The 125856-nt window shown below is 33.4% G+C and overlaps 5 protein-coding genes, 2 long non-coding RNA genes and 1 other non-coding gene across 11 annotated transcripts; 3 read left to right on the top strand and 5 right to left on the bottom strand.

The window, feature by feature from the left end:
- The first annotated feature begins 43336 nt into the window (after positions 1-43336).
- LOC130995315 (uncharacterized) lies at positions 43337-44581 on the top strand. Its single transcript, XR_009092121.1, has 3 exons — positions 43337-43377; positions 43447-43504; positions 44200-44581. It is a non-coding gene; the product is annotated as an uncharacterized LOC130995315 (long non-coding RNA).
- An 8512-nt stretch (positions 44582-53093) lies between these two features.
- LOC130995314 (uncharacterized) lies at positions 53094-55573 on the bottom strand. Of its 2 annotated transcripts, none has more exons than XM_057920552.1 (4): positions 55156-55573; positions 54130-54301; positions 53687-53816; positions 53094-53596 (listed from the first exon to the last, which is right to left on the bottom strand). In XM_057920552.1, the coding sequence occupies exons 2-4, from the start codon at positions 54297-54299 to the stop codon at positions 53201-53203; spliced, it is 696 nt and encodes a 231-aa protein (XP_057776535.1). In that variant the 5' UTR covers positions 54300-54301; positions 55156-55573; the 3' UTR covers positions 53094-53200. The 2 variants fall into 2 exon arrangements, with proteins under 2 accessions (XP_057776535.1, XP_057776537.1); XM_057920554.1 differs by lacking the exon at positions 55156-55573 and adding an exon at positions 54513-55122.
- A 251-nt stretch (positions 55574-55824) lies between these two features.
- Positions 55825-72737, bottom strand: LOC130995313 (pre-mRNA-processing protein 40A). Of its 2 annotated transcripts, none has more exons than XM_057920550.1 (29): positions 72565-72737; positions 72206-72263; positions 71663-71731; positions 71284-71565; positions 71008-71202; positions 67739-67812; positions 67405-67474; positions 65280-65332; positions 65098-65155; positions 64677-65026; positions 64530-64602; positions 64047-64145; positions 63907-63975; positions 63753-63830; positions 63547-63633; positions 63221-63255; positions 63037-63142; positions 61365-61445; positions 61188-61280; positions 60984-61037; positions 60788-60904; positions 60539-60637; positions 58252-58299; positions 58068-58160; positions 57504-57611; positions 57325-57389; positions 57119-57218; positions 56320-56664; positions 55825-56229 (listed from the first exon to the last, which is right to left on the bottom strand). In XM_057920550.1, exons 2-29 carry the CDS (start codon positions 72236-72238, stop codon positions 56095-56097), a joined length of 3069 nt encoding a protein of 1022 aa, XP_057776533.1. In that variant the 5' UTR covers positions 72239-72263; positions 72565-72737; the 3' UTR covers positions 55825-56094. The 2 variants fall into 2 exon arrangements, with proteins under 2 accessions (XP_057776533.1, XP_057776534.1); XM_057920551.1 differs by having other exon boundaries at positions 64689-65026.
- Positions 72738-75558: 2821 nt separating this feature from the next.
- Positions 75559-77505, bottom strand: LOC130995312 (uncharacterized). The gene is made up of 5 exons (XR_009092120.1): positions 77369-77505; positions 77068-77233; positions 76752-76882; positions 76561-76624; positions 75559-76288 (listed from the first exon to the last, which is right to left on the bottom strand). It is a non-coding gene; the product is annotated as an uncharacterized LOC130995312 (long non-coding RNA).
- Positions 77506-86835: 9330 nt separating this feature from the next.
- LOC130996449 (small nucleolar RNA snoR8a) lies at positions 86836-86925 on the top strand. Its single transcript, XR_009092622.1, has one exon. It is a non-coding gene; the product is annotated as a small nucleolar RNA snoR8a (small nucleolar RNA).
- Positions 86926-89987: 3062 nt separating this feature from the next.
- LOC130995310 (uncharacterized) lies at positions 89988-99204 on the top strand. Of its 2 annotated transcripts, XM_057920548.1 has the most exons (5): positions 89988-90784; positions 92669-92733; positions 94385-96397; positions 98282-98346; positions 98980-99204. In XM_057920548.1, exon 3 carries the CDS (start codon positions 94386-94388, stop codon positions 95436-95438), a length of 1053 nt encoding a protein of 350 aa, XP_057776531.1. In that variant the 5' UTR covers positions 89988-90784; positions 92669-92733; position 94385; the 3' UTR covers positions 95439-96397; positions 98282-98346; positions 98980-99204. The 2 variants fall into 2 exon arrangements, with proteins under 2 accessions (XP_057776531.1, XP_057776532.1); XM_057920549.1 differs by lacking the exon at positions 98282-98346.
- A 2966-nt stretch (positions 99205-102170) lies between these two features.
- Positions 102171-104303, bottom strand: LOC130995309 (growth-regulating factor 2-like). The gene is made up of 4 exons (XM_057920547.1): positions 103723-104303; positions 103200-103388; positions 102926-103124; positions 102171-102846 (listed from the first exon to the last, which is right to left on the bottom strand). Exons 1-4 carry the CDS (start codon positions 104030-104032, stop codon positions 102426-102428), a joined length of 1119 nt encoding a protein of 372 aa, XP_057776530.1. The 5' UTR covers positions 104033-104303; the 3' UTR covers positions 102171-102425.
- A 5021-nt stretch (positions 104304-109324) lies between these two features.
- On the bottom strand, positions 109325-110380 carry LOC130993836 (uncharacterized). The gene has a single exon (XM_057918873.1). The coding sequence runs from the start codon at positions 110378-110380 to the stop codon at positions 109325-109327; it is 1056 nt and encodes a 351-aa protein (XP_057774856.1).
- Positions 110381-125856: the final 15476 nt, after the last annotated feature.

Genomic DNA, 125856 nt, shown 5'->3' with positions numbered 1-125856 from the left:
AAAATCATTAGCTCTTGTTGATTTTGTGCGAAATGAGTTAAGTGGGCATCCATGAGCATTTTCTTATAAAACAATTAACCATATATTAGTTTTAAAAAAAAAACTTGAACGTTGAAATTTGAATTTGAATTTGTTCGAATCAATATTTACAAACTCACTATGTTATTAAAAATACTTTATTTATAAAATTATTCTTTGATTTTTTTTAGAAAAAAACACATGGATGACATTTGGATGTCATAGGGACTTATTTCACTAAGCTAGTAAGAATTAATAATTTGGTCATTCAATACTTAACGAATATTATGATACATAATTGAACGTTCGGATATTGTTCAAATATTATTAAAAATATAAAATATTTTAATTAAAATACACACGAATAATTTGGAATATATTTAACATAAAAGATACAATCAAGTACACACATAATAGCATCTGTTGAACTGCATTTATTTATTTATTCATTTGTTTGCCTTTATTTTGTAGATAGTGCGTGTTTTTTCTGTTTCACATATTAAGAAAATAAAAAAAGAGAGGAAAAATTCATAGGGCGCCGACTAATTAAGAATTAGGGGGGTCAGAGCAGCCCAAGGTGTGGATTAAAATAGGTGTGCGTGTGCCAAAATTGAATGATAAAAGAATAATATTAACAGGAATTGAATTCCTTGATTAATATTGTCAATGGTTTGACTTGGTGCGTGGCTTTCATGATGCCTAACATTCGTCACCACATGGAACTTGGAAAAAAGATTATATTTGTCATATGCAAATTGCTAATATCTTATTATAATTTCATGTAATTCTCTTTATTTCTTTAAGTATTTCATCTAATATTTTAAGATCAGAAGTTGATGGGCGAAATGGAAGTATTATTAGTACGAATTTAAGACAGATGGAAATTCTAACTGATTGAGGAGGTTGGTAATTGCATTTAAGTGGAATTAGGCAAGTTTGAAAATTAAGGTGAGTTGATGTGATGTTGCGTGTTATCATTAATTATATCATTAATACTTGATAAGTTCATATTATTGCGCCACACGAACAGATTATTAAGCTTTACGTACGTGTGACTTTGTCTGCTTTCCTAATCGCTAGAAGTTATTTAATTTAATATTTGAGAAAATTAGGTGCAAGAGTGTTGGAAGTTTGAAGAGTATTGTGTGAAACACACGTTAATTAATATGTACATTTTTAATTAATGAGACGAAATTTTAGTTAGTCAAGTATGATAACAAATAGTACTAAGTAATTTTAAATTTTTAATCGTGGACTCGCATACGGATTTTCTTTTTAACTTCTATATACGAGTGAAAAATGAATCAATTGAGAATAATTAATCAAATGTAGTGAAAAATGAAAATGAATTTGAATATCAGATATTTAAATCTCATAGTTGAGATTAATTTATTCAAATTTATCATATAAAATGAAAATAATGAATAAATCAATATAAATATATAAATAATTCAATATAAATGTACAAATAAGTCGTTGGTCATATATGAATAGGTCAAATCTGGGCTCGAATCTTAATAGGGGCAAAAATTTCACCATATTAACTGAAGTGAATACATTATCCATGCATTGCAATCAGCTTATTCGGTCATGGCTTGCACGCTAGAGGGAGTTTGGTGCGGTGCGTACGTGGACACATAACGTGGCAGAGAGCGGACACGCAATGCAAAGGTGGCAGCGGTTGCACCACGTGGCACATAGGTGGCGACAGTTGACGTACAAGTGGCACACGTTTGACCGAGAGTCAGAGGACGCACTTGATTGGTCCATACCGCATGCACATGTTCGGTGCCTAAACCACCCTGCACCTCTTCTTCACCAACAGACACCTTCTGACTAAAAATTTAGGTCCTCTTTGACCATTTCGTTCAGCATATTATTTCGAATGTATTCAAATTATCTATCATATTTTGCATATAGTTCGAGTCATAGAGCATTACTCAGTTCTGAATTTTGAGTATTTTGTTGAAACTTTGAGCCTGTGGTGTGCAACAAATCGAGTTCACCATGAGTTGTTGTATCATAGAGGCATTTGCTGTCGAACCGCATGCATCCCACATTCTATAATTTTTTTTATGATTTTATAATTTATTAAAATTCAAAAAAATAGTTTTCTTTATATTTTTATGTCTCGATATTATGTGTAGGGGAATTCAGGAGTCCTTACACATAGATTAGATTTTAATAATTAATTGAGTTGATGACAAATATTTATTTATTTATTTTATATTTAATTGGGTCTTCGGATGAGTTTAACTTACAATATATATATATATATATAGGGTGCGGTTATAGTGAGAACCACACTTATCGTGAGAACATAAGAACCATTAAAATCAATGCATCTACTATATAAATTAATGCATTCGCTATTAAATTTAATGCATCCGAAAGTAATAAAAATTTTGCTTCCTTCAGGATTCGAACCCAGAATCTGCATTCATCCACCAAGATGATGCATCCACCGTAGATCTTGATGATCGAATGGCTTAAAATGGTTCTCTGTTCTAATTTTATTTAGTGGTTCTCTCCCTATATATATATATATATATATATATATATATATATATATATATATTTGAGCCTTGATTTGTGTTAACGAGCTAGGCTTATTTAACCTTATCTGATTAAATATATGATAAATAGTTATAGTAATAGCGGGTTCACAGAAACAATTTAGATAATTTTTATAAAAATAAGCGGTTCCTACCGATGAGAACGTGTGAAAAATCGTTCCATTATTTCTCTTCTTTTCTAAAGATTTGCATAGACGGTTTCACCAATAAATCGTCTAAAATTTCTCATTCTCCAACTTTTATTCTCTACTATTTTCTTCTTCTTTTAACATCGTTCAGAAACTCTCAAAATCTTATCTACTTAAGTTCTTCAAGAATTCAAGATTCAAAGGTTCATCTAGTTATGAAGATTATTAAGATTATTGTCAGGAATCAAGAATTCTTGTAAGGTTTCAAGTTTTGTTTATAAATTTAAACTCTTTTTTTTCCCCATTCCGTAGAGATGTCAAACCAAAATTTAAATACAAGACCAAATCAGATTAATTTGTCTTGCTATCACCCTTATGATTTATCTTTTATTTTAATTTTAACTTTATCCATTTATGAATTATTTAATTTTAATTTCCTCTTTTGGTTTTTTCTTTTTCAAAAATTCAATCCGTCTTGGTCAAGACGGTTAATCTCCTTTTCTATTTTCTTTTTTGGTTTAATTAGCCGTTTGAGTAAATGGAATTATTATGTTTGTTAAAAAAATTCAACTTCGGACAAAAAGGGAGAGATTCTAAGCTTTTGTTTATTTCCTACAGCATATATATATATATATATATATATATATATATATATATATAGGGAGTGGTTCAATTGAGAAGCTCAAATGTGTTGAGAAGTTGAGAAGCAATGTAATAGATGAACATGTTAGTACATTTTGATGAACATGATAATTAGACCCTATATCAATAAATTATTTGAACATACCAAATATAACTGACGAACATACGAATCTATTTAATTTGTTAAAAAATACGTCACCGCCAATGATCGAACCCCAGATCAAACTCGTGTTCATAAAAACTAATTGGCATGTTCATCTATTAAATTGCTTCTCAACTTCTCAACACATTTGAGCTTCTCAATATAACCTAACCCTATATATATATATGAATGGGATCATATAGATCTCAATGCTTATAATAGATCCATAGATCCAAATCTTGACCACACATTTATGACATGTGGCGCATCAAGATGGTGACACGTGGCAAGGAGCTTCCAAGCATTCCAAGGCAAAATCTGGAGGGGTAAAATTGGAATGTAATTTTCGGATTTAATAATTAAAAAAATATATATTCTTTTAGATTTTCTCAAAATAAATATATTTTAAATGCATATAGTTTCACACAAAGATGCATAAAGTTTTAACATGAAATGCATAACTTTGAACAGAAAAATGCATTTAATTTTTCCAATTTTGGTATTTTCACCACCCCACCCCATACCACCCCCCCAATCCAGCCCACACCACCCCCCAACCCTCCCCATCCATTACCACCCCCCAAAAATAGGCATGTTTCACATGCATATAAAATCAAACAATAATGCATAAAGTTTTCACATAAAAATGCATTAAATTATACAAAAAATGCATTTCATTTTAATAAATCTGGTAGTTTCGCCACCCACCCCTGCCCCACCCCCACCCCACCCACCCCCCCCACCCCCACCCCCCAATTTTTTTTTCAAAAACTGATTTTCTGATTGCTGGCCCACCCCCCCCACCCCCCCAATGGTCAGAAAATCAGTTTTTGAGAAAATAATAAAAAAAAATTGTGGGGGGTGGGTGGGTGGGGGGGTGGGGGTAGGGGTGGGTCAGTGGTCAGAAAATCAGTTTTTAAAAAAAGAAAAAAAAAAATTGTGGGGGGTGGGGGGGTGGGTGGGGGTGGGGTTCTGGGGTGGGGTGGGGTGGGGTTCAGGGGTGTGGGGGGTGGGGTGAAATCTTATGCATTTTTATATGAAACTTTATGCATTTTTATATGAAAGTTCATGCATTCTCGTATGAAACTTTATGCATCTAAAGTATACCTATTTTGAGAAAATCTAATTTTTTTTTCTTTTTTTTTATTTCGAAAATTACATTCCAATTTTACCCCTCTCCAGATTTTGCCTTGAAATGCCTTGTCACGTGTCACCATCTTGATGCGCCACATGTCATAAATGTGTGGTCTAGATTTGGATCTACGGATCTATTATAAGCATAGGGATCCACCGGAACCCAACCCTATATATATATATATATATATATATATAGGGGAAGGCTAAAATAAGAACGTTTCTTAAAATATAAATTAGGAACCATTTTCAGCCCTTAGATCATCAAGATCTACGGTTGATTCATCACCTTGTTGGATAAATTCATGATCCTGAGTTCGAATCCCAAAGGTAGCAAAAAATTATTTTTCGCAATTCATGCCTTTATTCAGTTTATTCATGCGTGTTATACATAAAATTCATGCATTTTTGCTGGTTCGTAATTCTTAAAATAAGGGTGGTTTATTGAATAACCGCCCCCTATATATATATATATATATATATATATATAGGTGGGCTACCGTGAGAACACATGTTAAAATAAAAAATAAGAGCAATTTTCAATGTATGAATTCTATGTTGAACACGTATGAATTCGGTGTATAAAAGTATGAATTGTTAAAAATAAATTTTTGCTACCTTTGGGATTCGAACTCAGAATCATAAATACATCCAACATGGTTACGAATCAATAGATCTTAATGATCTAAGGGCTGAAAATGATTCTTATTTTATATCTTAAAAAGTGTACTTATTTTAGCCCTCCCTATATATATATATATAAATATATATATATATAAACGTAATATTAAAAAAATTAAAAAGTGAATATTATTGTTAAAAAAGTTTCTGAAAAATTAATACTATCGTTAAAAAAAAAATAATACTCCATCTGTTCTACTTCAAGTGTCTTGTTTTCCTTTTTGGGTCGTCCCACTTCAAATGTCTTATTTCCCTTTATGAAAAATATTATTCTAAAAAAGTAAAAATTATTGGGGTCACATTAATTTTTTTAACTCTACACCACACCATTTAATAATCTAATTAATATTTTTCTAAATAACTGTGTCAAGAAGAAACAAAACGTTTGAAGTGGGACGTAGGGAGTATTAACTATGAATTAATGATCGATTGTAAAAGAATAAATAATAATATTAATATTAAGTATTACGCACCAGTTCTTGGGACGAATGATACGAAAGAACCCCATTTGTACCAATCGATTCAAGTGTTGCATGTTTTCTCTTGAGACGAATGATACGAAAGAACTCTTTCATACCAATCATTCCAAAATCTGTGGCGCGGCATTCACGAAAGTTGTTAGCCGCCATGCTTTGTGCCCTCGCATAGAAGAAAAAATAAAAAATAAAAAATAAAAACAAAAAAAATCTCTCCTAAAACTTCAGTTCGAATACGATCTTTTTGTCTTAGAAGGAAATTTTCTCTTGGCCACGTGAATCCCCTAAATCGGAGTTATGTACCAAAAATTATGGTAGTTCTATGAAAACTGCCAAAAATTATGGAGGTGACAATGCGGTGGTGACGACAAACAACGAAGTTTATTGGATTCTAGCGAAGCAAACGATGATTTTTGCCGGGTTAGATGGAAGCATTGGTTGTCGGTGGCGGTGAATCGAAGAAAAGGATGGCTTGACGCAGGTGATGGCGGCGACATCACCGTATTTTTAAAGGACGACTACAACGTTCGGTGAAAAGAAAGAGATGACTGAGAGAGATGTGGAAGCAAAAAGAGAAGAATGATAAATGAGTTTTAAAATATAGATTTAAATTTAAAATGGGCTCAAGGGCATTCTCGTTTGAAAATCCAAAAAAATGATAAATTTAGCTAAATAAGTATTAGTGAACCACTATTGATTTCACTATTTTTAATTACTATCTTAAAAATGATCTCATTTCAAAATGATAGCGTCTCGTTTCAAAATGTTTTAATAGATAAAAATATTCACTTTCATTATATTTCTACAAAAATTACTCATTTTTTAAAAAATTAAGTATTCTATGGTCAAATTAAAATGATTAACTTACCTTAATCTCTTAAACATAAAAATACTCAGTTTTGAGAGACAATCTCTTACATTTAATTTCCTTTTATATATTTTGTACTACTATATCTAGATGAAGTTGATTTTTCGTAATCAATTCAAGCATTGGCTAAATTTAGCCGGGGAAAAGTTTAGGCAGATAAAGCCAAATTGGTGGCTGCTGCAGCTACCATATATAGTGATAGTCTTGTGAGTTACAAAACAAGTGGCAAATGGGCCCTATATTGAGAGGACAATTTTCTTGACTGAATTCTCTTTAATTTGTTTGTTTGTTTTTTTACTTTCTCTCGTTTTTTTTTTTTTTTTTTTTTTTTTTTTTTTTTTTTTTTTATCAATTTCTCGACTGAGTTCTCTTTTTTTTTTTCCTGTCTTGAAACAGCTCGTTTCTTCCACATTTGTTCTCGTGTCTTGTCTTCTAAAACTTTCTTGATTGTATGAATTATGCTTACTTTAGTTTTGCATCATAGAATACATATCAAATTTTATACAAATTCACGTGAAATATAATGTTCATTTACTGTACATCTATCTATTATTTTGTACAATCAAATGTATGCATAAAATAAGATTTAATGTCACACTATAATCCAAAATTTTGCCAAATTCACTTTCTCTCATATTCACATTGATATGTACTTCTTTAACTAATAAGTATACGTTTGTGAGTATAAAAACATCAATTCAAAGGTGAAAACATTCAAACATTATATATTATGGAATAAAAAAGAAAAATCTACAGCTAAATCACCAGCGGCTAATGACGTTGGCTAACGGTTTTTCGACGGCTAATCATGTATTTAGCTGTAGATTTTTTTTATTCCACAATATATAATGTTTGAATTTTTTTTCACATTTATATTGATGTTTTAATATTCAGAGACGTATCCTTGTTCTATAAAAATTCGACACCTACAATATATAAGGTATTTAAATTTATTTCAGAAATTAATTAATGAAATCAAAAGGTTAATTAAATCGCAACACCACAAAATGCTGACAAAAATGATCACATAAATCATGCGAAAATAGTTCTTAAGAAAAATCGTCTCAAAAGAATTCTTTTATAAACAGAATCTTTCCAACAAATACGGAGTATTTTGAATCGTTGATGGTTAACGACCTCACGGTATGTAGCACTATTTTGAACCCTTGATTTTATTTACATATATAACGATTATGATAAAAAGAAAAATAATAATACTACTCTCTCCGTTCACAAAAATAGTCGAATTTTAATAAAGAGTCCCACTATAAAATTACTCTATTCGTCCCATTACAAATATCACACTTTTCATAATGCGATGTCCTATTATAAATGTCTCATTATTTTTTGCCTACATGCTTTATACTTAATATTTAAATAATTTTTATCGATCCACTTTATCTACTAATTACACATTTTTAAATCTGCGTGCCCAAAAGTAATTGGACATTTGTAATGAGACAAGGGGAGTAGTGATTATAATGATAATTAATTATATTGTGAGTGGAGAATATGATCCATTATATGATAGATAGTTTTTAGAAATGGAAAGAGACTAATTTTTATAGATATCTCAAAATGACAAAAAAAACTGTTTTAATTAGTAACTGATTTTTTTTTACCTTAAAATAAAAATAAAAATTTTTACTGTTTTAAAACATCATTGTCAGAGTACATAAATATTCTCAATATGTAATTATAAGAACCAAGAAGCACTTTCTTAAGAATAAAGAAGTATGATGATTTGCGTGTGTGTTGGTCTAACGGTAGGAGGTTAATGTCCAAGATATGAGGTTTCCTGGGTTCCATTCTTCCATCGCGCGGTCTTTAAATTTCTTTATTTACTTATGTAATTTATTTATAAAAAAAAATCTTATGTAATTTATAAAAAAAAAGAAGAAGAAGTATAATTAATGATTTGCACCTAATTCTTTCTTTCATCTAAGGAATTGTGAGATTCTAATTAAATATTTATTATGAAATTACACTTTTTCTTGTAATTTTTTTGATTTTTCTATATGATAATTGGTATAATATTATTTTATATAAAAACTAAACCTAAAACCCCACGTGCATAGCAAGGACTAGTTTTGAGAAAAGTACTATAAGATGGATTTTGTAAGAATTCGACACGTAATATTAGAGGTCACAACAATTAAACATGAGAAAAAAAAATCAACTTCCTAAAATGTTATATTTTGGATAAATTTTTTTTTTGCATTTAGGCTTATAAAATAATAAGTTGTTTTATACAATTCTTACCCAATTTTCTATGCAATTGGAAATCTAAATTGGCCCCTTATAGTTATGAAGAGTATATAAGTGAATTAAAATGATTCAAAGAACCATGAAACATAATACAATGCATGCATCACTATAATCATACGATTTAATGATTGAAATAGTCAAAGAAAATGACAAGAAACGGTATGAATTAGAGTCAATTCACACATTAAACATGAGAAACCAAACCAATCGTATCTGGGATTTTATTAATTTAATCGAAGGGAGACAACATTTTACATAAATTGCCCTAAGTTTTAGGGCAAAATTGTGGTTAGTTGGGTGGTGGGTGGTGGGTGCTGTGTGTAGATGTAATCAATATGGGCAGCCAAAGTCCTCTTCATCAAACACTCTTCCTTTCCCACTCCTTCACACCTTACTTCTTCAATCCCCAAATTCTCAACTTCTCCATCCTATTAAAACACACACAATATACTGCATTAATTAATAATACACTAATTTGAAAACATATTGCCAAATTGGGATGAAAAATATTCGAGCAGGTTCAAAAATAAAATAAAATTTGATCGGACAACAGTAGCAATCGATATTAATTCTAACCATATTATGTGTCATATTGATCTTTACAAAATTCTTTATAGAACAAATGTACTAATTTTCAATAATTCGTTTATCATATGTTCTAATTTAGTTCAATTTAACGATCAATGCTATACCCAACACGGCTCGAAAGTTGTGCATTTTCCCCTACTAATTATTGTGTTGTGCTAGTAATAGTTTTCATTAATAATTTAGCCATTCAATTTCTATAGAAGATTAATTTGTACAAGAACCAACACCTCAAGAGCTTACATTTAAAATATGAAATATTTTAAGGTCCTTTTATAAGATGTAATAAAATCTAAAACTCACCTTTGCTGTTGTCTTAGCAAAAGATGGATGAGGGCGGGAGGCATACGTCAATGAAAATATGAGAGTAAAAATCACAAACAAGTTGATGAATTTGTACTCCATTTATTTGTTTTTGGTAATATATGAAAAGCGATGAATAAACCAAATTTCAAAGGCTTAATTTATAGGGAGGAAACAAGGTTGAAATAGCTGACAGCTTGTATTGGTTAAACTTCAATGGTAGGATTCGCATGATAAATATCATAAATGCAAACTCAAATCAACATATATGGAATTATATCACATCAATGTTGCACCAACATAATACCTTTATGGATAAATCTATTCATCCCCTCAAAAAACAAAGAGGATACATTTATTCATACAATCTGCGTTCAAACATAATACTAGGATATTTTAGTAAAGAAACAATGGTGTCAAATGACCACATTGAACATGCAAACACAATATTTAACCACTAATTGAAAAAACACAAATTATGGCCATTAATTAGGCAATATGCCTAATATACCCCTAATTGGGCGGACTGGGTAGGATCAGGAGCGCGGGTCGGGTTAGGCACTTATGGCACTATTAGTGCCATAAGTGCCAACGAAATTTTTTTTACTCCCCCTGCCATGTCTACCCCCCAGACCCCCGACCCCACCCACCCCCAAGCCAAAAGGAACTTTTTAAACACTTCCCCTAGGGTTTAGATATTCCATTTAGGGTTTAAATATTCCATTTAGGGTTTAGATGATGTTGTTGTTTCTATATTTGTTCTGCATGTTTGGCACTTATGGCACTAATAGTGCCATAAGTGCTAAAAAGACCATTTTACTTTATTTTATTTTGGATTTTCGTTGGCACTTATGGCACTATTAGTGCCATAAAATAAAATAATAAAAGTAAAATTTGATTTATTTTTATCTAGGGGGAGTAATTTTTTTTTTTTTTTGTTTTTGGCTTGGGGGTGGGTAGGGTCGGGGGTCTGGGGGGTAGACAAGGCAGGGGGAGTAAAAAAAAATTTCGTTGGCACTTATGGCACTAATAGTGCCATAAGTGCCTAACCCGACCCGCGTGCCTGATCCTACCCGGCACGCGACCTGTGCTCCTGACCCTACCCAGTCCGCCCAATTAAGGGCAAAAACGTCCCAAAGCTATAAAAATGGCCAAAATTTATGTTTTTTCAATGAGTGGCCATAATTTGTGTTTTATGATTCATTTTGGCTATTCCAAAATTTTACTCTTTTAGTAAATTATCATTAATCGAAATATATTTTGACATTTATAGCCTTGACCGAATTTTATGGAAAGAAATTTAAATATCAAATTTAAAAATAAATCTATTTCCTTAATAGTTATAGAGTATTTCCTTGTATAGATTAAATTAATTATACTATTTTGACTAATTAATTACTCCCTATCTAATATGCATTGATTTATTTTTGGATATATTGACTTGGTTTATTTAAATAGTGAAATACTCCTATATTGTGTCCAAAACAACAACAACAACAACAACAATAAAAAATAAATAAAAATAATAATAATAATAATAATAATAATAATAATAATAATAATAATAATAATCATAATAATCATAATCATAATAATCATAATAATCATCATAATAATAATAATAATAATAATAATAATAATAATAATAATAATAATAATAATAATAATAATTGTCCATGGCACATTTAATTTTCAAGGATTTAGGATAAGGGTGTTCAATGTGGCATGACATCCAATTCTATTATTATATATACCCATATTATTAGGTATGGTCGTTCATTATACAATTTTTTTTTTTTCTGAGAACCTCAATTAATTTGTTTTTTGTCATAACACAATTCAGGTAAATTAAATAGAGAAGTACAAAATTTGAAATATATAAAGTTTTTTTTTCTATTTATTATTGAACTAGCATTTGTACCCCGCGCAATGCACGAGAAACTTTTTTATATTTATATAAAATTGATACCAACTCAATTATCATATTTGTAAATATAATAAAAAATTAATTTTAATTAAATATATTTTAGCTGGATATTGAAAAAATAAATAAAAGTTCACAATAATGAAAATTGATATTATGAAAATGTAAAAAGATAAGTTTAAAAAAAATAAAAATGAAAATAAAAATTAAAAAATAGAATTATTCAAAAAGAGATGAGAGAGGAGAGATTTTTTTAAATTTTAATCTTTAAATAAATATAACTTTTACATTTTAAATCAAATATTTACATAAAATATATCAAATTAAAGCTCTCCTCGTAATATTTAATTTGATATGCATATTAAATATTTTATAATCGGTCGAATTTCATATTTTTAGAAGAAAAAAAATAAAACAAAAAAGAAAAAGGAAATAACTACAAAGCGCCACTTAATTTTGAAATTGATTTCCAATTGAAAGTTACATTTTTAATATATTATTATAGGGGTCTGTTTGATATGGGTTTATAGGTAGGATAAATTAAATTAATACAGATTAGTGTGATGTTTGATATCATGTGCAGTTAATATGGTCAACTCCTACTTAATTCTACTTCTCCATGCTATTTTGTGGGATTAACCCATACTAATAATCCGCCCACCCCCCCTCGGATAAATTTAATACTGAGAAGTTGGATAAAAATTCTGCTACCCTTCCTCACGCATATCGATGCAAATGCCCAAGTAATGGTGGACACACATGATATTTTTAAAATTATGTGAGGATAGTTTTGGTATTAGATAATATAATCCAACATAATCCTATTGATATCAAACATAATATAGGATTAAGTAGGCATGATATCAAACACCCATGAAATAATATAAATCCACACTAATCCACACTAATTTCTCAAGATAATTTTAATCCTAATCAATCCTAAACTGCAAATCAAACGGCCCCTAGATGTAACAAGTAGGAAAGATAAGAATGAGTTAGGCTAATATTTGATAGGTCTTTGGATCAATTCCTTTTAGAAGCAACGCTTTTTTTCCCCCACAAAATCTCTTGTACACTCGGGTTGACCCGTACCTAAATCATGGCCCGCATGCTAATCCAAACCCACATCTTGATCCAAAAAATCGTATAAATAACACTATTCAGTTATACAAATGACACTGTTTATAATTGACACTATTCAATTATATAAATGACACTGTAACATTTTAAAATGTTATAGTGTCATTTTCAATCTTATAGTGTCATTTACAATCTTATAGTGTTAATTACATGAATGAAGTGTCATTTATATTTATGAATAGTGTCAATTATATACAGTGTCACTTACAATGTTATAGTGTCATATTTTATACGCAGTGTCATTTGTATAACATAATAGTGTCAATTACAGGCAATGTCATTTGTATAACCAAATAGTGTCATTTACACGATTTGAATCAAGATGCGGGGTTTGGATCAGAATGTGAGTCAGGATCTGGGTAAGGGTCAACCCGGGTGTACCCAAAACCACCTCTTTTTTTCATACCTTTTCATTTCTATTTTCTTCTTTTGTATTTTTAATTAAATATTCTTCTAATAGCTTTTTTATTTTATTTTTCATTTTTATTTTATATATCCAATGTGCGATACTTTTCTTAATTAGTTATATATCTTTTCATATTCAAATTTAGATGTTGAAAAATTTAATTTTCATTAATATGTTGTTATTCTACTACACTATAGTTTTATGTAATAATTAAATAAGACGATACTCTTCATATTATTAGTATGGTCGTAAATGAGTACCTAAAGCTTGAAGATCGAGTCAATATAAAACGAATCAATATTAAGATTTTATTTGTATTTAAGTACTCTAACACAAATAACACTCTATACGCACCTTTAGGCATTTAGTGAAACAATAATGTTCGTAAACTAATAGTATTTTTTTTCTATTTTCTTATTTTGTATCTTCAATTTAATTTAATAAATATTCTTGTAATGTTTTTCATTTATAGTTATTTTTTTTATTTTTTTTTCGTATGTACGTATGATCGATGTATGATTCTTATATAAATACGAACGTAATTATATATAAAAAAATATTAAAATATAAAACATAAACATTGTACTCCATCCGTTCCAACTTTTAGTATCTATATTTTCATTTTAGTACGTCCCACATTTTAGTATCAATTTCTATTTATAGTAAAAGTAGGTGGAATCCTTACTTTACGTTAATCACTGTAACACTGATATAAAGGTGTGAGTCTTATTCACTCACAACACACTCAATCACTTTATTAAAACTCATGTCATTTTCAAATGGATATTAAAAGTAAGGACGAAGAGAGTTAATACGTAATAAAGAATTAAGAATATGATAATTTGTATACTCCCTCCGTCCCTTAAATAAGTTCATCTTTTTCCATTTTTGGGTGTCCCCCAAATAAGTTCCTCTTTCTTTCTTTCTATTTTTGGACAACTACCCAACCACTAATAATACTTTATTTATTCTTACTTTTCACTTTTACACCACTCCCAATACTAATTATAACACTTTTTCACCTTTTCACCACTCCCAATACTAATTATAATATATTTTTCTCCACTATCAATACACTTTACTATTTTCCTTAAAACTCGTGCATCCCCAAAGAGGAACTTATTTTGGGGACGGAGGGAGTATAAAACAATTAATTAATTATAATATAAAATTTTCATAACACAATTAAAGTAAATTAAATAGTGAAGTATTATTAATTTGACATGTATAAAATTGGTTTGTCTGTTTGTTTATTTTATTTAATTATTTATTATTTATTATTGAATGTAACAAGAAGATTGGATGGCAAATAGTTAGACTAATACTTGATGGGTCTTAAGATCAATTCCTTTTAGAAGCAATATTTTTTTTTCGTATTTTTTATTTCTATTTTCTTGGTTTGCATCTTTAAACTATTGATTTTTTTTTACTAAAACATAATAACATTAAATTTGCTCCAAAAATTGTTGTACACTAACTGAAGGTAAAAAAATTCAAAAATAACGATTCAAATAAAGAAAAATTGAAACTTGGTAATATGCATCGGTACGCCCATTTAATTTGTAAATGGAATTGGAATTCAAAAGGTAAGAAACAAGGAAATTCTAATCAATGTGCGTTCCATTTCATTTTTTCAATGGAATTGAAATCCAAAAAATAAGGAAATAATTATAAACAAAAAAATTATTTTATTTTGCAAGTAGAATTGGAATCGAGTAATTTATTTTTCAATATTTTAGCATATATAATCACTTCTAAAGATTAAATATTTTCCATATAACAATACGTGATAATAAACAAATATTTTCATTTTTTATTAAACAAATATACAATGGATAATTATTATTACATATTTTCATTTTTGGTTATTAACAAATATTTTTATTTATTATCAACAAATATTTACATCCTTTATTAAAGAAACTTAAATATTCATCATTTTCATTTTTATTGAAAAATATACTATGGATCAATATTAACAAATATATTTTCTATAAATATTTGGAATATAAAAATACATACATGCATAATTAAAAAGAATAAAAATGGCCAATGGATTGCCGAATTTGATAATACTTGTTGCCTAATGAATTGATACGTATTAGTGTGGCAACTGGCAACAAATCCACATGTTTAGAAGACAACATCAAATCTAATACAGTACATTATAGTTGGCGGCAGAGATAACTTAGGATTAGGCTAATGCTAAATTTTCTTATTTAAAATATAATAATATTATGTTTATACATAATATGTATGAATACATTGAATAGAACTTGCCCACCTTTAATTATTTGAAATTTCCTCTATTTGGTAACGGTATGACATTGATTGTTAAAGATAACTCCAATATCAACATCGATTTGTCTAAATTTACTCCTATGATGATTTGATTTTTTAAACAGGAGAATACACTTAACCCTCTCATAAAGGAGATGGATCATTTATCTACTTTTTTTTTTTTTTTTTTTTTTTAAGAAAATTTATATGAAAGAGCAAACTTCGGTACCAGAAGTACCATGTTCAATTACAGCAACCATTTATCTACTATTATCATAATTACAAAATTTGGATAATTCGGATGACACAGTGATGCATACATTAATTCCACTTAGAGGTATTTAATTGAAGGAAATAACTTTGATAGATTATAATATATAATAAAGCAAAGGGGTTATTGCCCTAAAATACATCAAGTTTGTCAATTTTTTGGTTTATATCATCACCTTTTTTTTTTGGCCAAAAAATACATAAATTTATACTTTATTTGTAATTATCTCATCATTTATAATTTCACCCAAATTAAATCTGAGGTGGCAGTCAAATTGCCAACGTGGCAAAATTGCCAAATCACACGTACACCCCTACCCCTACCCCTCCCCCTCCCCCTCTCCCTCTCTCTCTCTCAAACACACACAAACACACGCACACTTCCCCCCCACCCCCCAAGACGGTCCCCCTCCCCCATCCCGCCGCTACCACTTCTCCAGCCCGGTGGAGCCTCCCCCTTCCCCAACCCTGTCGCCACCACTTCTCCAACCCGACGGAGCCTCCCCCTTCCCCCAACCCCACGCCCGGCGGAGCCTTCCCCTTCCTCCAACCCCCCACCCCCTTCTCCCTGCATGCCGGAGTTTAACAGAGGAGAGGAGGCGTGTCGTCAGTAGCCTTGTTGTCGCCGTATGACTTTAGAAAGAGGGCGGACGTGTTGAATAGAATGAAATACAGCCCACGAAAAACACTAAATGGGCTTAGAACTTGGCCCATGCTTAATCTTTTTGTGCCCTTGACTTGGTCTATGATTGGGGAAAAACTAATAAGACGTTTTTTGGGGAAGTGGGTGGAGGTTGAGTTCTTATTTAACGATCTTCTCATCTCCAAACAAGGGAGGGCAGCGACTCCATTCCAGTAGAGTGAACTGTTGCTATTTCTCTTCTCCACACAAGCCACGAATTTCCTTTACTTTTCACAACTCATATACACCTTCTTTCTCTTCTTGAATAATAAAGCGTCTCCAATCCGTCTTCTGTGAGTGCACACAATTTACGGATCGCTGTGTTAACCTTGGGAAGCAATCGGCAACAAGACTTGACACCGGAGGGTCTGCCGAGATAGCTTTTAAGGCAGCGGTGCGCCGCGACACAGTTTTGGTTCTTGTTTCTCTTCTTCTACTCTGTTTAGCAGGTTCAGGAATTTCGTCGAACACGTAGGGTGCGCTCCTGCAGATTCAGCCTGCTTTTCATCTCTTGTAAAGGAGTTGGCGTGAGTTTGCTCCAACAATTTAAAAGCTATCCTAATGGCCCTATCAAACCGTGCTTTGCCCGATTTGTCGAAATTGGAACCTCTGAATGGATCAAACTACAAGAGATGGTCTCAGAAATTGTTAATCTTCTTTGAGCAACTCGAAGTCGATTACGTATTGCTCGAGGCAGCCCCTGCCGCTCCTCCACCCGTCACCATGATCGTCGTCGCTGCCACCGGTACAGACGCTGCCCTGCCTTCTCCACCCGATGACAACGGTCGGGCCAAATACGAGAAGGACAACAAAACTATTCGTGGTCACATTCTAAACCACATGATGAATAGCCTCTTCGATCTTTTCGTCAATCGTCGTTCGGTAAAGGAAATTTGGGAGGCTCTGGAAAAGAAATATGGTGGTGACGACGTTGGATTAAAGAAGTACTTTGTCAGAAAATGGCTAGAGTTTCAAATGGTGGACAACAAACCCATCATGGAGCAGCTGCACGAATACGAGAACCTGACCGCAGCTGTGCTCAACGAAGGAATGAAGATGTGTGAAATCTTCCAGGCTAATGTGCTCATCGAGAAGTTCCCTCCATCCTGGTCTGAATATCGGAACATGTTGAAACACAAGAAGAGGGACCTGTCTCTTGAAGAGCTCATCAACCACATGCGGACTGAATAGGCTAATCGCCTCAAAGATAAGCCATCGAACTTTGTTAATTTTTCGAAGGCTAATCTTGTTGAATCTGATGGTGCTGCAGGAACAGGAAAATCACAAGCTTTTAAGAAGACAAAGCACGATGGAAAGAAGCCAACATTCAAAACAGACAAGAAAATCACAAAGACGAAGGTGACGTGCTACTCCTGTGGAGCCCCTGGTCACAAGTCCTATCAATGTCCTCAAAGAAACCAACAGGGTCCCCAACAACAACCTTTCCGACCTGCAAATCAGGCGAACTTGGCTGAAACCGATACTGATGACATCATTACAGCTGTGGTGGATGCTAATATGGCCGAGAACAAGAAGGATTGGGTGTTGGACACTGGAGCATCAAGACACTTTTGTAGCAACATGAGCCTTTTCCATGAGTTTGAGGATGCAGCAGAGGGAGAATGTGTCTACATGGGGAACTCCAGCATTGCTGGCGTGCTCGGTAAAGGAAAAGTTTTGCTTAAACTCACGTCTGGAAAAATTTTGAGTCTTTCTAATGTGATGTATGCGCCGAGCATGCGTAGGAACTTAGTCTCTGGTGCTCAGCTGAGCAAAGCTGGTCTAAAAATTGTTGTTGAGTCTGATAAAGTCGTGCTGAGTAAAAGTGGGAACTTTGTGGGAAAGGGATATCTTTGTGATGGTCTGTTTGTTCCGAATGTTGATTCTGAAATCGTGAAAGAGAATGCTTCTTCTTCAGCTTACTTGATTGAGCCGTTAGATGTTTGGCATGCAAGGCTTGGACATGTTAATTATGCTTCTATTAAGAAACTTCGGAATATGGCTTTAATTCCTGCTTCAAACCAAAAAGATGTTAAATGTGAAATATGTGTTGAAGCAAAATTTGCTAAAAAATCGTTTAAATCTGTGGAACATAGATCATCTGAACTTCTTGATTTGATTCACACAGACTTAGCTAAATTTAGAAGCACAATTAGTAAAGGATGAAAGATGTACTATATTTCATTTGTGGATGACTTTTCTCGTTACACTCGTTTGTACCTCTTAAGAACCAAAGATGAAGCTACCGATGCGTTTCTTAAGTTTAAGGCAGAAGTAGAGAATCAATTGAACAAGAAGATTAAGAGGTTAAGATCAGACAGAGGAGGTGAATATAGTACTCTTTTCTTGAAAAAATTATGTGAACAACATGGGATTATACATGAATTTACTGCTCCTTATTCTCCTGAACAAAATGACATTGCTGAAAGAAAAAATATAACTCTCAAGAATATGATTAATGCTATGTTGCTTAGTTCTGGTTTGCCTAACAACATGTGGGGGGAAGCTGCTTTATCTGCGTGTTATATTCTTAATCGTGTGCCTCACAAGAAACTTGAAAAAAACCCTTATGAAATGTGGAAAGGCTTTAAGCCTAACTTGAAATATTTAAAAGTGTGGGGGTGCCTTACTAAAGTGAGATTAAATGATCCAAAGCAAGTGAATGTAGGATCAAAGACCTTTGATTGTGTGTTCATTGGTTATGCTCATAATTCTGTTGCATATAGATTTATGTCTTTAAGTGATCATTCTATCTATGAATCTCGTGATGCTGAGTTCTTTGAGCATATATTTCCTATAAAGACTAACACTACTGTTGAGAATGTTTCTAGTACTTCACAGGAAAATCAAGCTGAGACTTCTCATCGTTCAGCCCAAGAAACTGAGAAAACGTCGGAACCAAGAAGAAGTAAGAGGAGACGAACAGAGACATCGTTTGGTAACGATTTCATTACTTCATTTGTTGCTGAATATTCTGAGAAAATTGATGAATCTGCTGTGTATGCCTTTTTGCTTGAGGAGGATTCTCTTACTTATCAAGCTGCCATGACTAGTATAGATGCTCCTCTTTGGAAATAAGCTGTACAAAGTGAACTTGATTCCATTAATGATAATCATACTTGGGAACTTGTTGATGTGCCTGCTAGTTGCAAACCTATTAGAACTAAATGGATTTTTAGGAAGAAACTAAAGCCCGATGGTACAGTTGATAAGTATAAGGCAAGATTAGTTGTGGTTGGATATTCTCAGAAAAGGATGTTGACTTCTTTGACACTTACTCTCCTGTTGCTCGAATCTCTACTATCAGATCACTAGTTGCTTTAGCTGCTATGCATAACTTGATAGTGCATCAAATGGATGTGAAACAGCCTTTTTAAATGGTGATTTGAATGAAGAAATTTATATTGAACAACCTGAGGGTTGTGTCATACCTGGGAAAGAACACAAAGTATGCAAACTGAAAAAATTATTGTATGGTCTTAAACAAGCCCCTATTCAGTGGTATGAAAAGTTTCATAATACTATACTTTCTAACGGTTTTTCTGTCAATTGCTCTGAATCATGCTTATATTCTAAAACCCGTGGATCAGATTGCGTGTTAATATGCTTATATGTGGATGACATGTTAATATTTGGTACGTGTCTGGACATTGTGTTGGAGACAAAAACTTATTTATCTTCTGTCTTTGATATGAAAGATATGGGTGAAGATGATGTTATCCTCGGGATAAAATTGATTAAATCTGAGCATGGTTATGCATTGAATCAGTCTCATTATGTGGAACAAGTCCTCAAACGTTTTGATTGCAATGATTTAGTTCCTGTGAAAACTCCTTATGATTCTAGTTTACAATTGAAAAAGAATCTTGGTGAATTTGTTTCTCAAGAACGTTATGCTAGAATTTTAAGAAGTGTGATGTACTTGATGAATTGCACTAGGCCTGATATTGCATATGCTGTGAGCCGTTTGAGTTGATATACACATAATCCCAGTAATGATCATTGGTTTGCACTTTATCGATTGTTGAGATATCTTAAGGGAACTGCTGACTACTGTTTACATTACTCTAAATTTCCTAATGTGTTAGAAGGCTATTGTGATGCAAACTGGGTATCAGATAATGATGAGGTAAGCTCCACGAGTGGATATGTATTCACTCTTGGAGGTGGTGCAATTTCTTGGAAATCTGGAAAACAAACTTGTATTGCAGGTTCTACGATGGAATCTGAATTCATAGCATTGGAGCTAGCGAGTCATGAGGCGAAATGGTTGCGAGAACTGTTGGCAGATGTGCCGTTGGGTAAGAGGTCTCAGGCACCTATTTCTCTTCATTGTGACTCACAAGCTGCTATCTCTATTGCTAAAAACAGTGTCTACAATGGAAAGATGATACACATTCGGCTGCGACATGCAGTGGTGAGAGAAATGCTTGGTGATGGAGTCATTTCTTTAGACTTTGTAAGGTCTGAGAAAAACTTGGCTGACCCGTTCACTAAAGCACTCATCAAGAGGCAAGTGCAAGAGCTATCAGCCGGAATCGGGATGAAGTCATTAAATGGAGGAAGCTAACCTGATGGATACCTAAAGGTCAAACAAAACCATGTGAGCTTATTTCATTTATATGACTTTTTATGTAATAAACTATGTTGTTCTACTGCGGAGAACATTGGCCATAGATGAATCATCACCTGTTGAAGGTATTTCCACTGCGGTGGATTTTTGATTGTACTATGATTCTGAGGTTGAGCATTTGGCTCTTAATGATTCTTGCAGTTGTGTTTTGTGAAACACTTCTGATATATTATATGCGTATAATATATTCAGTGCTGTGGCGATTGCACTTTCATAGAATCACCTAAGTGTATGTGAAGAGGTGACTCTCTTCCATGGAATTATTTCCTAGAGCATATACGAGATCCAATGTGTTGTTATAGCCAAATTTGTTTTATCGCGGAGATGTAACCTTTAAGGAATGATGTGTGTTGTGGGGGGCAACATGTGTTTTTTATAAAGTTCAAGTAGAAATACACCTTATGAGATTCACATGTTTTCCTACTACACTAATACAAATTCTAATCGCAAGATTGTTTGTATTTATGCATCAATGTTCCTCTAGTTTCATCCTTTTTATGTTGTATTCCATTTGTGGGGGATTGTTGAATAGAATGAAACACAGCCCACGAAAAACACTAAATGGGCTTAAAACTTGGCCCATGCTTAATCTTTTTGTGCCCTTGACTTGGTCTATGATTGGGGAAAAACAGATCAGACATTTTTTGGGGAAGTGGGTGGAGGTTGAGTTCTTATTTAACGATCTTCTCATCTCCAAACAAGGGAGGGCAGCGACTCCATTCTAGTAGAGTGAACTGCTGCTATTTCTCTTCTCCACACAAGCCACGAATTTCCTTTACTTTTCACAACCCATATACACCTTCTTTCTCTTCTTGAATAATAAAGCGTCTCCACTCCGTCTTCTGTGAGTGCACACAATTGACGGATCGCTGTGTTAACCTTGGAAAGCAATCGGCAACAAGACTTGACACCGAAGGGTCTGTCGAGATAGCTTTTAAGGCAGCGGTGCGCCGCGACACAGTTTCGATTCTTGTTTCTCTTCTTCTACTCTGTTTTGCAGGTTCAGGAATTTCGTCGAACACGTGGGGTGCGCTCCTGCAGATTCAGCCTGCTTTTCATCTCTTGTAAATGAGTTGACGTGAGTTTGCTCCAACAGGATGGAGGTGGCGTCGTGTATGGCGAAGTTTTCACTGGAAATTTTGGAGAAAGTGGTGGCTGAATTTAGGGATCTAGGGTTTGGGAGCCTAGGGCTCGGCGGCGGCGGCTCTGCTGTCGTTCTGACCGAAGTAGAGGAGAGACGAGCGAGGGAGAGGGAGATGTGCAGCGGCGGTCGTCGCTTCGCCGGCGGCTGCTGCTTTGGTTGTGTATGTGTGTGCAGAGGAGAGAGAGAGAGAAAGAGACAAGGGGGTTAAGGGATGAGAGGGCGGTAGCGGCGGCGGCGACGGTGATAACGCTGCCGTCGCCGGAGAAGGAAGAAGGGGGAGGGGGTTGTGCGCGTGTATGTGTGCAGTGGGTGTGTGCGTGGGTTTGTGTGTGTATGTGCGTGGGTTTGTGTGTGTATGTGATAGAGAGAGAGAGACAAGGGGTTAAGGGCGGCGGTGGCGGCGGCGGCGATGACGCTGCCGTCGCCGGAGAAGGAAGAAGGGGGTGGGGTTGTGCGTGTGTGTGTGTGCAGTGGGTGTGTGCGTGGGTTTATGTGTGTGTCTGATAGAGAGAGAGAGAGAGAGAGAGAGAGAGAGAGAGAGAGAGAGAGAGAGAGAGGGTTAAGGGCGGCGATGACGCTGCCATCGCCGGAGAAGGAAGAAGGGGGTGGGGTTGTGCGTGTGTGTGTGTATAGTGGGTGTGTGCGTGGGTTTGTGTGTGTGTCTCTATAAGAGAGAGAGAGAGAGAGAGAGAGAGAGAGAAGTGTGTTTATGTGTGATTTGGCAATTCCGGCAGCTAAGTTGGCAATTCCGGCTGTCACGTTGGCAGCCACCTCAGATTAATTTGGATGAAATTATAAATGGTGGGATAATTACAAACAAAGTATAACTTTATGTATTTTCTGACAAAAAAAAAGGTGATGATATAAATCAGAAAATTGACAAACTTGATGTATTTTATGACAATAATCCCTAAAGCAAATATCTTATTTACTTAGACGTTGATTATTAATTTTGTTTGATTTTTGTCCTATTGAAAAGGTGAGATTGCAGAAATTAAACTATTAAAGATAAAATTACTCATACAAAATAAACGTTATTTAAATGATTGGAACCTCCGATCAATTCTTGTAATTACCGGATTTGATCAATTTTGATTGGTTTCACGGCAAACATGATGGTAGTCTTAGGTAGTAAATGCATTTGACATGTATGGTTCATATCTCATATCTGATTCTGATGAGCCCAACCACTCAATTTCAGGCTTTTCTCGATTTGGACGAATTCGAATTGAGTTGAATTTTTTCGCCCCTCGGGCCTAAACGTTCTACAAAAATTATTTAACATATATGAATTTAATTTCTTGATAACCATAATCTTGCAACTAAAAATAGGTCAAGATACTTGAACCTCGCATTAGATATAAAAAGGAGTGTAATTTCAAAATCACATCACATAATAATTACTAAATAATTTCGTGAAAACTAAGGATTGAACACACATTTAACCTAAGGGTGCCTCTTTTTTTTGTTATAAATTTATCATAAAAAAATGAGGATTAAAAAAAATCTCCCTTTAAATACCTCATTTCTTTACCCCATTTTATATAAAAGAGAATTTCACAATTTTCCATTCATACTTTTCATTCCAAAGAATGAGAACGGGTAGAATTCTCTTTTATACTATAAAATGAGGGAAAAGAAATAAGAGATTTAAAGGTAAAATTATTTTTCATGATAAATTTACAACCAAGGAGAACACACACTAAACGCTTATCTTTATTTGATTTTTGTCAGAAAGTATTTCATTAAGCGTTTCCCGTCCATTAGTACCTTTCCAAATCTCAACTTATGATGCTCAAATATTATGTGAAAATGAGGGTGTTTGTAGTTTAGAAGAATGGTTTTAGGAAGTCTATTTTAAGGTCTTAAGATTTGTTGTTTTGCACAAAAATAAATTGTTTTGATTTTGGATCAAATTATAAGATGAGCATAGACTTGTTAATATTTTCTTATAGTTTTGGGTTTGATGGTTTTGGGTTCAAGAGTGGGCTAAGAGGTCCTGTTAATGAGAAGCCCAAGCTTTTATTTTGTATTTTCTGCACAAGTACAGTAAAATTGGATAAGAATTAGGGCTCTACTAGAATTGTAACTAAATAACTGTTTATAATGATAACTGCCGCACTTTTCAGAACACAGTTTTCATACTCGAAAGCTTTCTACCTAGACCGTTTGATTCACATAAGTTGCTAGTTTCAATGTCGTTTTATTGGTAAGTTCATTAATTATTTTGTAATTTTCTGGATTAGTTGGATTATTATATACTACTATTGTGAAGTTTATTGGCAAGTCTGCACAAAACAAATAAGAATTTCCAAGCATATTTAAATTTGTATAACTCGTGATTTTCTGCTCTGTGATCAACAAATTATGTCTGGAAAATAGAGAGAGATTGAGGAATTTTCTTCATTAGACAGATAGAGAGAGAGAGTTGTCCAGGCTTTAAGATTTTGGGCTTAGAATTATGTAATTCAGTTTGGGTTTGATATATAGTTTTTTCAGAAATGGGCTTAGAATGAATAAATATGTTTCAATCAATAAATATCTTTTTAGGTGTGTTATTTTTGGTGAAAATTGGTGGAAAACTAATATTTATCCCTTTTTCTACTCTTTTTAATAATAAAAAAATCGAGTAGAATGAAAAATTTCCAAGAAAAAAGGCAGTCTAATTTCTCTCAAATTCATGATTATATATGAATTTGTTTGTGGAAATTAAAAATGTTTTCTTTTGAATTGTACTCCCTCCGTCCGCCAAGATTATGTCACTTTCATGTACAATTTGTACATGAAAGTGACATAATCTTGGCGGACGGAGGGAGTACTACTTATAAACAAAATAAGTAAATAATTGCGTTTTATGAAAAACACAAACTAACCAATTTAAATAGTAAGTACTAGTACAGTCATTTAATAATTTATCCACAGGAAGAGAACAAACAAGTATATGGAATAAACGTGGCATATGTGAGATAAACTTTTTTTTTTCTAGCAAAGAGAATATGAGATAAAAAGAGTAAAAATTATTAAAATGTGACAAAATTTTCTTACATTTTCTTATCCTTTTTTTTAGGTGCGTTTACTTTAATGAAAAAAGAGAGAAAAAAATATATTTTCATTCATTTTTCTTTATTTTCACATATTTATTATGATGAAAAATTATCGCCAGGCATGGTGGAATATTTTCTCGGGTATCCACTTTTCACTCATTTTTTTCCAATGTTGGATAATATTAACCTAAGGTACGGGTGTGAAATTTTTTTTCCAACATTTTCTCATCTTTTTATTTCTAATAAATATATGATCTCATTTTTTTTTATCCATCTTTTTCCAAGGAAAATTTTATAATCAAAATAAACGCACCTTTACGTGATAAATTTACAACTAGAGCTGCGTGTACTTTGATGGATAAATTTATCCATGAAAAACGAAGGATAATAAAAATTTATGCCTTGAAATGTCTTATTTCTTTTCCAACATTTGACACACAAAAGAGATGTTCACCATTTTTCCTTCCTTATTTTCACTTCAAGGATGGATAATATTATTCATCCTTAAAGTGAAAATAAGGAAGGAAAACTTGTAAACGTCTCTTTTGTGTCAAATGTTGAAAAAGAAAGAAGATATTTTAAGGCATAAATTTTTGTTATTTATCTTTTTCTATGGATAAATTTATCTATCAAAGTAAACGCAGCCTAAACAGAAAACATGCACTTTTAGGCCTAAGGAGCGGACACAGTAGAACACAGTATGAGAGGGGGGAGGGCTTAAGCGTTTACCAATTTTTTTTATCAAAATTGCTGATGAAGAAAACTGGTTGCCGAAAGATGGATTCGAGAGAGAAAGTACACTACAAAAAAACGCAATGCCGTCGGTAATAAGACACGGCCGCCGGTGATAAAGGCTACCGGCGGCGTTACCGGCGGCAACTCGCCGTCGCTAACCGGCTCGTCGGTAACGCCATTACCGACGGCGATCGACCGCCGCCGGCATTTCCGCCGTTAAATACCGCCGTTGAACGGCGGAGAGTTGCCGGAAAATTACCGACGGCAAATGCCGTCGGTAATTAGCGGCGGCGAGATCACCGTCGGTAATTTCCACCGGACGGTGGTGGCGCACACGCCGGACTTGTTCAAGGTATTACCGAGGGCAAAATGCCGTCGGTAATTACCGACGGCATTTGCCCTCGGTAATATTTTTTAATTTATTTTTTTTATTTTATTTTATTTATTTATTTATTTTATTGTATATCCACAATTTATTTCGGTATTTATACAGTATTGCATAATTTAGACGAACTTCCCAGTCGGTCACCCATCTTAGTTGTGCTCTAAGTCAAGCACGCTTAACCTTGAAGTTTTTTCGAATGGTCACCAGTACAGAACACTCGTATTATTGATATATATAGTATCTATTAATTCATTTAAAGTCTACTTCAATATACAATATCATATATATTCATAACCTTAGAATATGTCGAGATGATATACAAAAAATATTGTTAATTACGGATTGGGCTCGTTTCCGTTCTTATTTTTATGTCGGAAAAATATTTATTAATTAATTTATTATTAATTTTCGATTTTTTTTTTTTTTTTATCAATCTAGTTTATACACCATTCATAACCTTAGTGTTGATTGATGAGTGAATCACTAATCAAATTAACATTATTAAGTTATAATTATAAGTTTCTCACTAACAATTTTGAATGCTTAGCAATAATATTAGAGTAGTGATGATTGATGAGTGAATCACTAATCAAATTAACATTCTTAAGTTATAATTATAAGATTCTTACTAAGAATCTTGAATTCTTAAGTAATATCTTACATTAGTGATGAGTGATGTGTGAATCACTAATCAAATTAACATTATTAAGTTATAATTATAAGTTTCTTACTAATAATCTTGAATGCTTAGTAATAATATTAGATTAGTGATGATTGATGAGTGAATCACTAATCAAGTGAATCACTAATCAAATTAACATTCTTAAATTATAATTATAAGTTTCTTACTAAGAATCTTGAATTCTTAGTAATAATCTTGGATTAGTGATGATTGATGAGTGAATCACTAATCAAATTAACATTCTTAAGTTATAATTATAAGATTCTTACTAAGAATCTTGAATTCTTAGTAATAATCTTGGATTAGTGATGATTGATGAGTGAATCACTAATCAAATTAACATTCTTAAGTTATAATTATAAGTTTCTTACTAAGAATCTTGAATTCTTAGTAATAATCTTGGATTAGTGATGATTGATGAGTGAATCACTAATCAAATTAACATTCTTAAGTTATAATTATAAGATTCTTACTAAGAATCTTGAATTCTTAGTAATAATCTTGGATTAGTGATGATTGATGAGTGAATCACTAATCAAATTAACATTCTTAAGTTATAATTATAAGATTCTTACTAAGAATCTTGAATTCTTAGTAATAATCTTGGATTAGTGATGATTGATGAGTGAATCACTAATCAAATTAACATTTTTAAGTTATAATTATAAGATTCTTACTAAGAATCTTGAATTCTTAGTAATAATCTTGGATTAGTAATGATTGATGAGTGAATCACTAATCAAATTAACATTCTTAAGTTATAATTATAAGATTCTTACTAAGAATCTTGAATTCTTAGTAATAATCTTGGATTCGTGATGATTGATGAGTGAATCACTAATCAAATTAACATTCTTAAGTTATAATTATAAGATTCTTACTAAGAATCTTGAATTCTTAGTAATAATCTTGGATTCGTGATGATTGATGAGTGAATCACTAATCAAATTAACATTCTTAAGTTATAATTATAAGATTCTTACTAAGAATCTTGAATTCTTAGTAATAATCTTGGATTAGTGATGATTGATGAGTGAATCACTAATCAAATTAACATTCTTAAATTATAATTATAAGATTCTTACTAAGAATCTTGAATTCTTAGTAATAATCTTGGATTAGTGATGATTGACGAGTGAATCACTAATCAAATTAACATTCTTAAGTTATAATTATAAGATTATTACTAAGAATCTTGAATTCTTAGTAATAATCTTGGATTAGTGATGATTGATGAGTGAATCACTAATCAAATTAACATTCTTAAGTTATAATTGTAAGATTCTTACTAAGAATCTTGAATTCTTAGTAATAATCTTGTATTAGTGATGATTGATGAGTGAATCACTAATCAAATTAACATTCTTAAGTTATAATTATAAGATTCTTATTCTTACTAAGAATCTTGAATTCTTAGTAATAATCTTAGATTAGTAATAATCAATGTTTAAATTTTCACTTGTATTTCAATATATATTTGATTTTAATGTTTTTGTATTTTTATCTTTGATCAATTTATTAGATGATAAATAAAAAAAAAATGAAAAAAAATAAAAAAATTAAAAAAAATTAAAAAAAATAAAATTAATTACCGACGGCAAATGCCGTCGGTAATTAGCGGCGGAAAAATGCCGTCGGTAATTTTGGCCGGACGGCGGTGGTGCTATCGCCGGATGTCACCGGCGGTGGTGATTAGCGGCGGCCGGTTGCCGCCGGTAAATACCGACGGCAATTGCCGTCGGTAATAAATAATATATATTTATATTAATATATATTTAAATTAGCGACGGCGTAACCGCCGCTAATTAGCGGCGGCCCGTTTGCCGTCGGTAATGCGCCGGTAATAGTCAAAAGGCGAGTCGCCTTTTTTGCCGCCGCCGTGCCGTCGGTAATTTTCGTCGCTATTTACGCGTTTTTTTGTAGTGGTAGAAACGAACAACAATAAATATATTTTTTCATTATATCAGATATTTATGTATTTTATTCTATTGTTGTTATGAATTTGTGTATGGTATATATATTTGAATGTAAGACAATAGAAAAATAACAGAGACTCTATCAATATTTTTTTCAGGTTCGCCCCTGCCCCTACCTTAGGTTCATAAAGAGAAGTAAAAGAGGAAACATAGCTTTTAACTTGTGCAAAATGGTTTCATTTTATTATGTTTTAGGATAGTGTGTGGAATTTGAAGTATCGTAATAAAATTAAATTTAATCTTTTGGTAAATTATAGGATCAACCTTAAAGTATTGTAATGAATATTGTGATGATCGATAGTATTTTGTCAGAACTTGTGGGTAAATATTTAAAATAGATGTTGTCTATGAGTTGAAACAATTGTGATAGGTAACAACTAACCACTGTGAGCCCATTTGCCAAAATCACATGATCACATGTTTTACGACAATAATATATAGAATTAATTTGGACTACGGCAACAGTTAAAATCGTTGCTTATGACTATGAGCGAACTTGTCACAGGGAATATTTCCATTCTTAAATCACAACAATATATTTTTCAACATTTTGATATTTTATATTATGATTATTAATTAGTATTATTTCGAGGAAATGCATTTTGTATTATTAAATTAGATATATATCTTGGTAATTTGCTACCTCATCCACAAAACTCAATGAATATGTCAACTGCACTATTTCCAAAACAACAATTGTAAATATTCCATTGATATTGTTTTAAGATTATATGGAGTTATTACTTTATGAAGTAGCTAGGATAATAATATAGTACGTTAATTATGTGCTGCCACTCATGCAAACGCTGCATTAAAAATGACATGATCCAATTAATGAAAGCAAAGTGAAAAAGAAAGACCCTGAATTCACAAAGTTCAAAACGACAGTAATTTGAGCTATTAAACTTTAGGCTACCACATGAACCCTACCTTTGTCCCTACAAATTAACCAAATACACAGAATATTAATGCTATTTAAATAATTAAAGTCCTTACGCTAGCTACTTTTAATTTACGATTAGGTCACCAACTTTAGGTTTGGTCATGAATTATCCTATCACGTATTATACTAATTTACGATTAGGTCATGACAAGATCGTGAATTAATGATGATAAAATAAGTATATATAATTCATGATCAAGCACAATCACTTAAACAAAAGCTAGGTTGTGAATTTGCAATAAGAGTAAAATAGTAACAATGTTTTTTTATTAGTAATTATATTTCATCTTTACTATCTTAAAGTGCATGGCTAATTTATTATATTAGTTCAATCATGATGTATTTTAAATATTATCTCTATTATTATACCTATATTTTTGGAATTCTCTCTTTCGTCCAATTCATGCGGCATAACTTTTTGATAATAAAAAAATTACTACCATTTATAGACTATGCGAAAAGGTGGAGTGCATGTTACTCTCCACTGTGTCTTAATTCACACACATATAGCATAAACCAACAGAAACCAACTGCCGATCTAATTGTAATAATTAAGTAGGAAAGGTGATGAGGAATATGGTCGTTGAGCATTTTACATGTCTGGCGCAAAAGATATGCACTTTAACATTTAATTAAGGCTGAAACAACAAGAACTAGGCTAATGCGTCCAAAACCATAGATTTTTGCCCATTTCAGACTTCACATATATGTGCATCAACCCTAATTACATTTAACATGAAAATAAATCGGAAAAAACACTTCAACCTCTAGATTAATTTTCTTTGTTTGAGAAAGTAGGATATATCATTGTAATAGTGTACTAGCTAAAAATGATTTTATTAGGAGGTTTTTGGAATAAAATGAAATATTGTCTGCAATAGATGTCTCTTTTAATTAAATGGTAGGAGTAAAAGTCTCCACATTAATGCAATCCCAATGTCAGCTAATTCGTTTATTTACGCGTTTTCTTTTTGTTGTGATTGAATATATATTAAACGAGTGAATAAGAAAAATGAATTAAATAAGTAAGTGAGTTTACACTTTACAGTTTGCTACTTATAACTTTATTTCGAAAGTAATGCGTCGTCTGTCTTGTTCTTGTTTCTTATACACAAATGCATGCACAAATATATGATAAATATATTTTTTTAGAATAAATATAAGATAAATAATTTTTTTACAATAAATTAATATTGCTTTAAATTCTAAACTAGTTTCGTACTCCAATTATATCTTGAATTATCAAGAATTAATGTTTATTTAAATCATTATTATCAATTTTGTCCCATATCCGTTGTATATTTATATATATTTTTTAAACTTACATGCATGACACAAAATGTAAGTTTTTTGCGCCTTACTAATTTATTGGATTTAAAGAAAATTACTGAAAATAGTTCTTTCCTCCCAATTAATTTAAAATATCCGAAATAGGGTATAGTTTGAATTTTTTATTATTTTTAGATAAATTGAACAATTTTATATGAAAATGTGTCCTATCTAGTCATCTCCAATCTTAACGAACGGTTATGAGGTGATTGCGTTTAATCTTTTATAACATTGTGATGCAAATTAAACGGTGTTATGATTAATTAATATTTTTATTTATTTACAGCTTCAATTACAAAAACTCTTTTAAATTTATAAAACTACCATTAGTAGGATCCACCTGATGATCAAAAATCTGGATTGGCCATTAATTTGAATTTTCCATCAAAGAAATGGATTCGACTATTCTCAAAAGTGGAATCATCTTACCAAATTTTAAAAGTATAATGTGAAAAATGGCAGAAGATGGCAAAACAGGTCAAAATCTAGCCCCAACTGTATGCCATAAGATTACTCTGACATGCAATTAATCTAGCTAATTTTCGGCGAGGAAAAATCAAAGTAATTAGAAAATGTGTGCAACACATGTTAATGATGTAACACTATATTGAAAATAAATTAAAGCATGGTGTATATATGTAAATCTCAGATGTATTTGAGGGTTTACTTTAAACATAATAAGTTTGGCCGGTGATTTTATAAATATAAGTATCATTTATATATAATTTGTTGCAATTAATTACAACTTTAACTTAATTTGTAGTTAAAACATTGACAAATTCTTAATACAATGGATTGGATGAGATCGATTTAATTACAAGCTTCTTAAAATAATTTATAAGTTGTTTAAAAATTTGTATTTTTTTAGGAAATTTTTAATAAAATAAGTTAAATAATTAAATTCCCAAATAAATAAGTTATTCAAATCTATTTCACTTTTTCATAATATTGTTTTCTTGTGATGTGGATGGACACACCGGATCATCATACATATAGTTTTGAATCTTGATCGATGATAAGTCATAAAAAAGTGGAATTAAAGCTAGTTTGCTATCACAATTTAAAAGATATTGTTATTAAAACCCCAAACAATATCCGTGATCTATAATACTATCGATTAGTGAATTGTAGTAATACCGACATGTTTTTTTAATATTATGTTAAGGTAATACCGACATATATGATTAATAAGTCAAATCTGCTAGTAAATAGTACATAATTTAATTAGGTCGGGAATATTGGTCATCAAATTTTACGCCCGTTAATTATATATTCATCTAGTGTTCCTAATGATCTTTGTTTTATTTTTGAGGAAACATAATGATCTTTGTTGTTATGTCTTGAATCTCCCGCTTCACACTTCGCAAACGATATGCAGTTTTGGACTTTAGGCTCAATTTGAGTGTTTTATCCCAATGCTATATATACTTGAGATCTGTAATTTGTAACCCTAGCCGCATAATAAAATCTGTTCTCCTCTATATAGGTCTTCTTTACGTTTCTGTTTTATTGTGCTTTTTATTAATCATATTCCTTCACAACAATCTATTCATAACTTAGCTTTAATTATGCTCCTTGAATCTACTGCCATGGTCTTGCTATTTCGTATTAAATTAAGAGTGAATTCTATGATATCTAAGGTTTTAGATTCGAGTCCTCTATGACGCGACCTTTAAATTTTTTTATTTAATACTCCCTTCGTCCATGAAAGAATTTTCTAGGAGGGAGTGGCACGGGTTTTAAGAAAAAATATTGTTGAGTGTATTGAGAATGGATAAAAGGTAGTTGAGTGTATTGGGAGTGGTGAAAATGTGTTATAATTAATATTGGGAGTTGTGAAAAGTGAAAAGTAAAAGGATTATAAGTGGTGGGGTATAGTCCAAAAATAGGTAGGAAGTTCTTTTGTGAACGCTCCAAAAAAGAAAGATAGGAAGTTCTTTCGTGGACGGATGAAGTAATTTATAAAAAAAAAAAAAGAGAATTCTGAATACACTAATTTTCATTTATTTTGTAATTATAACATAACTTTTGAAATGTGCAGTATTAATGCCTCTTTCAATTGATTGTTAAATTAATTATATCCCCAACCATCAAAGAAAAATTGACATATCGATTAAGTTTAATACTGATTGAATCAAATATTCTGGCGACGCCGATATAGATGAAGCACGACACGTCGATTTTTTCAATGGCAGAAAAATATAAGGATGTTTAAATTTGCACGCAACAAACTGAAATGTGGTAACATTATTATGATATTTCAAAAAATAGAACCGGTAACAGTAACAATATTGTAAGTAATTACCTCTTCAAAAAAAAAAAAAAAAAAACAATGTAAGTAATGAGTAAGAGGTCTTCAATTTCTGGGGATCTATACATACTACACTAATACTGATAATATATATGTTGGGAAAAGCTCTAATTTACACGTGAAACTAAATACATCGATACTTTAACTTTTGTTTTATTGCCTTTGTCGTTCTTAGATCGATATTTTACTTTACTATTCTATTTATAATTTATGTATAGTGGCTCGTCACTTATTTATGTGATAATAATTAAAACATCTTAATTTTTGTCATTTATCCGAAAGTAATTAATTAGTGATTACAAACGATATAGCGCTCTGCCACCAGATGGGATCGTCTGTCCCAGAATATTGTGTGTACCACGTGTACCACTTTTCATTTTTCTGTTTTATAAATTATTTTTTATAAAAATAAAAATTATTATTATATTATAAACTCTAATTAGTATTTATCAATGAAAAGTTAACATTTAAAAAATTATATACCCTAACTTTGAATTAATGAACCCAAATAATCTATTATTAATTCAAATAAATATAAAAAAAATAATTATAAACCCTAAATGGATGAGTGAACCCTTGTTAATTATCTTTATATTATACAAAAGCATAATAAATTAAAATTGAATAAAAAATAATTCAAAAATATAAAGAAATGAAGAGTGGTACACGTGGTACACATTATATTTTGGGACAGAGGATCTCATTTGCTCTGCCAGCAGGGGCGGATCCCACATGGGATCCTTTGTCCCACAATTTAGTGTGTACCACTCTTAATTTATTATAATTTTTAATTATATTTTCTTTAATTTTAATTTATTATACTTTAATATATAGTGAGAAGATAATTAACAAGGGTTCACTCATCCAATTAGAGTTTATAATTATTTTTTTATATTTATTTGAATTAATAATTGATTATTTGGGTTAATTAATTAAAAGTTAGGGTATATAATTTTTTTAAATTTCAATTTTTAGTTATAAATATTAATTAGAGTTCATAATATATTACTAATATTTTTTATTTTTACAACAAATAATTATAAAATAGTTAAATTAAGAGTGATACACACTAAATTGTGGGATAGAGGATCTCATCTGGGCGGATCCAGGGGGTAGGTGGAGCTCCCAAATTTTGAGTTTTTTTTTTAAATATATATATATATATATATATATATATTCCTAATTATAAAAGAGTCTTGTTTTACAAAAATTAATTTGCTTGTTATATTCCCTCTTATAGATTTAATTTAAGGTTAATTGTGTTATTTAGAATTATATAATTTACGAAATTATTATTATTATTATTATTATTATTATTATTATTATTATTATTATTATTATTATTATTATTGTGCTTGTCTTTTAATTAATAAAAAATCCTAAAATGTACGGAATGCTCCAAAAAAAATTTGTAATGTATTTGGTGGGGCACGGAATCACCAACACCTAAACTAGAAACTAGAAAGCAATAAACGGCACACGGATTTACGTGGTTCGGCCATCAAAGACCTACATCCACGGGAGGTTCTTCGTTGGTTTTCATTATAGCTCAAGAAAGTTTACATTTTACAAGTGTGTTGCTCGAATGAGTTGATCCTCCAGTTTTCCAATAGATGTGCTATTTATAGTTTATGAGCAAACCCTAATTCTAAAAGCCCACTCATCTAGTCAATTGGGCCCAAAAGGTCTTATTCCCGAAGTTGAACTATCATACGTAGCTGCGCGGGAAGGCATCCTGGCTGCGTGGCTGCGCAGGCAAGCTTCTTGGCTGCACGGGAAGGTTTCTTGGCTGCGTGACTGCGCGGGCAAGCTTCTTGGCTGCGCAGGAAGGCACCTTGGCTGCGTGGCTGCGCGGGCAAGCTTCTTGGCTGCGCAGGAGGGCACCTTGGCTGCGTGGGATAGTTCCTTGGCCGCGCGGCTGCACGGGAAAGCTACTTGGCTGCGCGGGAAGGTTTCTTTGTGCAATCATTCTTCACTCCATCTACTTAGGTGGATTGCTTACTCTTTTATCTAAGATATTCGATCGTACCTGTGCTGTTAGTTTCTGTAATAATAATAACAATAATCATAACAAGGTAAAATAGGCTTGGATTACTAAGCACAGCGCTGATGAGTATTCCAGTCCTCATCAGTATTGTAACTAGTTTCTAATGTATTGAAATTATAGATGAAAATATTATTCTTTATTATTACTATTATGCTTGTCTTTTAATATAAAAAAACCCTAAAATTAATGTACGGAAATGCTCCCAAAAAAAATTGTGATGTATTGAAATTAGTTTGTAATGTATTGAAATTATATAACCCATGAAAATGTTGTTCGTTATTATTATTACTATTATTACTATTATTATTATTATGCTTGTCTTTTAATAAAAAAATGTCTAAAATGTACGGAATGCCACCAAAAAAATTTGTAATATATTGAAATTATACAATCTATGAAAATGTTGTTCTTTATTATTACTCTTATGCTTGTATTTTGATTACAAAAAAAATGTCTAAATGTACGGAATGCCTAAAAAAATGGGAGCGCTCGTAAAAGTTTAGCCCCCCCGAACAAAATTCCTAACTCTACCACTGTCTGGTAGGACACCGAAGACACCACCTTAAATATAAATGGAGAAATTCCATTTTTAAACATTACAATTATGATGTTATCATTACTAACTTTTATTGATTCACCCCTCCCATATTTATGTTTAGCGACGGATTTTCAATATTTTGTGTTTCATATTGAACATATCATCGATGAATCTTGTACTAATGAATTTATCGACGAAAATATGAATCTGCTGACAAAAACTCCCTACGGACTATACTCAATAGACCCATCCACCGGTTGACAGTGTTATGAAACTAGGACCTAAACTTTTTTTACATTTATATGTTTTAATAATTAGTACATATATAAATAACATAATTTTACAAAATATATGAAACAATCACTAACACATAATATACTAACAACTTCGGATCTTGGGTCAATATAAGAACCATCACCATTCTGGTGGAAAATTGAATAAGCTTCGAATAAGCATTTTTTTTGACAGGTTGACTTCCTTGCTTTTGCTTTGTATTGAAAATATTTTGAAATAAGCGAAGTACGTATATAAAGTTAAGATAATATGATGTTGAGTTACTTACCAACTCATCAGCGTACTGAAAAAAAAAAAAAAAATGGAGCCTTCTTTGTGCTTCTTGACTTATCCCGTCCTGTGATCTGCAGGCTCAAACATTTTACACTTATTTCCTTGATCTGATTTATGTACCACTTCATCAGACTCCCAATAAGCAACTCGGTCATGCCACTCATCCCATGTGAAATGCTTCTAATAACAAAAAATTAAAGTTAGCAACAACAAACAAGCGCAATTTAAATTAACAAATATAAATGAAATACAAATTTAGCCTTGAATTTGTTAAATTAATATTATTTTTTCATCGCATTCAACGTTAATTTCCAATTGAAGCCCCTTGAATTTTTCACCTTCTTGAAAATATGGGTGCATACTTTGAGAACCAAATCATATAAGTAGATTACACTGCCATTGACATAAATATAGTTAGTTTTAAAAAATAACAATCAAGAAATTAAGAGTATATATATCAAACTATACAAAGTGACACATGAGGTGCAATCATCAATGTAGTCCGACACAGATACCCCGTTTGATCCTTATAAGAAGGCTGAAGTGAGATCGATGCTCGCCCTCTACTATCACCATGTTTGTCAACATGGAGATCTTCCTCAGTTAAAAAAAACAATCAATTCAATAAAGAAAAATTAACTTATAATTTTTGTTACGTGACTAATTTCTTCCCTTTCAAATATATTTTTCATATCTTAATTAATTAGTATAGAAACATAATAATCTGTAACATTATTATATTTGCACAATAGTTGCAATAAACTCGATCATCAACTACTAAATAGGAGTATTTTTTTTATTTATTTGGTATCCCGGAAATTCGCATGCAGCTCGTGTAAAATAGTTTGCAAATTTGGAGAAAATGGGTAACGTGTGATTTTTGGTGGTCTTAATTATGATATAAAATAAAGTTGAATATAAATCCTTAAAAGTTGGAGATTTGTAATTAATTTTGGGTAAGAAAAAGAAAAGCAATGACAATAGTAGTATTCCACATGGCTGCGTTTAGAAAAAAAAAAAAAAACAAGACAGTCGTAGGCCACATGACTACTGGGGGTTTGCACAATTTGTTAATCTGATTTGTCAAATGAATCTTAGTGATTAAGCTAATTCTCATAAAACACACAGCCCCCACCTGAATAAAGCCGACTCTGACCCTCCAACCCCCACCAATACAAATACAACAATACACACATGCATCATGTCCTATATATATATATACATACACACATAGTTTTTACTAGTGTCGGCACTCTAAATACTTCTATATACTTATAGCTAGCAACACGATTTTTATTCATATATTATTTTTAATTTACAATATAATTTTTAAATCTTGATCAAATATATAAAAAAATCTTAGTTCATAACATTAGTCTATTTCTTGTGAAATTAAAGCTAATGTAGCTGTTGAAAGAGTATGTACTAATCGTACGCGTAAAAAAGTAAAAAAGTTATAAAAGTCACAATGACATAGCTTAAGTCGATAATTAGCTAATTATTTCCTGTGTAATTCTTTGATAATCAGATCAATTTAATTAAGTTCATTAATTTTTGGTCGATATTTGTCCCACGTAAACTGTAAAGATTAGAGTTTTTGTGCTTAAGTAAAGATGGTACTAATATAGGCAAACCCTAAATTATACCGTTAAAGCTTCTAAAATTAAAGGTTATTTCTATTATTTAATTGCAGGCAACTCTCACTAGGAGTATTAGTACTCGGTCGACTTGATCGCACACGCTTGTTGAAGAAGTCTTTAATTTGTGTGAACATTAGTAGCGCAGTAAATTTTTTTCACTTGATAGACATATGAATAAACAGTATATACTGGTGAAATAAGATGTTTATAAATGCATGGACATAGCATGTGTAATTTAGTTAATTGGTTAAAATTTCTGCCTCCTCTAAGATTCGAATCCAGATTTAAATGATTAATTATTCTTACATTACCAGCAGCTTATTCCACTATATATTCTAGCTTATTCATATCAATTCATATTCTCACAATATATGATCATAGGTTCCAGTGAAACCCACATATTTTCGTGAGAATTGAGAATAATTAACAAATGAGCCAGTATACAGTGCTGGTCAATAAATTCCTTGTAATGCATGCTAACCGCAATTTAATTATATATATATATATATATATATATATATATATATATATATATATATATATAAGGGCTACCGTGAGAGCACCTTTTAAAATAAGAAATAAAAACTAGGAAAAATGTATGAATTTTATGTAGAACACGTATGAATTCGCTGTATAAAGGTATGAATTGCAAAAAAAAAATTGTTACTTTTAGGATTCGGCCTTAGGACCATAAAATCATCCAACAGTATGATGAATCAACCGTAGATCTTGATGATCTAAAGGCTGTAATTGATTCTTATTATATATATATATATATATATATATATATATATATATATATATATATATATTTCATTACATTGGTATTCGTGGTGTAATGTAAAAACCCTAGCTAGCTCTATGTGTATATGTGACAAATTATATATGTACACGCAGCAAAACAAACCAGCTTGTATATAATAGAAAATATATACCGTCGTTTTTTGTGAGCAATATTTTATTAGTGTTTCAACTTACATCAACTTCACACTTCCACATTTCATTGTATTATTCCTTCAACGATGTAATCCAACTTTGATGCTCTTGGGGGGACATCATGGATTCTTATATTCATACGGAGGATGATGCTCTTGAATTTTGATTGTCATGGGATTCCTGCTATGGAGATCCTGCACATTTCTTGACTCTTTTTTCCTCTCACGGTGTTTTTCCCTATGGGTCCTCGCCGTTATGGTTTCGTAGCCCGTTAGTTTGCGTCTGTTGTGCCTTCAACGGGTTTTCTTTGTTACTTTCGTTTTTCTTTTTCTCAATAAAATTTCAATTCAGCAGTAATCCAACTTTTACCTCTACGTAGTCACCTTATAACTAAAAGGGCGTCAATATCTTGGTTGTTTTTCCTAACCCCTTTTCATAAAGATTTAAACTTTAATTATTCTCCTTTTTCAATTGTGAAAATAATCTACTTTTTGAAAGTTCAAAATTTAGTAGGCCCAATTGTCACCCTCCATCCCCCCATAAATACCCCTCCCCTACTCCTCACTTCTTCCCTTTTCCCCTTCTTTCCTCACTCCGGTTCTCTAAAAAAAGCCATATGCAAAAACCATGATGGCTGTCCAAAACCCGGTCCATTACCAACTCCCGGTTCTTGAAGAAACCATCTCTCCTTCTGAAATCGACGAACTCTTATCCCTACTCGAGTGCAAACCAACAAACCATTCAACATCCAGCTCGGAGACGAACCGGTCGGTTTACTCCACCGAGGAGCGCAGGCGCAGGCGGATGATCTCAAATCGGGAATCGGCCCGGCGGTCTCGCTGGCGAAAGAAGAAGCACCAAGAGGACCTCACAAGTGAAGCGAACCGGCTTAAACTCGAGAACCGGGAAATCGAAAACTGCCTCTCGACGCTCACCCACCAATGCCACTTGGTCCAACGAGACTCGAACCGGCTATTATCAGAATCGATTTATCTTCAGCACAGACTCGCCGGTTTAAACGAAATCTTAGCGGCAACCATGCCGCTTCAATAATCACCATCATGATTAACGTTAAACAACAACAAATTACGGCTCAAACTAATCCTTAAACAGCCCGGCTTTTCCCCCTTTTTTTTTTCTTTGATAAAATCATCTCTTACTCATGCATGCATTATATGTGGTTTCGAGTATTTTAATTAACCACCTTTTGCTGCGTCATCTTGTAAAAATTGAGGCTCGTTTTTCATTAGGATTACTGGAGTTTTTTTTTTTTTTTTTTTTTTTTTTTCCATTTCCTCGTAGGGTTCTAATAGTTAGGCAGTTAAATGATTAGTTTGAGGCCAGGATGTGAGATTCTCGACCACATGGAATGGCTCTCTCTCTCTCTCTACAATATGATTTGCTTTGCTTTTAATGTGTAACTTGAACGTAATTACAGTATTGTATATATATAATCGTAAGTTGTGTCAGTATTGAGTCGTCCCATTCGAAACTAAATTTCATTAGATGGTAGAATCATATGGAGACATTTTTAGGAATATCCAACTAACTTATAAAACATACATATGAAATAAAATAGTTTATTAATTCAGCATGAAATATATAAGCAGACTATTCGATTCAAGGAACTTAAAATTAAATTAATATAGTGAGATTTATGGTGCATTTACAATTTTACATAGTTCTGAAACATCACACATACACGCTCCATGGGAATCTATATATACTGTTTTGGAGCTTATATGTGATTAAAATTTCAAATAATGTTATATTCGCCCAACATAACAGGAAATCTCCTCTGCGCATGTCCTACCGCATCCGTAAACAATGATTAAAGATAATCAATCTTGATTAATTATTAATTAATTGTGTATGTTAAGGACTCGTCAAAATCATAATTAGAATTTATTAATAACTAATTAATTAATTTAATTTCAATAAAAATAAGTTAACTAATTATTCTCTTCGTCCCAATTCAAAATATGTCACATTTCTTATTTGAATGCCTCATTTTAATAGGCTACTTCCTAAAATAAAAGGTTTATATATAACAAATAATCTCACACAACTCATAATTTACACCATATATATGTGATTATGGTCCACACATAATTATTTCTCTTCTCATTTAAAAAAGAATATTTTTATGCTTCTGACATATATTCTCAAAATATTACTTTAAGTTTCCTATTTTATAATAAATTATTCATTTTCTAACATCGTGTTCAAACCTTTATGACCTATTAAAATTAAACAGAGAAAATAATTAAAATAAAAAAATTTAAAAGAAAAGGTTGGCCTCTCTCTTGACTATTTTTTTTTTTTTTTTTTTTTGAGAACCACTCTTGACTAATTGATTAGTGAAGTGCGTGCAAATGAATTCACAACAAAACTTCCTAAAAAAAAAAAAAAAAATTCACTTCAAAACTACTTTGTATAAGTATAACAACTTGAGAGTTAGTTGCAAGTGGCTTTACTCAACTGTGTGCAATGCATGAGTCCCGTAAGCATATTTAGCATCGGCCACATACAAGTTAGAATTATGATATAGTAGTATATTTTAATATTTTGTCTTCATATAAAAATTATAACATGACGACTGTCAATGTACGATCGTATATTGATAGTCATGTTAATTTTTATTAAATGATATCTCAAGCATACTCGATTGACATATTAACACCTATAAGGCAGTGATTGGTATCCCAAATAATGTAGTATAATTATATAATATTGTTATGAGGTGAGATTTTGTATTTATGAAAGATCGAGCCATTTTAGATATTTTAAAATTCAGGTCATTTTTACAGATCTTCATAATTCAAATTATTTTTTGTATTTTTTTTAAGTTCAGACCATTTTTACAAATTTTCAAAATTCAAATTATTTTTGTATTTTTTTTAAAATTCGTGTTAATTTTACAAATGACTTTAAAGTTTGGCTATTTTTAGAAATGACTTCACAGTTCATGTCATTTTTTGTATTTTTTAAAGTTCATATCATTTTTACAAATGACTTTAAAGTTCAGGCCATTTTTACAAATGATTACAAAGTTCATGCAATTTTTCTGTATTTTTAAAGTTCGGGTCATTTTTTCAAATGAATTCAAAGTTCAAGCTATTTTTTTGTATTTTTTAAAGTTCGGGTTATATTTACAAATTATATAATATTGCATCAGCCCTCGTATTATGAGGTGAGATTACTAACTTTTTTTTCTTTCTATTTTTCTTTTTATTAAGTTACTTATTTAAATTTATATATCAAAATTATAATTTGCTAATTTAATCTACAAAAGTATCTTTTCTACCAAATAAGAATATTAATTGTCTCAGGATTATATGATCATACTCCATGCCTGCACGAAAAATAGATTAGGTTCAATTCACTTAAAATGATAGTATATGTGTGTGCGTAAACTTTTGAGAAGTACCATTCAAAATAACGGACTTCAGCGAAATTTGTGTGTGTGTGTGTTTTATCATTTTGATTTCTATTTTTCTCACTACAAAAAAGCGCCGATTTACCGGCAAGATTTATCGGCGGCAGCTCCGCCACCGGTGATTACCGGCGGCTTTCCGACGGTGGAGCTGCCGACCCGTAGTTTTTGAATATATGGCGTTAATACCGACGGAAAAATCGCCGCCGGTACAAATATCGGCGCCGGTAAATGTCAATAATTTTTTTTTTTTAATATATCAATAGCGGTGGCAATTTACTGCCGGTGATTAACGGCGGCAAGATTACCGCCGGTAATTGGAGATGGGGGTCGGCCATTAGCGGCGGGAATGTGCCGCCGCTAATTTTAAGCCCAAATTCGGGCTTCCAGCCCTAACTGGAACCAGAACAGATCAGCCCCCCCCCCCCAGCCTCCCTGTTGTCGCTGCCGCCCGCTCCCTGCCGCTAGCTGCTCGCCGTCGCCGGTCGCCGCCGTCGCCTCCGTCAAGGTAAGCCCCTCATTTCCTTCTCTCTCTCTCTCTCTCACCCTTTCTTCATCTTTCTCCTCCTAATTTCAGGCCAATCCTGCCGCCTCACCGCTCCTGCCACCGCACGGTTCCGCTGTCGACTCCCATGGTACACTCTCGTTTTTAATAGACTTTTATTTATTTGTTTATTTATTTATTATTTATTTGTTTGATTAAAATTAACTTAACTCTAATTAATTTATAGAATGTTTAAAGTATGATTAATTGAAATTAATTTGTTAGTTAGATTAATTTTAAATTGATTTAACTATAATTACTTTATATGATGTTTAAAGTATGATTAATTGAAATTAATTTGTTAATTAGATTAATTTTAAATTGATTTACTATTATTTTGTTATATGAAGTATGCTAATATAAATTGATTTACTGTTTCGGATGAAATGATATGTTAATTAGATTAATTTTAAATTGATTTATTGTTTCGGATGAAATTTGTTAATTAGATTAATTTTAAATTGATTTACTGTTTCGGATGAAATGATATGTTATTATATATTGTGGGATAGATTTAATCAATTTCTTAAGGATCTTCTCCCAACAAATGATTGTGTTTGATTTTATTACCTTATTTTTTTATTGTTTTATATGTTATTTTATTATTGTTTCGACATTGGGGGGCCGGGTAGACCTAGTATAGGTTTAGTAAATTAGGACCACTATGGTCACTATAGTTGCTGGTAGAGTCGAGCACTTGGTAGTTAGGATAGTGCGGTTATGCTGTCGAAATTTTCTTAGATTCAAGTAATTTATTGTATTTGATTTATTTTTATTTTCAATTAGAATTTGCAAGAATGAGTGATAATAGATCGTGGATGTACGCGAGATACAATGATCGTGCTGCATTTGAAACGGGACTTGAGAGTTTCCTCGAGTTTGCGATAAATCAAACAGCGTATACAGATGGAATTGGTAACATTAGGTGCCCGTGTAGGAAGTGTAAGAATAAAGTCTTTGCATCTGTACCTACAGTCAGAGAACATGTTACTAGGCGTGGATTTGTCCACAATTACACGAACTGGTGTTATCAAGGGGAAGCACCAGTGTATATGCCAGCAGAACATACTATAATGGATGAGGATGATGGGTCATACAGTAATTACCAAAGGATGGTGCATGATCATGCTGGACCTAGTAATTATCAAGATCCTCCAAATCTTGATGAGCCGCCTAATCCTGACGCTCAACAAATTTATGACATGTTGAACGCAGCCGATAATCCTCTATACCCTTCCTGTGACACTTACTCACAGTTATCCTGGATGACACAGATGATGAGCATAAAGGTTGAAAATCATATGTGGGTCTAGAAGGCCCAAAGGCAAATCAGTGGCGCAGATTAGGGCCGATTGTGCTAGGCGCGACGGGAGGATCCTCTTTCAGAGGAATACTGATGGGTAAGTATTTTTATTTAAATCATTATTTGTCTATATCAAATAATTCTTTAAATTATTTTGATATACTGGTACAATAAGTTGATCGAGCCCCCGGGGATCTCCACCAATTGCACGAACTCGTTTAAGAGGATTTCGAACCCAGGCGGGTACACGTGGAAGTTAACTCCGCCAACGGTGCAGGAGTTGTATTTTGAGGAATTCAAGGTAAATGAATTTCTACTATATATAAATTTATCATTATATATTGTTAAAATGTTATATTAATTTAACCAATATATTCAACAGAAAGAGTTTGCTTGGAACCCTGATGATGAGGCTGATGTGAAAAAATGTGGTTAGACAAGGCCCGCAAAAGGTACAGTGACAACATGAGCGAGTATAAGAGACAGCTCAAGGAGAAGACCGAGGCAGGGAAGATGATGGAGACACCGCTGGGCATGTCCGACACCTTTTGGACAGGACTCAAGGCATACTGGGATCAAGATGAGGTTAAGGCCGTTTCTAGGCGCGCACGTGAGAACTGATACTCTGAGCCCGATGGAGTTGGTACAGGGATCAGTCGGCACGTTGGAGGGTCTCAGTCGAATCGTATTCTGCAGCAGAGTCTGGTTAGTAATTATCGATTAAGTATTTATCTAATAAATATAAATATTAATATATATATATATATATATATATATAATATTAAGTAATAAATACTTAATATTATACATATATATTTATAATAAATATATATATATATATGAATATATATTAAGTATTTATCTAATAAATATAATCGCCGCCCGAGAAAATATACCGGCGGTAGAGCCGCCGCCAATCTCTGGCGGCTGAGCTTCGCCGCCGGCAATCACATCTCCGACGAGATTATTACCGGCGGCAGAGGGCCGCCGGTAATGGAATCGCCGGCGGCCGCTCCTTTTTTACCGGCGGTAATCGCCGCCGGTAATTCCTTATTTTTTTGTAGTGTCTTTTCGTTTTTCTTTTGCATAACTTTCTTATTTTAGACCAAAATCATACCTGCGTGCATGTCCAGAATGAATAGACGAGGTATTTCATGTAGTTGTCTGTATGATACGGACCATTTATATATTTTAATAAGATATTTGTAAGTGTCTTATTAAATACTCCAATGTATGTAACTTTTTTATCAATGAAATTTATAAAGATAATGAAACTATATTTAAGTTATTGACTTCTTAATTGAACAATATAATTAATACTCTCTTCGTCCAAAAAAAAATTCCTAGAAGAGGACGAAACGAGTTTTAATAAAAATAGTTATTGTGTTGTAAGTGGATAAATGGTCTCACTTAAAAGCAAATTAATAATGATAATTAATTATATCATGAATGGAGAAATGAACCTACTATTTTTGGATAAAAATGAATTATTTATTGTGAAGGAAGGAAATATACTTTTTGAGTGTGTTCATAATGTTCTGGACTTTACGTGTACAGTACTAATTTAATTTGTATGTGTCACTAGAAATTCCTCTATTGCAATAGTTGTGTTGAAGTTTCAAAGCAATAACTAACTAGATACACTTTTTGAAAGAAAAAAAGAAGAAGATGTTTTTGACAAATTGAAATGTGAAAACTGAAAAGCATATGAAATATTTTGAATCAATTCCAATAACAAAATGGAAGCACGTTCATGAACAATATATGTAAACATGATTTTAGGTCTATAAATTATCTAAATTAATTATATATATAAAAAATGGGACACGTTTATAGAAATAAGAGATTTCGAAGAAAATAAAATTTTTCCCTCAAAAAAAAAAAGAAAATAAAATTTCACTCGGTCGCTGCTCGACTCCAATACAATTGCTTTTTATTTTTTTCATCTAAAAATTTTTGTCTAAAAAATCACAACTTTTAGGCTACTTTGCAATTACAATATAATTTCATAATTATTTCAATTACAATTTACAACACTATGCTCAACAATTTTGTAATTACAACGTGCTCAATTTTCTTTTCCTGCTGGTAAAATTGAAGATTGTATATTGGTGTTCAACTAGAATTGAATATATATATATATATATATATATATATATATATATATATATGTGTGTGTGTGTGTGTGTGTGTGTGTGTGTGTATGGATGAAATTCTCGACGTTGTCAAGTTTGAAAACAATTGCTTCATGGAACCCTAATAGACAACTCAACCAAAGCTCGCTATAATTTATTTGAGTGTACAACTCAAATAGGGGCGGCTCTAGGAATATTTATCGTTAAGGGGGCTGAACTTGTTAAGTATGAAGATTGAAAGTATTTGTATGGGGGTTCGGGGCTCTAAGCCAAAAAAATTTGGGCAGCCCATATAGTTTGTTTTCGTGTTTTTTTTTTTTTTTGGATCAAGATTGTTTTCGTGTTTAATTAAGTAGAATTTTAATAGGTTTAGAACTAGACTTCAGTCACTTACTATAATAAATAACTATTCTCATTTTATTTATTCATGTATATTGAAAGCACATAAAATGCTATATCTATGCTTTTTTGAAAAACTTGTTTCATTTTTTACAAAAATAAACTAAATTTCATTATTAATTAATAGTTCATAATTTTACTTTAGAATTGATTCAAATTCGGCATTAATGAAAATTGACTAAAAATGAAAACAAATAAAAATAACATGATTTAACAAATTAATATATACAACAAACTACCATAAAATGTTAAGCAATTAATTTGAATGCTATTATCCTTTTTTTTGAAAAACAATTGAACATTTTCCATTTGGAAAAGATAGAAAGAGAGGCATCGATCGATCTCTCGAGATAGAGGTTAGAGATGCATTTACACCGTTACATCATACTTATCTTTATTAATATCTATCAACTCATGTAAGTTCATTAATTTGAATTATTCTTAAAAGCAAATACTTTGACACGTCGTTAATAAAAATGAAGTATTCCACCAAAACCAAAAAAAAAGTCTGAAAAATGCCCAAAACTTTAGTGGGGGGATTGATCTCTACCTTTTTCACGAAACTATTATGCATTTGTCACTTCAAAGACTAGTAAAACTTCAACTTCTCAAGATTCTACACAAATCTTACAGCACGAATAAAAATCAACACAGTGCCTGAAAATTTATCCACATCTCTTTATCAGCTTTTCTTGAGAATCACTTCCACAAACTATGTGATTGTGAATCTTGAATCGAGCGCACTGCATCAAATTCAAAATGATAAGGAAAAGTAAAGGAATTGAAGATAAGTTCTTGAGAATAAAAAATAAAAAAATATTCTTACGTGTTAATACAAGTAATCTAATTTTGTATTGTGTGCGCGCGAGGAACATTCTAACCAATATGACAAAATGCATGTGAGTGAATGTCGCAGAATCTAGTGTTGGAAAATTGTGACACTATTGTATAGTGACAAATTTCTTTGTTCATGATGCATATATGCACATTCAAAATTGAGGCCCAACGGTGAACCCCATTTATTTATAATTAATATTAATTTAATTTTTCTAAATGATCAGTGGATTTTATACTATGTTTTTAATTAATTTTATATATTTTGTAATTTTATATGGTTGATTTGTGTCCAAATTATCCCGAGAAAATTATATTACTTGGCATTTATTGTTGTTTAATGTCATGCTCATTATGTCCACAAAAAATAGTCCTACAAGAGGACAACACGAATTTTAATGAAAATGATTTAGTTTATTGTGAGGGGAGAAAGGATACAACTTAAAAGGTAGTATTAATAATGATAATTAATTGTATTGTGAATGGCGAATATGATCCACCATTTAATAGTAGATAGTTTTCAAAAATAGGAAATGACTAACTATTGTGGACATTCCAAAATGACAAAAATTGACTATCTTTTGTGGACGCGCGGAGGGAGTAGTTATTATTCGTGTATGAGATTTTTTTATATACTAAGTGAGTTTTTTCATATGGGTTAATGGTAGCTTTTAGTTTATCCACTCTCAAAGATAAAAAAATAATAAATACCCACTATAAATAAATTAATACTATAAAAACTATCAATTTTAAATTTAAAATGACAAATTAAGTTGTCTTTACTTAAATTGCGAACTTTGCTCACATATGCTCGACCACTGCGAGTCGAATATGTCGAGCATTACTGCATTTGTAGTAAATAAATTAATATTCGACCTCTGTGAGTTAAGTATTAGTGATAAATGTATCAATTAATGCCCGATATACTTGACCACTAAGGATGCGTTCTCTTTGTTTGTAAATTTATTATGAGAAAATGAGGGATAAACAAAATTTCACCCTTTAAATTCTTTTTTTCTTTTTCCTCATTTCCTACAAAATACAATTTGACCCTTCCTTTTCACTCAAAGGAGAGATAATTTTGGGAGGGTATTATTATCCCTGCTTTGTAAATTATCCCTCCTTTGTAGTGAAAAAGAAGGGTCAAATTGTATTTTGTAGGAAATGAGGGAAAAGAAAAAAAGAATTTAAAGGGTGAAATTTTGTTTATCCCTCATTTTCTCCTGATAAATTTACAACCAAAGAGAACGCACTATAAGAGTTGAATAATCGAGCATTAGTGATCGAGTATTCTTTTAAAATGCACTAATACTCTATATATTCGACCATTGCGAGTCGAACATTCGAACACCAATACAAAATACACTAATATTTAGTATAAGGATAAAAAAAATCCTAAATAAATATAATTTATATACTTTATAAAATATGAATATTTTTTAGATTTTGTCTTTTAAAATGGATAGATACCATTTTCACCATGAAACCTTCTTAGCAATTTGAGAAACTTGAATATATATTTTTTAATTATTATTATTAATTCCTTCCGCAAATCAACTAATTAATTGTTCCACCAACTTTTCCATTAAATAAATTTTTTAGGCTTAGAGATCATAATTGCAGCAAAACTTTCATCCAAGTAACTGGGGTCAAAAGAATGTTATTGGATAAGAAATTCATATTCATGCATGCATGTATTTTTCTAGGATATCCAATTTGCTTTATTCAAAGATTTAAAGTTTGTATTATCATTTCAAAATCAACTTTTACACTTTTTTAATATGTAGAGATTGTTGAATGGGATGAATTTTTAAATAGGATTACAAGCAAAAAAAAGATTTTGGCATCACTGGAATAGATATGCAGTCCCCATCAAATCACTGAAAATTTAAAGTTGTGACCAAACATAAAACTAAAGAAATAAAAGATGCAGCAAGGACAAATGGTTGGTAAACTTCATCTTTTAAAAAGCAACTTTTTTCCGATTGTAAATACGCGTGTTTATAATTAATTACTTATTTTGAGGCCTTTTTTAGAAAAAAAAGATTTTGAGAGCTTGTATTAGTTAAAGAAAAACTATGCATTTTGGGATTTATAACTGTGTTGAATAGTCTTCAATATTTATTCATCTTTACTGACAATTTTACATGAACTTAGATAATTGGTGAGTTGGCAGTTGGCACTTTACTAAAATGGATAACATGAAATGGAGACAGTTTTTACTTTTTACGGGTTGATAGTTAACCTCCCACACAAGAAGGATCAATTTGGGACTTTAATTTATAAATCATAATCTTTTTGGTAATTTAAATAGTAGAGTATATCTTAAATGAGAAAATACCTAAAAATGACACCGTTTTTTTAACTCTTTTTCAATAATTTCACGTCTTTTAATATTTATCAAAACACAGTATTTTAACATTTATTTTAAATAATTTACAAAGCCTATTTTCAGCATTGAAATATCTATGTAGCTAGTTATATGCCCGACCACATCCTCATAAAAAATGATGTGATCATTCATCATGAGGATGTGGCAAGCTGTCAAACTTTGCGGGCCGGGCTGGCCTGGCCCAACCCAGCGGGCCTACGCAATTTTTTGGGCCGGGTCAGGTCGGCCCAAAATTTCAGCGGGCCTTGAACATTGAAGCCCAGTCCGATCCTATACGGGCCGCCGGGCGGGTCGGGCCAAAACGGGCCAAAATTTGATAAGTTAATATATATATATATATATATATATATATATATATTCATATTTAGTTCCAAAAATTAATAAATTAAATCAAATTTAAAGAAAAAAATTGAAGACAAATTCGATAAAACAAAAAGGGCCATAAACAATCTACATCTAAATTACGTAATTGACTAAAATTAAATATAAACAAATATGACTAAAACTAAATGTAAACAATATGAATACAAGTAAAAAACAAAAACTAATTGCAAAAACAACAAAAACTGAAAACGATTTATTCACAAATTAATTAATACAGTAATCAAATCAACTGGAATCAAATAACAACCACAAAAAATAAATAAATCTTTCAAGTAAAAAATAATTTAATATTGATTGTTGATTGCTAATTTAAATTCTAAGTTAGACTTCGACTCATCATTGTCATTAATTGAAGAAATGGACTTAGATTGGGTTGGGTCCATTGGAATTTGGGAGGAGATATAAATTTTTGAAATTTTCACCTTCTATATTGAAGGGCCGATTTAGGCCCGAAAGCCCGGCGGGCTTTTTGGCCTGCGGGCCGGGTGACCCGGCGGGCCGCATGGGCCGGGCCAGGGAGGCCCAAGTTTTTTTGGGCCTTGAAAATCCTAGCCCAGCCCGGCCAAAACTACAGGCGGGCCGGACGGGCCCATCGGGCCGAGCCATTTTCGGCCCATTTTGACAACCCTAGGCAAGAGTAGATGTTCAATTTCATGTCATTCCCATGTAAATATCTCGGTGCGTGAAAATTGTCCTCGTGATATTATTGAAAAAATGTTGATTCCTTGTGTAATAGTAATATGACAAGATTAGTTGAACTATTATTGAAAAAATGTTGATTCCTTGTGTACTAGTTTGATAAAAATAAATAAAAAAATAGAAAAGCATGACATTATCATAAAAAAATTGGATCATTTTTTGTTAATTTTTTCTATTGTAAACTATATATCACTCTTTTCTTTCTTTCTTTCTTTCTTTTGCTATGAATTATCAATTCCCAAATTATAGAAATCTATTATCCGACATATTTTTGGGTATTGGAAAGAGTTGTTGCAAATTTTACATGTCCCTTGCATTAAAGAAAAGGCAGTATGTTGCTATATGAAGTGATGACGTTTCTTCAACAAGGAAATTAAGGAGAGCAGCAGCAACAACTGTTTGTCCGATTTCAATTGCAATTGAGATTGTGGGTTGGCTCTCGTCCACTCAACTCATGTGATTAACGTATTAATTGGTCAAAGTCGATAGTTTTAAGTAACTTTAGGAGAAAAAGTGATAATTAATTTGGGGTATTTTATTTCAGTATTTAACATTTCATTTTTTCTTTCTATACATTGAGAAAAAAATAAGGTATGTCACTTGTCAAGTGTTTTGGTTGAACTAAGCAAGCCTCGTACAATGAGATCTAACAAGATAACATCTCCATATTTCTTTTTTCGGTTCGATCTTCCATGAAATACATCCTCATTTCATATTTCAATTTTTAATAAGTATTATCCCACACAACTTATTAATTATACTTTTTAATATCATTCCTTACTTATCAATATGTCATGGAAAGACTCAACACTCAATCAAATTAATTAATTTAAAACTACGACAAAAATGAGACTTTTATTACACCTACACAACTTACTTAATTATAATCCTCAATATTACCACTTATTTACTAATATTGTCATTATTGGACTCACCATACAATCAAATTAATCAATTTAAAACTATCATAAAAGAGGGATTTTTATTCCACTCACAACATATTCAACTAATTTATAAAAGCTCGTGTCATTTTCAAATAGGTATGCATTATCCAAATTATGTAATTTAGTACCAAAAAAAAAAATAATAAACTATAAAACTGGTGTCGTAATATAACTACGACACCACAATAAAGAAACCCGTAACAAAAAATAGGGTTCTACCAGTGCAATTTTTAAAAAAAAAGAAATCAGGTATATTAACGAAATCAATTTTGAGCAAAAACCAATTTTTTTTTGTCATTTGTATTAGATTTTTTTGTTGTAGTGTTAGTCTACGAACACCACAAAAAAAATTTTTTTTATCGACGTAAATTAACATCAATAATTAATATTTGTCCTCTGTATAATGTATTACCGAGAGATTATCTAAAGATTTTCGCTCAATAATCCATGGTCCCTTTTATAATAAAATTGAGGATTGTTTTCCTCGATAATTGCTGTTTTTTCATGATTTTCTCTTTATATTTTTTACATACCTAGTTACAACAACCTATGTATCAATAAATTCAACAACAATTACATTTGTTCATAAATTAAACATAATTTAAAATTCATTCAATATTGTTCAATATCCAACAATGCGTCCATATTTAAATATCATAATAATGTATCAAAAGTTACTAAATAAAATATATCAAGGCTAAAGGTTGTCGCCTGGAAAGTCGGGCCCTCCTGAGCCGCTGCTCCTCGACTGTTGAGACCTTATGAATTGTTGTACTAGCTCTTGCATTACCCGAAGTGACTCCTCCATTCGAAGTCTATGCTCGCGCCCCTCCTGAAGTGATTGGAGTCTATGCTCTCGTATCTCCTGAAGCTGCTGATGAATCTCTTCAAACCGAGTATCAATATTTTGTGAATGTAGATGAGACATCTTCCATTGATCATCACAAATGTACCCCAGCTTCCTCTTCCCCTCACCATTGGGTTTCCTACATACCTTGACATCGTATAGAAAGTCAGGGAACATGATACTCGCCCTTTTTTCCCAAAGGTGGCGCACCTCATCCTCCCAGCTCTCATCCCATGAGTACCTTTTCTGATAGAACATACATTTGTCAATTGGAACAATTATGCAAACAGAGTAAATGTGATATCGACTAGTGAATAAATGCAAAAAAGCACTAACTCGAAACTCCTCAAAATACTGATTCTTGACATCCTCTGGAGTAGCCTTCCAATTAATACCTGTCGGGTTTGGAATCCTCGTGAAAGTTTTGGTGATCACACTCGAAAAGTCCTTGTGAAGTGCTAACTCCCTATTAAATAGGGTCACAAACAAAACAACAAATTATTTTCAATTCCATACTCCCTCCGTCCCAGCTTTTAGCATCCAGTTGATAGTGGCACGAGTTTTAACAAAGTGGTTGAATGTATTTTGAGTGGAATAAAGGTCTCACCTTTTATGTGAGTGTTAAAATAATTAAAGTGGAGTAAGGGTCTCGCCTATTTTTACTAAAAATAGAAATGGATATCAAAATGTGGGACGACCAAAAAAAGAAAATTGGATATCAAAAGGTGGGACAGAGGGAGTATATATTAACATCGAAAAAATTATAAATAGTGACAAACCCTCCGGGCATCCTCAAAAGTGGTATCCTCTTGTCATTGCTTGAAAGTATCTCAGATGATGTTGGCTCTAACTCTACATCTGAAGAGGATGCTGGTAATGTCGATGATGCGCAAGATGATGCTGCGCTGCTAGAACCTCCACGACGGTCACGACCAACTCCAGTACTCATATCTGTTCATGAATTATCATATACAAATTATAAGGTAATATTCGAAAAAGAAGAGAAACAACAATTATTCAATTTATGATATAAGTACATGTATAAATAGAGCTGTCACTATTCATTGTCGTCATAATCATCATCATTAATTTCAATGTTTTCCTCTTAAGACTACATCTTCATCGGTTTCCTCTACAATCTCATCAATATCTATCATCCCACCTTATGGATGAACTAGTGTGGTGTCCCAATTGGTGCTTCACTAACCATCATGATCATAACCATTTCTTCCTCTTCAAAAGGTGGATCCTGTAGATATTTGATATGGAACTTCTACACTAAACTTGCTTTGACTTTACACACTTCCCACCTACTTGTCTTGTCTTTCTTTAGCCTAGGATACAAACCTGAATGGCTTGGTTTGCTAAGACAAAGGGTTCAAACTTCTTATACTTAAGCTTGTGGTTGCATTAGAGGTCAGTGTTGGGGTTGCTTGCATGTCATACAAAGTGGACAATACTAAAGAACGTATGGTATGGATAAGAATGAAATAGGCAATAGTATTTAAAAAGCAAGATAAGAGAATATCCTGTAGGAAAAGAGATGAAAGTTTGGGAGGGGATATTGATATAATCTTTGCAATACACACAGGCGTACACAAAACACACAGACACACACGTATATAGACTAATCAACATTTTCATCATCAACAAGGAAAAAGTTTCAGTTCCATGTACAACAGATCTTGCCCTTCAACCAGATTGCAACGTCAACAATTGAATAGAAAATATGGAGCCTCGAGATTTAAGTTCTACTTATCTTTCTATTATTCATCAGTTGAGCAATAAAAATATTTATAACATACTGCGGGGTAGCAAGGTGATCCTCTCAGCAGGAACGCGAGGCAGCTGCCGGTGGAGGGAAGCAGCGGAGTATCGATGGGCGGCGAAATCGACAGGAGGGAGCTAGGGTTTATATTTTTGGAAGGGAGAAATGTGGGGATGAAATCAATTATAAGTGAAACATATCGAGTGATTACCGAGTGCAAAATCACTCGGTAATTGCAAAAGAATTACCGCTAGTTTCTTTTTGTTAACGATTAAAAAATTAAAATAAAAGATATTTACTTTGAAGCGGTATTAGTAGAAAGGGCCATATTCCTCAACAATTACAATATTTAAGGGCTTGATTGTATCTAAAACTACTTTAGGCGAAGCATTGACGGTGTATTTACCAAATAATGAAATATAGAAAGAGATACGGAGAAGTAATGAAATTTGATAAAATAAACTTCAGCTTGGATCCACGGCATATTTCCACTTTCATAACTTTGAACAACTATTGACATCAATATCGATATAAGAAAAAATCATATACAAAATATATCTATATTCCTTTAAATGGTGTATCATCAATGACAGGCATCAAATATACACAACGTATATAAATATCAGCTTCATTTGGAAGGCGGAGATGATAGTGCTGCATCCTTCTGAGACCCTAAAACCAGCTCAACAATTTAAGAAAGTAGAAATACACCAAAGGGGAATGCATTTTCATCTCAAATTTTTATTTCATGGTCTAACAAAAGTAAATTAATAGACAAAAACTAATAACTACCCCCAAGGCAGCTACACATCCTGAAGCAAAAGAAAATTGGAAACATGGATCTTCAGGTATGGGGTAGCAATTTAGAAACAAACGTTGTCATCTAGCAAAACAGTTAGTGGTGGTGTTCTAAATACCGTAATTTTAGTGATGGGGCGATGACTACTAGCCAGGTGAACAAAATGATCACATGTGACTATTGGATCTCCCCATCCTCACCAAGTTCGCCATCTTCCAGCTCCTCATGACCACTCCGTTTAGATCCATCACGGTGATCTTTTCTGTGTCTTTTATGCCTGCTTTCGCTATCTGATTCGGGTGAATATGCATGCTGAAGGACAGATACAATAACAAGTATATCAGATTATTGCACTAGAAAGCCATCCATATATATACAATTCGTCAAGGTTGATTGGTTTACCTTTCTTGACTTTTTACGGTCACTGCCATGCCTGCGTGACTTCTTTGTCTCCTCTTTCTCATCTTTATCGGAACTCACATCATCAGTTGTGCTCTGGTGCCGCTTCCGATGTTTCTTCTCTTTGTCCTTCTCCCGCTTTTTGTCATCTTTGTATCCATGAGTTTCCATGGAATCCACATTTTCAGTCTCTTCATCCTTTCTTGAAATATCTTTTCCCTTCTCCTTTTCTCTTTCACGATCCCTATCTTTATCTTTCTCTTTATCCTTCTCTTTGTCCCTCTCTTTCTCCTTTCTTTCTTTATCTTTTCTCTTCTCTTTCTCCTCTCGCTCTTTCTCCTTTTTCGTCTGCAAAGAAGCACACATAAGAACCAGTTATTGGAAATCCATAAAAATGGTCGATTATATAATTAAAAATCCCAGACGCAAGACTATGAATCATCAGACTATATTCTAGTTAGATTGCCCTGAGAACAATACTTAATATCGAATCTCAGACTATCAACTAGGTAAAGTAAATCCGCTGACTTGAAATGCTTCGGTCCACAAGGCATCTTTCATGCCATTTATAAGTTTGTAATAATCTATCCCACCATTGATGTGGAAGGGGCTCTACAAATTAGACAGAAATCCAGATCAATTTAAGTTCAAGTTGGAACGAAATTTTAAAATTGCAAGATAACAGGTTAACTGAAACACATTTAAACAAACCAGGGATGTGCTATTATGAGAATACTTTGAGCAAGATCAGCTCAACTTTGCACATAGTATTGGGACATTGTTGTATCCAGATTTTTGTTACCTTTTCTTCCTCTCGTTTGCGCTCCTTTTCCTTCACTTTCTCTTGCAAACGAGATATAAATTCATCAAACACTTCTCTGCAGAGGTCTTCTCCCATGGACCTAGAGAACACATAACAAAACCAGATAGAGGAAAAGAATTAGTATGCACATTTATAATTCCTCAAAACAGATGTAGGCATTTCCTAACCAATTGAGAGAAGTTTACCTGTACTCTGAGCTTTCCTCAATAAGTGGTTTGCATTCCTCCCACGAAGAAAGCACATTTAATTCCTGAGATAAAGTAAATAAAATGACAGATTAAGCTAATTTTACAAAAACATACTGGGACAAGAGTAGATCGAACAAAATATAGTATCCTTCCACCCTCAAGCACACCTCACATACCTTAATGGTGCTCAATTTTTCAGTGAAATCTTTGGCTAGACGTTTACGCTTTTTAACCTCTTTCTCTTCTTTCTCTTTAGCACGATCAATAAGATCTTCGAATACTAGCTGCAATCTCACATAGACGCATTTAGAACTCAAAGGAAATGCAAAATTGACAGCCTAGCTTTTAATGTCTGAGGGAATTCAAAACTTGGCACATGGAGAATATGAGCAAATCTAAACATGAACAAAAAACTAAAATTCTTGAGAAGAATAAGATTTTGACTGTAAAGAATCCCCAATTTAAAATTTTCCGATCTCCAATATCATGAGTAGAATAACAAACCTAGAAGACTGGTAGAGAGACAGACAGGCAGCACACTCACACACAAACACAGAATGGAGGTATTAACTAATATACTGGTAGTGGCCATTGTGGCTAATTCAATTAGAATATGGGTGTTCAAGAATCCAGATCTCACATTCTATAGCAAAAACAATTAGACAGCCAAATTTATCTATTGGTGGCAGAAAATGATTGTGAAATCTTTGTTAGGAAAAATGAGTAGGGACAATTGATACCTGCAAATTTATGTCAGATATGGAGGACAAAACAGTGTTATCTCCAAAAGAGGACTTAAAGTCTTCAAATGTCCACGTTGAAGCAACTGTTATCTAACAACAAGAAAATAAGCAATATATTAAGGTTCAAACTATGAACACAACAATAGACTGCAGGGAAGTAATGGAAGTCCAAAAATTCTACCTTTTCCTGCTTCAAAACATCCTTTACTTGGGCTTTGTCTTCATCGTACTGCACACAAATAAAGGCAGCAGCAGCACAGATGGTTGTTAGCCCGTTATAGGAAGGGTCGCCAATAGGAAGAGAAAGAAGTAAATATGAAGTGTTTACTCAAGCACTATATGCTGATTCACATATGTAAATACGTAATAGCGGATAACGGCTGTCTAACTGAAAAATATATGTTTATACTTCATAATTAGATTTTTTCATTTCATATCACCAAATTTTAGAAACACACAAATATATATAGGGAGAGGATCAAATGAGGCCAGGTATTTATCGAATGAAATAAGAATCATTTTCAGCCCTTAGGTCGTAAAGATCTATGATGGATTCATGACTTTGCTGAATGAATATATGGTTAGGGTACGAATCCCGTAGGTGGCAAAAATTCCATTTTTTTTAATTCATAATTTTTCACAGCGAATTCATAATGTTGCATAACAAATTCATAGTGAACTCATTTTATATGATAACTCTGGTTTGTGTAATCACCACTCCCTATATATAACATAAACACACATAATATCTTTCGTGAGAAATGAGAATACATGAACAAACACCAAAAATCCATGAACCCGAGATGAACAAATCAATGTAACACATGAACAACTACATTCAACTAATGTGGTAGTTCATGTGTTATATTGATTTGCTCATCTCGGAGTCATAAATTTTAGATGTTTGTTCATTTATAATTCTCACTATGACTTATCCCTATATGTATATATATATATATATGAAAAGAGAGCATTATTTTAATACTCCCTCCGTCCACGAAATGAGTATCCATTTGTGGATGGCACGGGTTTTAAGAAATGTATGGAGTGTAATGTGAATAGTTTAAGGGTCCCACTTTTTGAGTGCAGTAATTAAAGAGATGTGTGTGGTACGCTTGCCAAAAAGAGAAATGAGTACTCGTTTCGTGGACGGACGAAAAAAGAAATATGGGTACTCATTTCGTGGACGGAGGGAGTATATGAAAAGAATAATTTTCTGCATAAAAAAGCATAATAGAAAGCAGTATTTTTTGTGTGAAAAGAACAAAACATAGAGAATGCATTATTTGTGCGCAAAAAACCAAAATCATAGAGAGTTTTATTTTGTGAACAAAAATAAGCATAATCCCATTTAAAAAACAATATTGACCATCCATCGCTCAAGATCTATGAACTAGATTGGTTTCTAGTTAACAGAATAAAGACAATTTTTATTTGATCCTTCCCCTATATATATGTATATATCAAGACAAAAAAGCAGAATGGTATTCAGTGGTACAATTTGCAAGAATTAAGAATCTCATAATAGCCTAGTGACAACCTTCAAGAATTTTCAAATGACAATTCAAGTACGGGCAGAATTCTAGTGAAGTTACATGTTTCCATAGAAGAAATGCATACAATTACTATTGTCGGATAAATATGGTAATTACACCAAATAGATTTCTAATAAGAAAACTTAATACATAACACCAGACTCCAAGGGTAGTCAATTACTATGGTTACGTTTTGACTACATTACGAAATATTCTTGGATAGTCTCAAGGAATTCTACAAACTATATTTCCTCAGTCACTCAAAAAATGAGAATTACTCCAATAAATGCATTGTAACAACATGATGACTAAACTATTGCTTAAACATTTCAATTTAGAGTAACATCTGGTTCAATAGTGAGAATTACTCCAATCGCATTGTAACGACATGATGACTAAACTATTGCTTAAACATCTCAATTTAGAGTAAAATCTGGTTCAATAGTCATCACAATTGCAATACGGCGATAACTTTGAAATTGGTGAAAATGTGCACTGGCTTTGGAAACATAATCATAAGAAACCACAAAAAGGATAAAAAAATCTCATTGTGCCATTACTTAAGTGGAACGAAAGATGTCTTCCAATTAATCTGACTAAAAGAATGAAATGTTTAGCTAGGAAAATTCAAATTGCATTAAAGAAACCTGGCACTTGTACTGTGATATAATAGAAACTAAATATAAGAATAATAACAAGTGATGTAGATTACAGATGAGATATTAGCACATAAGTCATGCAACATTAAGAAAATCACAATCATGGGATCCAGAAAACAGTTCAACAAACATGAGGAAGAAGAAATAGAAATTCCTTCCAAATACATTGTTCAGACCTCTAGGTCCAAAAGGTCATTCAATTAACCACAACTATTTTTGTTTAAAAAACATTAACCACAAATTGTTGTAGCCTCATGAGAGTAGGTATAAGTACCTTTTTCTCCAATTCTTCTGTTAGATCCTCAAACAAATCTTTGGGGGTGGAACCAGTAGTGTTTGATGCAACTGCCTCATAAGCTTCAGAATCCTTGACCTGTATCGGTAATGGGTAGCATAAACATAAAAACGCAAGAATACAAACATATAGTAAATAAACATAATCCAAAATGGGAACAAAATAATAATCGTTTCTCGAAGAAGAGATGATAATATGTTCGATTAGGAATACAGCCAATAATTGTACTTTTTGACAATAATCCCGCCAGGAAGTTTTTGCAGTAATAGTGCCAGCAGCAATATGCTCTTCCATCATCTTACGAAATGCATCACGGTTTTTACGCTCCGCTCGTCTTAATTGTTCCTTGATATGCAAAAATGAATCAGAATCAAAGCCAACATGTACAGAAAAGACTGAGAGAGAAGCAGATCCCTAGAAATACCTTTTGTCTCTTTTTCTGCTCTTCCTCCTCCTTCTCCAAATCACGAATATAATCCTGCAGCAGCAACATGCATTAACTGGGACGTGCATACACAGTAATTATTGATATGGTTTTAGGTGCAAATGCAGGACGCATTAGAATAATTAATTACTTCATCCAAAGGAAGAAAGTGTCGAGCCTTAGCTATCATCAATGATAATTCACCTGAAAAATGTCGAGCCGGTCTATTTTATCTAGGCGTGTACACCGTTCATCATCTTCCAGAAGATCTTGAACCTTCCGCCACTGGCTATCCACCTGACACAAAAAATTAATTACTCGAAGATATTAGAATGGAAGAGGGATGAAAAGGTGAAAAGTTCAAGAAAGAAGCAAAGATACCTTTATGTAATCACATGATTCCAGAAATTGCCTAAATTCCAGCCTGTTCCGACGAATCTCGTCCTGAGCCTTTGCCTTCTCCTGAATACACAGACGCACGAAAATACAGAACTCAGGCTCAAGGCCATTGTAGACCAAATCTGTCATTACAGCTCATGTAACATGTGACTACAAATGGACTAAAACCACATACAACTCAGACGTACAGCTTGCCTTTTATAAATTGATGCCTAAATATTAAAAAAATAGGCAGCATGCAAATTCTGGGTTTTGCACAACTCAACTCATGCAAGCTATATCAAACATTTTATTAACATTACATTCTCTAAGTGTATTGTCCATTCTAAAGATCTAATCTCAAATATAAAGCTCACAGAAAACCTGCAATTGAAAGACATGATTCATTCGCAGAGAACAAGAGCTCTCTCTCAACCACTGAAGGACTTCATAAATCACAGGGTAATTGGTGTATAAATACATGAACTTTACTCATTTTTTGGTTTTTAACATGAACTTTAAATCCTAGTTATAAATACATGAACTTTACTCATTAACATGAACTTTAAAACATAGTTATAAATACATGAACTTTAAACTTATTCAATTTTAACTCATTTTTCATTTTTTTTCCAAATTGAAGTTGACTTAGAGTGCCTGAATCTTGGACAATTTCTTGCTATAAAAATTAACACCGCTCAATTTTGCCCGTTTTTTATATTCTGAATTTTCTAGATTTGGCTTTCTGAATGGTGAAATTGACTTTCTGAAATCCTCAAACGTTAAAGATGAAATTCGCCTTTTGAATTTGTGAAATTTGTAGACAAATTTTTATCATTCACTTTAATATTTTAGTTTTGGGTTAATTTCTTCTAACCAAAAAAGTCGTCGTATCTCAACGACGAATTATCCACGTCAAGATTCAGGCATTCCAAATCAGCTTTAATTTGAGAAAAATGAAAAATGAGTCAAAAATTGAATAAGTTTAAAGTTCATGTTAAATACCAAAAATGAGTAAAGTTCATGTATATTTATAACTAGGATTTAAAGTTCATGTTTAATACCAAAAAGTGAGTAAAGTTCATGTATTTATATACCAATTACCCTAAATCACATAAAGGTCAAGAACATGATTTAGCCAGATAACCATACATATCCAGGTTACTGTATCAGATAGTTGCCTATAAAAAATTCAAATATTATACCTAATATGCTACTTGTAGGAACTCATGGGCTCTAATATCAACCATCCAGCAATAGAATTACATTGGTGACTCAGTGTCTTCACTGATGTATTCTAAAATATTGCTTCAATAATTTGAAGACAAAATAAGATCCAAGCTTCTAGAAGATGTCTCATCACTCAAAGGACAATACTCCCTCCCCATCCCTTAAAAATTTGCATTGTTTTTGTCGGCACGGGTTTTAATAAATGTTAGGTGAGTGTGTTATGAGTGGAGAAAGGGCCCCACTTTTGTTGTAGTGTTATGATTGTGGGAATAAAAAAAATAAGGGCTTCGTGGTGGTCCATGTGTGGTAAAACTGTGAATAAGTTGAGAAAAGTTTCGTGGAGGGCTAGTGTCCAAAGTGGAAAATGCACACTTTTGTGGAACGTACCAAAATGGCAAAAAGTGCACATTTTTAAGGGACGGAAGGAGTACTATCTATTGCGTACCTTTTTCTGAAGGTCCACCAAATAGTTCCTAAAGAGATCCTCTCGATCCACTTCTAGGTCAACAGCCTTGAACCGTTTATCATCTTCAAACATTGTCACTGCTTTGCTGGTGGTTGTATAAGAAGTTAGACCAAAAAATTCTTGAATAAATTTGAGCAAGAAAAAAATAGAAGTGTGAACAAACCTCCATCGTGTAGATGATGTGAGTTCTTCGGATTCCTAAGGAAAATCAAAAACATTAAATAAGTTTTTTATAATAAATATTGCAAACCTAAAACAGCATTCTACATCAAGGTATCATCACAAGCTGACAGCACCAAAAAATCGTAGAGAAACACGTTGTCTGTGAGTGAGGCACATAGAATGGTACAAACCAATGCAAGAACCAAGTGTTATATTATGAAGATGAGAAATAAATTGTTTCAAGCTGACATGTGTAAGCATATCAATACAAATATAGTGATAGATCACACCCTAATGGATAAATATTGGACATATCTTAATCCTTACTTCCAACATCTTCATAAACTCCTCCTTTGCTTTTCTTTGCCTGAGACGTCTCTCCTCCGCCTCTATCTTTTTCCGTTGCATTAAGTACTAAAAAAAATGCAAGAACAAATATTACCGATATAAACACTTCACACAAATAAATTATATCTACAATATGTCGGAACTCATGAGAAACTATAAATTTATATATTCACTTAAGTAAATACCTCATTGAATGCTTGCTTTCTTTCGCCAAGAGTTTTCAGAGCACCATATCTTTTGTCATTAATAATCACCCTCATAGCCTGATACAGCATTGTATGTCAACATGTAACAAATTCAAGACAATTATAGAAGAACAGAGCAGAACATTCAATTTACCTGGTCCCAAGTCCAATCCGCCTCCACATTTGCAGACTCTAATAGTGCTTTAAACGCATTTTTGGCCTCCTGAACAGGCAATTACCATAAATCCCTGTGTAATGGTAGTAATAGTTGACGAGGGAATATAAAGTAAGTACCTGCTTGGTAGCATATATGACAGGTTCATCATCCACTGTTTTCTCTTCAACTGGTGCCACATTCATTTTCCCTGCAACAGCAGTTTCTTTCTTCTCCTCCTGAAAAATAGACGAAAAAAACCATTATCAACTGGTATTTATTGATAAATATTAAGTCTACCAGCAAATGTGTCTCTTATGTCTTCTTCACAAAAGAATTCTGTATAAATTTTTAAAAGGAAGACTAAAATCTGAAGACTTTCATGAGATGAAAATAATACAACAAAAAAGAGGAAAGTGGGGAGTTGGGATAAGGAAAAGGGGGAAGTTGAACGAAGTGAAAAGAAGCAAGAGGCTGCTGGTGAGGGAGGGAGGAGTTGGGGTGTAAAAAAGCAAGAGAAATATTTAACTGATTAAATTAGTAATGTCAAGTTGTCAACAACTAGACACCACTAGAGCATGAGAAATGGTTTGCAAATAAATGCCTTAATAAACTAGTCATACCTCTCCATCTGGGACTGAAGCCCCGACCGAGGGACTTGACCCCACTTGTGCTGAAGGATTTTCCAAGCTGATCCTGAAATGTTATCACGCAGAAACCAATAAAGCCTCTAAACAATCTGAACTGAGGTCAGTCAAATAACTTCATACATTGGCATTAACCTGGCACTTGACAATTTGACTGAAACATCAGAAGGGGAGGAAACCACAGCGTCTCCCACTGACACTCCAGTTGCACTTGCAACAGGTGTCTGCACTACAGGAACCACTCTTGATTCAGAGGCCATCAAAATAGGAGATTTAGCATCAGAAGCAACTGGAGCCACTGGGACAGGACTCAAACTGACTCCAGCTCCTGTTGATGTAGTGGAGCTTGCCAAGTTGTCTGTAGCAGGTGGTTGTTCACCAGAAGCGCCACTAGCTGTGGGTAGTGCAGAGCTAGAATTCATTTCCGGACGTGATGCCTCAGCAGCAGCTTTTTCAGCCAGTTCACGAGCCAACTGAAAGCACAAGTGCGAGAATTAGTCCAATACAAGGAAAAGCAATATAAAAGGAAGTTTTCCAAACACACCTTTAATTCATCGGGTATCGTCCATTTTGATTGCTTTGTCTCCTTGTTGTAATAATACCTGTGAAGTCCCACCACGATGTGATAACTTTGCATATATTACTTGACACTGAATAATATTCTGAAGGATATATTTAACTATGTAATGAAAACTAGCAAAGCCTAAGGGTTCTGGTCAGACTCACTTTCTACCCTCAGGAGTAGTGAATTCCTTCCAAACAGTTGATGCATCAGCTCTCTGTCCAAACAGAAATTCTCAATCAGATTACTAGCCAATCAAGCATTAGTTAAAAAGCAGGTAACAAATATCATTAGAATCTTCGAATCAAATCATACATAAAGCAAAGGTAACTTGGGAAATGGACATAATAAAAAGCACATGATACCAATCATCAATAAAAGAGATTATAAAAAGCTTTCTGTTCCAAAAATACTAACAGGACACAGGATAGGCATCAACCACTAGCAAACCTAAGGTGAGAAAAAACTCCCCAACTAAAAGAGTCAATGCCACGCGATACATTCAGTAAACAGTGCATTTTAAATGTTTTGTGGTTCCTAGTTTCTATAATATTCCAAATTTTCACTTACATGGTAAAAGTGGCTTATTCCCTCATGTCAAATTGAATATTAGTTACACCTATGACCTCTTTTACAATTCATATGTTCATGTATGATATTCACAGCAGAAACTTTTCTCCATTTGTTTTCCTTGCCCAGGTTCCATTTTTTTCCTTCAGCAACAAATGTCGAGACAACTTCTGACAAAACAATAAGAACGGAAGTTCACAGGGTCATTTTTGAATTATAAACACTGATCCTATAATCACCACACTAGAAGATCCCACACAATCATACAATTTACCACACCCTGACTGTCAATACTCTCATTTCATCATATCAAAGAGAAATGAATACAAGGAGTTCTCCTCAGGTAGCCTAACACTAAGAGCCTTCAGATTAACGGCAAAATTATAATTTCTACAAGGTAAGGAGTACTAATAGTCTAATATTTTCTGACAATAATTCTATTATCTAGAACTTTCTAGGTTTGAAGCCATGACATGCCTTACACATGTTAAACCCAGTTTGTTAAACTGGATGATATTTTTTATACTGTAATCTGGATTAAAAATCACCAACCTCATTGCATTTATTACTTCAATATGGAAAGAGTAGCAATAAACATTCAACATAGTTGGGCAATATAACATTCAAATACATCAAACTGAAATAAAATTTCAAATGATTCAGTTTTACTTATTGAAATGAAAAAAAAGTGCCCACAGGGCCATTAAAATTCTTATATTCTCGTAATCTGAAGAATCATAGGACAGCAAAAAATGTAGTATACTACAGAACTTCTTTGGTAATCAGCAAAAACAAAAAATCCGAATAATTTTTTTTCATCTGGCACAAATGTGCCGGTTATACATTCAGCCATTGAGTTAAAGAACCTGTACCTGTAGAGCTCTTTGAACCACAAAGGCAGGCATTAGATAAACAGGGTACCACCAGAGAGGTATTGCTAAAAATTTATCAATCCATATGAATAGGTAAATTAAAAAATTGAAGAAAAAAGACGTAGTTATCATTTAACTCATGCCGATATTCATACACACAGAAATAGATAGAATGATAGATTAGTTCCAATGGAGACAAACTCAGATCAGACTCTACTGAAAAGATAAAAGCAATAGAAATTGTAAAGATTTATTGGCTGGATGAAACTTTATAGATGGATGATTAAAGGATCCTAGCATCAAACATAAAGTAGAAGTGAAATTCAATGCTACAGAATTTCTAAGTTAAAAAGTCAAGCTTTTATAATAAAACCAGAAGTCATTTATATTTGCTCCCCAATTGCACAGTTAATAAAGCACATATCATTCATTCAATTCTTGGCAACAGCAATCCACCAAAACAGGCCTATATTAAATAAGTAATAGCGCTTGTACTTTTCTATTTACTTGGGAACTGTTGAGCCCACAGGTCACTACCATGAAAAATTAAATCCCAACATTATATATAAATGTAAATAGCAAATTGTTGCCTGCCTTGAGAAAGTGAAACCGTCTTCAAAGTGAGGACAAAGAGCAGTCGTTATATTCCCCTGACTTGCCATGACATCTACAAACCATTGAAGGACATGCAAATAAACGAGAATACATAAACAAATCTACAATTTTCAACTCCAGGGCATAGGACAGAGTTTGCACAAGATCAGGGCAAAATAATTGAATGACTCAGAAATTAGATAAGATTTATCAAGGATCTCTTGAGAAGTAATAAATCAAGAAATTCACTCACCTCTAGAGGAGTCATCAACTCAAGAGGCTTCTCCCAACTAGACTGCTTTGTAGTCTTGTTGTAATAATACCTGGGTAACACATTCGCATATACCAATTAGAGAATGTGGCAGTAAAAGTGATGAAACCACACCCCCAGATACGAAAACGGAGACGCAATAAGAATATAATAAATATTCAACACTCACAACTCATGAACCCAACACTGACTTAGGACTCCTAAAATGTGAAATAGTGGCAGACAAGCTGCCACAAATGTCTAGCTCAAATGCCAGGTAAAATCATGGATTCACTGACAGGTAAATCTTCTTAACAAAATCAAAGAATCAAATTACCTCCTGCCATCAGCAGCATCGTATTCTTGCCAATCAGAAGCAGACTGTTGAGCAGTACTAGAACCATTAACAGCCTTCAGAAAAGGTTAGAGACAAGGTTAAACAGATGCCAGGGGTAGCATAAAGGAATAAAAACAATATTGTGCTAATTCAAATTGAATCATAACATATACTGCAATTGTCAAGAATTTCCTGTGGAAACTCATAACATATACTGCAATTTTCAAGAACTTCCTGCGAAAACTTAAATTATGCATCAATGGCATAATGGAATCAGCATTCCAGGCAACGAAAAAGATAAAAGAAAAAATTAAAATATAAGCCAAAAGTTAAAGCTGTAAAGGTGGATGAATCCACTACTTGTTAACACAGAAGGTTCTGTTAATCATAACAATATTCATTAGCATCCAAATTTCCATGCAAAGGCACATTAAACATAACCCCCTCTCCTTGGGGAAAAACTGTAATACCCTCCAATAGCTGCTTTAAGTTTGTATGCACAAACAAAACTATTACTCACTTTAAAAATATGAAAAAGAAGGTATAATAACATTCCGAATTTTCTACAACAAAAGAAAAAAAGAAAGAAAAGACCACGAAACAGTCATCATGAGGAGTATCTGGTCTTGACTAACTCCTTCCTAGCTAAAGACAGTTTACATTTTTTATTGTTCTCCAGCATCGCGGTTTACAACATAGCTAAACATTCAGGTGACTACCTGTCACAGTTGCAACCATTTAACTTTCTAGAATTCAGATACAAGCTTAAACATTAAGATATATTAACAGCCAACAAAATTTGGCATGATCAGAGCACTGTCTTTGGCATGTGCAATCCCGTTGTAAATTACTGTAAGCAAGCTAAGATATAAGATTTCTCTTACTTGTGGCGTGAGTGTGAAATTGTTTAGTTAAATATTGTGCCCATAAGCTAACATATTAAAATATGAAGTTCTTAATAAATCTATAAAAACAAACTTGTGTTGGAACGACATCTTAAACCGTTGTCTCTAGGCAATTTCCACAACGCTTTTAAATTAAAACCATTGCCATTTGGGCATCATATTTTGTTTTTCGACAATTTTAAACATGCAATATAAATAATAATAATATTAATAATTAATTATAGCTATTGAACTAATTAGTGTTCGGCATTATAATTCACATATACTCCATGTATTATGGATGCCAAGTAAAGGGACATCAAATATTAAATAAAATGAAAAAAATGCATTAAACTTGATAGGATTACATAGTTAAACAATTATCTTTTATACTCACATATCCTTTTTGAGTTAGAGAATGAAAAACTTGACTGACATACTAATATATTAACACATTTATCTAAGTCTAACTACTTCTATTGCAAAATTTCCTCAAAATAAATATTTAATCTCTGCAAAGCCATGTGCTTAAAACTTTAATTATGCATACATACATACATACATATTTGCTGCAGGATGAGGTGAGTATGCACTGGCGGAGCTAGGGGTGGGGCAGGGGGGTCACTGGGCCCCCCTGGAATTTTAAAAAATACTAGGATATTTTCGTAATTTTATATTAAAAATAAAAAATATATAATTTTATCTACATCTTTATCTTGTTGAGCTATTTTATATTGTAATTGATATGTAAACTTTAAAGTTAAGACGTTTAGAATAAGTAAACACATAATTAATTTATGCATATCATGCTTGGATTGGATTCTAGAGATTTACTTTTTGAATCTGATATTGAAAGTTACTTTGCCTGACGAAGTTTCATGGGATTTTGGAAAATAAAATCACGAACTATTTTGAATTTGCAATTCTAACGTCTTTTGAGTAGCTGTAGCGAATTAAATCACTATTTTTTCAAGTTTTGCAATTTTTTCCTTCAATTTTTTTCGATTGCTACAGTGTTGAATTGGATTTACGTGGATTAGTAAAGACGACGACATTTTTGTGAGATTAAAAATTTCTCCAAATTAGAAATAGACTGTATCATGTATTTGCACTATATATAATATTCAATATTTAGTAATTTTATTGCAAAATACATCGTAACATGAATATGAGCTTGAAAATCTGTTAAAATGAGTTTTTTGTAATTTAAATAATATTATAATTGCGTTATTGATTATCATTTAATTTAATTTAATTTAATTTAATTTTAATTTTTTAATTTAATTATTAATTTTTTTTATAAAAAAAAATTGGGCCCCCCTGAATCGAAAGTCTGGCTCCGCCCCTGTGAGTATGCCTATAGAAAATTAATATCTGGATAACAAAAAGAGACCTTTGAGTAAGTTTACATTTGAATGATAATGATCCAGATTGACTGAGCATTTCTCTCAGAAACACTTGGTCACAATGTTAAATTTGTTTTTCATACTTCTTTGCTTCCATTTTGAATTATTCAAACTACTCTTAGAGACGCAACAAATGAAAACTCAATTAAAATTAGAACCATAATCAATCAAGTAAGACTAAATATGAGCTCCTTTAACATCAATCATGATCAATGCAAACGTTTATTAATTGTTCAAGTGTTTCTGTTTTTTACTCATAAAAGGTGATTGTTAGTGTCTTTAACAATTTTTAAATGCATGTGTCCTCTAAATTTTTCAGTCTTCCTTTTGCTTATGTCATAATTGTAGCCTGTATTGCATGACATATACAAGTCATGATATACTTCATATGTATAAAGATTTTTTTTTTTTTTTTTGGGGGGGGGGGGGGGTTGGGGGTAGTCAATTATGCTATTTGCCGATTCAACTGTTCAATTTCTTAAATAGGTTAACTTTCTAAAATAGTTCATATAATAATAATAAAATGTTTGTGCAACATACTTGGTTCAACACTAGTTCTTCCAACAAATAGAAAAGTCAGATAAACTAAATAACCACAAATTTCCAGCTTCAATGTCCAGAAAATGTAGTTTAAGCTTTCACTGAGTCAAACAAGAAGAAATATAGCAATCCCAAATCAATCAATAAACATGTTTCGAAAATAGAGTAAGAACTACAACAATGCCATGTTTGGACAGAGTGTTTATGCAACATAAAGAAGGAAAAGGAAGTTATAATTGCAAGAGAAGTGTTAATCAATGAGATTCCATGATAAATTATGCAGACATAACTGAAAGGAGCATTACATCAACTTCTGATGCATCAATTGATTTTTCTACATGCCTGAAACCCTCTAATCAGCATAAGTAGTTATTGTAAAAAAAAAAAAAAACTACTATTAGGGTTTAATGTGAAAGAGAAACAGGATAAGGACACTCACTGGTACAGTTGTGGTGGTGGGGAAGGATTGCAAGCTGCCTTGCTGCAATGGTGCAACAATTGGAGTACCTTGATTTGAGTGCATCCACGGTTGTGCCCCAGTAGAACCAACGGGCATAGACATTTGGGAGGAAGCTTGGAACTGGGGAGGCATGCTGATGCCTGTCTGGGGCAAGCCAAAAGAAGATGGAGCATACTGGATAGGAAGAAAAAAAATTAGATGAAGCCAAATAGTATTACTAGGACAGAATCAAGAATATATTAGCATATTTCTTACAGTATATGGTGATGAAAATGGAACTCCCTGGCCTGGAGCAGTTGATTGAGCCTGTGCCATGCCTGATGGCATAGGCATACTTTGAGGATATGAGGATGGGGCACCGTGGCCACCTTGCGGAGGCCGTGACATAAACTGTTGCATTGGTTGAGAAAATTGAAGTGGTTGACCTTGACCTGGAGGTATCCCCATATTTTGTGGTTGTCCTGATGGATGAAACTGTGGAGTAGTTTGTGGAGACATAAAAGGTTGGCCTTGTGAAGCCTGTGAGGCAGGACGGAACTGCAGCAAAAATATATGTCAATGATGCAACAACCTTGAGATATATCTCACTCAAAGAAACAATATAGCAAATTATTATTTTTTACTCAATACATACTTGCATAGGATATGGAGGAGCAAAACTCTGAGGAGCCGTGGATCCAGATGCAGGATGTGGCCAATGTGACTATTAAAGAGAACAGACATGTTGGAAGAGATCAATATCACAGAAGAAAACAAAATTAACTCTAAACAGCTATAACCTAAACTTATAAAATAAATCCCAGACTATCCAATCAAACCTCAAAAGAAATGAAAATAACTGAACTCTATAGCTATAGATTCTCCAAGTCCTGGGGCAAGCCATACTCAGCCAAAAATTAAGTCTGTAAGTTTTATCAGATATCTCAATATACTCGGTATACTAAAGCACAATATCTATCCAGTAGTTGCTCGAGTTTGCAACAGCATTCCACTCAACTGATGTCATTCCAACTATACAAATGCATAACACAATAGCACAACTGTAAGTCACATTCTTCCTGAATCTCCCCTTCTCCAATCTTCCCATCCCAAATTCAACGAGAAATTTCCAGATAAACTGAAAAAACCATTTTTCTACAATACAAATACAAAATAAATAAATGCTCCAGAAATCTACCTGTGAACCGGATGGTGGCGGGTTACTTGTCATGCCTGCGGCAAGTAAACTTAGACACCTGCAAACAAGAACATCTCAGATAAATGAAAATTCAGCAGCACATGTACATACATACATACATATAGATATGGAAGCAGGGAGAGAGCGGCTCCCACTCCACAACTCCGGAAATAGCTCCTTAACAGTTAATTATCCATAATCAAATAACGAGTCCCTTAATGCATTTGTTAGTAAAACAACAAGTCATCCTAAACTGACCCAAAAGGTTCCACCAATCAACGAAAATCGATAGGTATATGTATTAGTATGCAAATTGGAACGATCATTTCAAGTAGGAAAACAAAAGGTGATAGATTTACCGGGAAAAAACAGATCGCCGGACGGAACAGTTTCAGATACAGAAATTTTTTGTCCAGTTAGGTATAAACCCTAGGATAGGAGCAAACCGAAACCCCCAGTTGATTCAAATCGCTGGAGCGTGCTACCTTACCAAAAATGTTTAGTGGGTTGGGTCAAGATGAAAAAACTAAATGGGTCGGGCCAAAATACCCAATATCCAGACTGATAAAACAAAACAAGAGTTTTACTCGAGATTAAATTATTTGAGATTAAATTGATCCAAAATTATTCGAGATTGTTTTCATCATGATTAATTTATGTGAAATTATATTGAGTTTAAGTATCCAACCATATATAAATGGGTTTTTACGCAATGAAGCGTAATACGGTAGGCCCGCGGGGCTTAGAACGTTAAATCCATAATTTTTTTTTAAGGGAGCACAAAAAAATTGTAAATATAAAATACATTTAAAAAAATACTACTCCATTCGTCCCATAAATAATAGTTTGTTTTCCTTTTTGGATTGTCCTACAAATAATGGTCTATTTCCTTTTTAGGTTATAATTAACACTTAATTAAAAACTAGTACGCCCGCCCGTGCGATGCACGGCGAACATCGAAATTGAATAATATTTTAAATAAATAAATATAAATATCTTAAACATGATGAATACATAAACAAATAATGATTTTTTAAATAAAATAAATTTTACCAATTACTTAATAAAGCATCTGAATTTAAAAAAATATATATTTCCAATTTTATATTTTTAACAGTTGATTTCTTTTAAATACATTAATTGATTTTAATTGATAATATGTATAAATATATAAAAGTTTTCAAAAATGAAAAGCATATATAAATGAGTATCAATTATATATTACTCCATATAGATATAATTTGTTCAAGCCATGTATTATTATTATTATTTTTTTTGGTAATTAGAATGAATTTTATTACCAATTGAAGAGTGTAAGCAAAACTTTACAACCAACAAACCAACAAACTACTCAAATCTATCATCTACACTAACCTTTATGACTTCAAATACTGCATCACTTTGCCATATTGATCCCCTACTGTGGCAATGGATGTATTATTATTATTATTATTATTATTATTATTATTATTATTATTATTATTATTATTATTATTATTATTATTATTATTATGTTTTGCTCTAGTGGCAAAGCTGAGGCACTCAAAAACTCTTATTTGTGAGAGGTTTTGGGTTCAATCCCGCTTGCGAGTGATGTAGTTTTCCATTATATTCAGATACTTTTTGTAATTCTAAATAATAATAATAATAATAATAATAATAATAATAATATAATTTATAATCTTCAAGATATTGGATAAAGTCATTTATATTATGAGAAATGTTTGCAAGTGGCTGTATATGCTCCTCAATTTTCATTACTCATAAGTGCGAAATATGCACTTTCTGTCTTACAATGTCGAGATCATGAATTAAGTAAGTTTGTTGCTCATCATTGTTCCACTAACGTAAATTATGTAGCTCGGAATCCCAGTAAATGAAATTAAGCATGTTGCTGTTGTCAGTGGAGCCCTTAAGATGCATTGAAGTACTGTTTCCACAATTCAAAAAGTGATGTGAAAGACTTAGAGGGTGTTTGGCTAAGCTTATTTTAAAGAGCTTATATAAGATGTTTCAAGAGCTTATAAGATGTAATTTTTAAGAGCTTATAAGTTGTCAAAGTATTTGGATAATTGAACTTATAAGCTAGAGAGAGAATTTTTTGTTAGAGAGAGAGAATTTTTTGTTAGAGAGAGAGAATCGAAGAAAAAGTTGCTTATAAGCTAGAGAGAGAATTTTTTGTTAGAGAGAGAGAATAGAAGAAAAATGAAGTTGAATGATATATAATGAAAATAATAAATTATAGTTGAAAAATATTTGTAAAATGATTGTTGCATATGAGATTATAAAAAAATAAGTTGGGGTAGAGGAATTTATTTTTTGAGGAGCTTATAAGCTCTTGAAGCTTATTTTTGGAGCTTATAAATTGTTTGGAAACTTATTTTGCCAAACACTTTGGAGGAGCTTATAAGCTCCTCAAAACAGCTTAGCCAAACACCCTCTTAATCTAATTGGCTTATAAGCAATGTCTTTACATTATTTTCTTCCGTTGAATAAATCTTGCAAATTGTTCATAGGTTAAAATGTGGTTTTAACGTAGGCAAAATAAAAGATTCTCAATTTATCTATTCAAAGTAGTTTTTACTGATTTCTAACAAAGAACAGCTTAGGTCCTCAACGGTTTGATATATATTAAGTCATTTAAAAATTGAGTCTAATTTGTAATAAGGTTGAAAGGTTTAAATTTAGTTAGCAACCAACTCTCTTATATTAATTGGTTAAAGTCTATTTAACCACATATGTCGAAAATTCATGGCAAGGACTATCCCTAAATAATATGTTTGACTCACAGATGTCATGTACGACTAAATCATAAACAAAGATCAAGGAAGAGAAAACGCTACTTTCTTCATCTATCAAGGAAACTCGAGCAAACTACATACAATACTATGCATCCTATCATGATACGAGTTTATGCTATATGTGAGAATCTTTGATCAAAATAGTCTAATTGTTTATTGGTTAAATAAAATGGCCTATTTAGTTAGCAGGGCAGGAGAAATTATTCAAGAAATGATAACTTATTGGTTGCATGTATAAGAAAATTATTACTTTCATCGTTTTGCACTCTATTTTGTAGCATTTACCTATACAAATGTCTTAGGAGAGAGCCAGAGGTACTTAGATTAGATCACTCACTAAAACCATAAGAACATAAACCAAAAAAACACAAAATAATAAGAAATATACAGATGTCAACCAATGATTCCAAAAACGTCAAAAATAAAGCACAGAACATGATTTTGAGAAAATTTATAGAAAATAACTTACTTTAGCATTATGTTTTGAATCCATATCAAACAATCTTCTTAAATTAGGGAAACTATTAATATAAAAAATTAGCCAGAACATGATTTTATGAATGAGAGAAATATTTTACTCTCTTAAACACAATAAGGAGTAGTGGAGTACTATAATAAATTATGAATATTGTACAAATGTAGAGAAACATGTTGAATTGCTTGTAACTCGAATAACATCCATTTTCCTATAGCATAAAAAAAGTTACTATTCTTCTTCAAAGATTGCAATGCCCCAATCCCTTCAAGGTCTTATGGAATTTCAATGACAGTCACCAAAGAGTAGAGCTCCTCCTTGGCATCTTCATCACCATTCATTTTTCGATATTTGAACACTAATCCTTCTCGAAACACTGCGTATACCATGGCTTCAAATATGCTTGTTCAACTTGACATAAACTCTCATATGTGTAGTTCCCATGGCTTTCTGGGCAAACTTTCAAATTTCGTTTATAGAATTTGGAGCCTTATTCTTGAAGATGATGCACCATATACATAACCATGCAAATCATAATGTTGGTATACAATAGTACTGACAACTGAAAAAATATGTATGCAATCACCAAAGACAAAATCTAAAACCTCCATTCAAACACATATTCACCCCAAATCACAACCCATGATATAATTTGCTTCACCAAGCCAAGATTATTGTCCTGGAAGTTGAAGAAAGACTCACATCAGACTCATAAGGAAGCACAGGAATGAAGAAGGCTTACACTTTCAAATTTGTCCTTATTTATCTGGACACACTTTTCAACCTCTGATGCTTTATGTGGTAAGACTGCTCATAAAACAAAATTACACAAATTAATGAATTTAACAACTGAAAGTTAAGCAATAAACCAAAATCTGAAGTCTCACTGCGTGGAGAAAATCGATAAAATAAATCATGTTAATCCCAGTTCCATATTGTATTTGAAGCAACCTAATAGTACAGAGTATTCAAAACTTTTATATACACCTCTATCATAATTTAGTCCTCTTTCTTTGAAAGAGATAAGCAAGAAATAATATAGATTAGTAATGAAAAATGGTGCAATTCATAATACTAACCTCAAGCTTTTTTCTTGCCTCATCACTAAATTTATCTTCCGACCTTGAATTGCCAATGCTTCAACTTTAACCATAAAAATGACATTCCATCAATCAACAGAAATACTTTGTCCAAAAATTAGATCATAAGAATCTGTAACCAATATCTATATTCTCAATTATAGAAGATGAAAGATCGAAGAACTTTTCACCTTATTGAAGCATTTCATCAAACACTTGGCAGGCTTGATCGTGCTGCCCGCATCTCCTCAGAAGAATAATGAGCTTCATACATCCCTTCTTTCAGTTGGTAAAAAGGTTGCGGCTTTCACATCTCAAACACCTAAGAAATAGATTAAATTTTAGGAAAATTAAGAAAAAACTGAAAACCTGAAGGGGTTCAGAGCCACTGTTTTTTGTCGATGGCGTAGGAGAGAGATTCGGTGGCAATATTAGCCCATGCTTTGGAATTGTTCTTGTTGTCCAATTTTTTCTTCACGTTTTTAATGGGCTTCTTCTTTTCAATACCTGCATAGTGGATGTTTGCATTTGAGTAGGTATTCAACGGCTTTCCAATGCTTCTTATTGGGCATTCGATGTCGATGATGCAGGAGCGTGGAGCGGTGGAGCACACAATGTGAAATTTGTGGAGCGGCGGGGGTGCGGTGGTTTTGACAGTGGTGGAGAGAGGGGCCTGGAGGAGAAAGATAGTTGAAATTAGATTGGGAGGAATATAAAAAATAAAAAATCTAATAGAAATTGGAGATGGCGATGGTGGTTTCTGTATCAGTCGGTTGAGAAAGATGAGAAATTGAAAGCGCGACTGCACCTTTTCAAGAGAAGCAGTCAGTTACCAGAATTTGTGGGATACTGGGTTGGTTGATTATGAAGAGCAAGAGTTTTACAATGGTCAAATTGAGAGAATCGTAGGAGAGAGAGAACGATTAAATTGAAAGAACGTGAGAGAGAGAAAAAATAGCGGTAAAAAGTTACCGTTAAACTGCTCTTTTATATAATATATAGATTTTAATTATGCAACAAAACTCTAATTATTTCACCCCTCCACCCAATTCCACCGCCTCCCATCTCGCATCTCACTCTACAGCCTCCATCTTTCCAATTCCACCATCTCTCATCTTGCCGGTTCCACCCACCGCCGCCGCCCTTCATCAGTTCGCTCGCCTCACCCCTCCGGCAAAGGTGCGACGAAAGCCAGAGATGACTACTTGACGGACTTGTAGCAGTAGCAGCAGCGAAGGCAAAGGCGGCAACGTGCCTCTTTCTCTCTACCCGCCTCCACTCTCACCTTCTCCACCTGAGCCGTCTTCTCCTTCATTAGCCTTCCCTCCGCTGGTTGCCGGAGTTCTCTCATCCGCTGCCTTCTTCTACCAACAACACTCAACCTCTCCTTCAACCGCCAAACCCTAGATCCCTCAAACCTAGAAACTCTAGCGCCGCTGCCTTCACCGTTCAGAAACTCTAGCATCGCTCCACCGCCTCCGCCATCCTCAACTCCCGCTCATCTCCACTGTCTTCTCTTGCGCTGCCTTCACTGAAAATCCCCTCCGTCTGCCAAGCCAACGCTGCACTCTACGTCGAGATCCACGCCGCTGACGTCCTCTTACGCTGCCTCGACCAGATCTAGGCCGTCATCTGGTAGGCGATGCTCGACCATCCCCTTCTTCGTGTTCGTTTAAAAGAGTTTTTTTTCCTTCAGATTTTGGATGTAATTTTCGTGTAATGTCTTGGAGTTGGAAATGTAACACCTTTTGTTGTTAATTTTGATTTGTTTTTCGGACTTATGGATGTTTCTCTGCATTTTAGTTCTGTGAGTACTTGGAGTTCGGATCTGTGAATGGATCCATTGTTGTTTGAAATGTCTGTAGATGGATTTGGGGGTGGAGGGTGAAGGGAAGGCGGCGGCCTCGCCGGTGATGAAAGCGCCGGCAGCAGCATCAACTAATTTTAGAGGAAGAAATGTTCTTTTATTCACATTATTTAAAACTAATTAACCATTAATTAAATACATGGGGCATACAACTTATCTACTATTATAACTCTCCTTAATCTTCGTGTCCAAAAGAAACGGACCATTATTTCTGGGACGGGGGGAATACATAATAATCCAAGTCTATTACTAAAAATGATTACTACATAATCATTCATGTTGATTAGAAATTGGGAGTTTAAAATTGTGGTTATTTATTATATGCTTTAATTAAATATATATGCAAATATATATATATATAATAAAAATAATTTTAAAATTTGTGGGGGCATATTATGCCCCCATAGTGGGGCACGTACGTCCGTCTCTGATAAGTCCTGTGTGAATTCTTAAATTTGGCCCTCCATTAATGGTTGAAAAAATAATAAAAATACATATGTTTGTCAAACTACTTAATAAATATATGAAAATTAAATCATTCACTTAAACATGTTACTCTGCTTGTAAGTTTTGAAACAAACTTATTAAAAATATTTTCATCATCAATTTCTTCCAATATATCACATTCAATCCTCATCAAATCAAGTGTATTTAGTCTTTATTGCGACATAATTTTCCTTAAGTATGACTTTAGCAACTTCAAAAAGCTTATTTATGCAGAAGCAACAATAACATTAATTGTTAATAAGATTCTAAAAATCATTCTATTTGGAAAGCAATTAAATAGTTTAAAAAATAGTAATAGATACCAATCGCTCCAATGTTTTTGTCAATGTATAAAGTTGAAGAGAATATTCTAGAAAGTTTATCGTTGGGGTATTTTACTATAGTCAAGTCTCTTTTAGGACCACTTACTAATAAAATATCGATCAAACTTGAATCAACAACATCCCATTTTCTTGGATCATATATATCAACCAAAATAGAATCATTTTGCTTAGCATTATCATCTCTGGTCCTATCACATGAAATCCCATCTAAATTAGGTTATAAATCATAAGAATTATTCGTAATATTCTTATTACCATCGTCAATCACCTTTTCTAATTGTTTATATTTTCACCATCAACATTCTTACCATAAACGTTAATTTCATTAAATTTTCAAAATCAACGGATTTTCACCTAATTGAGGTTATTTTGAAAACAACTTTTTTATAGCACCCTTTTGAGATTGAATCAATTGCTCTACTTTTTTTCTATTAGTGCATTTTTATATACAAATTAAGCTAAGGCTTTAAACACAAATGTAAAGGGCAAAACTAAACAAAGCAAAGATATAAAAATAACCAAATAATATAAGATAAAATATCACTAGTAAAATTATATGAATATAAGTAATTTAGTATGTTTACGATTAACACATACAACCTAAATACAAAGTTAGAATTCTATCAATTAAAACTATTAACAATAGTTAATGAAAATAAAAAAATAACACATGAAGAAATATTGTGGGCCTATAATAGATTCACAATATTTTGAGCCTACAAAAAGTATGCACACATAAAAAAAAAAGGATTTGCAAAAGTACCCAACTTTGTAAAAGTATCTACAACTTTTAACCACTTTTTCTATCATCTACAACTTTTAACCATTTGTATTTTTTAATATATATTTCACTGCACACTTCACGCGTGTTGTATGGTGTCAGATACTTTCAATTATTGAAAGTTGAAACAATTGATTAAGTTGTACTTTGATTCTCTCCCTTTTGTCTTGTTATGTTTTATCATTTTTTGTGCCTAGCATTTTATATGTTTCAATAATTTATGTGCACATATCTAATATCACACGAAAATAATATTTATGTGCACATATCTAATATCACACGCAAAAGATTCTTTATACCGCCGGAAAAATAGAATACCGTCGGTCGATATTCTCAAATATTCAGACGGTATAGTGATTATGACGACGGTATTAAATTTTTCAACGACGGTATTAAATTTATTTCCAACGGTATTCTAAGTATGTCCGGTGCCTAACATTTTCACTTTCATGTGAATATAAAGTTCTTCTAAGTACATTCATGTGAATATAAAGTTATTCCAAGTACATTCACGGGTGGGCAAATTAAACACAAAAGACCTCCTTATATGTTGAAATGATGAATCAAATACGACATACTACAATTTAAACAAGTTGTCTCAAAGCAGAAGAAAAAAAATCTCCAAAAAAATATATACGCTTATATTTGTTGAGTTATAATTTTTCTTCTTGGAAGCTTTCGGGTTCTCAGCTGCCATTTCATTGGAAAATCGGGATAAAAAGAAATTTCGTCGCATATTGTCACATATTTCGTAAATACCGTTAAGTAATTGTTTAATACCGTCGCATATTTATCGTTATAGTTTATATGTAATTTGTTGCTATTATTATGTGTTTTTTTAATGTGGAAAACATACCTTCGAGTCATAACTTAATACCGTAGTATAATATGTAAATACCGTCGTAGAAATTGTAAATACTGTCGCTAACTGATTTAATACCTGCACATATCTATTATGTTAGTGTCCATGCAATTTAGTCTGTAATTAAGTTTTTTTTTTCAATGATTTGTAAATACATTCGTATAATAGTTAAATACCTTCGTAATTTTGATAAATACCGTCAAATACTTGATTAATACCACCACCTAATAGTTTAATACCGTTGCATATTTATCATTGTAGTGTACATAGAAATTGTTGATACATTTGTGAGATATGGAGGATATTGGGATGATGTCTTATATTGTGATGGAGGTGCTACATTTGCTTATGTTCAGACAAATAACATAATCATTTCGGAGTTAAGGCAAAATATCAAATATATCAAATACTACTTGATGGCAAATTCATTGAGTACCGTCTACAGAGTTGCATAAGGTAGCAAATCTCTTAACAATACAAAAACATGTTCATAAGGTAGTAAATGTCTTAACGATACAAATCATGTTCATAGGTAGCAAATGTCTTAACAATAAAAAACATGTTCATACGATAAATAGTGTCTCAAAGATACATGCACTAGTCCTCCACTATGTCCATATCAAAAATGCTAGCAGCTAGGGGTGTGCATTCGGTTATATGGTTCGGTTTTTGCTAAAACCAAACCAAACCATATTTTAATTCGGTTTGAAAAAAAACCCGAACTGAACCGAATTAACCGAAATTTTCATAGTTAAAATCGAACCGAACGAAAAACCAAATTAATCTAAAAAAACCGAAAAAAACCGATTTTTTTTAATCGAAAATTCCGAAAAAAAAACCTATTAAATTTTTAAAAATATTTAAAGTTAGATATTATAAAATTATAATTAAAATTATAATTAAAATATTTTATAATCGAAAATTATAAAATTCCGATAAATAGTTGACGCGCGTGTTCCCCCAAGTAATACTCGGCTGACCAGGTATGATACGCTCAACTATCATGCATGCTAATGGGCCAGATGAATACGAGTCATTCTGGGTAAACTGCTCATGTGGACCCGGAATGAACATTTCTAATGGATGGCTCTTCCTCGTCAAAGCTAACTCGTTTGAAGCCCAGTATCCAGCACAATCCAATACTTGAGATAACAAAAGTTATTAGTGGTTGTATTTGATCGCTCCGATCAATCTTTGATTGTTCATCCAAACCATGATACTTTGGATCGAACAATTCTGCTTGCCAAAGTCCGGGATAGATTCGAACAATAACAATATGCTCTTTGATAACACATGGAACAATGATCTGCATCAATTATTCAAAATACCTTAATAATTTATAGAAACAACACATACAAGTTGTGACACTTAAATATCGTCGAATTAGTTAATAATACCGTTGTGGTGTTTAAATATACCGTCGGACTAGTTAAGAATACCGTCGTGGCATTCTTTGATTTTCGCAGCGGTATAATAGAATTTCCTCGGCGGTATTATTAATTTACTCGACGGTATAAAACCAAAAAGCTATACCATCAACCAAAACTTAATTTAAATGCAAGCCTCAAGAAAATAATGCAACGTCACCCACATTAACACAAGCCACAAGATAAATGCAACCACAACATACCACAAGATCATCAAAAGCATGTCCCAACATGTGAAGACACATTAATTGTACTCGGCCTCAAATAAATATGATCCTCCTATAATTTTTTTAAAAAAATCATTAAAAACAAATTATAATGTTAAATGTAACACTTACAGTTGCAGTATGCAAAATAATATTAAAACACAAACTTTATTGATATAACAAGGCAAAACCCATTTAAAGGTTCTTGTACTTTTATTTTTTATTTCGATAGATCCTTCTACAATTTTTTGATTTATTTAACCCTTACAGTTCTATATTCTATATTATTAAATCCTTTTTTAAACGTATTCATTTTTCACTTTGCACCATTTTTAAATTGAATATTACTAACATTATTCTTTTAACTTGAATATTAGTACTATGTAGTCTTCTAACTTTATTATGTTAACTTTGCACCATTTTATAGCAACAAAACTATGTAATCTTTTCATTTTTCAACTCTAAAGTTGGTTTATTATATTCGAATAGTCACTTTGCACCATTTTATTTTTCACTTTGCACCATTTTATTGCACATACTATATAAAGTGGGATGGCTACATAAATCATTTTCATTTTGGTGTTACATATAAATTAACTTACGAAAAAACAAATCAACCTTTTCTAGATAATAACTGTAAATTATTTAAAATATGATTGATCGTAAATTCATAACTTTTGATCCGATTTACAATTTTAATTATATTTTTTTGACATGTAATTCCGGCCACAAATATCTCCGTTATATTTTTCTATATGTAGCAAGCTCGATACTCTCACATAGTTCCAAAGAAATTATTATGGCCACATAAAAATCTTTGTCTTTCTGTACGTATTACTCGATATATCATAAGTGGTCAACAAATTGAAAGGTGATATTGTAATGTTTTAAAAATCAAATCAACATTACAAATTGGACCAAAATTCAACAGTATTTAACACTAGTCATCCCTTCAAAATATACTTCGCCAAGGACATATGTGATTAAATATTATAGGATATCATTTTTTTTATGTAATGTAGCTTTTCAAGAATTTTATTGTGATTTTGTCAATTAATTAGTTTATCGAGAACACATGAATATACATGATATATTTAAGAGCAAATCTATGAATTCATTAGAATCATATACAACAACAATTTTTATTTGGCATAAAACAACAAATACTAATATCACACAAATATCGGTGTAAAAAATACAACAACAATTTTTATTTGGCATAAAACAACAAATACTAATATCACACGAATATCGCCGGAAAAAAAACAAAATACCGCCGGAAAAACTTAAAATATCACCGGTCGATATTCTCACATATTCTGACGGTATAATCAATTATCACGACGGTATTTTCGTTTTTCACCGGCGGTATTCCAATTATTTCCGGCGGTATTATACTAATGAGAGTTCGTAGGATAATAACTACCTCTTGTGGTCCATCCATGACGGAAATGGGGAGAGGTTAGAGAGAAGCTGCCTAAGAGAGATTTCCGCCGGTAGAAAGCTGAGAGGGAGACGCCGAGAGGGAGACAACGAGAGCTTGAGAGGGAGACGACGCGAGAGAGACGCCGAGAGCCTGAGAGGGAGACGACGAGGGGGAGACGGCGAGAGGGAGACGACGTGAGGGAGACGGCGAAGGGGAGATGGTGAGGGGGAGACGGCGAGAGGGAGATGGCAAACCCTAGAGTGGAGCGGCGGTATTTTCACTAATTAACGTGGGTGGGTATTTTTGAAGTCTTTGCATTAAACGTGGGGCAGTGGGTAGGTAAGAGTACAAAGGAATAAATTTAGGCATGTACCCAATTCTTACATACATGCAACACTTTTCAGATGGGAGTTTCGAAAATTAAAGCTATTTTATTCAAATGGGTATGGAGTGGAAGAATCTGCAAAAGTGGTTATATTTTGTAGTTAGTTTTGAAAATTTGTATACTTTTGTATATTGCCACTAAAAAAAATTGGTTATGCAAGGAGTCAATACCGGATGAAGTGAAATTAGGTGATGAGCTTTACCATTGAGTTAAAAACTAAACATTTCAACATTTATAAGACTTTCAATAATTATATACTTACAATATCTTATATGGATCTATATATTTTGAACCCCTATTTTCTAAGATCATATGCGGTCGGCCACTCCGAGCAGACTTCGGAACCGCTTTTGTTGATTGGTATGATGCTTCATCTGCAAGCATTAAATCGAAGGTTTGATGAACCATATGTGAGGTCGACCTCCCCGAGTAGACTTCAGACTGCGTATAACAGCGACCATCTTGCCCAAGGTCGACCTGCCACATCATTAAAGTGAATTAAACAAAAATAAAAAATTGGCTTGATTCATCTCAATGCAACCAACCGCGGTCGACTGGGAATGGAAATGAGACCGGGTGGTCTCTTTGCTTTTGTGGTGAAATTTTGATGATGTGGCGTTATTTTATTGATTGGATATTTTTAATTTAGATATTAAGATTAAATTTTAATATTATATATATATATATATATATTAAAATTCATAATTTTTAATATCTCTATAAATAGACCTCATTTGTTTTTTTCTATTTCGAGTTTGCATTGTTGTAATTTATATTTTTAGTTTGTTGTAATTTAAATTTTTATTAGTTTGTTTTTTTTCTTTTAATTTATATTTAATATTTTAATTTATATTTAATATTATTAAAATTATTATGATTAAAAATAATAATAAAATAATTATATATAATGTTGTGGTTGGGTGGTTGGGGTGGTCATTGATAAATCAACAACAATAGAGGTGGTTGGGTTGGGATAAATATAGTGATGTGGAAGAGAGAGAAATTAATTAAATACTCCGGCCGGCCGTCACCTTCTTCCCCAAATTCCACCGGCTTCTTCAAATCTGAAAAATCCTTCGTCTCATCTCAGAGCCGCCGCCGGAGCCACCACCCTTCGTCTCATCTTTGCACTGCCGGCAAGGCCACTATTTTCCCCCAAATCTGCAAATTCCACCGCGCCACCGCGCCACCCAAAATCAAGCTCAGAAATCCACCGCACCAAATCTGCAACCAAAATCTCTAACCAAATCTGCAACCCAAATCTACAACCAAAATCCACCATCTTTGCTCTGCCGGCAAGGCCATCATTTCTCCCCAAATCTGGAACAGAGCTGGGAATAAACCTCCCTAATCTGCAACCCTACCACCTCTATACTGCCGTCGTGCCGCAGCTGCTGTCCGTCGAAGCCAGAGAGGGGAGGGAGAACAGAGGGCAATCTTGAGGGTGAAATCGGCGGCTGGCGGCGGTGGTTCGTTGCTGTCGACGACGGTGGCATCCGCTTGCTGCAGTCGCCGGAAATGGTGAGAGAGCAGTGGAGGTGGCCTTCGTTTTTGCTCACCGGAATTTGAAGGGAGAGGGAACAGCGGAGGATTTAGAGGGAGAATCGGAGGGGGGTGGTGGCGAGGACGGCGACGCTGAGGTCGCCAGGGTGACTGCCCACCGCGAGCAGGAGGAGAGAGAGATGGAGAGAGGGGATGGGCCGTGAGGAGGCGCGGCTGCCGTCGATTCCGCCGGACTTGGAGCGGCGGCGGCAGAAGCCGATGGCCGTCCGGCCAAGAGAGAGAAGGGCTGTGGTTTTGAGGGAGAAAGAGAGAGATAGAGAGGGAGAGGGGGATAGCCGTTTGAGAGGAGAGAGAGACACTTAAATCTATTAATTGTATCTTAATTAATGCCAAAAAAGGAAAGGGGACTTGAATATTGGGACGGCCCAAAAAGGAATGGGGGACTTGAATATTGGGACGGAGGGAGTATTGAAGATGGTTGGGTGGTTGGATGGTTGAGATAAACATAGCCTCAGAACCAGTGAACCACTCCTATCGATTGGTATCTGCAAGTATAAAGTTTGATAAAACATTATTAATATTATTATTTTATTTTATTTTTTTAAAGAAAAAATCTAAAAGGGCTTTTACCAATAGACAGTAGTAAATGGGCTATTATGAGAACAAGCCTTTTTGTTATCATTTTGTTGAGCTAAATGATTTCTGTATAAGCCCAAAACGAAAGCTCGTTCTCTTTGTCTTTTATCTCTCTTCCTGTCATCGATTGGAGGCGCTGAAGATTAGCTAGGGTTTCGAAAGAGAAAATTCCTTTATATAAACAGCAAACCGCCGCTTATTCATTTTCATTCACCCACTGAGCTCATCTTCTGTCATTGGATTTTGGTTTATGGTATCTTGTTTCGTTTGTTTTTATGATTTCTTATTTGGAGTGCGAATTCTTGTGCAGTCTGTTGTTTCAATTCCGTAAATTTTGAGATTAAATTAGAGGTGGGCTGCGGTGATTATAAAGTAATTCCTCGTACTGAACGCTGTTGCCACAGCTTGACAGACTCATTTACACCCATAGAATATGAGCTCCCACCTCTATTTTCTACCTGTTTAGATCTGCACGTTTTTACCTTATCTCTTTCAAATTTCATCTTGCAATCGGTGAATTTGGTAGCCTAAGTTTTGGTTGTGGTAAATTACTGAACTTCTATGTTGGTGTTCCTTTTATCTTTTTAAGCTGAAAATTCCTCCTTTTTGTTGCTTATTTCCGTGGGATTCAGATAGTGGTCGAATGCATTGATTTGTCACTTATTTCTGTTGCTTTTCAATCTTAGTTGAAGCCTTTAATGTTGGTGTGGAATACTTTTTGATCTGAAGCTGAGAGGGATTGATTTTGCTTTGGTTTTGTTTTGTATGTCTGTTGATTTTGCTGCCTATGATAAATTGATGATTACTCTGAGTTCTTTAGTCTTACTATTCTTAATCATTGTAATTTGAAGGAGTTGGTCTTATTTATAATATAGCAAGTAAGCATGATGTTTGCTGTATATTAGCCTCTCCTCATATTGAGATTTGGTGGTGTTTAAAGCCTGAATTTCACAGTATATTTGCTATAAATGAGGGTTACGCACACCTCCATATTCCAAAATCTTGAATTGAAAGCTCGTTCTTTTTTCTAATTGGTTGTTTCTCATCCTTGAGATTTGGGGTAACCAAAACCAACTTTTCCCCTGTTTAGTTATTTGCAGTTGTCTAATTGTCTAGTAGTATTTGTTAGAACCTCACATTTACAAGGATATGAGATTTTTAGTTTTCTCCATGACATGAAGAATGACATATTTTTTGAATTTTTACAAGGCTGTAAGTCCAGTATATTTGCTAAATGCTCAAAGGTACTTCAAAAATAATTCTATATGTTTGGCCCTCACGTAATGTTTTATATTTTTTTATACATAAAATTGATACAAACTTAATTATCATATATATATATATATATAGTAAAAATATCATTTTAACTAAATATAGAAAAAATTGAAGAAGAATTTACAATAGTAAGAACTGATGTTATGAAAAAAAATAAAAATAAGTTGTAAGAAAAGAAAATGGAAATACTCTCTCTATCTCGGCTATTTTGAGAATTTTTTTTTGGCACGAGAACTAAGAAATTAGTGTTTTGTGTGTAGTTGTAAAAATGAAAAGATATATAAAGTGTTTTTTATTTTATTAAAGAAAAAAACCTAAGCAAGACCTCGGAAAACACAAGAGATGCATTGTCTCATCAAAACTTCTCCAATGAAAATCTAGTAAAAAAAATGGTGAAGAGAGTGCTCTGTCTCAATAAACCATACATAAGGAACAAATAAAACAAGCCAACACCAGCTAAAATCTGAGCAAAGAACCTTAAGTGACAAGGCATGCAAATAGCTTAATTGAAAAATGGAGTGAAGAATTAATAATTTTTTACATTTTCAATCTAATATTTATATAAAATATATTAAATTAAAGCTTTTGTTGTAATCTTTAATTTGATACGCATATCAAATATTTTATCATTAGTCGAATTTCATAATTTTAGAAAATAAATAAATGAAAAAAATAAGAAGATAGAGTGAGTTTACAAAATGAAGACTGTTGTTATTTTCTTTAGAAAATTGCTAACCATTTTGAAGTGCTTTTGGGTGGATCAGAATTTCAATTTAAAAATTGAATGGTGATCAAACTAAAAGATTGTTAGTCAGTAAAGCCTTTTTATTTTGATAAAAAAATGATTTCTTGCATGAAATCATGTATGCAATGAGTTTTTTTGGCGAGAAAATAGTGTGTTTTGGTATGTAAATATAGATTTGATGATGATCTTGCCATCTAAAGGAATATGTGCTGCCTTATCTATGTTACTTCCTTCTGTTTCCAACGACGACATTAATGCATATTGTTCGTGTATGGGGATTCATTATTTTCCCGAATATGCTGCTTTCGACAAAGGAAGCGTTACCGTTGTTTTTGCTTATTCTGTTTCCATGGAGCTCTTTAGAGCACCTGTTAATAAATTTGTTAAATAGATTCTTTCGAGATCGTGTATTTTTTTTTTTTTTTTCATGTTTTAAATTCCCCCCCCCCCCCCCCCCCCCCCCCCACCTTAGACAACATGAGATGTAAAAGATGGAAATCACTAATTAAAATGCACCCTTAATGTTGAAAATACAGAGAAATCATTAAGCTTGAGATTTTATTATATGTTGAAAAAGGTATTAGTAAAATGATTTATTTTTGTGTTTTTTTTCTTAAAAAAAAAAAAAACTCAACTACAAGGTATTGTTGTTATAAAATTGTTTTGTAATCAAATGTTGATAATTGGTACCATCATTTTTACCTCTTAGGACTTTTATTCTTGGTACTGTCTCGCTAAAGTGTTTGTATTTTCTTCGACTCGGGGCAGTTGGGAAGGGGGAGCAGTGGAGTTTGAACTCGAGACCTCACTGTTCACACACAGGAGGCACCGCTTGGTGTCCCATTTATTTATTGCACGAGCAATATATAGTAATTATGCGATATCAACTGTGTTGCCGGCTTTTGCTTTTATCTGCATTCCTTGAAGAAAACAAGATTTAATTAAATTCAATTACACAATTTCACGAGAGAACTGAGGTGTGGCACCTCGGTTGCTAAATTTGCAATCAATTTTTTAATCTTTTTTTTTATAATAAATCAAATCTTGATATTAACATATGGAGTATATTAATTTTCAAGAGTTAATGTCCATAGTCTAAAACACCCTTTAACTATAAATACGCGTCTTCATATTAGTTCCAAACACATCATATCATAATTAAAGAAATCATGAAAGTAGTCCAATATTTAAGGTGTTCCATTGAAGTTCAAGATGTTCTTCATAGAAGCAATCCAAAACTTAAAGCCCGAACTATTCTTAGTTCAAGATGTTTATCATAGAAGCAATACGTAATTTTGAATTTATTAAATTAAATACTAAAATTGACGTGTAAAGTCATGAGTTGAAACTATTCTTAGTTTTTCCTCAAAAAAGAAAAAACTATTCTTAGTTAAAAGCAAGGATCAAGTTCAATTTTTCAGTCGAAAAAAAGGCATCATTCCTCCGTTATCCAAATGTAGTAGCCCGCTCTTTTATTTATGATAAAAACTAGTAAATGCAATTTTTTATAAATGAATCCAGTTTATGGTTCTGATTTTTTTATCAGAGGCAGAGTTATTATTTTAGCGTTATATTTTTATAACGTATAAAAAAAAAAAAAAAAAAAAAAACGCGACGAGGATTATTGAGCAATCAATAATTATTATTTCCAAGTTATAACTGACTTAGCAAAGTCATGTTATTTATTAATCGAGAAACAGAAGCAGTTATATTTTATTAGTGCTACTAGAAGTCGAGAAATTATTCCGACTGCAACGCAAATTCAATCTACGGATTTAATCTAGATTCATATTACTGTATTAGCATCACCAAGGCATGAGGATATAATTCATTTATTCATCAATCTCATTCTCATACTTTACAAACTCTTATAACCAATTACAGTTTCACCTATCAATGCTATGAAGTAGATACATGAATATGCTAGACATATATGTAAGCATACAATCATCATTATTTTTTTTTCCACTCCCTAATGTCTCCTACACTATACACGCATAATCTCCACTTCTCCACTCCACCAACTATCTCCACCACCTTTTGCTTTCTTCCACTACATTTTTTCTCACCACCCTTTCCACTCCACTAATTCCACTACACCAAACTTTCCACCTACTCCCTTCCCCACCACACGCAAGAATGCATCTAACATTCCATTATACAGGCAACAATCTTTTCATCATCTTCATTCTTCACTAAGGAACCGAAGAGCAGCCACGAGTTCTGCCATAAGCACACTGCTCCGGCAGTGTTTTGCAAGGCGATTCCAGCCATCCAAAAGGTTCCCAAAAATTCCCAAATTAATTGTGTATCATCTTTCATATGTTTTCTATACTTTGGCAAAATTTCAGAAGGTTTGAAGCTCTTATGATTTATTTATGAATTTGTAAACATCACTGCCCATCTGGAATACATTTTTGGTAAACAATCTTTGGGAGGCCATAAGTAAAGTTTCAATCGGTGAAAACCTTTGAAACTTGAATATGTCACTCTAGACTCCCGTATCTTTCTTTTGACATCGGCCTCACCATTTTTGAATAAGGGAAACAACCGGTATAAATTCTTGAAATCTAGTTCTTATTCCATGTACCATCCAGTAGATTTTACAAACCTACGACTTTGAGGTGGCAAAGCCCGACTTAAATCTTTGATTCTCAAGCCTAGCTTTCTACTGAATATTTACTGACATGTTGGGAACTTACTTGCTTAGTTTTAGAATTTTTGGTGAAGCCTAAAGTTGGTTTTCTGATTTATGTTATGAATCTGCCAAACTTGAACGCTTTTTGTGCACTGAACTTTAGACAGTCATATCTTCTAAACCATGAATGTTCTTAGAGTAAATCCAACTGGAGAGTGTTATGATCTCTCCCTAGTTTCCAGATTGACCCTTGGGGTTCCCAGTGGAGTTTTGTAAAGGGAGATATGAATTTTTAAAGAAAGCCCACTGACTTGGTTGTAATCTGGAAATCTGAAATTTTCAGATTTTTGCTTGTTAAATACCCATCTTTGAGAGGGCATATCTTGCTCGTTTGAATTGTTTTTCATTCGATTCAAATTGGAGAATGATCCTTGAAATGTCTAGTTTCCAGAATGTCTTTTGGAGCATCATTTGGAGATCTGAGGCAGATTTGGTGTCTGTTGCAAAATAACCCCTTAAGAACTCAAGTTGTTGAATTATTTTCTATGTATCAAAGTTTATTTTAAAGGATGTTTCATGAAAGATTTAGTATATGTGCGTAACAAGTTTGGGACTATTTATTTTAAATGAGGTCCGTTCTTTATTTAAATTATGATGGACTTTTAATGAATATTTTTGGGATTAAACTCTTATTTCTTGATTTATATAAATGATTTTTTTTTAAGGACTTATAAATATGAATTTCGTAGGCCTACTGACCTACTGTGATCGACGGTTTGTCGATGTCTAATAGCTTTGAAAATTTTATAGCAAGTCCCTACATGAGTCTTGAGTACCCTGGTAAAATTTCAAGCCATTCCAACTTCGTTTGATACTTCTTTAAAATGCAAAACCTAAACTGCACATTACTACCGAGAATTTCAGAGAACAGATGAAAGAGTCATTTATTTCAGTAGCTTCCTGTGTGATCTAGCTTTCCAAATTTTTATGGTATTAACCTTATTGTGTTAGCTAGATATCCACCAAAGTTGAGCCCAGTTTGACAACGTTTACGATTTTTCAAAAATCCAAGTTTTCAATTGTTCAAAACTGCCGAACATGGTAGATCGTGGTACAAATGTCATATATCTCAAACCACTTGGAGTTTTCGACTCTACTTTTTTTATATGAAACTAGATTCGAAGATCTTTCTTTCAGTATGAGTCTCGAGTCCAGGAGATGTCGGAGTCAGAACAGATTAAATTTTGAAGTTGAGTCAGTGTAAAAACAGAGCATGTTTTAATGATGTTTTTGGACTTCGGACTTTAAAGCGAACTATTATCATTTATTTCTTTAAAGCCACTGGTTTATTTAATTAATTGGCTACTCTCTTTTGAGCCTATTAATTATTTGAGGTTACGCTAGTAATGATGTAACGAATTATGGATGCTAGAACCCTAAAACACTAAAAGATACCCTAGGCACGTAGAATTAGACTTTGTCTTATGACAATTACTTCACGAACTTATCGACTCTTCATCAATGAAGGTCCGGGCGACAGAAAGTGAAGCCGAAGCAGAAACGACTCCACGCCAGCTTTAAGAACAATTGAGGTGGGCAATTTCTTACGCGTAAATAAAATGCTATGCATGCGTTATGCTTTAAAATGCAAATTGGATCTTCAAGTGTGGTATGCTTTATTATGCTTTACGCTAAATGATTTACGCTTGATTACGCTTATTTACGCTTGAATGCTTTACGCTGATAAGTTTATGCTTATGTTTGATGCTTGCGTCTGTTGGGGGAGGCCTCCCTCAACAGTACGATGCCGTGTCCGCTGAGGAGGGCCTTCCTCTCACGGCGCGATGCCCGTGTCCGCTGAGAGAGGCCTCTCTCGCGGCGCGATGCCAGTATGCCAGTATGCCAGTGTTACAGCGTCTATTGGGGGAGGCCTCCCTCAATAGTACGATGCCGTGACCGCTGAGGGAGGCCCCCTCTCACGGTGCGATGCCCGTGTTCGTTGGGGAAGGCCTTCTCCACGACACGATGCGTGTTTATGATTGTTAATGATGAAGAATGCGCTCATGCTGTTTATGAATATGGAAATGTTTAATGAGCATAGGATTTGAAAGAAACTTATGCCTCTTATGCGAAGTTGTGTTTTGTTGTTGATATTATGTTATATGCTTGGCACTGCCCACTGAGTACTCTTGTACTCAGCCCTTCGTATGTTTATGTTTGTGCAGGTTGAGCTGTGATGGGCGATGAAGTGTTGTTGCTGAGTGGAGTTTTTGTCGAACTTAAAGTAGGCTCAGAAAGGGTACATGTCTTCATACATGTATCTCAGTTATGCATTCCGCTGTAAACACTGATTATTTCAGTTACGCCTTCCGTTGCAAACTCTGATAATGTTTTAGCCAAGCCCTAACGATGCCTTTTTCCTTTTTAAGGAATATTTCACGCGTATTCAAGCTTTTTGAGTATTCTTTTATGCGCCCCTTTCTAAACCCGCTTCTTAATTTCCCTTCCCCAGTCATGGTTTCCCGGATTAATTATCCTTAATTAAGGCCGGTCGTGACAGAGTGGTATCAGAGCAGTTCGTTTGCTCTGAGCCTAAGAGTTTATTTAAGCCAAACTTAGAATGGATCACTAAAGTGTCTAGAGTTCAATCGACAAAGCTCAGCACTTCATCGCATCACACTCAACGAAGCAGAATGGTAAGCTCTTCCAAGTTTTGAGTTAATGTTTACAAAAAGTCAGAATTATCGTAATAACAAAGTGAGTAACTGTTAATAGCTATGTTATGTTGTTATTGAATGAAATGATTTACGCAAGTACGATTAAGTATGCCTATGGAATAAATCCTTATGAACATAGAGCTATTAAGATATGAGATCACCACTACGACAGAACATAGAAGCAAACATAGAAGAAATTAGATTGTATCTTTTGGTGGCTATAGTGAAGACAACAAGATAAGTGATACGTATAGAATAATTCTTAAGCTCATGATTTTATAGCCGCTATGAATCTCCATGACTTATGCTTAAGTATTCAATTTAGATGATGAGATATTATATGCTTAAGAATTGATATGACTCATGGATATGAGATGCTAAGGACCCTTAAAGCTTACTACATCAATGCTGCCATTGGAGTTATGACTTGTTTACAAGTTATAATAAGTTGACCTTTACAAGAATTCTTTTGAGGCTTGTATTAGATTATGCTAGAGTGTACTAATTGACAAATCTTTACTATCAGAATGCCGCCTAAGAGAGGACGTCCTGCGAGAAACAATAACCATCGCAGAAACCGTAACGCTGTACCCGAAGAACCACAAGATGCTCGAGGACATAACCCATCCCCTCCGCCCCCAACTAGGAGAGTCGAAGAACTCTTTTTAAGGCAAAATCCACCTACGTTTGACGGAACGAGTGAACCGGCTGAAGCTGAGATTTGGGTGCGTGCAATGGAACGCATTTTCAACTTCCTACGTTGTACTGATGAGGAGCGCCTATCTTGCGTCTCGTTCCAACTAACAGGATCAGCTGACTTCTGGTGGGAAGCACGACGAAAAATCCTGACACCGGAACAATGGGCAATCTATACTTGGGAAGATTTTAAGACGGGATTATATGATAAATATATCCCGAAAAGCTATAGGAAGAAGAAAGAAGCTGAGTTCTACGAGTTAAAGCAAGGAAAGAAATCTGTGGTTGAATACGACAAGGAATTCTGCAACCTGTCGAGGTTTGCTCCACAACAAGTGGACACAGATGAGAAGATGGCAGAGAAATTTTGTGCCGGACTGCGGTACGAAATTAAGATGGCTCTAGCAAGCCACGGAGGACTCTCATACACGGAGTCTCTGAACAGGGCACTTGACATTGAAGCTGCAATGCCGTCAGACAAGTCAGCCCCACCGTTGATCTCAACGCCAAATGATCAACCAGTAGCCTCACATACTCTCAAAGGGAAGCGCAAGTGGGACAACAACGAAGACAATATCAATCAGACTAGTAAGAAAGTGTGGCAAGAAAAGGAACGGGCCGAACAGTTTATTCAACCAAGGTACGAGGCACAGACTAACGGGGATAGCCAAGGTCAGAGAAGAATTTCACCTTGCCCAAATTGCGGTAAGATGCATAGGAGTGTTTGTCGAGCTGGAACTAACGGTTGTTACAATTGTGGCCAAAAAGGTCACTACTTCACGCAATGCCCTAACAAACAACGAGGTTCAACAATTGAGAACACCCACACCCCCTTGCCAGCAATACGTGGACACTTGCGAAATCAGCCTCAATCACATCAGTGAAAATCTTATGGAGACACCGCAGACAAGAGAAGCTACGCGGGAACTTGAAGACAAGATGAAGGAAAAATACCCCGAACTGTTTTAGCAGAGATATGCAAATTTCGGGACGAAATTTTTGTTAAGAGGGGTAGTATGTAGTAGCTCGCTCTTTTATTTATGATAAAAACTAGTAAATGCAATTTTTTATAAATGAATCCAGTTTATGGTTCTGATTTTTTTATCAGAGGCAGAGTTATTATTTTAGCGTTATATTTTTATAACGTATGAAAAAAAAAAAAAAAAAAAAAAACGCGACGAGGATTATTGAGCAATCAATAATTATTATTTCCAAGTTATAACTGACTTAGCAAAGTCATGTTATTTATTAATCGAGAAACAGAAGCAGTTATATTTTATTAGTGCTACTAGAAGTCGAGAAATTATTCCGACTGCAACGCAAATTCAATCTACGGATTTAATCTAGATTCATATTACTGTATTAGCATCACCAAGGCATGAGGATATAATTCATTTATTCATCAATCTCATTCTCATACTTTACAAACTCTTATAACCAATTACAGTTTCACCTATCAATGCTATGAAGTAGATACATGAATATGCTAGACATATATGTAAGCATACAATCATCATTATTTTTTTTCCACTCCCTAATGTCTCCTACACTATACACGCATAATCTCCACTTCTCCACTCCACCAACTATCTCCACCACCTTTTGCTTTCTTCCACTACATTTTTTCTCACCACCCTTTCCACTCCACTAATTCCACTACACCAAACTTTCCACCTACTCCCTTCCCCACCACACGCAAGAATGCATCTAACATTCCATTATACAGGCAACAATCTTTTCATCATCTTCATTCTTCACTAAGGAACCGAAGAGCAGCCACGAGTTCTGCCATAAGCACACTGCTCCGGCAGTGTTTTGCAAGGCGATTCCAGCCATCCAAAAGGTTCCCAAAAATTCCCAAATTAATTGTGTATCATCTTTCATATGTTTTCTATACTTTGGCAAAATTTCAGAAGGTTTGAAGCTCTTATGATTTATTTATGAATTTGTAAACATCACTGCCCATCTGGAATACATTTTTGGTAAACAATCTTTGGGAGGCCATAAGTAAAGTTTCAATCGGTGAAAACCTTTGAAACTTGAATATGTCACTCTAGACTCCCGTATCTTTCTTTTGACATCGGCCTCACCATTTTTGAATAAGGGAAACAACCGGTATAAATTCTTGAAATCTAGTTCTTATTCCATGTACCATCCAGTAGATTTTACAAACCTACGACTTTGAGGTGGCAAAGCCCGACTTAAATCTTTGATTCTCAAGCCTAGCTTTCTACTGAATATTTACTGACATGTTGGGAACTTACTTGCTTAGTTTTAGAATTTTTGGTGAAGCCTAAAGTTGGTTTTCTGATTTATGTTATGAATCTGCCAAACTTGAACGCTTTTTGTGCACTGAACTTTAGACAGTCATATCTTCTAAACCATGAATGTTCTTAGAGTAAATCCAACTGGAGAGTGTTATGATCTCTCCCTAGTTTCCAGATTGACCCTTGGGGTTCCCAGTGGAGTTTTGTAAAGGGAGATATGAATTTTTAAAGAAAGCCCACTGACTTGGTTGTAATCTGGAAATCTGAAATTTTCAGATTTTTGCTTGTTAAATACCCATCTTTGAGAGGGCATATCTTGCTCGTTTGAATTGTTTTTCATTCGATTCAAATTGGAGAATGATCCTTGAAATGTCTAGTTTCCAGAATGTCTTTTGGAGCATCATTTGGAGATCTGAGGCAGATTTGGTGTCTGTTGCAAAATAACCCCTTAAGAACTCAAGTTGTTGAATTATTTTCTATGTATCAAAGTTTATTTTAAAGGATGTTTCATGAAAGATTTAGTATATGTGCGTAACAAGTTTGGGACTATTTATTTTAAATGAGGTCCGTTCTTTATTTAAATTATGATGGACTTTTAATGAATATTTTTGGGATTAAACTCTTATTTCTTGATTTATATAAATGATTTTTTTTTAAGGACTTATAAATATGAATTTCGTAGGCCTACTGACCTACTGTGATCGACGGTTTGTCGATGTCTAATAGCTTTGAAAATTTTATAGCAAGTCCCTACATGAGTCTTGAGTACCCTGGTAAAATTTCAAGCCATTCCAACTTCGTTTGATACTTCTTTAAAATGCAAAACCTAAACTGCACATTACTACCGAGAATTTCAGAGAACAGATGAAAGAGTCATTTATTTCAGTAGCTTCCTGTGTGATCTAGCTTTCCAAATTTTTATGGTATTAACCTTATTGTGTTAGCTAGATATCCACCAAAGTTGAGCCCAGTTTGACAACGTTTACGATTTTTCAAAAATCCAAGTTTTCAATTGTTCAAAACTGCCGAACATGGTAGATCGTGGTACAAATGTCATATATCTCAAACCACTTGGAGTTTTCGACTCTACTTTTTTTATATGAAACTAGATTCGAAGATCTTTCTTTCAGTATGAGTCTCGAGTCCAGGAGATGTCGGAGTCAGAACAGATTAAATTTTGAAGTTGAGTCAGTGTAAAAACAGAGCATGTTTTAATGATGTTTTTGGACTTCGGACTTTAAAGCGAACTATTATCATTTATTTCTTTAAAGCCACTGGTTTATTTAATTAATTGGCTACTCTCTTTTGAGCCTATTAATTATTTGAGGTTACGCTAGTAATGATGTAACGAATTATGGATGCTAGAACCCTAAAACACTAAAAGATACCCTAGGCACGTAGAATTAGACTTTGTCTTATGACAATTACTTCACGAACTTATCGACTCTTCATCAATGAAGGTCCGGGCGACAGAAAGTGAAGCCGAAGCAGAAACGACTCCACGCCAGCTTTAAGAACAATTGAGGTGGGCAATTTCTTACGCGTAAATAAAATGCTATGCATGCGTTATGCTTTAAAATGCAAATTGGATCTTCAAGTGTGGTATGCTTTATTATGCTTTACGCTAAATGATTTACGCTTGATTACGCTTATTTACGCTTGAATGCTTTACGCTGATAAGTTTATGCTTATGTTTGATGCTTGCGTCTGTTGGGGGAGGCCTCCCTCAACAGTACGATGCCGTGTCCGCTGAGGAGGGCCTTCCTCTCACGGCGCGATGCCCGTGTCCGCTGAGAGAGGCCTCTCTCGCGGCGCGATGCCAGTATGCCAGTATGCCAGTGTTACAGCGTCTATTGGGGGAGGCCTCCCTCAATAGTACGATGCCGTGACCGCTGAGGGAGGCCCCCTCTCACGGTGCGATGCCCGTGTTCGTTGGGGAAGGCCTTCTCCACGACACGATGCGTGTTTATGATTGTTAATGATGAAGAATGCGCTCATGCTGTTTATGAATATGGAAATGTTTAATGAGCATAGGATTTGAAAGAAACTTATGCCTCTTATGCGAAGTTGTGTTTTGTTGTTGATATTATGTTATATGCTTGGCACTGCCCACTGAGTACTCTTGTACTCAGCCCTTCGTATGTTTATGTTTGTGCAGGTTGAGCTGTGATGGGCGATGAAGTGTTGTTGCTGAGTGGAGTTTTTGTCGAACTTAAAGTAGGCTCAGAAAGGGTACATGTCTTCATACATGTATCTCAGTTATGCATTCCGCTGTAAACACTGATTATTTCAGTTACGCCTTCCGTTGCAAACTCTGATAATGTTTTAGCCAAGCCCTAACGATGCCTTTTTCCTTTTTAAGGAATATTTCACGCGTATTCAAGCTTTTTGAGTATTCTTTTATGCGCCCCTTTCTAAACCCGCTTCTTAATTTCCCTTCCCCAGTCATGGTTTCCCGGATTAATTATCCTTAATTAAGGCCGGTCGTGACACCAAATGTACCGAACTATCAGAAAATTGAGCTTGTATCACAAGTGACAAGTGTTAAATTAGAAATTTAATTTTTTATACTATACGCAAAACTTGCGCGAGACCGTATGCTTTACAAATCAAATTATGTAAGTCGGCTTATTTATGGACTTAAATTAGGGTTACACAGGAAAACCACAAAAACATACGCATTTTTTTTTTAGAATTAAAAAAACATACACAAAACTAAAGAGGGTAGTTTTCAATTTTATTGTGTCGATATGACAAGTTCGTGTCATATATATGGTTTCACATGAGTTTTTGTGTATCCGAACAGGTGGTCTCCTGGGAAGCCGGTTTCGTGTGCTTCCCAGGTGACCACCTGTTTTAGCACATATATATGTATAGCTTTATAAATATTTATTATTATTAATTCGTTTTCAAGTTAGTGTTTCAATTTTGGGTCTGGGACCTTAATTGAGTTTGCCTTAACACACTTTGAGATTGAATTTTATCAATTTTTAATTGTGATGTATCGTTATTGCATTTTATCAATAATAACTAAAAATATAACAATATCACTCTCGTATTCATATCTGTATATCGAAAGTACATTAATTTTTTAATAGACTGTGTCCGTATTTAATCTTATCTCATAATATCATCATGATAAAGGCAACATGCACGAATTGTCAAATCCTAACCAAAACTTATATGCTTGAGTAAGAACTCTAATCCATTTTAGAGGTGTTGGATTTAAGTGATAAGTCACTATTGATATAATAATTCAATTTAATTAAATATTTGGTTTGAATGATTCAACTCGTGATGAATAACTCAACCCACACTATTAATCATCAAATTGAGTAATTATTTATCATCAAAAAGTTAGGTGAATGATGTAATCGTTCTCCAATCCTATTAATCTTATATACTCCCTCCATCCATTATAAGTGTAGTGTGAATGAGATGGCACATATTTTAAGAAAATATTAATAAATGTGTATAAAGTAGACAAATGGTCTCATCGAGTTGATTTGTTAGGACCACATTTATTGTGGACGAACAAAAATGACAAAAAGATCACATCTATAGTAGACAGAGAGAGTTTTATTTATGAACTGCAACTTGCATTAGAGAAAAGAGACAAAATCTCATGCGTTGATCATATCTAATCTAACGGTCAACATTCGTTTGTTTAACGTTCAACAAGAATTGTGTTGAACGTATACAAGGTTCGAACCCAAAAAACTCCAAACGTTCAACAAAATTATTGGTATGTTCAACCACATTTACTGACATGTTCAATGCTTCTCCATTCTTTACTTATATATCTGTTTCTTATGGAACTTAACCTTATATCCGTTTTTGATGAGCATAACAATAATTTTATTGAACGTTTGGGGAAGTTTGGGGATCGAATCCTGGAGTGCGAAATTTGAAACAAATACATCTTTTTAACAAGTACGTCCGTTCATAAAAAATTACTGACATGTTCATCACAATTATTGATATGTTCATCAAAATCTGGACACGAGATTTATTCTTAATTCTGGACCGTTTGATGGATCATGACCAACGGATGAGATTGTTTCTCACTTATTTAAATATTTGTCTTTCTCAATAGAACTTTTCCCTATATATATAAATATATATTTTTAGTTAAAGTATATAATAAATAAGCAAACTTTTAAATCCTCAATCCCCAATATACTTAAATTATTATGTAGTATTCTCTCTGTTCCACTTAGGGATAGCAATAATACCCGCGAGTTCGGGTACCCGCAGGATATGGGGGTGAAAATTCGGGGACGGGTTTGAAGGCAGGTACGAAACTTATACCCATGTCGAGTTCGGGGATATAGATACCCACCCTAATTGTATTTTTATATGTTCGATAAAGTTGTTAGAAGATATATTACGTTTTAATTGTAAACTTTATCATTTCTTTGTGATGTTGAATGATAGTTATTTATTTTATATTTTTATATGTTTGATGGAATGGATAAAATGCTTGTTGCATAAGAAATTCTTGCAAAATAAATAAATAAATAAATTGATGGGTACCCGACGGGTACCCTTCCTCCGTTGGGTAATCCGAATCCTGAATACGCCCTGATTTAAATGGGTATAGAGGTGGGTAATAGAAGTAAAATTTTCAAGCAAGTATGGGGATGGAAAAGCAATCTCCGTCCCGAACCAACCCTATTGCCATCTCTAGTTTCACTTGATTTGGTCTTTTTTTTTTAATTGTCCCGTTCAATTTGGCATATTTACCTATTGGGTAATCAATTTCTATATACGAGTCCACAAACTTTTATATACTTTTACTTATAATTTTACCCTTCTAAATCACTATATCGAAAAGCATATACTTTTACTTATAATTTTACCCTTTTAAATCACCATATCGAAAAGCAGGCCAAGTAAAGCGGGACAAGTATTTATTTTGTGCCGTCAATAATAAAAAAAATTGTGAATCCATCCTCTACGCTTGCTTGGTGTGTGTCGGCTGTGGTTGTGTTTTTTGATGGTAAGGTCAGTTTTCTCAGCACTGGAGAGTAAAATAAAAGTCGCAAGTTGGACCACGCGAGAGAGTAAAGCAATCAAAAGAAAGATTTCCCAAGCATCCATTAAGATTTCTATGGTCCAACTCCAAACCTAACGTACCAACTTGAAATTCAAACTTAACACTTACGTAATAGTTGAAAGCAGTATAATTTGCAATAAAATCCAATTCCATCATACTATTATGCAGCATATCGTTAAACTGAAATTTTGTTAAGATGGAACCCATCTTCTTTGGTCGAAGCCGTACAATAATTTTGTGAGTACCACAACTAGCTAGCTCTAGGTGTGGAATAAAAGTCAAGAAAACTATAAATGCAATATTAAAGAGTGTTACTATTACTTATTATAGGGTACATCACAACCACAAGCATGCTTCCTTCCAACCAACCTAAACAAAAATCTCAATCCCACCAAACAAGAGCTATTTAGATAACAACAATCAAAGCACCACACGGAATATGCTAAGTTTCAAAGTAATGCAACAAATTAATACTCCATTTAGTAGTACTACCACAAAGGGCAAACGCAACAATAATAATTAAAAAGAAGAGCAAATTGGATAGTTTAGAGTGGAGGCAGTGATGGATCGTGCGGAGGGCTACCGGCGGCGCTGCTGTTGGAGAGGGAGGCGAAGGGCCCCCTCTGCAGCACCCCCGTGGGAGAGGAGTCCAAGCGGGGGCTGCTGTCCCATCTGTCCATGAGGTTGAGCTGCACGTTGCTGTGGAGGGCCTCACCGAGAGGCCCTCCCATGGAAGTGGGCTCCCACGAGATGGGAACCCAGTTACTTGTACTAGTAGCACTAGTGCTAGTACTAATGGAGATGGAGAGCTGCGTGTCGCGGCTCTCCGGCTCCATGAACTGGCGTACCGCCTTCTTGTTCAACGGGTTCACCAGCGAGTCGGAGCAGACCAGCCCGAACTCGTGTCTCTCCCATTCTCGGACCCCACCGTCTTTGGGTTTTATTTTGGAGAGCTCCACAACGCTTCTGCAATGCAAAGATTTCATGAGATGCGGGGAGAATTAAAGGGAGGAGAGGCTAGAGCAAGTGGGGAGGGGAAGCCAACTTGGTGGCAGCGGCGTGGCCGGATTGGCCTTCCACAGGCTTTCTTGAACGGTGGCGGCCACGGTTCATGTGGCGCTCGCAGTACTTCTGGTCCACCACCGCGTCTCGCGAGCACCGCCACTTCTTGCCGTCGGTTCTCCGGCACCGCCCCGGCTCCGGGTCGGTGTTGGAGAATCCCAAGTGGAAGCCACCCCATCCCACTGCTCAAAACAAAATTTAATGCATTTGGTGAGTTTGAGTGAGTGAGAGAGAGAGAAGGGGATGAGGTTACTTACAAGGATTGGATCTGAGGGCAGAGAAACCAGCAGCTTCAAAAGCTTTTCTGATGGGATTGAGAAGATAAGAAGGAATGGGAACATTAGCAGTGATGTATTTGTAGATCAAGGCTTGGTGCTCTAGCTCCATCCATTGTGATGGGGTGAATGGCCCTCTCACCCCCTGCTGCTGCATTCCGCCATTTATCCCTGTTTACAAACATATATACCCAAAATCTTCATTCCCTTTGTTTGTGGTGTACGTTGACTCATAAAATAAGGAAACCACTGTTGCAATCACTACTTTTTCTTTATCTTTTCATTCTCCAACAATCAAACACACGACCCAAAATAGTGCCTCCAAAACGGGCAAAAAGATTTGCACCATAAAACCCAAATATAAGCGGATAAGGCTTGCAAGATGATGACACAAAGCATATTTCTGTCACAAAGTTCTTGAACCATCTTGTCTGGGACAAGCATAGCAGGAAATGGTTTCAAAAATCTCAACTTTACATGCAAGGAAAAGAAAATGGTAGCTAACCTGCATTAATCCTAGCAAATGCATTGGATGAGTAGTGATAGTAAGGCTGTGAGTTTGGGGAAGAAAAGCTGAGCATTTGGTGATGGGCTTGTGGGGAGGAGAGACTACAGCCGTTGGATCTGTGAGGCGGGTATCTGAGCGCACCCTCACCGCAGGATGAAGTCTTGGCCATCTTAAACTCCCTAAAATCTTCTTCATTTATTGCTCTATCTTGCTTCAGAAATCCGAATCCGTAGCATTTCTGCTTGTCGGCATCAGCATTAGCATTTTGTAAGAGATTGGTGTCGGAGGCGAGGAGGGCGAAATCCATAGAGAGAGAGAGAGAGATAGAGAAAGAGGATTAGGTGCAAGTGCAATGGCGGAAGGAGACAGGAAGTAGCATCTTCTCTTTTCTCTTGTTGGAGTGCTGCGGGTGCTATGTTTGGTTGAGCAGACTTCAAAAGGGGGAATCGCACTGCTTCTTGTTTAGTGAGTTTGATGTTTGTCAAAGGAAAAATTATTGGAGAGAGAGAGAAAGAGGGGTTGTCTCAGAGGTTTGTGACAAAAACTTCACTACTTGTTACTCCTCTACATACACACACACTATATATATATATGCGCCTGCGTGTATATATAAATCATGGCATAAATTCTCTTTGAAAAGAAACGAAAAGAAAAGCGGAAAAAAAGTTATTAAGAGATATATTTCATCAAAGTAAATATGTTATCCCAAGTAAACATGATATTTTCATCAAATTAAAAGGTTGGAAAATATTTTTCACACCATTATTAAAAAATAATACTCCCTCCGTCCCACGAAGCATGACATAGTTTCTTTTTTGATCTGTCCCACGAAGCATGACACGTTTCTAAAAATAGCAAAAAATTTATCCTTTATTCACATTTTCACTTTTTCACCTACCACACTTAACACACAAAATACCAATTTTTTAATTTCCATGTCGAAAATAAGTGTGTCATGCTTCATGGGACGGAGGGAGTATTATCCAATATTAAAGAGAAAATGAATAAAAATAAGCTATCTAAAAAAATATTTCACCATGTTATGAGAAATGCATATTTTCTCTCATTTTTTTTTTTTATCAAAGTAAATACACTCTCTCATTTTTCATCAAAGTAAACACACCCTCTATTTTAAAGCATTAAAGTATTCTATTTCAAAGTATTTTTTATTAATTATAATATTAAATTTAAAAATAGTACTTCCTCTGTCCACGATAAGTGTGATTTTTTCTCAATTTTCATTCATCCATAATAAGTGTGCTTTTCTGTTTTAGAATATATATATATATATATATATATATATATATATATATATATATATATATACTTTATTTCATTTACACACAATATTTACAAAAAAATTCATTTTACAAATCATTTATTAATTTATTACCTAGCTAGCAAATAAATTTGGTAGGACTCTTTCTCTATTTTATACATATTTTTCAATATTTTTTTAAAATTCATATCCTTTTTTATCCACATCACACTTAGCCTGATGGATAATATTAGACATTAATATCTCTGGCGATAGTTCAACCTTGCACATAATTTTTACGTTTTTTTTAGTCATTGTATGTTACAAATTGGTTTTTGTATGAAACTAGTATGTGCCCGCTCGTGCGATGCACGACTTCATTGAAATTGAACAATAGTTTAAATAAATAAATATTAAATATATATATATATATATATATATATATAAGTAAATACAAACATATATGATCTCAATAAAAAATAAATTATCCACAACATAATCTCAATAAAAATATCAATCTAAAAACATTCGAATTTTCAATTTTTGAAATAGCAATTAACTGGTTTAATTGATAATGTGTATAAATATATAAATTATGAAATATCAAAAGCAAGTATAGATGATAATAAGTATCATTATGGATCATATAGTATTCTAAGATGTACAAAACTATTTATTTACATATAGTATAACTATAGATTAATATAGTTTTTGAATACATATTTAAATCATATTTACGTGATCATTTTGTTTATGCTCAAATTTTAAAATAAAGTTACTATCAACATATACAATTTTTCATCAATTGGAAAGTGGAAAAATAAAGGGTTTAACATGAGATATGTATCATTCAGTTTCAAAAATAAAATGTATACAATTTCAGTAAATTTAAATAAATGTGCTACTATAAAATTAAACTCTTCAATTTATTAATATATAGTAAAAACATAAAAAAATAAAATGAAAGAATATGGAAAAAGGAATGAAAGAACCGTAACATTTTAAAAATGAGAAATGAGAGAGGATATGATAGAGGAGAGAAGAGAGATGAGAGAGAAAACAAATAATTGTGTGACTTTAAACTATAATAACTTATTGGTTTTAAATTTTTTTTTTATAATTTTTACATCAAATTAAAGATATCGTCATTATCTTTAATTTAACATCCATATTGAATATTTTTTTATAAATTAAAGTTGATGATTTTAAAGAGAATCAAAAACTACAAAAAGAAAAATAAAGAGAGAGAAATTTTGGTGGGAAAAAATTTACGTTAGACTCCTCTTTTATATTATATATAGATATATAGATTGGATTGATGTTTATGTTAAAAAGTTTTTGTATTATATTAAAGAACAATTATACTTCAGTATTCAAACTATTGATGTTTTCATTATGCATTAATATAAAGTAATTAAATAACAATTAAATAAACAAATTTTCACATTTTTAATAATTACATCGTCGGATTTGATTTCAAGTGATGAAAATGATATTCTTAATTTTAATTTCTTTTGTTAATATTCTGTTCAACATTGGACGTGCCACGTATGATTTTCGTCACTTATAATGAACTTCGAGTCGTATTTGTTCAAAGTTTATAGGTTTGAGTATCAAAATATTATTTCTTTTTTATATATAATTTAACATTAAGTATTAAATAAAGAAACTTAAAGGCCGCGTCACAAGGAACTCGAGCCTAAGTCCTTTTACCTTAGGTATTAATCTTGCTGCATTTGTTTTAGACACCGGATTGTAAATTAGTGTTTTAAATGTGTAGGTAATAAAATAGAAAAGTGATAAAGTACAAGTGTGTAGGTAATAAAGTAAAAAAGTGATAAAGTAAAAAAAGTGTGTAGGTAATAAGTGATTAAGAACCCTTATTTTTTTAGCTAATTATATATTTAAAAATGTATCAAGATTCGTAGAATGGTCCAAAAATAAATATGCATCAAGATTCGTGGGACAAAGAGAGTACTAAATTTTCAATCCGATTTTAAAAATAGGGACTTACTTCTAACATAAATTACCATACATAGACTCAGCTTTTAAATACTATAAAAGTTCAGAAATCCAATTTCAAAGAAAGTAAAAATACATGGGCCAAATGTTTACAAGGTCCAATTAAGAAAAAATCAAATGTACAAAGACCATGTAGACATTTTCCCTTTTATAAAGTATACTTTAAAAAGATAGTTGTGTCTCTCTATTTCATTTTCATCTGGATCTTGTGTTTTTACCTAAAGAATAGAGATTAATACACACATACATATGTTAATTCCAATATAGTATATTTTATTTTTCAAAACTCATGATTATCATAAAACTGCGAGGCATTAATGAGACATTTTTCTTCCTCCTGTGGTGTTATGGTGCTTCTGATCATAAACTATTCAATATGACTGTCATGCAAAAAATCTATATGACACGTTACGTTAGAAACTTCTCAACACAAAAGGTAATTATACAATATTATTTTTAATGACGGTGTAATCGGTTTAATCCTTATCATTTAATGCAATTCAAAGTTTTCGAAGAATAGGATTGATAATGATCGTGCTGAAAAGAGAACTTATAAAAAAACCCAAATTTTTAAGTGTTGAGTTTTGTCTCTAGTACACTTCAAACGCTAGTCACCTATATAACTTTATTGATTTGAAACAATTTAATTTCCTTTTTCTTCTTCTTTTCTCGCACAAAAATTAGTTACGTTTGGTCTTATAGAGCAACCACCATGGGTTTGTTGGATGGGATCGCCGCGTCAACAAGTCCCGCTCCATTGTCGAGCCAAGGAGCTCGATGCACGGCTCGATAAAATGAGTCTGACTCGTTGTTTTCATGTAAGGCGTGTGCAACGCACACGTCATTTAAAAAAATAAAATTAAAATTTGAAATTCGACCGTTGCCTCTTTAATCTTTTCTTATTTTCAAAATAGTCATTGAATGACACGACGACATTCTCCGAGACGAGCATCACGACTAAATCTATAGGTTAACACAACAAAAGAAAAGAGGCAAAAAGGTTGAGTTATGGTCCGCCTCGGACAAAAGGCCGTGGAGCCATTTAATTAATGGAAAAGGTCGTTTAGGAGCTCGCATATATAATACAAACAATGCGTGATATAGCTGACTCCCAAATTTTCCCAATTGACACTTTACGAATGGGGTCGCGAGAATTAGCCATGCATAATTGATTGTTGAGGAGATCATAAAACGTCGAGCGATGGAATATCTAGTCTAATTTTTAGGATATGGTTTAAATTAATGTAATTTTAAAGTTTAGTTTAATGGAATTTTTTTAAGATTATTGAAATTTCTTATTTTAAATTTTATTCAGAATTCGATTTTTAGAAATGAGATGAAAAATATATATAGCCCAATTATAGAACCCTCCATTGTGGAGGGGTGACTCTATAGAGAGGTGGCTCTCTTGAGAGTTCCTAAGAATATTTCCAGTAGAGAGTTCCCTTGGGGGTTCTATAGAGGTGGTCCCCACCTTAGAGCTCACACTCCACAGTAGAGGCTTTATAACTGATGAAATAAAAATTTTGTTAAAAAGGAAAAAAAGATCCGACCAAAGGCAAAACAAAAACAGGCGAAAGCACTCGTAAGAAACTACGGGTAACTGAAAAACAAACAAGCCAAGACTATGGGAAAATATTTAAAGGGTCGTCCTCGTCCAAAGAGTCTTCTTCGTCCAACATATCTCCTCATCTTTTAGAAACCACGACCGACATAGATAGAGCTGTGTCGGAAGAAGAATGAATCACAAAATTTTACAGAATCGCACCTTCAATCTAAGCATGTTGCAGTTTATTCAAGAATTCCACTGGCGAAGAAGTGTCGAGAACTGCGTCCTACAAAACGGCACCAGCAGCACGGCCCGTTGCTTTTTGGATCTTACTCATATCCGAAGACATACCATTCTTGATTATATGCCGGAGTCAGTGCTTTATGTAGGAATCAGAAACTTTTTCCTTCTTTGTAACACCCTTCGGACGCCCTCAGCCTCGAGTTATGGGGGATCCTTCATCGTTGCCTTTCCCGGCATCACAAAAACCAGATCTGGACTGCTACAGTGCGTCGGGGTGACAATATCAATCTGCGTATCAGGCACAGTAGAATTAGTAGCCTTCGGCTGTCGGGATGGGTCCATATCTTCGACAACGAAGGCCGACTTGTCCACAATCTCCACTCTCTCCAGACTAGAAAGAGCAGAAAAAGAATTGTGCTGAGCAATATCGGAGTGGTCTGTAGACTGAGACCCCCGACCGGCGATTAACTACTAGAGAGGTGCTGTTCTTGGCAGTCCTCACATGAGACGGGAGGACATCCATCTCGTCATCCCAAAGAGATAGGGGTCGCAGTGGTAGTAACGGGGATATCTTCCTCAATGGGGACCATCATCATGTTGACGTTATCGGCTTGAGCGTTCGTGTATGGGGGATTCTTCCGAGCTGAGACACGGCGCCAACCATCTCTAGATGGCAAGGAGGGCTTCCCATTAGCATCCTCGGCTGAAGGATCCTTGGTGGCATTCATCTCAGGATTAGAGATCCTGCAAGTGCTAGTAGCATGGCCAATAATATTGCACGATCGACATAAATACGTCAGATTTTTATATCCAAACTCGATAGAAAAAACAATATCCACACATTTGACATCTAGAACATCAGACACATCAGCAGAGACATCCATGTCAACCAAAATATGAGCAAACTGACCAACAACAACATTAGCAGAAATCCCATCAATAATAATAGGTTTACCAATATGTCGAGCAATACCAGAAAGAACTTCAGGATGCCAGTATTCATGAGAAAGATTAAACACACGTATCCATACCTGAGAGAGAGTAGAAGCGGCCTTGTATGGGTCAAAGTTAGGAACCCATGCCTGGAGATGCAAGATTCTTGTGCTCAACCGCCACGTGGTCCTCGCAAAAGTTATAGCCGAATCTTCCGGCGAAGAAAACTTGAGAGTAAAAAACCCTCTCCCAAGCGGAATGATCTGCCATGAGCACTTTGGGTGCCATAAAGCATTGAGTTCCGAAAATAGATCATTGGCAAATCGAGGCGAGTGGCCTTTACGTAGAAGCAGACGCCCATGTAGGGCATGGTGGAAAGACCAGACTTGGCGTTGGTGGAACTCCTGAGAGATGATGAGACAAGGTTTGTTATCCACCAAGCTCGGCCGGAGCACGGAAAAATCATGAGCCGGCACATCCGCCGGACGAGCAACACGCCCCTTAACTTTGTCCACAAAAGAAGTATTGATAGTACGAGCATGAGCGTGATTCCGATAGGCCTTAGCCGTCCCCTGGGCGTTTTCTGCTGCTGGAGTAAGTAACGGCGGTGCAGCCGCTTTCGGGAAAATAAATCCAAAATCTCGGTTCATGATGTTCTAAGGTTGTATCGCGGCAATTTCAGATCGCTGCTGGGAACTCTTCGGAGCAGAAGGTAGCGGAAGAAAGGCGAAGTTCTACGCGTAGGGATCGAAAGGCGGAGTCGACGATGGTTGGCCCCACTCAGTAACCCTAGGCAGAATAGGGTTTGTAGAAGTAAAGCCCGGTGGTGGCGGCAGGTGTTCTGTCACGTGCAAATCCAGAGTGACGACCCTATCATTGTGTAGCAGATCCTAGGAGATAGGCGTCTTCGCCAGAGAGATGAGCGCAGTAGCGAGAGGCCTGGAGACTCTAGGGTTTGAAGAAGCTGGAACCCTAGTATTCCTGGACGACGAATCCACAATCGCTATTTCAGGAAATAACGCGCTGATATCTGTGGCACCCGAGTAAAAGTCAGCAGCCATAGCAGACGGCGGTGGATGTGAGCCTGCCATTGGAAGAGACGGCTGATGTGTAAACGGTGGATATAACGAATTTGAGAATTGTGAACGCTTAGCAGAGGCGGCGGACGTTGCCATGGGATGGCCGCCCCGGTGAAAGCAAATATTTGGGCGGCGCAACAGAGGGTCGCCGGAGATCAAGCGGCCGCGGCAGCCGCCGCGTTAGTGGGTTGGCAAAACCCTAGGGAACGGATTGGACCGTGCATCAATTATCTAGTAAAGGCTCTATAAATTTCACGTTCATTTTGTCAAAAATAATGCATTTCAAGATTAAAATAAATATTGAATTTTAAAATAAAAAATTTCAATAAAATTAATTCGAAATTACAATAATTAAAATAGAAAAAGAAAAATTGAAAGTTACAATTAAAACTTTTGTAAACATACACTTTGAATCTCATATCGAAAAGTGCATAATTTATTTATTTTCTAATATCACTATTAACTTAACCGAATCCATTTATTTCTCCTAACATTTTATTTGTATTCCTATCAGGGCTGACAAGTGCATCAGTGATTCTCCTTCTGACTTTTGTTATCCTTGATCAAAGAATTTTTCCACACATTTCTTTTATAGCTAAAACGTTCCTCTCTCGATATAATAGCCGGCTTTGATTACAGAAATTAAAGCAATCTCTGATTACATTCCTCTTGACCACAATTAAGATTATTTTATTTTAGTTGAGACTAGATAAATATTCGGAGGAAAATAGACTTTTCATCGCTGATGTATAACTTACTCCACATCACAAATCCTAGAGGGATAAGTATGCATATATTTTTCAGAAATGATTATTATTTTCTAATTTCTATATCTAAATATTTATGTTAAATATTAAGTTTAAAATACAAATAAGTGAAATAATGAGTAAAAACTTTCAAATACTGAATCAAAATATATTTCACAAAACTTTTGGGAAAAAATAATCTTATTATACTAACTTTCAGAAGCTAAGTAGTGAAGTTCAAAAATCAGATAATGATATCATTTTTATAAAATCAGGCGAATAAATTATTTTCGGGTTAACCTTATCGTGTTGCAGATTATTCTCGGGCCAAGCCATCGGACTGAAATTTTATCGGGTTGAAAATTTTCAACTCTAAACTCTCGAGTTGTCAGTCTATTCGGACCAGCGTACGGATTTCGGGTCGGATTGACATCCCTACTCGTACGTACTCACCCATGACCAACATATGGATAGTATTTAATTGAACAACAAGGTTAAAGTTGAATTTGGTAGACCATAAGTGGTAGAAACAGATAAATAAATTGATATATCAAGAATAATATATATTGATATTGTGGGATAGAGTCTATAAATGAAATCAGATTATTTTTGTGGATTTCTCAAAATAAAAAAATTAAGCCTATTTTTACAAAATGAAAATAATATTTATTTTCTTGACTTTTCAATTAACATATTACTGCATTCGTTCTATGCACAATTAATTTAATTTCCCCATAATGACTAATCAATCGTTTTAAAACCTTATCCACTTACACTATATTTTACTCCCTTTAAAGGATCTGTTTCATTCGAAACACTCCACTTTTTAATTTGGGCCGTCTCATAAAATGTTCATTATATTTTAAGACATCCTAGACATAACAAACACACTCGATAAAACATCCCACTTTTTAATTTGAACCGTCTCTTTCTCTCTCTCTCTCACACACACACACACACATACACACAACACACACACACACATATCGATGAGATCTTGTAGTATCCACTCCCTCATAGTATATAGGTCCAAATATGGATCACATAATGTGGCTATGTGGCTCACTAGGAGAGCGACACGCGATAGATGCATTCAAAAGCCTTCTAAGGAAAAATACACGCAGGGGTAAAATAGGAATAAAACTTTCAAAAATTATTATTTTTATACCCAAAATTCATTTTTTTTTCTCACAGCTATCGTCAAAATTATGCATATAATTAAACACAAATATACATAACGATGGAAATATGCATTAAAAAGCATGATCTGTCAAGTGAGCAGCAGTGAGAGCCATCTGACAGAGTCACATAGTATTATGCATATAGTTGAACACGAATATGCATCAAGGTAAACACAAATATGCATAGTAATATTCGACCCGTCAGGTGACCAGCGACGAGAGATACGTGACTGGTCGACTCGTTTATTCCATGCATATTTCTATCCAAAGTTATGCATATTTGTGTCTACTATTATGCATATTTGCATTCAACTATATGCATAACTGTGGCGGCAACGAGCAGCAATGAGAGCCACCGGAGGAGTCGCATAGTGATACTTTCCATGCATATTTCTATCCAACGTTATGCATATTTATGTTTATGTTCATGCATATTTGTGTTCAATTATATGCATAATTTTGACGGCGGCCATGAGAAAAAAATAATTTTCGGTTAAAAAATATATAAAATAATAATAATATACTCCCTCTGTCCACGAAAGAACTTCTTATCTTTTATTTTTGGGACGTCCACAAAAGAACTTCCTACCTATTTTTGGACTATACCCCACCACTTATAATCCTATTACTTTTTACTTTTCACAACACCCAATATTAATTATAACACATTTTCACCACTCCCAATACACTCAATTACCTTTTATCCACTCTCAATACAGTCAACAATATTTTTTCTTAAAACTCGTGCCACTCCCTCCTAGGAAGTTCTTTCATGGACGGAGGGAGTATATTTTTTTATTTTGTAATTTTTATTTCTATTTTATTTCTACGTGTATTTTATTTTGAAAGTCCTTGGAAGAAATCTGCCACGTGTCACGCTCCTAACGCGCTATATGCATATATTGTGTGGTCCATATTTTGGATTTATATGCTACATTAAGTTGATTATCTACATGATCCACCCTATATATATATATATATATATATATATATATATATATATATATAGGTGTGGTTCTAGAGAAAACTACATTATTTGTGAGAACGTAAGAACCATCAAATCTAATGCATCCACTGTAAAAATTAATGCATTCGCTGTTAAAATTAATGCACTATAAAAAAAATGCTTCTTTCAGGATTCGAACCCAGGATCTGCATTCATCCAATAAGATGATGCATCCACCGTAGATCTTGATGATCGAATGGCTAAAAATGATTATCCGTTCTTATTTTATTTAGTGGTTTTTTCTTGAACCTCTCCCTATATATATAGCGTTGCGTTCAATGGTGACCACTAAATATTCAAAGAACATAGACCAAATTTCAGCCGTTAATCTTATCTAATCTAACGGTCAGTATTTATTCACGCCATGTTCAACGGAGATAATTATCTTTCAGTTTATAAGTAAATCACGTGTATTTTAATAGGTGCCAAAAAATGAGATGCCGAAGCAAGTATAAGTAGAAGTGAGTAAATACAAAAGTATGATGAGGGAATTAAATATTAAGGAGGTTATTGAAAGCAAAAGGGATGAGAAACTTGAAATTGGTTAAATGCATGCATTGACACACATAGGTAGGGTGCAGACCTGCGTCACATCATCCTATTGGAATCCATAACAATATGGCAATTGGCAACACCAACATGAAATGAAATGAAAGGATAAGAATTGAAGAGAGAGAGAGAATTGTACGTAAAGGAGTGATTAAGACGTGTCAACGGTGAGGGGGGCGTGCTGTGCGCCCCACTTCCCACTATTATGGTCCCCGGACAAAACTACACATTTATTCACACGCACCCCAACTCACCCTCTATACATACAATACTATTACCTACCCAATTAACCTTTTTACATATATTTAGATAATTCGTTTGATCTCATGAAACTCAAAATTTAATAAGAAAAATTCGAGACTCCATTCGATAATAGACGCATTAAATTTAAGTATAACGATATTCAACTCAATTTAATTCGTATCCCTGGATCTTAGTTTGTCTTGGAACAAATTCGATGGTTGTAGTGTATGTATATGTCCAAGAGAATGAAACAACATATGAAATATTCAAAAATTTGAAATGAATTCATAATACTAATATATGTAGAGTAGAGAAAGAGACGCAGTGGAAGGGATGTGTGTGTGTGTTTGCTGCCGGGTGGGAGAGAGCGAGATGTGGTGTGGATGAGAAGAGAAGAGAAAGGGGTTCGCTTCCTCTTTGCCGACAGGGATGGGTTGGGACCCATCCACCCTTCCTTTCCTAATAATTTACCAAATGGCCCCTCTGATATTTTTCCTGTCATTCTTCCTTTCAAAGATAACATTATTATTCTATTATTGCTTCAAATAAGTACAGAAATTGTAGCACTCACTCTTCGTCATCTTTTTTTCGAATCATCTTTAAATGAGCAGCAGATGTAAATTTGAACTAAATTTATATGAATAGGAATACATAGTATTATTAATATCCGTTACCTTCCCCCCCCCCCCCCCCCATTTGCATTCCGATTTCGGGGGACTTTAAAAGATAAAATTAGTTGGCAGGGTCCAATGTTCTTTACAAAATTGTTTGTCAAATCTCATTTGTTTCCCTTACTCTTAAATAAATTGCTATATTCTCCCTTCAATTTTACGAAAAATCCCTATTTTAGTAAAAATATTTTTAAATCATTTATGAACTTACCTTCCCACGTTAGTAAATTAAAAAATGGCCGAATTGCAACTTTGCAAGGAATAAGCAAACTTTTATGAGTTTCATAATTAAAAGGGATAATTGCGTGAAAATACACAAACTTTGCCAAAAATTCATATTTGACGCGAAGTTAGAATTTTACATTTTAATACACCAACTTTCGTTGTTGTCCAAATTTGACACGACTTAATTCTTAAAAATTCAAAAAACAACCCCTTTTTGTAAATAATTATACAAAGACCCACTTATGTTATTATTTGGGACATTTAAACCAAAACAAGATATTTCCTTATGATGTTTTCTTTTAATCTCTGATTCGCGCCTAAAATGGTTTAAAAGAAAACATCATAAGGAAATATCTTGGTTTGGTTTAAATGTCCCAAATTATAACATAAGTGGGTCTTTGTATAATTATTTACAAAAAGGGGTTGTTTTTTAAATTTTTAAGAATTAAGTCGTGTCAAATTTGGACAACAAAGAAAGTTGGTGTATTAAAATGTAAAATCCTAACTTCGCGTCAAATATGAATTTTTGGCAAAATTTATGTATTTAGGTGCAATTTTTCCTAATTAAAACTATCCACATTTCAATAAATAATCATTAAACAGAAGTATGATCTATCAATATATAGAAACTTTTAAACCGGGTGTTATATGACAAGGGTGCTAAATATTATATTTCATTTGTTTCATTTATAATGACATAAATTTTCATTTATAATGACACAATTTTTCTGAACACGAAGATTTTAAAAAATGTGTTAAAAGTTTAAAATAGGGACCATATTCTATTTTTAAAAAATATTAGTGTTATAAATGAAACGAACAAAAAAGAAAATTATGTCATTATAAGTATGACAAAGGGTGAACTAATTTGTGTAATCAATAATCTATACTATATTAAAAAGGGAGTTTTCAATTTCAAATTGATTTCAAATCAATTTCAAAATTGAGTGATAATTTTGTAGTTAGAATAAAATGAAGGTTTATTTATAAGCTATACATCTTTCCTTTTTTTTTCTTTAACTTCTGATTTTTCTATTTTATTTCTTTTTTAAAATTGTGAAATTCGACTAATTATAAAATATTTTATATGCATATCAAATTAAAGTTCATGACAAGAGCTTTAATTTGATATATATTATGTAAATATTGAATTTATATTAAAATGCGATTTTATTAAGAAAGGAAAGAAAAAACCTAAGAAAACCCTTGAAAGCACAACAAAGCAGACTAAGGGCCGGGCCTCATTAAAACCTTTTCACGGAAAACCCAAAGGGAAAAACCGTAAAAAGGAAAAAGAGTACCCGTCTAAAGGACACAAGCAACAAAGAGGGGAAGAGCGGAAGGGAGAGTTTCCGGAACTCCGGCCTGACCATCGTCCCTAAACAATCCCGGCTCTCCCCCACCAAAAAAAAAAAAACAGAACAGAGGCAAAGGGCCGGTGAGACGCCGTCGCCACAAAGCCAAGCAGAAAGAGCTACACGGCCGGTTAGACGCCGTCGCCGTTAGCACCAACAAACCAAACAAACGAAGGTGAGCTGCATGGCCGGTTATATGCCGTCGCCTTGAGCCCACCTCAGAACCAAACCCAAAAAACACCAATAAAAGGTAACAACTCGGCCGGTTATACTCCGTCGCCGAAGTTACCCCACAACCCAGATCAAAGAACGAGAGAGTTCCGGCCGGTGATACGCCGTCGCCGGGAACTAAGCCACCATGTATAGCATCGCTGTAGTAAGCTGCCAAGGAATCGTCTATCTCGCACGTATCAAAAATATCACAGCAAGTATCATTGCAACTAGTCCACCAAGCATTCAAAGAGAAACTAACAAGCACAGCAGTATCCGAGCTCCAACTGCACGACTGAGCACCACCACCAAGAATGCCCGCCAGATGCTCGATCAAACTCCAACGTCGATCAGCCATGTCCTGCTTCGCACTAACCGTAAACGCAGCAAAAACCGTGAGGGGCTTCAGCTGCTTCGCACTAACATGTAAATATTGAATTTAAAATACAAAAATTATATTTATTTAAAGATTAAAACTTAATAAAATTCTCTCTCCTCTCTCCTCTTTTTTTTTTTTGAATAAATCTATTTTTTTCAATTATCTATTAACTTATATTGTTTTCTTTATTAACAATATCATTTTTTTATTAATATGAATTGTTCTTTATTATTTTTATATTAAACAAAAATATATTTATCTTAAATTATAGTATTTTTAATTATATTTAGAATTTTTATATAATAATAAAATAATAATCAAGTTTATAGTATATAATAAAATATAGAAATATTTTTCGTGCGTTGCACGAGTGCAAATGCTAGTATATTAAAAAGTCAAGATTTCAATTTGAAATCAATTTCAAAATTGAGTGACAATTTTGTAGTTATAATAAAATTGAAGGTTTATTTGTAAACTATAGACTCTCTCCGTTTATGAAAGAACTTCCGAGGAGGGAGTGACACGAGTTTTAAGAAAAATGTTGTTAAGTGTATTGAGTGTAGAGAAAAAGTTGTTGAGTGTATTGGAAATAGTGAAAATGTGTTATAATTAATATTGAGAGTTGTGAAAAGTAAGTAATTATAAGTGGTGGGTATAGTCCAAAAATAGGTAGGAAGTTTTTTTGTAGACGTCCTAAAATGGAAAGATAAGAAGTTCTTTCGTGGACTGAGGGAGTATTTTTTTATTTTTTATTTTATTTCTTTCTAAATCATGAAATTCGACTAATTATAAAATATTTAATATACATATCAAATTAAAGATCATATTTTATGTAAATATTTGATTTAAAATATAAAAACTATATTTATTTAAAGATTTTTTTTTAAATTAGCTATCATTTTTTTTATATACCTCTTGCAAGGATTATTAAATTAATTTTTATTAAAAAGAGAAAGAGAAAAAACGAACCAAGAACCCTTGAGTGCACAAACAACAAACTAAGGGCCGAGCCTCATTAAAACCCTTTTAAAGGCAAACCTGGTCGGAAAATCCTTAAAAGGGAAAAGAGTACTCGTCTAAACAAGGAGCTGTGTGGGAACGGAAGTGAGACAACTTCAGAGATTCCGGCCGAACCATCACCCCTAAGCAGCTCGGTTCCCGAACACATCAAAGCAAACCAACAAAGGAGAACAAGCAAAGAACAAGCAAAAACACAACCAACCAAAAAGGAACCAAAATGAAAACCAGAAATAGCACGACACCAGCCACAACTAGCGAAGCTAAAAGGAAAATCAGCAGACCAAGAAAAACCATGTAAACGGAAGAAGTAGGAACCATCCCAACACCAACAGACAACCGAAACCCCAACGAAGCAACCGCACCTGTCGCGAGAAGCATCCAACCTATTCGAAACAAACACTAACACCTTAAAGCACCATTCTAACAAAGCTATGGGTAGAAAAATCACGAGCCACCGCATGTTTAATATCGTCAATCGCATAAGGCCACCATCCCTCTTGTCTATCATCATTGGCCATTATGTCCGCGGGGTGATTTCCTTCCCGAAAGATGTGAGTAACAATCAAAGAAAAACCATGAAGACGACGAAGAACCTGCTTCCAGGAAGCTAAGAAACGCCAGGGAACATTCGTGGAGCGATTCTCCAACAATCGCACCACATACATCGAATCGGACTCAACCCAAAGATGAAGCCAGCCACGATCATGAGCAATATTAATAGCAGTAATAACCGCGAGAAGCTCAGCTTCAAAAGCAAACCCACTACCACCCTTGATGTGAAAACAGCCACGGACATAAGCAAAATTATCCCTAAAAACTCCTCCCGCGGCAATACGACCAGGAGCCCCTTTAGCAGAGCCATCGGTGTTGACCTTAATCCAATGAGTCACCGGAGGCCACCAATAAACCTCCACCATGCGAGGGGGAGGAGCAGCTCGACTGCCAATTCCAAGACTTCTAACAATCACGTAGTCAGTCCAATTATTCTTGATGGTACCAAGCCGTGAAAAATTAGAATTCATCTCTTTAAAATAAGCTTTAACAAAAGTAAGAATCGATCGAGTCTCAAAACGGAGATCATCGAAAACAATCGCATTCCTACAGTCCCATATCTTCCACAGGATCTAAATAATGCCTCCTTTCCAAAAAGCCAAAATTTGGGAGCTGAAGCAAGCATTCCAAGCCAGCACTAAAAAAGTGTGAATATCCAAGCAACTTAACAGATCCGTTTTATGAAACCAGACCAGAAACGTTTCCCAAATGTAACTAATCCGAGGACAGCTCCACATGATATGCTCAATGGTTTCAGCATCCATATAACAAAAGGGACAACCATTAGGAGTGACCATACCTTGTCTAACGAGAGTATCCAAGGTTGGAAGACGCCCATGAAGAATCCTCCAGCATAAGATCGAACGACGAATCGGAATGTACGGTTCCCAAATCCATGTCCCCCATTTCACCATAGTGTAACGATGACAATTCTTGGAGAAGGCTAAAGCCGCCGAGACATCCCCCTTGAGCGAATGCTTCCAATATCTAGAATCTTTTTCCTCGCTCATAGGAATCAATAAAATATCAGCCACCACCTCAGGAAAATAATTCACAAACGAAGGCGAGAAATGCCACAGACCATCGTAGTAGTAATCTTTCACAGAGAAATGTAGATAATCATGCATGTAGTGAGGAATTTTGAGCTTATCCACCAAAATGTAACCCAGCCAATCATCCTTCCAAAAATAAATCTATTTTTCAATTATTAAATTAGCTATCATCTCTCATCTTTTTTTGAATAAATCTATTTTTCAATTATTTTTATTTTTATTTTTATTTTATTTTTTTACTTTCAATTTTAACTTCTTTTTTTTTTGCCTTTTCATAATATCAAGTTTTATTATTGTGTTATAAACTAGAGAGAAGATAATACGAATGAAGTGTATTTAATATGAGGGCCAAAGGCCTCTATTTATGCTAGTAGGAAGCTAGGGTTTTAGGGAGATTTGTGGGTCAACACACATAAGATATATCTAGAAGATATATTTACAACACTTCCCCTTGATTAACCAATCTCTAAAACAAAAATGTTGCCTCATTAAAACCTTGCTAGGAAAATCCAATGGGACAAAACCTAGTCGAAGGAAAAAGAGTACAATTGCTTCCCCTGAACTTGAGATCATTGAAGATCTTTGAGTCGACGCATGCCGATCTCGTGTACCAACTTTCTGAATGTCAATGTGTTGGTAATGCCTTGGTGAATAAGTCCGCCAGATTATCACTTGAGCGAATTTGTTGAACGTCAATATCGTCATCATTTTGAAGGTCGTGTGTGTAGAAGAGCTTGGGAGAAATATGCTTCGTCCTATCGCCTTTGATGTATCCTTTCTTGAGTTGCGCGATGCAAGCAACATTGTCTTCATATAAAACAGTTGGTTTGGCCTTTGATGAAGCTAACCCGCACGACTCTTAGATATGACTCGTCACATTTCTCAACCATACACATTCTCGACTTGTTTCGTGGATTACAATGATTTCAGAATGATTTGAGGATGTTGCAGTCAAGGTTTACTTCACAGACTTCCATGATATAGCAGTTCCACCACATGTGAAAACATATCCAGTTTGTGACTTGGCTTCATGTGGATCGGATAAAAATCCTGCATCCGAATACCCCACTATAGTATTATCAGAATTTTCTTGATAATATAATCCAAGGTCAATGCTACCCTTTAGATAACTAGAATGTGTTTAACACCATTCCAATGTCTCAAAGTGGGTGTAGCGCTAAATCTTGCTAGAAGATTGACAGAAAAAGCTATATCCGGTCTAGTATTATTAGCCAGATAAGTCAACGCTCCAACTGCACTTAGATATGGTACTTCAGGACCAAGTATTGTTTCACCCTCTTCAATTGGTCGAAATGGATATTTCTCAGTATTAAGAGATATAACGACCATTGGTGATGCTAATGGATGTGCATTGTCTATGTAAAAGCGTTTTAACATTTTTTCTGTATATGTGGATTGATGGATAAACGTTCATCCACGGATACGTTCCATTTGCAAATCAAGACAAACTTTGTCTTTCCCAAATCTTTTATCTCAAATTATTTCTTCAAATATTCAACAGTTTTATTGAGCTCTTCAGAAGTTCCAATTAAATTTAAATCATCAAAATAAACTACTATGATCGATTGCAAATCCACTTTCGATTTTCTTAATGAAAACACAAGGGCAGATATCATTATTCTTGTATCCTTCTTTCAAAAGATACTCGCTCAGTCTATTGTACCACATACGACCAGACTGTTATCGTGCTGATAATGTGTTATAAACTAGAGAGAATAGAGAAGAGAATACGAATGAAGTGTATTCAATATAAGGGCCAAAGGCCTCTATTTATACAAGTAGGAAGCTAGGATTTTAGGGAGATTTTTTGGTCAACACACATAGAATATATCTAGAAGATATATTTACAACATATTGTGAATTCTTCTTTATTTTTTTATTTTTTCAATATTCAGCTCAAATATATTCAATTAAAATTATTTATTACTCCCTCCGTCCACGAATCATCTTCCTATTTGGTGTTCGGCACGGGTTTTAAGAAAGCTGAAAAAGGTGGTGAAAAGGTGGTGTAAAAGACTAAAAGGGTAGTAATGTATTGTGGTTACTTTTACTAATCTTGCACTAACTATTTGGCATTATTTTATTAGGTGAATTAAATGAAAGCATTTAAATGAATAAATTAGAAATAAAATTTTCAAAAAATAAATAAACTTGAAATTCAGAAAATAAATAAATAAATAAACTGAAAAATTCAGAAAATAAATAAATAAATACATAATTAAACTGGAAAATAAATAAATTAGAAATAAAATTTTCAAAAAATAAATAAACTGAAAATTCGAAAATAAATAAATAAATAAACTGAAAATTGAGAAAAATAAATAAATAAACTGGAAATAAATAAATAAATAAGTAAACAAACTGGAAATAAATAAACTGGAAATTCAAAAATAAATAAATAAATAAACTTGAAATTCGAAAAATAAATAAATAAACTGGAAATAAATAAATAAATAAATAAATAAATTGGAAATAAATAAACTGAAAATTCAAAAATAAATAAATAAATAAACTTGAAATTCAGAAAATAAATAAAAAAATAAACTAAAAATTCAGAAAATAAATAAATAAATAAACTGGAAATAATTTTTTCAGAAAATAAATAAACTGAAAATTCGAAAATAAATAAATAAACTGAAAATTAAGAAAATAAATAAATAAACTGGAAATAATTAAATAAATAAATATACTGGAAATAAATAAACTGAAAATTCAAAAATAAATAAATAAATAAATAAATAAACTGGAAATCAGGAAATTCGAAAATAAATTAATAAATAAATAAACTGAAAATTCAGAAAATAAATAAATAAACTGGAAATAAATAAATAAATAAACTGGAAATTCGAAAAATAAATAAATAAACTGAAAATTAAAAAAAAATAAAATAAATAAATAAACTGGAAATCAGGAAAATAAATAAATAAACTGGAAATAAATAAATAAATAAACAAACTGGAAATAAATAAACTGAAAATACAAAAATAAATAAATAAATAAACTTGAAATTCAGAAAATAAATAAATAAATAAACTGAAAATTCAGAAAATAAATAAATAATTAAACTGGAAATAAATTTTTCAGAAAATAAATAAACTGAAAATTCGAAAATAAATAAATAAATAAACTGAAAATTCAGAAAATAAATAAATTAACTGGAAATAATTAAATAAATAAACTGGAAATAAATAAACTGAAAATTCAAAAATAAATAAATAAACTGGAAATCAGGAAAATAAATAAATAAACTGGAAATAAATAAATAAATAAACAAACTGGAAAGAAATAAACTGAAAATACAAAAATAAATAAATAAATAAACTTGAAATTCAGAAAATAAATAAATAAATAAACTGAAAATTCAGAAAATAAATAAATAATTAAACTGGAAATAAATTTTTCAGAAAATAAATAAACTGAAAATTCGAAAATAAATAAATAAATAAACTGAAAATTCAGAAAATAAATAAATTAACTGGAAATAAATAAATAAATAAATAAATAAATAAAGTGGAAATAAATAAATTGAAAATTCAAAAATAAATAAATAAACTGGAAATCAGGAAAATAAATAAATAAACTGGAAATAAATAAATAAATAAACAAACTGGAAATAAATAAACTGAAAATACAAAAATAAATAAATAAATAAACTTGAAATTCAGAAAATAAATAAATAAATAAACTGAAAATTCAGAAAATAAATAAATAAATAAACTGGAAATAAATAATCTGGAAAATAATTAAACTGAAAATTCGAAAATAAATAAATAAATAAATAAACTGGAAATAAATAAATAAATAAACTGGAAATAAATAAACTGAAAATTCAAAAATAAATAAATAAATAGACTTGAAAATTCAGAAAATAAATAAATAAACTGGAAATAAAATTTTCAGAAAATAAATAAATTGAAAATTCAGAAAATAAATAAATAAACTGAAAAATTCGAAATATACTACTCCATTTAATTAACTTCAAAATTGGATTAATTAGACAAGTAATGGTAAAGTGTGGTGGGTCCAATTGATAAAGTGTAGTAATTTAAAAAGTAAGGGAGGGTATATATGTCCAAAAAGCAGAGTAGGAAGTTAATTGGTGGACAAAATTTTAGAGGCAAACAGGAAGATGATTCGTGGACGGAGGGAGTATTATATTTATAAATATGATAATTGAGTCGATATCAATTTCGCACTAATATAGAAATATAAAAACGTTTCTCGTGCAATGAACGGGGTGCATATGCTAGTTCTATATATTAGCTTTCAAAGGGTATAAGTACAAATTATAATTATAATAAATATTAGTTATATACTATAATATTAATGTATCTTATAAGATAATAAATTACATATTATAAATATTTTAATACAGTATATTTGATCAAATATGAGATTGAAATAAAACTTTGAGTGGATTTTGAAAATAGCCTATTTGCTTTAGTAAAATTAAAAATTGTCCACTAAGATAAAAAAATTAAAAAATGGCCACTATTACCATTTATGCCTTTAAACATCACCCCTTTAAAAATTCGTGCATTTCACAACCAGAATTTTTTGGTTGTGAATTCACAACTAGTCGAATTCACAATCAGAATTTTTTGGTTGTGAATTCACAACCAGAATTTATTTTGGTTATGAATTCAAGTAGTTGTGAATTTGAGTTTTTAAAGTTTGAATTTACAACTAAAACTAGAATGTATTTTGGTTGTGAATTCATAGATATGGTCGTGAATTTAAGAACATTATGTTGTGAATTCATAGATTTGGTTGTGAATTTAAAAACATTAAGTTGTGAATTCATAGATCTGGTTGTGAATTTAATAACATTAAGTTGTGAATTCAAGAACATTAAGTTGTGAATTTATAGATCTGATTGTGAATTCAATAACATTAAATTATGAATTCATAGATCTAATTGTGAATTCAAAAACATTAATAATTTCATAGGGGTGCGGGAATAATAAAAAAAATTGGCTTGGAGGGTGGAGAAGTAAAAAAAATAGCTTCGGGGTGGGTAGGGGGTGGAGAAGTTAAAAAAAAACAAAACAAATTAGCTTGGGGTGGGTGGGGGGAAGGGGGTGGGGAAGTAAAAATAAAATAAAAAAATTGACTTGAGGGTGGGGAGGGGGGGAGTAAAAAAGTTGGAGAGATGCCAATCAAGTATCTTGGCATTAAGATTGGGAAAAGTCTATCTCGCGCGGTGGAATGAAAGTATTTAGTGGAGAAAGTCAAGAGGAAGATCGGTAAGTAGAGTAACCGGAAGATCTCTTTTGCTGGGAGGGTAACTTTGCTTGGCTCGATCTTACTCTCTATTCCGATTTACCAATTGTCGTTCTCAATTCTTAATAGAAGTGTATTGTCCCAAATTCGAGCGATCATGTGTAATTTTCTGTGGGGGTGGGAGAGGGGGGGGGGTTGGGAGAGAGGAAAATTCATTGGATCAAATGGGAAGAGTTACGTTCTGATCTTAGACACGGGGGGCTTGGTTTTAAAGACTTGGAATGGTTCAACAAGGCTTTAATGTCCGCCGCTCATGTAATTTCGCCGCTCAGCAGACGATGGAAGCACAATTAATTTCGAAGAAAAAAAAATGTAATTAAATTAATTAAAATATTTGTCAATAATGAATTTATAAAATAAAATTTTCAGTTGCCATTTATAATAATGTAAAAAGAAATCATTAAACATTAACTAATCAAATACACTAATATAGTGGGACACACTACTTTATTCCCTAATCTAACTAACCTTAATCTCCGTGCCCAAATGAAGTGTTTCTTCATTATTGGGAGGGAGGAACTATATTTTATCTTGAACCCCTTTTTTTGTTGAGT

This window comes from Salvia miltiorrhiza, chromosome 7 (assembly GCF_028751815.1).
Source record: "Salvia miltiorrhiza cultivar Shanhuang (shh) chromosome 7, IMPLAD_Smil_shh, whole genome shotgun sequence".
NCBI classification, from domain to species: Eukaryota; Viridiplantae; Streptophyta; class Magnoliopsida; order Lamiales; family Lamiaceae; genus Salvia; species Salvia miltiorrhiza.
Note: the sequence above shows the minus strand (reverse complement) of the source record. Positions and strands in the feature narration are given on the sequence as shown.

Excerpts from the sequence above, each read along its gene's own strand:
- LOC130995314 (XM_057920552.1), bottom strand. The coding sequence starts at position 54,299 with ATGAGTACTGGAGTTGGTCGTGACCGTCGTGGAGGTTCTAGCAGCGCA. Across the intron at positions 53,817-54,129 it reads CTTTTGAGGATGCCCGGAGG|GGAGTTAGCACTTCACAAGG; the intron begins GTTTGTCACTAT and ends CCTATTTAATAG. Across the intron at positions 53,597-53,686 it reads AGTATTTTGAGGAGTTTCGA|AAAAGGTACTCATGGGATGA; the intron begins GTTAGTGCTTTT and ends ATGTTCTATCAG.
- LOC130995313 (XM_057920550.1), bottom strand. The coding sequence starts at position 72,238 with ATGACAAGTAACCCGCCACCATCCGGTTCACAG. Across the intron at positions 63,976-64,046 it reads TCATATATGCTACCAAGCAG|GAGGCCAAAAATGCGTTTAA; the intron begins GTACTTACTTTA and ends TTGCCTGTTCAG. Across the intron at positions 61,446-63,036 it reads TGGTGGACCTTCAGAAAAAG|GAGAAGGCAAAGGCTCAGGA; the intron begins GTACGCAATAGA and ends CTGTGTATTCAG.
- LOC130995310 (XM_057920549.1), top strand. The coding sequence starts at position 94,386 with ATGCCGCCTAAGAGAGGACGTCCTGCGAGAAACAATAACCATCGCAGA.
- LOC130995309 (XM_057920547.1), bottom strand. The coding sequence starts at position 104,032 with ATGGATTTCGCCCTCCTCGCCTCCGACACCAATCTCTTACAAAATGCT. Across the intron at positions 103,389-103,722 it reads ATTTGCTAGGATTAATGCAG|GGATAAATGGCGGAATGCAG; the intron begins GTTAGCTACCAT and ends GTTTGTAAACAG. Across the intron at positions 103,125-103,199 it reads TGCCCTCAGATCCAATCCTT|TGGGATGGGGTGGCTTCCAC; the intron begins GTAAGTAACCTC and ends TGTTTTGAGCAG.
- LOC130993836 (XM_057918873.1), bottom strand. The coding sequence starts at position 110,380 with ATGAACCGAGATTTTGGATTTATTTTCCCGAAAGCGGCTGCACCGCCG.